Raw genomic sequence first — 137535 nt, forward strand, 5'->3', positions numbered from 1 at the left:
TTTTGAAATGTAACTGTTCACTATCGATATTGAGCTGTTTTTTAATGAAGTCTTTGAGAACCTTTTCACAATTTTCCAAAGTAGAGACAGCTTCCGTTTCGGGGATGTTTCAGAAAATGAGATTGTCCCTCATAGATCGACATCTTAGATCTATCACAGTTTCCTGTAATTTGAAATTTTCTAGTTTCACTCATTTTGTAAAGGGGAAGTTTTTTGATCTCATTTTGCAAATGCTTTATATCATCCTGCATTTTTAGGTTATCTCTTTGAAAATCATCGAAACATGCACTCATGTAAGACGTACTTTTGTCAATTTCGTGCATTTTATGTCTGACACATTCTTTTCGATAGAGTCAAGTTTAGAAACCTTCGCGCCTAGTTGTTCAAGTTGTGACAATATGGTCACCATACCGGGTGTCGGTGTGGGAGCTTTACCTTGAAGAACAGTTGATAATTTGGAGGTGGAGACAGATAATATTGTTGGTCTGGGGTTGGTATTTGTTGTTTCCGGGTATTTGCTTGTGGTTATCTTGGGAATGTCTTACTAATTCTCCAACATTCAACATGATGATTGGTGTGTCGTCTCTTGCCGTGTCAGAGTCAGTTGAAGACGACTTGTTCTGCCGTTTAGACTTCTCTTTTGTTGGAGCAGATTCTGCATTCGGTTGTTGGTACATGCTGGTTTACATACCGAATCGATATGGTGATATTTTAGGCAATGTTCATCCTTTTAGAACACTTTAACAGAAAAATATTGTCAGAACAATTTCTAGTTGCGACCTGTTGCCGCCATCTGGTCCTCGTGTCCCACATGACACTGTCTAACTTTAATGACCCTTCAATAATGACGCGAAGTATTTTAATTGAGACCAGGCGTTTTGTTAACGTAGGAAACACACGCACGCACACACATTGAATTTTAAATCTTGTTTTGAGTATTCTGATAGTTATGAAAACATCCTAATTAACTTAATCTTACAATGAGTTCTCAGGGAGTGGGCCCTGAAGCAACATATCTATCAAAACATCCTTATCTGCTGTCCTGAGTTGGCTTCACAGGGATTAATTCTTCCTAGAGAAGATTCAGAAGTGGTAAAAATAGGTAGTTATGGAAACATCCTAATTAGCTTGATCTACTGAAACACCACCTGAATCATATAAAATGTACCGAGCACTGCCACCAACATGCAGCCAACTTTCAGTATGGATAACACTTTTGAGCAACGGTTTCTTACTGAACCGCAAGAGATACGCTAAGCGCCCGAAGTACATGATTCCCAGAGAAGAGTACTACACTTTGGTAGAAGAGGTTAGGCAGGCTGTTGAATCAATAGGTAAAAAGAGTCGTCATGAGTACTACTTTCTGTCCAAATACGAGATCCTGCAGTGCGGTGACGTTGCGAGTTGGACTCACGCCAACTAGCCTCCCACAAGAGATCATCGAAGGTCTTCAAACAGAACAAGATTTCCAAGCCGTCTTCAACCTTGAATCAGCATCAGCCGAATCAGCATCTGCACCTACTGAAGAACCAACCGCTGAAACCAATGTCAGGTCTCATTATCCAACTGCAGAGAATTCAACACTTCAGCTTCAAGAACGAGAAGAGCAAATCCTGAACCAGGGAACACTAGCTGCAGAATACGCAGCCCCCTCTGTCAGACCTCTCTTACGTGAGACGTACTGATTTGACTAAGCAGGGGTGCATCGGCCGATAACGCCACGCAAATCATGTAATACTGGGCAACAGAGGGAAGACATCGTTTGGGGATTGTTTACACATTGTAGCATTTAGGTAGCATTTCATGAATCAAAGGTAAGAATTAGCATTACTTAGATTATGTATGAAAGCCACCAACGTGAAATGCTGTCCAGTCGTAACTCCTGGCGCCAGCTTCGAAACCAATATGGTGGACACGCTCAGTCGCGAAAATTGTACATGTCATGTATGTTGAATGTTACCACGCGAAGCGGAATTGAGGATTAAGAATGATCTATATTAAACAGATTAGTTTTCGAACATATCTTTCCAACATATGTTTGAAAATCGTAATATGTCCGACAAACCTGTCTCCTGTTAGCTGGTAGTCATTCCACACAGTTCTGCGGGAGTAGCCGTCAGTTTGTGACCATAACAGATCGTCATTATTCCTAAATGCCCACAACCAAAGATTCCTTATTTTCTTAGGAAAGGAGACTCGGAGAGCAGTCGTTTCAGTCAGATCTAGTTTTTGAGATTTGAACCTCTGGTTTTCTCATTTCATTTGGGAATTAGGAGATAAACCAGATCGAATACCTTCTTTTAAATCAGAGCCAAGAGCTCGCATTTCAAGGAGTCATTTCAAAATCAACATGACTTATTTTTAATTGGTTTGGGATAACTCACGTTCTAAGCGGAGTGTATTAGCGTTATGTTGTGTCATTTAGCCAGCGAATACACGCGCGACATGTGTCTGACTACTTTACCCAGGTGTGTGACGTCGATGGGACCCTACGAACACTGTGACGTGAGTACAGGGTACTACACGACGGTAACAAATGCCACTGATTGCCAATCTTGATCACCAAATGAAATAGGATATATATCTAAATATATTCAGTTTTCCTATAATTTCGTAAATGTTTGGAGAATTATGTGGACTGGAACAAACGGTGTAATTGTTATTGTTGCCATGTAATCACCTACAACTAAACTGAACGTCCAAACAAATCATTTCTGTACTGCGTACATTCACACTTTAGTCACTTTAGTCAATCACCATGTATCTCAACGTTTATATACCCGAAGGCAAACGTTATTGAATGTTAAACATTTACTCTAGAGAATGACATTTTATTACATGGAATGACAAAGTTTCAAGGTATGGTCCAAGAAAACACTGCACCTATCATATGCAAATGAGCCATAGCACAGGAGGATGTTCACTAGGAAGTTCACACGGTCTGTTGCGAGTGTGTCTATCTTGTGCATTGATGCAGGTCAGGTACCTTGGCCTCTATGTGGCCAATAAATGCTGATGAAAGGCATGGACAGATCTTTCTATATATCCGAGGAAGGATTTGGTGCGTAACCGTCGCAACATTTCAATGTAACGTTCAATGTGGCGTTCACATGTGCGCCTGTAGACACCTGTCATACTGTCAGAGCGGTGAAGAAGGAAACTTGACTCATCGGTAAATAGAACTCTTCCCTACCGTAAGTGTTGTCCGCTCCACTTCAGACGTTGTCGATGTTCTGGCTTCAGATTTGTCCGTCGGGCTGGGCGTCTTGCCAAGTGCAAGTGTTGGTATGGTAAGGGTTGATGGCTGGAACCTGTGTCAGAGGTGCATAGTTCGAATCCATCAGTCTTCACGTTGGGTCATTCCGTCGGCGGTCAGTAGGACGAACGGTCTATAATTTGATTGTTTTGCTGAAAACGGCATCGTAAGCGCCAAATGGCGTTTTTATAGACGTTGAATCGACAAACAACATCACGCCGCGATGTACAAGACTGATGCATACCTAGAGTTGTCCATCTGACATTTTCCTTGAGGCGTAGTCTACAAATATAAGCGATCTGAGTACATGGTGAAATTGTCTATGGAATACTCAGTTAAATTTCTTTTGTTTCGGCTGCGGCAAAGGGCGTGTTGTGGTTGAAATTATATCTTGGCCGCGTTCATCTGCCTTCAGATCACTACAGAGAAGCCATGGGGGACGCTGTACATTGTGGCACAGATGTATTCCCATGCTTTACTCTTGCACTCACACAATCAACCCGTTCACGTGTATACACACATATTATTGCCATGGTACAGAACTCACACAATCAACCCGTTCACGTGTATACACACTTTTTTTTGTCTGGATCAAATTCAAAATAATTCACAAGATTACTACAGAAAGTACTGCAGGAATCAAGGAGTTTGAAGAATCTTCTGTATCTTTTTCTTGTGTATAAAAGGGGAGGTAGCTCTTGTTTAGCATCTCCATTTACAAGAACCTACAATTATGTGGAGATAAAACGTACGCTGGATACTCTGGCTGTTTTTTAACTTGTTGCAGTGAGGTGAGTATTGCCTGTTTTTGATTCTGTAAGAAGTGCTATCGTATTATACTTCCCTCGACTTTCTAATGCTTATTTTGTACTGCGACTGTTATACCGTTGGTTTAATTTGGAAACTTAGTTATTTTAGTATACAAGTGTTAATCATATCACACTGCTTTGTTGTTGGCTGGTGTCGGAGTGGTTTCCGATTAACTGCTGTATTAGTTTTCACTGGGAATCCACACGCAACAGACGCAGCCCTTTTTAAAGGAAAATTATGTATTTCTCATATATCTAACCGAATGGTATACCGCACGGCGGATATATATTCTTCAAAGGAGATAGGGGATCATGCCCTAAGCATGAGCCTTTATGTCTGCAAAACACATCTCATAGTTTGCTAGTGACGCATGTAGTAGTGCCATGCACGTGCGTAACGTGTCTTTCCTGAGTTTGACACGTATTTTTGTGAACCATTATTTCTCATTTTAACATAATTGTGATTGAAATGGTTTCATACAGCAGGATCGATTGATCGATCGATCCGTAACTAAGCTCAACGACATTGAGTTCAAACGATTAGAAATCAGTCAGATGCAGCTCATCTACATTTTCCACGGCCACGATTTGCGCCGCCTCTGACTAATCGCCATATTGCCGTGGTGTGCATAACTTCGAACTTTGTGGTTAGGTTTTCATGTGAGTCCCGATTCACAATGCGCTTTTGTCAACGCATTTGTTGACGGGGAACTAGCTCTGAATGAAGACGAAGAATACATTGAGTCCAAGCTTCTTTAGCAGGTCATACAATGTACGAATACAACTAGTAACAGGAACAAGTTGAGCGGCGGTTCCAGCGCTACTCTGATGAGCCACAGGTGCAGTCGGAATACCAGACTGATTTACGGCATAGATGTAAACATGTAGTAATAGACAACAATGGACTGGGGGTTATACGTTAATCAGACGAAGAGACCTGGTACTTACTGCTGTAACTGACACGACTGTGACACATGGATTACAACTTGGGAAACAGCCTCGTTTCCTGACGTATGTGCATCTTAACGCAGTATAAACGTGATGTAGTCCAGAGGCTATAAGTGATAAAACGCCATACGGTTAAATGGGAACAGAACGCTTTTAAGTCACTTTGCGACATATTTATGATCGGCTCGATTTGGTAGTGGTGTAGGGTGGCATCACCATGACTGAGGTAACACCATGCTATTGGTAAGTCCGTTGACAATCTTCTTTCAGACTTCACTATCGTTTGTAATGTGTTCTGAATTCGTTCATTACTTTCATACAAATATGGCTAGAAACCAATAAATCTTACAATACTGAAAATGTTATGTTATTTCCGAATTTTAGTTAAAGGAGAAATAGTGTGGCATTTATAAATCAATGAATATTGCAAGAGACAGACTCGAAGATTAAACATTTGGAAGACTTTCAGCTGCGACCAGTAAGGCCAATGCTAATGAAATACACGACATGATTTTGGATGATCGACAACTCATCCCACGGTAGAAACTAACTGAAAGTGTGCTGCTCCACCCAAACTTGTAAAAATAACTACCCAACTATATGACAACAATGACGGCTTTGGGGGACGTTTTACATCACTATAAGTATAACACAGATGGGATTTGGGCACTCCAGCATCGTTTGAAAGAGTATGTTGGCGTCATAATGGACAATTAATTAGCAGCCAATTTCGTGAAGGCAGTCCATCACTGTTAGGCTTAAACGTTTCAGCTACCCCATTGTAACGTGTCATCCTTTTAACGCACTCTCAAAAAACTGTCCATATTGGTTGCCATTGTCTGCCACAGGCAACACAGCTTTGTTATTAATGTTCATGTCATTGCTGTCTTTAATCTGACTGGAAGAAACAAGTTACAGAAGAAAAACATATAAAAACATTTCACTTTTCTAAAAAAAATGTTAAACATATATCAAACTGAAACATACGTTACTGTCGCTCGTAAAATCTCTGATGGTTTTAGAATTAATATCAATAGCTTGTCAAAAGATAATCTATAAGAAGTTCCAAAAAATACCTGACTCCTAAGTTCGTCTGTGTATTTCATTGCACAACACAGTGAAACATTGCTGAAACCTTCTGTAATCAATAGTTGTTTGGTTGTCGCCAAAATGGTAAATGTTAATGAAACATACATACTAAGTATATTGTGTATTGCATAAGTGTGTAATCAAGAGATAAAACCGTATGAAAATAATGCCAATTTTGTAATCAGGTTTAGTGTTTCATAAAACAAAAACCTCCAAATGGAAATAAACTTCAACGTTTGTCAGATTTGTTCCATACGTTTAATTTTGTAAATGTTATGGGTAAGAATGAAGCATTCGTTACTGCCCCATACTTATAAAAGGAATATTTTATGAACCATTGCCATTTGTTGCAAACATTAGGTTACCAAGTTGTTCATACTTAAAGGTCACATGCAACCAAAAAATCAAACATAATTAAAACAAAATTATCACTTATTCATGACACATTATATACGTTGCTGATAATAAGCGTACAATCGCAAATCAAAAGTGCAATATTTTGTACTTGGGTTTACTTCCCTAGAAACGAAGCAGCCGGGATACCGAACCCGGTCAGAGCGGGTGGGTGTGCACTCAAGTGTAACGACTGGTTCATTTGCAGACGCCCTCACGGCTCATTGTGTGTGTATATATAGAGATGTTGTGTTTTGTAAATACATGCTCATTTTATGTGTATAACATTTGGCAATCAACAGCCATCATAACATGTCATGTTTACAAGTATCACACCTGCCTGTCTGTGTAATTACATAATGTGACAGAGACCGTACTCGGGACATAAATCAATGCGTTTTGTTTATGGTGTATAACCTGATAGGTGTTAAGTTCAAATTGCATGTGGTCAGTGATTGAAGTTGTGTATTGAATATTGTCATTAGCAGACAGGCAGGCAAACACATAGGTGTCAGTAAAACAGACATTGAGTTTTGTCTGTGACAGAGGTATATCTATATCACAGTTAGAAATTCTGACAATGCTAAATACATGTAATGACGTTGCTTTTAAATATCGAACTGAGAAAGTGACTCGGTAAGATTAGAAGAACGTGTGGTGAAATAGTCAGATGAAATTATATAAACAGTCAAATCGGTTATCTACTGTCATAACATATAAAAAGCTCGCGCCTGTGAAATATCAACAAAACATTAGAAAAATAGCTCACACCAAAGCCTTCACCGAGTATTCACCGGACAACCCGCTTCCAAGCTGCGAGAACCTATTTCACTGCGCATGTGCTATGAGCGCAGCCCAGCTGTTTAAACCACTTTTCCCCCAAGGGCCGGGGGAAAATTAATGATTTTTTTAGCTCAAATTTCGCGCGGTTTTTTTCATCGCGTTATTTTTCAACTTTATAAGTTGAATTTGCATTTTTGATGATTTGTTTCGGTAAGTCCGTACCGAAAGTTGTGTTTTACGTTGCATGTGACCTTTAACATACAAAAGTTCATTAACCATTACACTTTTCCTTGCAACAGTAATTGATATGAATTGAAAAAACACCCGTTACAGAAACATACGTTACACAATTTACGAAACTCCAAAAAAAATTCATTAATCAGCTCTGTTTTGAGATTCCACGTGTTCATTTTTGAAACATTGATCACTTTGATCTACCAAATAGAGGTTACCTTTCAAAAAAATAGTATGGAAAGTTATTCGCTAATTGTTGAGGTTATTACTTAGTAACACACGTTACATGAAGAACTGAATGAATAAGTTTTATTTTTAAAGCATGTGAAAGTTAGGAACAAAGATAGTGTTCCTATTGTCTCAAATAGAGGTTTCTGTTACATTTAAATACAAAACGATTAGTGTTGAAAGGTGATCATTAATTGTGACACATTGGTAACACAGGTAAAAGGAACGTGCAAGGCCCACAACATGACGTCTAGATTATGTTTGCTGCAAACAATTATCATAACGGTTCATGAATAATTAACTCATAACCTAGTGATGTATAATCTACCCTAAGCACACTTTCCCCTGCATATTTTCTGTTTAGGTGTTTAAGTATTAGCAAAACATTGTGAAGTTGATCATTCAAACGATGAAAATGTGCTCTGCATACATTTTCTGTTTACCAATCGACTATAATTCTTGAAAACAAACAGTGAATAAATTAATTCATGTTCTTAAGTAATTTTTTCACCGTTCTCTTGAAATAAGAAAAATATGATGACATACGTTACAACATCATACCCCTCATACTTATAGCTACCACTTTGACATGAAAAGAATGATGTTTGTAAAATATTGTCCAGTTGTCACCATGTTAAATGAGTTTCAGTGCAATCCACGAAAAATCTATTATTAGGTTTCTGAAGATGAACGCCTTTTTGTATGCTGTAAGTAACAATGATTAAGATAACACACTAACCAACTTATATCGTTTACTAACTTTACTGAAGATATCTACACATAACATAACGTATTTTCTATTTTCAAGTTGATATCAAATAGATTCTTACATTGAATCGGATCTCTTCAATCTCAACCTTCTTCAGTCCCAGAGACAGAATTCATAATCTGACACGAAATGGAACAACGATCACTTTCTGCTTGTTTTTAGCTAACTATCAAAACACATGTCTTCCCCCCAAAATAGGGAAATATCTCTACTGAGGTATTGGTCTAATGCGTAATGTATCTTGCATTTGTATACATCAAGTTCACATAAGGATGCTTGCAACCACTTTCGTGCACACATACATGCATGGCATGGACATATATCATCTATTTATCAGCTAGCTAGCTCTATAAAGGAGATATGTCTGCCGGAGATATAGCAGGGTGTATTTGACACCGTTGGAAAGCTTGGAATCTTTAGTTTCAAGCAACATGTCATTTCCGTGGTAACTTTGCTATTTGTCAGACAACACGACTGCTATATATAAAGTAAATACCCTCACTATGAGCAGGACATACGCGCACCCTCACATTGTACAGTTTTATCTGAACCCAAGAGCGTCATATCACATATCACAATCATATATCACAGGGTACAAACGGAAATTACCGGTTTGATGTGATTCGGCTTCTGATAAATATAAATACTGTGCCAACCGAAAATAATGGTGTGAACATTATGTGATTCCTCTGTTAACGTCTTGGAAAGTTGTCAACAGATTACTATGCGGTGAGTCTCATTTCCCCTTTCAGTTCCACCGTACCACTAATGATTCGAAAAAAGATAATGGAATAAAAGAAATACCTACATTTGTGTTGTAATAAGTATCCAAGAGAAGCATGTAAGCAGCATGGTGTTGCAGAGTGCTGCTGCTGTCGTCACCGGTCGGCCACTGACTGCTGCCTGGGTTGGTCCTCCACACAGCCTCCAACCAATCAATAGCCTTGACTGTGCTAGAAAGCTGTCTCTAGCACTATGCAGTCAAGGTTGGGGATTGGAGATGTAAGGCAAACATGAACTCAGAAATATTTACTCTATAATTTCCAGTTCCAAATTGCCAGTTCTCTGCTATTGTAATGTCACAGCAGTATGTAAAGTATACATGCAACCCATACAAAATTCCAGCCATATCGTGACTTTAAAAACTACAAATTCATAATAATGCAGGTTTCAAGCTTGACCAAAAACGTGCATCTGTATTGTAGGGTTCACACTTGACCATAACGACACGTGCATCTGTATTGTAGGGTTCACTCTTGACCATACCAACACGTGCATGTGTATTGTAGGGTTCACACATGACCATATCAGCACTAGTACACCTGTATTGAAGGGTTCACACATGACCATACCAACACGTGCATCTGTATTGTAGGGTTCACACTTGACCATACCAACACGTGCATCTGTATTGTAGGGTTCACACTTCACCATACCAACACGTGCATCTGTATTGTAGGGTTCACACTTGACCATACCAACACGTGCATCTGTATTGTAGGGTTCACACTTGACCATACCAACACGTGCATCTGTATTGTAGGGTTCACACTTGACCATACCAACACGTGCATCTGTATTGTAGGGTTCACACTTCACCATATCAGCACTAGTACACCTGTATTGTAGGGTTCACACTTGACCATACCAACACGTGCATCTGTATTGTGTGGTTCACACTTGACCATACCAACACGTGCATCTGTATTGTAGGGTGACCATAGGTGCATCTGTATTGTAGGGTTCACACTTGACCATATCAGCACTAGTGCATCCTGTATTGTAGGGTTCACACTTGACCATATCAGCACTAGTACATCTGTATTGTAGAGTTCACACTTGTAGGGTTCACACTTGACATATCAGCACTAGTACACCTGTATTGTAGGGTTCACACTTGACCATACCAACACGTGCATCTGTATTGTAGGGTTCACACTTGACCATACCAACACTAGTACACCTGTATTGTAGAGTTCACACTTGACCATATCAGCACTAGTACACCTGTATTGTAGGGTTCACACTTGACCATATCAGCACTAGTACACCTGTATTGTAGGGTTCACACTTGACCATATCAGCACTAGTACACCTCTATTGTAGGGTTCACACTTGACCATACCAACACGTGCATCTGTATTGTAGGGTTCACACTTGACCATATCAGCACTAGTACACCTCTATTGTAGGGTTCACACTTGACCATACCAACACTAGTACACCTGTATTGTAGGGTTCACACTTCACCATATCAGCACTAGTACACCTGTATTGTAGGGTTCACACTTGACCATACCAACACGTGCATCTGTATTGTAGGGTTCACACTTGACCATATCAGCACTAGTACACCTGTATTGTAGGGTTCACACTTGACCATACCAACACGTGCATCTGTATTGTAGGGTTCACACTTGACCATACCAACACGTGCATCTGTATTGTAGGGTTCACACTTGACCATACCAACACGTGCATCTGTATTGTAGGGTTCACACTTGACCATACCAACACTAGTGCATCTGTATTGTAGAGTTCACACTTGACCATATCAGCACTAGTACACCTGTATTGTAGGGTTCACACTTGACCATACCAACACGTGCATCTGTATTGTAGGGTTCACACTTGACCATACCAACACGTGCATCTGTATTGTAGGGTTCACACTTGACCATATCAGCACTAGTACACCTGTATTGTAGGGTTCACACTTGACCATACCAACACGTGCATCTGTATTGTAGGGTTCACACTTGACCATACCAACACGTGCATCTGTATTGTAGGGTTCACACTTGACCATACCAACACGTGCATCTGTATTGTAGGGTTCACACTTGACCATATCAGCACTAGTACACCTGTATTGTAGGGTTCACACTTGACCATACCAACACGTGCATCTGTATTGTAGGGTTCACACTTGACCATATCAGCACTAGTACACCTCTATTGTAGAGTTCACAATTGACCATATCAGCACTAGTACACCTCTATTGTAGGGTTCACACTTGACCATATCAGCACTAGTACACCTGTATTGTAGGGTTCACACTTGACCATACCAACACGTGCATCTGTATTGTAGGGTTCACACTTGACCATACCAACACGTTCATCTGTATTGTAGGTTCACACATGACCATACCAACACGTGCATCTGTATTGTACAGTTCACACTTGACCATGCCAACACGTGCATCTGTATTGTAGGGTTCACACTTGACCATACCAACACGTGCATCTGTATTGTAGGGTTCACACATATCACCATATCAGCACTAGTACACCTGTATTGTAGAGTTCACACTTGACCATACCAACACGTGCATCTGTATTGTAGGGTTCACACTTGACCATACCAACACGTGCATCTGTATTGTAGGGTTCACACATGACCATATCAGCACTAGTACACCTGTATTGTAGGGTTCACACTTGACCACACCAACACGTGCATCTGTATTGTAGGGTTCACACTTGACCATGCCAACTAGTGCATCTGTATTGTAGGGTTCACACTTGACCATGCCAACTAGTGCATCTGTATTGTAGGGTTCACATTTGACCATACCAACACGTGCATCTGTATTGTAGGGTTCACACATGACCATGTCAACACGTGCATCTGTATTGTAGGGTTCACACTTGACCATACCAACACGTGCATCTGTATTGTAGGGTTCACACTTGACCATGCCAACACGTGCATCTGTATTGTAGGGTTCACACTTGACCATGCCAACACGTGCATCTGTATTGTAGGGTTCACACTTGACCATACCAACACGTGCATCTGTATTGTAGGGTTCACACTTGACCATGTCAACACGTGCATCTGTATTGTAGGGTTCACACTTGACCATACCAACACGTGCATCTGTATTGTAGGGTTCACACTTCACCATGCCAACACGTGCATCTGTATTGTAGGGTTCACACTTGACCATACCAACACGTGCATCTGTATTGTAGGGTTCACACTTCACCATATCAGCACTAGTACACCTGTATTGTAGGGTTCACACATGACCATACCAACACGTTCATCTGTATTGTAGGGTTCACACTTGACCATACCAACACGTGCATCTGTATTGTAGGGTTCACACTTGACCATATCAGCACTAGTACACCTGTATTGTAGGGTTCACACTTGACCATACCAACACGTGCATCTGTATTGTAGGGTTCACACTTCACCATATCAGCACTAGTACACCTGTATTGTAGAGTTCACACTTGACCATACCAACACGTGCATCTGTATTGTAGGGTTCACACTTGACCATATCAGCACGTACATCTGTATTGTAGGGTTCACACATGACCATACCAACACGTTCATCTGTATTGTAGGGTTCACACTTGACCATACCAACACGTGCATCTGTATTGTAGGGTTCACACTTGACCATATCAGCACTAGTACACCTGTATTGTAGGGTTCACACTTGACCATACCAACACGTGCATCTGTATTGTAGGGTTCACACTTCACCATATCAGCACTAGTACACCTGTATTGTAGGGTTCACACTTGACCATATCAACACGTGCATCTGTATTGTAGAGTTCACACTTCACCATATCAGCACTAGTACACCTGTATTGTAGGGTTCACACTTGACCATATCAGCACTAGTACACCTCTATTGTAGGGTTCACACTTGACCATATCAGCACTAGTACACCTGTATTGTAGGGTTCACACTTCACCATACCAACACGTGCATCTGTATTGTAGGGTTCACACTTGACCATACCAACACGTGCATCTGTATTGTAGGGTTCACACTTGACCATACCAACACGTGCATCTGTATTGTAGGGTTCACACTTGACCATACCAACACGTGCATCTGTATTGTAGGGTTCACACTTGACCATATCAGCACTAGTACACCTGTATTGTAGAGTTCACACTTGACCACACCAACACGTGCATCTGTATTGTAGGGTTCACACTTGACCATATCAGCACTAGTACACCTGTATTGTAGGGTTCACACTTGACCATACCAACACGTGCATCTGTATTGTAGGGTTCACACTTGACCATACCAACACGTGCATCTGTATTGTAGGGTTCACACTTGACCATATCAGCACTAGTACACCTGTATTGTAGGGTTCACACTTGACCATACCAACACGTGCATCTGTATTGTAGGGTTCACACTTGACCATGCCAACACGTGCATCTGTATTGTAGGGTTCACACTTGACCATGCCAACTAGTGCATCTGTATTGTAGGGTTCACACTTGACCATACCAACACGTGCATCTGTATTGTATTGTAGGGTTCTGTACACTTGACCATACCAACACGTGCATCTGTATTGTAGGGTTCACACTTGACCATACCAACACGTGCATCTGTATTGTAGGGTTCACACTTGACCATACCAACACGTGCATCTGTATTGTAGGGTTCACACTTGACCATACCAACACGTGCATCTGTATTGTAGGGTTCACACTTGACCATACCAACACGTGCATCTGTATTGTAGGGTTCACACTTGACCATACCAACACGTGCATCTGTATTGTAGGGTTCACACTTGACCATGCCAACTAGTGCATCTGTATTGTAGGGTTCACACTTGACCATACCAACACGTGCATCTGTATTGTAGGGTTCACACTTGACCATACCAACACGTGCATCTGTATTGTAGGGTTCACACTTGACCATATCAGCACGTGCATCTGTGTATTGTAGGGTTCACACTTGACCATACCAACACCACACATCTGTATTGTAGGGTTCACACTTGACCATACCAACACGTGCATCTGTATTGTAGGGTTCACACTTGACCATACCATCTGTATTGTAGAGTTCACACATGCATACAGCAACACGTGCATCTGTGTTGTAGGGTTCACACTTGTATCACCTGACCATACCAACACGTGCATCTGTATTGTAGGGTTCACACTTGACCATACCAACACGTGCATCTGTATTGTAGGGTTCACACTTGACCATATCAACACTAGTACACCTGTATTGTAGGGTTCACACTTGACCATACCAACACGTGCATCTGTATTGTAGGGTTCACACTTGACCATACCAACACGTGCATCTGTATTGTAGGGTTCACACTTGACCATACCAACACGTGCATCTGTATTGTAGGGTTCACACTTGACCATATCAGCACTAGTACACCTGTATTGTAGGGTTCACACTTGACCATACCAACACGTGCATCTGTATTGTAGGTTCAGTTCACACTTGACCATATCACACTTGACACGTGCATCTGTATTGTAGGGTTCACACTTGACCACACCAACACGTGTACCAACACGCAGTTCACACTGTATTGTAGGGTTCAGCACCATAGTGCACCTGTATTGTAGGGTTCACACTTGACCATACCAACAACACATCTGTATTGTAGGGTTCACACTTGACCATACCAACACGTGCATCTGTATTGTAGGGTTCACACTTGACCATATCAGCACTAGTACACCTGTATTGTAGGGTTCACACTTGACCATACCAACACGTGCATCTGTATTGTGTAGGGTTCACACTTGACCATACCAGCACGTACACCTGTATTGTAGGGTTCACACTTGACCATATCAGCACTACGTGGATCTGTATTGTAGGGTTCACACTTGACCATATCAACACTAGTGCACCTGTATTGTAGGGTTCACACTTGACCATCTGCACGTGCATCTGTATTGTAGGGTTCACACTTGACCATACCAACACGTGCATCTGTATTGTAGGGTTCACACTTGACCATACCAACACGTGCATCTGTATTGTAGGGTTCACACTTGACCATACCAACACGTGCATCTGTATTGTAGGGTTCACACTTGACCACACCAACACGTGCATCTGTATTGTAGGGTTCACACTTGACCATATCAGCACTAGTACACCTGTATTGTAGGGTTCACACTTGACCATACCAACACGTGCATCTGTATTGTAGGGTTCACACTTGACCATACCAACATTAGTGCATCTGTATTGTAGGGTTCACACATGACCATACCAACACGTGCATCTGTATTGTAGGGTTCACACATGACCATACCAGCATTAGTACACCTGTATTGTAGGGTTCACACTTGACCATACCAACACGTGCATCTGTATTGTAGGGTTCACACATGACCATGCCAACACAGTGCATCTGTATTGTAGGGTTCACACTTGACCATACCAACACGTGCATCTGTATTGTAGGGTTCACACTTGACCATACCAACACGTGCATCTGTATTGTAGGGTTCACACATGACCATACCAACACGTGCATCTGTATTGTAGGGTTCACACTTGACCATACCAACACGTGCATCTGTATTGTAGGGTTCACACTTGACCATGCCAACATTAATACATCTGTATTGTAGGGTTCACACTTGACCATGCCAACACGTGCATCTGTATTGTAGGGTTCACACTTGACCATACCAACACGTGCATCTGTATTGTAGGGTTCACACTTTGACCATACCAACACGTGCATCTGTATTGTAGGGTTCACACTTGACCATACCAACACGTGCATCTGTATTGTAGGGTTCACACTTGACCATGCCAACACGTGCATCTGTATTGTAGGGTTCACACTTGACCATACCAACACGTGCATCTGTATTGTAGGGTTCACACTTGACCATACCAACACGTGCATCTGTATTGTAGGGTTCACACATGACCATACCAACACGTGCATCTGTATTGTAGGGTTCACACTTGACCATACCAACACGTGCATCTGTATTGTAGGGTTCACACTTGACCATATCAGCACTAGTACACCTGTATTGTAGGGTTCACACTTGACCATACCAACACGTGCATCTGTATTGTAGGGTTCACACTTCACCATATCAGCACTAGTACACCTGTATTGTAGGGTTCACACTTGACCATACCAACACGTGCATCTGTATTGTAGGGTTCACACTTGACCATATCAGCATTAGTACACCTGTATTGTAGGGTTCACACTTGACCATACCAACACGTGCATACTGTATTGTAGGGTTCACACTTGACCATCACCAACAAGTGCATCTGTATTGTAGGGTTCACACTTGACCATATCAGCACTAGTACACCTGTATTGTAGGGTTCACACATGACCACACCAACACGTGCATCTGTATTGTAGGGTTCACACATGACCATACCAGCATTAGTACACCTGTATTGTAGAGTTCACACTTGACCATACCAACACGTGCATCTGTATTGTAGGGTTCACACTTCACCATATATCAGCACTAGTACACCAGGGTTCACAAAACACCATACAACACACATCTGTATTGTAGGGTTCACACATTGACCATATCAGCATTAGTACACCTGTATTGTAGGGTTCACACTTGACCACACCAACACGTGCATCTGTATTGTAGGGTTCACACATGACCATACCAGCATTAGTACACCTGTATTGTAGGGTTCACACTTGACCATATCAGCACTAGTACACTTGTATTGTAGGGTTCACACATAAACACACCAACACGTGCATCTGTATTGTAGGGTTCACACATGACCATACCAACACGTGCACCTGTATTGTAGAGTTCACACTTGACCACACCAACACGTTCATCTGTATTGTAGGGTTCACACTTGACCATACCAACATTAGTACATCTGTATTGTAGGGTTCACACTTGACCACACCAACACGTGCATCTGTATTGTAGGGTTCACACTTTGACCATACCAACACGTGCACCTGTATTGTAGGGTTCACACTTGACCATATCAGCACTAGTACAGTACACCTGTATTGTAGGGTTCACACTTGACCATGCCAACACGTGCATCTGTATTGTAGGGTTCACACTTGCCAACTAGTGCCTGTATTGTAGGGTTCAACTTGACCATGTGCATCTGTGTTATTGTAGGGTTCACATTTGACCATGCCAACACGTGCATCTGTATTGTAGGGTTCACACTTGACCATACCAACACGTGCATCTGTTATTGTATTGTAGGGTTCACACTTGACCATGCCAACGTGCATCTGTATTGTAGGGTTCACACTTGACCATGCCAACACGTGCATCTGTATTGTAGGGTTCACACCATACCAACACGTGCATCTGTATTGTAGGGTTCACACTTGACCATGCCAACACGTGCATCTGTATTGTAGGGTTCACACTTGACCATGCCAACACGTGCATCTGTATTGTAGGGTTCACACTGACCATGCCAACACGTGCATCTGTATTGTAGGGTTCACACTTGACCATATCAACACGTGCATCTGTATTGTAGGGTTCACACTTGACCATACCAACACGTGCATCTGTATTGTAGGGTTCACACTTGACCATACCAACACGTGCATCTGTATTGTAGGGTTCACACTTGACCATACCAACACGTGCATCTGTATTGTAGGGTTCACACTTGACCATATCAGCACTAGTGCACCTGTATTGTAGAGTTCACACTTGACCACACCAACACGTGCATCTGTATTGTACAGTTCACACTTCACCATATCAGCACTAGTACACCTGTATTGTAGGGTTCACACTTCACACCATACCATGCCAACACGTGCATCTGTATTGTAGGGTTCACACTTGACCATACCAACACGTGCATCTGTATTGTAGGGTTCACACTTGACCATATCAGCATTAGTACACCTGTATTGTAGGGTTCACACTTGACCATACCAACACGTACATCTGTATTGTAGGGTTCACACTTGACCATACCAACACGTGCATCTGTATTGTAGGGTTCACACTTGACCATATCAGCACTAGTACACCTGTATTGTAGGGTTCACACTTGACCATACCAACACGTGCATCTGTATTGTAGGGTTCACACTTCACCATATCAGCACTAGTACACCTGTATTGTAGGGTTCACACATGACCACACCAACACGTGCATCTGTATTGTAGAGTTCACACTTCACCATATCAGCACTAGTACACCTGTATTGTAGGGTTCACACTTGACCATACCAACACGTGCATCTGTATTGTAGGGTTCACACTTCGACCATACCAGCCACGCCTTGACACATTGTAGGGTTCACACATGACCATACAGCACTAGTACACCTGTATTGTAGGGTTCACATGACAACACCAACACGTGCATCTGTATTGTAGGGTTCACACTTGACCATACCAGCATCTGTATTGTAGGGTTCACCTTGACCATATCAGCACTATTGTATTGTAGGTTCACACTTGACCACACCAACACGTGCATCTGTATTGTAGGGTTCACACTTCACCATATCAGCACTAGTACACCTGTATTGTAGGGTTCACACTTGACCATACCAACACGTGCATCTGTATTGTAGGGTTCACACTTCACCATATCAGCACTAGTCCACCTGTATTGTAGGGTTCACACTTGACCATACCAACACGTGCATCTGTATTGTAGGGTTCACACTTCACCATATCAGCACTAGTACACCTGTATTGTAGAGTTCACACTTGACCATACCAACACGTGCATCTGTATTGTAGAGTTCACACTTCACCATGCCAACTAGTGCATCTGTATTGTAGGGTTCACACTTGACCATACCAACACGTGCATCTGTATTGTAGAGTTCACATATCAGCATCTGTATTGTAGAGTTCACACACCAACACGTGCATCTGTATTGTAGGGTTCACACTTCACCACGTGCATATGTATTGCAGGGTTCACGTGATCTGTATAGACACATGGCAAAATTCCAGTTCACACTTGACCATAATAATGCGGTGTTCACGCTTGACACGTGTATTGTTAGGTGCACACTTGACCATACCAACACGTGCACCTGTATTGTAGGGTTCAGACTTGACCATACCAACACGTCGTTTGTATTGTAGTGTTCACACTTAACCATACCAACACGTGCATCTGTATTGTTGGGTGCACACTTGACCATAACAACACGTGCATCTGTTTTGTTGGGTTCACACTTGACAATACCAACACGTGCATCTGTATTGTTTGGTGCACACTTGACCATAACAACACGTGGATCTGTATTGTAGGGTTCACACTTAAACATACCAACACATGCATCTGCACTGTAGAGTTCCCACTTGACCATACCAACACCTGCATTTGTATTGTAGAGTTCACACTTAACCATACCAACACGTGCATCTGATTGTAGGGTTCACACATGACCACATGAGCACGTGCTGCTGTTTTCCGATTGCTGCAATGTCCCTATGGTAGTACAGCCAAGTAATCAATAATTGTTTATTTGGACAAATGACTAAATAATGAAATTGAAGCGTACATGCAAATATTTACCATGACATATACGTTGATTCATTGTATGTCTCTGATGTCTGTGGTTAATTAGAATATGTTTTTGTTATTTGTCCAGTTCAGGTTATATCAGATATTAAAGCACGCATGCATTAAAAGACAGATAAAGAATAGAAAACCATAAACAAGCAGGAGAAAGACACCATTGTAGGCGTGTAATTGCATGCCCATAACAGCGGCACCTTCATGTACTGGTTTCGATATCCCCTTGCATGAAACAGACCGAAGCAAAATGAAACTATCTTCCTCCATACGTATTGTCATATCTCATACAGAAGCTGTTAGTAACTGTTTTTCACTCTACTAACATCGATCAGGCATGCCTCAGGTACCCTGGGTTCTGGGAGTTTACTGTGACATCCGACTCTTGCCACGACCCAGCAGAGGGCACAGAGAAGAGACACCCAGCCCAGTATGGGAGGTTTGCATCAGGTTTACTAAGTGCGTCGACTTCACTCATATGTCACAATTACTTTAGTGTTTCTTGCTAAGTGACAACTCCGTGTCAATTTTGGTACCATCCAGACAGTGATTGGGCGTCAGAGAGGAAGCCAAATAACTCAGCCCTTTGTTGCACACAATGGCATCTGACTGAGGCGTTTCTCACACGAAAGGCTATACTTGAATTGTAAGATACTTTTGAATTATACTAGTTATAGCAGCGTCAAATTTAATAGTAGCTTTGTATGCAAGTAATGTCATTAGGTTACATACAAGCGCACTGTAGTGAGATCAACAACTCCATGTAAACATTCGTGAAGATTAAGTTGTGCTGATTATTAGGAACATACGCAACTCATGCGTGTTGTGTATGTGATTTGGCAAGTACATATGACGGATGGCATAAGGCCCCATGTCGCCCTTGGGATCATCTTACATCGGCTGTGTAAGAAACAAGACCAAAAGTAGAAAAGACAGAGTTACCGGACAACTATCCACTTACGGCGCTCATTTTCTATATGATTTTCAAAATAATTCCATAACGTTCAAAAAAAAAGTGTTTGTGCAATATGTATATCGTAACATTGAGTGACAGTGATCGACACGTGAAACGTGGTCATAGGCGGCAGCCAACCTCTTTATGTCACAATGTCTTTAATTTAGTTAGTGACAATATAGGCAGGCGTAAATATACACAAAGAACTTAGTTAAGCACCCCCCGACATATCTCACGATTGAATGAGATCCGATCTTAACCTTTTGGTGCATATCCGGGACTTGATTGATCGTCGTGTGCGACAGGGATCCTCCTGTACAGAATCTGGCCCAATTGGAAGCTGATTTACACGAGGAATGACGTAGACAGTCCCTTCAGAGGATCAGGAGGCTGACAGGGGGTATGAGGAGAAGAGGGCTGGCTGTCATACAGTCACGTGGAGGATACACTCAGTATTGACCTTGAATTGTGTAAAACACCCCAAATGACATTAAACATTCCAGGGCCATACTTGTACAGACATGGACGTTTGGGGATTCCGAAGAGATGGTAGTATTGTGAAAATACACACGGCAGAGTCAAATGTGTTCTCCCAAACCCAAACACCAAATTCTATAGTGTATGGGGAATGTGACAGTTGTCCATATCTTATTAATTCATATGTAAGCAGTATAGAATACTACCAGCACGATGATGTTTACCTAAAACAAGTTTATATGATGTTGTTACATATGGACAATGCTGGACATAAACACAGAGCTTCCGAAATTTGTCATTGCGTTTCATACAAATAATGCATAAAATGTCTAAGTGTTGTGCATAGTATATATTAACCATACTTAATGAAACAGATATACATCCTGATGTGAACAATGGTACAGTCAAACTGGACTACAACACTCTATACTGACTACAGTCCGTTTGGCTCAAAAGCGGAGCGATAAATTGTAATCTAACTCAAAAACTGAAAACATATAATACTCAACGTAACGCTGATAATAATCAAAACATCAGACCAACTCTGTGAATCTTTTGCAGAATTTATGTCCTTAACATTAAAAGTAGTTTAACAAACTATCATTAAAATATCGACACAGTTAACTATTTGTTACGAGGGAGGAGTGTAAAGAGAGCAAAAGCCAGGTGTACGAGAAGCACGTGCCCAAGTGCCGAGAAAGTTATTGATTCATTTACCTGTGCTGAGAGATACACACGATGAAATACTCACATGAAATTGCGTCTATTATTTACAAAGTCTATGATATTTTTCAAGGCTGAATTACAGAGGGCTGAACCCAAATATGTTAAACCCACAGCATGTGCTGTTGGGTTTTCTGAGCGACAATTAAAACACGTACTGTTGCTGTTGGTGTTTCCGCCAACAGTAACACACCCGAAGGGGCTGTATCAAAACCAGTGAAAGTAGAAAAGCTTGATTCATTTAAAAAATAACTTGTTCGGAATGCTAGTATTAGGTTATATGGCCAAAATAAATTCCTTTCCTTTCGTGTTTTGAAAAACACGGAGACTGAACATTCCCTTGTAACATGCAAACATCAGTTATGGCTATTGCTTCACAAATTTGGGTTCCGTTATAAAAAGATTAGTAGCGAGAATAGACATGTTCTCTGTGAAAGATCCGACATTATTCGCTTACGAAATAGCTACTTGCGAGCAATTATTAGGCAAAAACGTAATGAAGGTTTCGAACCTGTTTTTCTGGATGAAACGTGGGTGAATGCCGGCCACACCGTAGGTACCCACCGGGTTTCCAGTACAGCGAACGGTGACGTGTTTTTTAGAATGGCTACAAAAACAGCTTGTTCCCGCCTTGCCTCCCAAAAGCTTAGTGGCCATGGACAATGCTCCGTACCACAGTGTACATGACACTGATACAAAAGCCCAAGTCGCAAACAGCAGAAAGGGGGATATGCTAGCATTCCTTGAGAAAAATGGTTTGCCAAATCCATTAAAGTGAAACAAAACCGGTTTTGTACTGAATTATTAAGGCAAATAAAAATACCCCGTTTATAAGGTTGACCGATACCTATAGAGCCATGGTCATGAAGTGCTTCGTCTTCCCCCCTACCATTGTGACTTTAACCCCATAGAGCTGGTCTGGGGTATCATCGAGCCCGAAATGTGAAGAAATAACACCACCATCACACTTGGTGATGTACAGAAACATGTGCAGCAAACCATCAGTAATATTTTGCAAGAAACATGGCAGAGATGTATTGAAAAAGTGGGAAAGGGTATTGAAACTAAATACTGGACAGAGTGGTTTAGACTCATGCCGTCATTAGACCAGTCATCCTCAGAGTGGACTCTGACAGCAGTTGTTCGGAATCAGAGTTGGATTCAGACGATGTTACGGACAAAACTGATGATAATCAGCACAGCATTACCACAAAACATGGAACATTGAATGGAACATTTTGTAGGAATCAGTTTGAGCCATGTAAACAGAATGTGTAATGGTGTGACGAACTAAACACAGACACTATAATATATGTGAGATCGGCTGCCAAGCTTGATAGCACTGGTTGCAAATGTAACTGTTCTGGCATGTGTTCAAGCAGGCGGTGTCCATGTTACAAATCAGGTAGTATGTGTTCAAACCTACGGAAGCGTAGTAGGGCCACGGTGAAAAACATTTTTGTTCTCACTATCTCCGTTGGACTAACATCTCTTACGTAGGACATAACATCTCCTACGTAGGACATAGTATCTCCTACGTAGGACTTAATATCTCCTAGGACTTAATATTTCCTACGTAGGACTTAGTATCTCCTTAATATCTCCTACGTAGGAGATCATTAATATATAAGTATTTGTGTATGTACACAAGTAATGTTCCGTGAGGTGAATGGGAAATTGATAAGAATCCTGCAGTTATATAATTTCTCAATATTTTTAATATTACATTTTATGTCTACATCGTTGACATGCGTATGCCCATCGTAGCAATTGAATTATTGCAGAAAAAGTTCCCCTTTTAAGGTTAGGGTTATGAAGTATGAGTATTAATTTGAGAAATGTTTGGTTATGCAAGACTATTATTAGATAGTAGAAATGTGAGTCAGTGAATATTCATGACACTAACGCAGTATTACTAAACAGTGTTATTGTGTGTGTGTATAACGTTAGGGTGACGTGAACCTTCTATTGATAAGTGCAGTTATGGCGATCAGGTTATGGTTATGTTTGATCTATCATACATGCATCTATTCATACACAGAGGGAGAGAGAGAGAGAGAGGGGTGGTGGTGGGGGTGAGGTTATGATATGAAAGTCCTCCGCAAGTTGTTGCTTGTCTTCAGATGGGGCTAGGTTGGATCAAATACAACGCTCGTTGTTTGCGATTTGTTTGTTCGTCATTGTTTACAGGTTGACTTGACTGGGTGGAAAAGAGTTGAGTGCGGCGTAACATAATGCGAAATTCAAAAAGGCGAAGAATTGTCATTCTAGTTATTTGTAAACCGCTGTAAACACAAAGGCCATGTAACGGCCAATGATCAATGTTACTCGCATTACAAATGTCGCAAAGTCTATCGACCGGATCCACCTGAAGTCCTCTCGGACCACAAGCACAGGTTACTGGGGTCTAGTTCTAATACAGAATCCCCATGATGTGAAATGTCACAAACTCGATAAGCTGTAATATTTATTTACAAGAAGATGTTGACGTTGTCTTTTATCTTGGAGGAAGGTCAGGAAAAATATGTTGACAAACATTTTCCGTGTCGATTTAGCTACTGCACTCGCCCGGCTTCTGAATCATGGGAATAAGCATGCATAGATTGCCACCGATAGTCTTACACAGGTCTGTGCACGCAGATTATGACCCATGTGCAACGACCTTTGAAATAGCCAACGCATAACAGTAAAGTGTAACACATTACAGTGAACTAACTGCAACGAGTAATAGTTGATCAAACTGAGTGCAGGGCAGTAAAGTATAACAGTCGGTCCAACACATGTCACTAATGTGCAACAATTAGTTCAACACATGACAGTTATGTGCGGCAATTAGTTCAACACATGACTCTAATAGTGAATGAAACAGTAGACTCTAGTAGTGAATGAAACACATAACAGTAAACTCTAATAGTGAATGATACACATGACTGAATACTCTAACAGTGACTGAAACAGTGAAACAGGGGATTGTTTGCGTGTCTGGGGATTTAGGTCGACCATTTCAAATTAATGTATATTAATATATATCGCTCATCTCCTACGTAGGACATATTGTATGTCCTACGTAGGAGATAGTAAGTCCTACGTAGGAGATAGTATGTCCTACGTAGGAGATACTAAGTCCTACATAGGTTTTAATAACTCCTACGTAGGAGATACGAAGTCCTACGTAGGAGATACTAAGTACTAAGTCCTACGTAGGAGATACTAAGTTCTAAGTCCTACGTAGGAGATACTAAGTCCTACGTACGAAATACTATGTCATGGTATCTCCTACATAGGAGATAATGAGTCTAAAAAAAATTTCACCTTGAGCCTACTACGCTTCCGTACAAACCACTGTCATCCCAGGAATGGAAAATGTTGAATAAATAGAGGTTCTAAATAGGGTATTGTAAATGTTATAATAAACTGCGTATCATCATGTTTTAATATGTCCCTCTTATTGCAATAAAAACATATCTGATTATCACAATATTTCTTGCTCATTCCAAGGGACTACGCAGTGAGGCGTGCCCAATTCGCAGATTAAGCAAGCTAGGTTGCGGTTGACGGGAATGGGGCAATACCTTCGCGGATTGGGCAATTCCGTATATTACGCACGACATATATATTCTCCTCGGGGTGCTTTCAGCTAACTCAAAACTGCAATTCAAGTGGATTAGGGTTGGGGGACTATAATCTGTATCTGACCTGTGTTCACTTAGTGAAAGCTAGCTAAAAAAACTGGACTGTTTTGTGAACTGTGTTCACTTTGATTTTGGTGAATTGTGTTCACTTTGTGTTTTAAGTTTTGAAATATGTTCTTAACTGTTGTTTTATCTGTGTGATTATTATTCAATTTCATTTGAACTGTTTGCGACATCATTGCAAGCGACCTACCAGAATAACGCCGATGTCCACATGTTCGTCAAGAGAGCTGTTGCTCTGCCGCTTGTTCGACCCATTTAGTTGAAGACGTTTGGTTCCAATCCCTGAACGACGCACCAACACATTTAAACTCTGTGAGAAGGTTTGCTGACTATGTAACTGAGCTGTGGGTGGAGGGTCAGTTGTCGAGAAAGGCGTAGAGCCATTACAAGACTGTGGATCCACGCACCACATACCATGTTGAAGGGTGACGCAGTAGGTTGAATAAGATTGTTGAGATCCAGTGAACCATTTTTGAGCTAGCCGAGGGTAAACCATTCTCCTCGTGCACAATGTTGTGTATCATTTGCTTGACAACCGTGTTGGCATCTACACGTCACATCGATGACAATACAGAAGTTGTCGATCCATGAAAAATTGGCAACATCAATGACAAGTACTAAGAGATACGATGGGTTTACTGTGTTGACGATTTCCCTACATTGTGGAGAACATTGTGTGGCAAACAGCAGGTACAGCATTTGTTTCCTGAATGAGATGCTTGAGGTAACTGGGACAGTTTATTGAATATGAATGTGGTGCATGATTAAAGAGAGTGTGCTCCAGTAATGAACAATTAAGCAAATAAATGTATAGACATATTGAGATATGTGTGGGACAGTGATACATGTGCGGCACTATTTGTCGTGTGCACTACTAGCACCAGCTAACCAGATTATGTCCATGAGAATTGCCGACCTAACCAGATTGTTTGTTGTTCATCTGCCTTTAAAAGCAGGGACTAGGGATGCCGAGAGACAGCGAGGGACAACGAGGGAGCCGACAGACGGGGGAAGACAGGGCAAACCAGAAGAAAGGCAAGCCAGGGACACTGACCAGCCAATTCAGCCATCTAATGTCCAAGTGTCAGCCTCACTTCGCCGTTTATCCAATATATTAGATTTTTTATCATGCAGTTATTTGGTTATGTTAAATTGAATATGCCTTATTACGCTACTAGTTTGGTCTAAAGCATGCTTTGTTATATCATGACCAACTATATATTAGAGAGACACAAACGAATAATGAAATATATACAGAGAATATATATGACTACCAACATATGAAATAAAACTGAAAATAGTTCAGTCAAAAATAACCATTGCACTGGAATTTTCCTAGAAACATTTTTTGTCATATAATAACAATTTATCACATATTTAGACATGGGACATGACTGAAATATGCATCGGTGATTGACCCAGAGTGGGACTTGAGACGTAACATCCTTCCCTAGCACGGTCTACAGCAGTAACTGGTGTAAGTCAATTCGTATCAGTGTTATTATCATAAACTAATTTTATAACGTAGCATCAACATATTGTCCCAGATGTGTGTCGTGTGATGAGGTCTGGGTGAAGACAAATCAGTCACAATGTATCTGTTTACGACACCATGTGTGTTGTGTGATGAGGTTTGGGTGAAGACAGATCAGTCACAATGTATCTGTTTTCGACACCATGTGTGTTGTGTGATGAGGTCTGGGTGAAGACAAATCAGTCACAATGCATCTGTTTACGACACCATGTGTGTTGTGTGATGAGGTCTAGGTGAAGACAGATCAGTCACAATGTATCTGTTTACGGCACCATGTGTGTTGTGTGGTGAGGTTCGGGTGAAGACAGATCAGTCACAATGTATCTGTTTACGACACCATGTGTGTTGTGTGATGAGGTCTGGGTGAAGACAGATCAGTCACAATGCATCTGTTTACGGCACCATGTGTGTTGTGTGGTGAGGTTCGGGTGAAGACAGATCAGTCACAATGTATCTGTTTACGGCACCATGTGTGTTGTGTGGTGAGGTTCGGGTGAAGACAGATCAGTCACAATGTATCTGTTTACGGCACCATGTGTGTTGTGTGATGAGGTCTGGGTGAAGACAGATCAGTCACAATGCATCTGTTTACGACACCATGTGTGTTGTGTGATGAGGTCTAGGTGAAGACAGATCAGTCACAATGTATCTGTTTACGGCACCATGTGTGTTGTGTGGTGAGGTTCGGGTGAAGACAGATCAGTCACAATGTATCTGTTTACGGCACCATGTGTGTTGTGTGGTGAGGTTCGGGTGAAGACAGATCAGTCACAATGTATCTGTTTACGGCACCATGTGTGTTGTGTGATGAGGTTTGGGTGAAGACAGATCAGTCACAATGTATCTGTTTTTGGCTCCATATTCACATCAAGACAGAAGCACGGTAAAGTAATTGGTCAAGTGGAAGTTATCTTTGTGCCACACGTTAATACACATTTAACATTTCAAGATGTAGGCCTACTACCTAACATCCCCGACAAACCACAACTGGTTGAAAGACAGTTTGTTTATTTTGTGATCTGAAGACATTAACCACGCTTACACTAACCCTGCTTTAGTACATTCTCCAGATTCGTCATGTTCACTGACATGAACTTTGAATGTTACATTTCAAGCGGAAGTGTTCCCGGCGAAGTGATCCTACTGGTAATCCTTGTGTCCATTACAGAGCTAGGGTACTTTAGTCTGATGCATGGCAGCCAGCAAAACATGACCGGGAAACCTTCCCACTGCAGTCGTTCAATGCAGATACTGTACGTGTAGCGTTAACCTTTATCTCATTATCACTACAATTGTTAATTGCTAAATTTGTGAACTGTGAAAATTTTCAGAAGGGTACAAATACAAACTGAGATACAGCAAAACAGCGTGAATATTCTCAACGGCACAACGGAAATGCTAATCACAATAAGCAAAATATCGTTGCTTAAGAAAATGGAAGAGATACCGTTTTGGAATTACAGGTCATGAAGAGGTTTAAGAGGAATTTGGTAACATCAAAGAACATGCCAATTCAGAAATCAAATGACCTCATAATACGTTCGACATCTCACTCAGGATACAAAATACTAACAGCAGATTAAATGTCATACATGGCGAAAATATCTTTGGTCATGGTCATGTTCCAAATCTGAACAAAAGTAATTAGCTGAAATGCCATCAGTGGGATAATGTGTATTCCCACTTAATGTCACGGCATTTTACTTGGGTCTATACCATCACGTGCAAGCGTTGAGATTAACAGCATGTGCACCGACTGAACCATATTAAGTTCCACCCATCTTCAGTTGGCCGTATTAGTGTATTTTACTGATATTCTTATTTACAAATCCACAGAACGACTCTTCTACAAATGTGGAATATATTCAAACATAAGATAACACCAAATCACGGTAAATGGAAAAGGCACTTAATGTGATTACCTGAGTAATCTGAAGTTTCCGAACGTCTTGGATCAACTCTTGCATCAACTCGAGTACACTGTGTCAGACTGCATCGATTTTCCAGCAGTCAAATGAAGATTTTGCCTGGGAGGTCATCGAAATAAAATATTTTCCGTTTAGCACCTGCTATAAAAGGGCATGTCACCAAAGTAAAACTATACTCAACAAAATTAGAAACATTATTGGTAATAATTGTGAGGGGGATAAGTCTTTATATTTTTCTGTTGCCCCAAACGCACGGCAATGGCATATGGGTTGTTTGAACATGGTCTTTGCGACTGACTTGACGAAATGTGGTTATAAAGCGTTACTCACAACAATAACAATCACGTGATTACTTTAGCGATCACAAGCACAAAGAATTGTGAGTATGCCGCGATTCACAACTAGGCAATGTTTGGGCTTAATGCGGGACAACCCGTTGCAACAGTTGCATGAGCCTGGGCATGTATTCGTTAGACACTACACAGTCTGAAGACCCGCGTGCAACAGACATTCGGAGTTACAGATCGCCCAAGGCCCGGTGGTGCGAGTGACGTCACACCAAGCTAAACGAGCAAACCGAGCTAAACGAGTATACACAGGACCTATCGTGACGCAATTTCATCGTGTTCAACGTTGATCCATGCGTCCGCAGATATGCCTAATTCAAGCAGAGGACCAGGAACAGGAGATTCACGCTTTTGGGAATCAGGTTTTGAAACCATTACTTGTGCCATTCATGCTGCTACATGGTCCTATATTCACATTTCAACAGAACAGTGCTACACCCTATATACTGCAACCGCTTACGTAACGGCATTGCTGATGTCATGGAATTTCCCCTGACTTGAACCCAGGATGAGCTAGGAAGACGAGCGCGACAGCATATGAATTAACTCCAGACCGTGTTAGAAATTATGTTAGAGTGCTTCGAAAATTTCTTACATAAAGAGACGTCTCCTTTTCCAAACTTTTTTCAGCATTGTTTTTCTAATAAGGCAATGTCGCAATCGGCATTTTGTGGTCTGTATTGTTACTTGGATGATAGCAGTAGGATACACGTCTATTTTCAAAATAATGCACACACCACTCCCATTGCAGGATACAATTTAGCCAGTGTCAGCTTTTTATGGGGAGTTGAGTTCATTTGTGATCCTGGATTCACTGACCCAAAATAGGTTATTTTTTCAAAACAAGGGAGAAACTGTATATATTACCTGTAACAAGGTTTTTGCTGCAGAAAACACTGGAAGCAGCTGGAAGCAGAATGAACAGATTCTCATGATTTCTCCATCAAGAAATACACCAATATCAGATAAAGGCTTTCTTGGAGTGCCCCTAGTTCTGGCTGTTCAGCAGCCATGGTAGACCACAGCCTTACAGGTAGAACGACTGGGATCTGTATGGGATCAGAGCATTCTAACTGACAAACTCCACACGAACAAATTGTACTCGATGGGTACCCAGAACGTCGTACCACATCTGAAGCTGACACGACAGAACATATTCGCCGACAGTTTGAATCCCGATGAATGCTCACATTTAGTGCTTAGGCGATTTGCACTGTCCAGAATGTCTGTTGTCTGTTAAAGGGTGCTTAGGAAGAACCAACAAGCAGGATGTTACAGTAATCGATCCCTTAGATAATTGAAGATAGAATCAGTGCCTTCGTGACATCCTCAATGAGGCGCGATCTGATTATGCAATTTGTTGGTAAGCTACAGATGACACATCTTTGACATTTGGCCTATTTCTTTGTCACGAGGTTGCTGCGATTTGAACCAATTCTTACACCAAGATTACGTACTCGCCTACACAGCTACTGGGTGGTGAAAGTTCACAGTTTATTCCCATATCAGTAGGACTAATAAGAACTGATTCTGTCATCTCGTCATTGCGTTTAAGTGTGTTGTGTGCAGCTCTGGTTCTACACAATGATTACTAAATCTAGGCGACTATGTCACCTTTCCTTATTGCAGATGTTGGGCCTTTTTTCCTTAGACCAAGCTGATAAGATGACTTGTGATTTTCCCACGTTTTACCCAAACAGACTATTTCATATCACTGTACCCCTGCTCTTGCATAGCCCTGAGATACCTGGCTGTCATAGAAACGATAATCATCCCCCCCCCCCCCTCATAAGGTGCCAGTTTTTGGTTACTTAGGAGTTTGTATGTGCAATCATCTTCAATAAGCGTTTACAGATAGTGTACCTACATACAGAAATATCCTGTTCATCTTTAAGTATTTTCTGTAATTTTATGGATGAAATAAACTCATTTGATTTGGGAAATGAACGAATGATACACGTTTTAACGATTTCTTTATTCAGGACAAGGGGTACAGTGGTCACAGTCATAGTTTCAAAGGAGGCATAGTCACCGTATCATAAGGCAATAGTTATCGTATCATAAGGCATAGTCACCGTATCATAAGGCAATAGTTATCGTATCATAAGGCATAGTCACCGTATCATAAGGCAATAGTTATCGTATCATAAGGCATAGTCACCGTATCATAAGGCAATAGTTATCGTATCATAAGGCATAGTCACCGTATCATAAGGCAATAGTTATCGTATCATAATAAACATATTTTACTTATCTTAAGACGCACAATCATCGTATGATAGGAGGCATAACTACTTAATACCATGAGAAGAATGTGAGGTATGCAATATGGGAATAAGCTTATATACCGATATTCGTTGAACTAGTTGAAGGTATCGATGACGTTAGTCAGTCAGGTAAACTCCACGTGTTGTAAGGTATCTGCATTGTCCTAGTTCTCCTTGCAAGGAGCAACACGAAATTGTAAATGTCTTTTAGTATATTTCTATATGATTTGAAACATGGTTTTATACCTTTAATATTTGTTACGTAAATGTGTCTATTGGCTAATATCAGTAGGTGATTCAATAAGAAGCTGTAATAACCTCCAAAATAGATATCTTGTGTACCAAATATCATTTATAAAAGCATTAAATTCCCAGAATTCTTTAACATAAGATGCCAAAGTCATCCAGTTCACTCTTGTAAGAATGTGTGGAGACGTTCAATGAGACAATTTCACTTTCATCTGTCAACAGTTCATCCTGATTAGTAGAGACAATTCGAAACAGTTCTCCGTAAGATGTGGCTTGCCTGTTTTGTTCTTTTAGACCATACGTTTGGGGCTATGTTAAGCCGTGTTGTACCTATGTAGTTGGATGCGTGAATAGCAGCAATACCATGAGTTTAGACCAGTCTCTGAACAGATTCCCAATACATCTCTTGTAGCTTTTTATGTATGACGGACCCTGTGAAATACCAAGACACGTTTTACAAACGTGATTTAAAACAGCAAACCTCAGCCATATGGTTGCACTTCTTTTAGCCACATAAGAACTTGTGCACGCTGTTATATTATGTTATTTCGTGTGCTGGCCAGTACTTAAGCGTGTAGGGGCGGTGGGGTAGCCTAGTGGTTAAAGCGTTCGCTCGTCACGCCGATGACCCGGGTTCGATTCCCCACATGGGTACAATGTGTGAAGCCCATTTCCGGTGTCCCCCGCCGTGATATTGCTGGAATATTGCTAAAAGCGGCGTAAAACCATACTCACTCACTCACTCACTTATGCGTGTAAAACCAAAGTGAGAAAAACCGTTTCCCCAGTCATTAGAACTCTCTGCTAAAGTCAGAGTGGAACGTACACATAGTGATGCCAGCATACAGAGCCAAAGGCTGGTATGACGCAGCAGAACAAGCAGTTCGCTATAACGTTCATTGTCTGTCAGGATTGGGCCTTCCACGTGGAGTCAAAATACAATTATTCATGGAGACATAAAAAATGGACAACAGCTTCTTTATTGCGTGTGAAGACGTTTCCAGGCTATTTCTTGTCTCTTCAGAAACAGAGACGACACAATGACACATCCGAGACGTTCTGGACCCAACACATTACATGAAGAGGTTTCATGTCATGGAAACACATTTAAGAACGAAACTGTTAGTAATTCAACTATTGATCTATTGATCAGTTTTCATGATGGTTCTTAATCTTTATACCTGAAGTATACGTGAGCTGCTCTACGGCACGGAGCAGATCTGTGCATAAATCCTTGATATGCATGATAATGATGAGAGAGAGAGAGAGAGAGAGAGAGAGAGAGAGAGAGAGAGAGAGAGAGAGAGAGAGAGAGAGAGAGAGAGAGAGAGAGAGAGAGAGAGAGAGAGAGAGAGAGAGAGAGAGAGAGAGAGAGAGCATGGGCAATAAAGAAAAAAATATACATATGTACAAGTAAATTGAGTTATAATTGAAGAATATCAATCATAACAAAGCAACAAAGGTTGTCTGATGGAATACACAAACGATGCAAATGTGATTATAATGTCAGTCCAGGTTTGAATCTCCATACATTCAATCGGGTAAGTATCACCTCCAAACAGGAACGTCAACATGTCGTGTTCGTCCAGCATTTCCAATTCTACATAGGTTTCAACATCTAGGTGATCTATTAGATAAGAATAAAATCAGTTTCTGCTTTGCAGAAGTTTCTCACAGTGCGATAGCACATGACAGTCGTAATCATACGCATGTGTTTCACAGAGTGTACATGATATACGAATACAAAATTGCAGCATTGATCTGTGTTGTGGATAAAGAAATATGATATCCCATAGAATATGATATGTGAGGTTACAGTGGATTTTCCTATACCGAAACATACCGGCGTTTATGGAAACCTTGTTGAGCCATAGTTGCTCCTCATAACCGTGAATTGTATTAAACAGCACCTTTCTTCATTTATCTTTTGGTAGAAATATTCCATGGTTCACATAGGACCTAATATATTTGCCCAGCTTATACTTATTAGCAACTGTTAAAAGATTTACCGTTATAGCATTAGATGACGTAGGCTGTGTGACAGAGGCACAAAAAATATTCTTTGCAGTATTGCTACATTTTAGGTTACACAGGCGTCCTAGAAATAACAACTTGTATTTGTCAATATATCCATGAAGGGTCCAGAGGCAATTGTTAGCTGTGGTTGATTCCGAGGGTGAGCGTTTATTTAGTCCTTGTACAGTACGTGCAAAATATCTTTGTGTTCCCGTTAGCAGGTCAACACATTGACCAGTCATTTTATACAGCAATTCACATCCATACAAACTTGTTGTTAAGATCATGCGCAGCCAAATCTTGACACTGGCGGAAGGATGAAGATCGCTGCTGTTCATTCCAAGTGATTTAAGTGAACTGATCCTTTGTCTTGCTTTTTGGCAATATTTATCAACTCTTTCTTTACAAGAAAGATTGCTTGTAAGATAAACACCCCCATACACAGTAGAGGTAGTTTTTGGAATGTGGAGATGTCCAAGTTTTAGGTCACAAGTAACGTGTTTGAGGTTACTCTTGGAGAAAGTTATAACTGTACTTTTGGATGGATTGTATGTCAGGCGCCATTTTGAAGTATAGTCATGAACAACGTCAAGTAAGGATTGTAAGCCCCGCGGCGAAGTACTGACAAGCGTTATGTCATCTGCTAGTAGGACACTTGGGACACTTAAGCCATACACTTGAATACCACAGTTTGCTTGTCTTAACAAGGTTATAAGATCGTTAATGAATACAAGGAAAAAACATGCTGAGATAACTCTGCCCTGTCCTACTCCTTGATGCACATCGTACAAATCTGAATGTTCACCACCATAAGAAACAAATGCTATACTATTTGTGTAACACTAGTGTAGTAGGTGCCAAACATGACCATGTATTCCTAAGTTATGCAGTTTGTAGAAGAGTCCATCATGCCATATTCTATCGAAGGTCTTTTCATTATCAAGGAAAGCTGCACAAACCACTGAGTCTCTCTGTAAGTGATAATTTATGCTTTCAATCAAAGTATAAACTGCCAGTACAGCCCCGTGTTCGTTTCTAAAACCAAACTGCAGCATATATCAGGAAGCATGCATTTGTTTTGTTAAGTTTCGTCTCTATGTGTTGTAGAAGAAGCTTCTCGAACAGTTTACCAATACATGACGTCAGTGTTATCCCAGGATATTTTTGGGTCTGAATTATCCTTCTTTCCTTTGTAGACTAGTATGACCATACCGAGTCGATAGTCATAGGGCACATACTTGTGTTGTATCATATTGTTGAAGAGGATACAGATACAGGGGATGATACAGATACTTGGAGTAACGTGAAAATACTCGAAGCATCGAACATATTGAAAAAACGTGAAAATTATAGAAGTAACGAGACAACACTTGAAATAACGAGAACATTCTCCGACGCACCGACAAAATAATTGAAGCAACGAGAAATGTCGCTGAAAAAATATTTTATGCTAGAAAAGTAGCAGCAGTACAGTACTGCTATTACTGGTGCTTTGCTAGTATATGCTGAAAATACCATTCCAGTTTATTCGACAATTCCAATTTAAAACCCCATACAATATTTACTAAGAAATGACAGCTGCCAGACGCTTTTGGTCTGATGATGGTAAGCCTAAGGTACGTTATTCTACAATGTATGTTGAATATAAAACTGCATAAAGGGAGTTAAGACATTTACATGGGATCATCAAACCGAGACATAACAAGGTGATGATACACGAATTAGCACAGTCCTGCGGATATTAATACATGTTTATCAACCTCTAAGGAAGCAGCAAAAAATCAGCATCGATCAGTTACTAAGCACAGATACCGCCAGAATCATCTACTTCTGGCATATGGGGAGATTACAACAATGACCTGTTTCAACCTTACCACAAGTTTGAAAGATAATTTTGGAAGCAGTGTGGAGTCTATTGTCAATACTTCATGCAGTCGACATCCTCTTCTTTAAAACCATACATTTGCAGATAACAAAACACCGATGTCACTTTTTGTAATCTGAAGCAACTGTTTAATTGGCAATTTAGAAGAAAAATATATTTGTTTGTTATTGTTAATGATTCAGTTCAGTAGGTGATGTTGCAAATTATCACAGTGATTGTGATGGCATGTAATATTTGATGTTGGTGTAGGTTACATACCTATACAACAACTACACAGTCAGCTCGTCAGTGTGTAGCTTTAGAATTGGTAAACAGCTATAAAACCAAGATATTCTGTGGATGACAACACCTGTATTATATGATGATGTAACCAAGATATTCTGAGGATGACAACACCTTTATTATATGATGATGTAACCAAGATATTCTGTGGATGACAACACCTGTATTATATGATGATGTAACCAAGATATTCTGTGGATGACAACACCTTTATTATATGATGATGTAAATGATATTCTGAGATGACAACTGATGATGTAACCAAGATATTCTGAGGATGACAACACCTTTATTATATGATGATGTAACCAAGATATTCTGAGGATGACAACACCTTTATTATATGATGATGTAACCAAGATATTCTGTGGATGACAACACCTTTATTATATGATGATGTAACCAAGATATTCTGTGGATGACAACACTTTATTATATGATGATGTAACCAAGATATTCTGAGGATGACAACACCTTTATTATATGATGATGTAACCAAGATATTCTGAGGATGACAACACCTTTATTATATGATGATGTAACCAAGATATTCTGAGGATGACAACACCTTTATTATATGATGATGTATGTATATTCTGAGGGATGACAACACCTTTATTATATGATGATGTAACTGATATTCTGGGATGACAACACCTTTATTATATGATGATGTAACCAAGATATTCTGAGGATGACAACACCTTTATTATATGATGATGTAACCAAGATATTCTGTGGATGACAACACCTTTATTATATGATGATGTAACCAAGATATTCTGAGGATGACAACACCTTTATTATATGATGATGTAACCAAGATATTCTGAGGATGACAACACCTTTATTATATGATGATGTAACCAAGATATTCTGAGGATGACAACACCTTTATTATATGATGATGTAACCAAGATATTCTGTGGATGACAACACCTTTATTATATGATGATTTAACCAAGATATTCTGTGGATGACAACACCTTTATTATATGATGATGTAACAGACAATTTGGTTGAATGACACACTTACAGCAGAAAGAAGCTTCTGCACATGACTGGGTACAAAGATACAATGCTGGTTAGATTATTTAGAGATGGCAGCTGTCTCAGTTCATCAAAGGCAGATGGGTTTGAATATCGTCCTGGGACATTGTAAAAATCCTTTCATGCAATCTCTTGATATTAACCAGGCGAAAACTATCAGAAACCGTCATCGTAAACCGTCAAGCACCCGTTGTTCGTGTGCAAGATTGACAGAGAGTATTGACTGAACCTACTCAATTAAACTTACTTGAAATTCGCAGAGTGACGTTGCTCGTAGAATCAACGTCCACACAAACACCACTGGGTACTCACGAACAAAAACAGCAAAACAATTAGGTTATAGAACGTCCACTGTACTGGCCATACCATACGTGCTAACAGAGGCTAAAGTCGATATGTCGTTCTGTGTTACATCGGAACACGTTATGTGTATCTCATTCGTCTTTACTCTAAATTTGTCTTCTATATGTCATGTAAAGGCTTGAAACTCCATTAATCGTTGGGTAAGTCCGGACGGTATCTTCAATGAGATGTGGTTACTGAAACATGATATACTTCGTTGCGGGACTATCTGACGTCTAAAGGAAAGACATTCAAGGAACTTCTGTTTGTGTTCTGTATCAACAGTGTAATAGATAGTTTATCTATAGAAGGGTCAGTGAAACAGAAATCAATGTTCCTACAGTTGGGAGAGAATGATGATGTAGCGTGTAGGCCACATGCTGCAACAACAAATACCGTCAGTGTGCTAGGCTTCATGAGACAGGAACTTATATCTACGAACGCATTTGGTGTTGCTCCCAATATCTCCATGTATATATATATATATGCAACGATAAATATTAACTCACTCACTCACTCCATGTGTATATAATGTAAAATGGACAAACGTTTACAAAAAAAGAGATTATAACGATATATTCGATACATTAGTTATCAGGAGTAGTGATAAAATATGTGGATTGCGAAATATTGATAACGCGATTAGGACATAATTGAGGGTCATCATTGCTTGTTGTGCTGGTCAGATCAGTCTTTATTTACCGTTTGTCCATAGTCTAAGGAAACACTTGCCAGTCTGTATTTACCGTTTGTCCATAGTCTAAGGAAACACTTGCCAGTCTTTATTTACCGTTTGTCCATAGTCTAAGGAAACACTTGCCAGTCTTTATTTACCGTTTGTCCATAGTCTAAGGAAACACTTACCAGTCTGTATATACCGTTTGTCCATAGTCTAAGGAAACACTTGCCAGTCTGTATTTACCGTTTGTCCATAGCCTAAGGAAACACTTGCCAGTCTTTATTTACCGTTTGTCCATAGTCTAAGAAAACACTTGCCAGTTTTATATATTCAGCCCTGTCATGCACGCATCGAAACGAGAGTACTGGGGAATCAGCTCGCTTGGCAGAGGTACCAATGTGCACAACCAGCCCACACAACAACACAAGGTTCATTAGACAGCCACCGAATGGTTGTATACATAATCTTTCGACAATAGAAATGTTTACAATCAATGATTCGAGTACATATATGTGCAGAACAATAGATTAAAATGACATATATTCGTTACCCGTGATATGCTCAGCAAATGGCAACGGCGACGTCTTCCTTGGGGTGTGTTTTCTAATGATTGAGAGATCAATGTGTGTCTGTGAGAGACGCTGGAGGAGGCCACAACCCTTACTGAAGACCTCAATCGAGTTGTTCTCCATGCTGTGAACTTCATGTTGGAGGGTACCTTGACAGCATGAACGTTATCGTTGTTAAAGAGTTTCGGCGAGACTTGTTTTAGGTTGTTGGTTTGTTGTTTGTTTTGTTGTTGCTGTTGTTTTCATTTGATGTCAAGATGTTCTGTGCACAACATGCAACTAAAATTATTGTCTTAAACCTAATATTAAAAACCTTGTCCAAAAAATCCCGAGTGTCAAGTTTTCCGTTTTACTCAGTATATAAAGCACATCAATCACGCATCATAATACAACAGTTTACATATGGTTGAATACAGCATATCCGACACACTCTAACTAATACTCTACCAGAGTGGGCAGTCACCAAAGATAGTCAGAATATATACTGAACACAGCGTAGTACTGTTAAACAGGGACCCTATTCACAAAACGTTCGTAGGACTAAGCCATTCGTAAGCCTATGGTTAAGTATAGAGCTACGACAGGTCGTAACGCTACGAACTCGTGGATCGGGTCATGGAAGTGATCTATTATAAACAGTAGTACCTGAGAATATCTGGGAAACACAGCAAAGTATGACACGTTCACATAAAACTGAAGGCAGTGGTAAGGATAGTGACATATAGTTAAGAAACAAGTTAAGATATTTAAGCATAACAAAGCAGAAGATAGCAAAGGTCCCTGGCTTAGTAAATAAACGATCAGTTTATTTGACAGCCACCGAATGACTTGTGACTGACTGCCGTCCTTACTTTATACCTAGTTCTGCTATCACAGATAATAGCATATACTGGTGGAGCTATCTGGAGAGAAATATATCATTTGGCAGAAGCATCGGTGATAAATGTATACAATAGAAGACCAGTTAAACTGTGCCACGAATGTATAAGTGGCATGTGCGTGATTTGACCAACGTGGAATATGAACATAGCCGTAAATACAGATAAAAGGATTACGCCTTGGGTCAATTAGCTTAACTCTGTATTATGATTACAATCAGAGATAATGGTCTTGGATTAGGCTGGTTATCACTTGTGATCAAGCAAACCTGATAAAGTTAAACGTGATCAACTTATATGTAATATTAAAGATGGCGGCCTGAACGCACCGAATATAAAGGAAGTGATGCAGGCTCAAAAAGTGTCGGTTATAAGACATTTCTACATGAAGTACACTAAAGGCACCAATCTGTTTGCAGAAAATGTACCTAAACTTGGATCTGTAAAATATTTTTGAATATAACTGTCCAAATCTAAGAAACGTTTTCACTCCATTGGTTCGCAATAAATTCTACCGAGACTTACTCAATGCTTGGTGGGACCTATTGTCGAGACATGAGAAAATAAACTCGGAACTAAACATTAACTCCAAAGTAATTTGGTATAATCAAAACATTTTAATCGATAGAAAAACAATTTTTTATACAAACTGTAAGGAAAAAGGAATAACAGTTAGAACCACATTTAATCTAAAAACTAATTTTCTAGATTATTGCGGGGTCATTGGCGCAGTTAAAGCCTTCTTTAAAAAGCAAACAAATGAATTTAGAAAACATCAAGAAAAAAGTAAACCCAATACAACCATATATCTTCAACCTTCTGACATGACAAAAAAATGATTGTCAAGTTTATTACAGGGCTTTATTGGAAACAAAAACAAATCGCAATCAACACCGTATGAAATGGAATGTTAGGAAATGAAATTGCAATTGATATAGATACTTGGCTCAACTATAACCATATTCCCTTCTGTTGTACAAAAGATACAGATCTCCAATGGTTTCAATACAAATGCTGCTTCATCATATTTTGCCAACGAATAGTAGACTTTTTAGAATGAAATATATTGACCATAACCAATGTAGCTATTGCTCAAATTCTATAGAAACAACACCCCACCTCTTTTATGATTGTAGTAAGGTTACGCATATATGACAGATACTCCAAGATTGGCTAAATGATAAACTAGATTCAAATTTAAATTTCACAAGACAACAAATTCTTCTTGGATTCCGTCGTAAACATAACGACCCAATTAATGTGATCCTCATCCTTTCAAAAGCATTATTTTTAATCGTAAAACATCCGGAAATATGCCAACATTTCAGTTTTATTTTTAAAAGGCTTACTCAATATTACAATTTAACCAAATATGCAGCTATGTTATGCTCCAGAATCGACGGTTTTTACAAATTCTGGTCGGCATGTTACAACCTGTTCAACGACTGATGTATTCTGTATTCTCATTGCTACATGCATAACCTCTATACAGAGGTAGCCCTCTACCCTGCATGTTGGAGCCCTTGTGCAACTGTAAAAATGGTATGAAAAATAAAAACATATTTTAAAAATCACTTGTGATCCTTGCAGGTTTAAGAAAGCGGAACATGGTTGGTTAGTGTGTAATATTTACGCTCCTTCGCGCGATTTAAAACTGAACGTGTAGTGTGAGGTTTCAAATGTTGATTTAGAATCCGTTCGGTCCAACATTCACCTAATTTTCAAACACAGTATGAGTAGTATCTCCATTCTACCATAACCGATTTAAATTCGGGCTTCTGCTTTCCGCAGAAGACGAGAGGCGGACTGAACTCGCCTGTAAAGGGAATGATAGGTGCCGTTCCGGTTTGTTTCAATATTGCAACATAAAAAATATTCTATCCCAAAAAACAACAACTATTTATTCAATGCAAAAATGTAACGCCTTAGAGCTTGCTTTTTATAAGCCCACCCACACACGACCGAAACCAGCCGATTGTTTTGTGTGCCGTGGTACTGTACCCCCTGGCAATACCATATACAAGAAACGCATCATGAAAATAGCATTTTAATATCGCCATTGGTTTGCTTGAAGCTGGCCAGTTTCAACGTGCAGTTGCCCGACGCATGAATGTTCACCAAAGCACCATTTCAGGGCTCTGGGAGAGATATCGCCGGCAGAATGCGGTAGCAGATGCCCCTCGTAGTGGGCGACCTCGAGCGACCACTGCGGCGCAGGATCGCTACATCCGGGTATATCACCTGCGTCATCGAACAGCTACGGCGACCAGTACCGCTCGACAAACACCCGGATTGAGGAGGCTTTCTGCACAGACCGTCAGGAACAGGTTGAGAGAGGTTGGTTTACGTGCCAGAAGACCTTATTTTGGCCCTGTGCTTCGACAACAACATCGTGGACATCGAGTTCAATGGTGCACCAACGTTCAGGCCTGGAACCTACCGAATTGGCGTAGAATCTGGTTCAGTGATGAATCACGATTTCTATTGGAACGACACGATGGAAGAATGCGGGTGTACAGACGTCGACGTGAACGTTTCGCCGACGCTTGCGTTCCCCAGGTGGACAGATTCGACCGGGGCGGTGTTATCATGTGGGGGCAGATCACCTGCAGTAGGGGAAGTGATTTGGTGATGATTTAGGGCAACCTGACAGCTCAACGGTACTGTGACGAAATGCTACGCCCACACCTCCTTCAAATCATTGATCGCCAGAGGGAGTTATTTCAACATGACAATGCCAGGCCCCACACAGAACGTCACACTAGAGACTTCCTCCAGAACCACAACATCAATGTGCTCCCCTGGCCCTCAAGATCACCGGAATTAAACCCGATCGAACATCTGTGGGATGCCCTGGACAGACGGGTGCGACGCCGTAACCCTCAGCCCCAGACACTTCAGCAACTCGCACAGGCACTACAGGCAGAGTGGGCTGCGATTGGGCAACACGAGATTCTGAGACTTATTCGTTCAATGCCGAGGCGATGCCGTGCAGTTCTGGATGCCCACGGTGGTCACACAAGGTATTGACTTCAGCGCCTCCACACGTCTCCATGTGACACTCAAACTGACTTTCCTCGAGTTGGTGCCAAAGACGGATAAGTCTGCATTCCCAGTGTGCAATTTCGCTATATTTTATTGATTCATAAAGCCTACAAGATGTTTCAAAATAAACATAAAAATACAGTTGAAATTCCTATATGCGTTTCTTTTTGGGAGAGTATATTATGGAATGGTCTGACCTACTTATTTTCTTGAAAGTAGTTGTCAAACGTTACGCAACAGTTTGAAATTTTGAAAGAGGAGGACGAGCCAGTGTTTACATTTTGCCAAAGATTGGAATTTGAAGTGAAAGTGGGAGAAAATACTTGACTGACTGTCGAATCTGAACCCTGCAGAATCGAATAGATCCCTTTTCTCATCGATCGACGAATCAGTGTTGTAGCTCATCAAGGCCTGTTGATTTTAATGACCGGCGTGTTTCGACCATGATTTCACGTGCCTCTACCCCGTCATGCGACAAAAAGAGTGACAGTGCTGGTCTAACGCAGTGGTGTAAACCCAGGATTCCTTGGAAATTGTTGTCATCATTTGGGACAGGACTCCGACCAAGCGTTTTTCATAGTGTTCGAACATGGGTCACCAGTATGGATAGTCATGCGGGGAAGCTGACAGAAAGCAGAATTCGGGTAGTTCAATTGTTGACATTGTTATAGTGACTAATTTAGGACAGCCATCGTCCAAATATTTAAAAAGTCCAAAACTATGTACTCAAGACATGTGAGACTTTATTGTAATATATAAATGACGCTTAGCTGTATTTTTAATCACTACTGTACATCCTTATCACTACCGCATTGTAAATTGACTTGTCAGCCCGTTAATTATTGTATAAGACATTTATAACCTTTATTGGTAATCCCCCTTGGCCATGTCTGCTATCACATCAACTGGTCAAGGAAGTGCTATTGTTTTTCTCTCTGTCCATTGATGAGTCGTCGCCTGTCCATTGTTGTCAAAAACATTACATATACTTAGTATGCTCACATCTAGACAGTGAAGGAGTACAAGTCCGGTATTCCGACTGTCTGCTTTGGGACGACCACGAGCAGGATAATGCCGCTCGTTGGAAACGCCCTGGGGTTGAGCAGGTACCCCGCTCACCTTATGTATGTCTTGTGTATTTGTTTGTCATGTACTAAAGACGTTTGAACTCAACTATGCCTTCGTCTTCATCAACGCACACTTCATCTTAATTATGAGCTAATTCCCCAGTTGACGCGTACACCACGCGTTGACAACATGTACTTTTTGAATGCTGCAACATGACATGAGGGAATGTGCATAAAAGTGTCGGAGATGTGACGTCAGTTCTTTGGGAAGTGCTTCAATTTAAACTTGCTGGATATCTCATGTTGTGTAAACCATTCTAAACGGAAACAAATGTACTGTTTACAAGGTAGACAAATGTTACTAACGTTTTGCTGTAAATTATGTATAAACAAGGATGTATTTTTACAAGGTTTTCTGATTTATAAGTTATATATTGTTTGTTTATATTTGGGGCCGCACACTGTCATTGAGTTTGAATATTTTTATAATATAAGGTAATATGATAGTCAGGTTCCCTGATAATTGTTTGCGGAAACAATCATGTAATTGTTTTTTTCAAGTTTTAATGAATGTTTTATTAGCATTTCCATCACGTCTGTTGTGGTGATATTAGCCATGTTGGTGGTCACGCTGAAGTAGTGCGCCAGTCTTGTATACGTGCGCAGTGAAATTGGCATGAAATCAGAGGCATTTTCAATCCAAATTGACAGCGTCTAGTTTTATTGATTGTCCAATCAATTCGAGTATTTCACGTAGTCAAGACAGTGTTAACATTCAATTTAGACCCCTTTTATAATGTTGTTTCACTATATTTCAGGCTCACTATCACTAGATATATGACTTGCGTCGCTTAATATGACCATTATCTCAAACAGTGAGATAGATGTGTTGATGCTATTTGTTTGATGTCCACTGTCTCAACAACAAATATCAACGCATCACAGTCAAGACACACTTTGCTCACTGGATATTTACCAATAACTGGTACGCGTTATGAACAGAAACCATTTTGAAAAAAGATCGATAACCCCGTTTTTCGCGTTACTGATTTGAATACGAGCAGTGCAGCTGGGAATATCGTCTCAGTGTTTCAACTCGCACATTGCTCAGAACGCAGTAGCATCAATTACAAGCGGCTAATGGATGACTATTAATTCGTCATTTCCAGGTTGTTGTTGAAGGTAGTAAACTGACAGGACTGATCCCTGACAATGACCCCTCTCCTGTCCCATATTTCATCCTGACATCGTATATTTGTTATTACTTAAAGAACCACTAAACTTTGTTTTTTGTTACTCTTTTAACCATTACATATGAAAGATTTGTGGTTATTCTTATGCGGAACACCAAATTTATTCTTTAAAAACTTGTGGTTAATTAATACCGAGCGATTAAAAGTGGCCAAAAAGTCGCCTGCTTCCCTCTCGCCCGCCAACAAAACCACAGACAGGTTACGTAACTCTGTCGCCAGAGCACTGCAGTGACGTCATATGAGGAACGATTTTCAGTTAGTTGTATAGAAAGTGTGTAGCACGCTTATCATTTTGATGATTTCTCGACATCAACGACGACATGCCGAATCGTTGCTTTGTCGTCAATTGCTCCTAGGGGTCGGGCGATGGTGTCCCCATGCACAGATTTCCACAGGACCCCGCAGTTCGTGCTAAATGGGTTATGTTTGTGAGTGCGAAGCGAGCGTTGTGGAAGCCTGAAACGATATCTTACTTGTGTTCAGATCGCTTCACGGAAGTTAAAGAATCAAAACTACTTACTAGTTGTAGTAAAATGTGTATATGATTGATGACCATAAAGATTTTCCATGACACAACTTGTAACATAACGATTTCTTCCTCGGAAGTGGGAGATGGTCGAAGTAACAATAATATTGTAAGTGGTATTATATTGACACCCACCTCGCTGCCAGGAGAGAAATTGTTATGTTATACGCTATGTCATGCAAAATCCCATTGGCTATCAATAAAATACATATTTTACTACCAGTAGAAAGTAGTTTTGATTTTGTAACTGGGTGAAAACAAACCTAAATAGCATTTATCCTCAGACTGGATGATGTTCCCGACAGGGCGCCGCCATTTTTGAAAATCGTAAAGTCTGTTAGAATTAATGAGATTATAGTTTGTTTTCATCAAGTTAGAAAATCAAAACTACTTTCTACTCGTAGTTAAATATGTATTTGAATCATAACCAAACGGATTTTGCATGACACAACTTATAACATAACGATTTCTTCCACGGAAACGAGGTGGGGGTCGAAGTCACAATACTGCGCGATAAATTTCTTGCTACATTCACATGGTTAATGTCCACTCACCAGTATGTAGATACTAGTCAATGTGCGTCTTTATATTTGGTCTTATAATCTTAAATAGTTTATTATCATACTTGTATGCATTTTGAAACTAAATACAAAGCAGACGATCTGCTGATACTTATAGTGAATTTATAACAGAACTGTAATATCTAGACATGTTATAGTTTTCCAATGTGAATCATAATTCGCACACACACCCTAGTGTATGTTGTCTGTCTCATTACACTTCACGGCGAAAACAATGATTCAGTTGAATGCCACGACAAATGAATAAAAACAAAAAGCAAATATTAAAATTAAAACAGATTAAAGTTATAGGAACAATATCAGGCCATTACCTTGTTCGAGGAAAGTATCCATCAGTATCCATAAAACTGTTCCAAATGATGTGTCTTTTAACAGTTTAATATACGAAAAAGTGATAAATCTTTTCAGGTATTGGTGTATAGTCTCATTGGTCACCCAAGATAGCACACCTGGCAACTAATTGCATAATGTCCGCCTTTCTTTAAAAACAGTAATTTAGTTAGCCAATAATGGGCAATCAATCAATCAATCAATGTATTGCCGGTTAATCCTTTGAAAGAAGGACGTTGTTTTTACGCAGACACCGACACGACAGAGTGTATTCAGTATAGATTAGTAAATCTACATACATAAACACTACCTTTTGACAATTCCGCTGTGTAAGATAAAAGTAATTAATCAATCAGCGGTTAATCCTTTGATCGATGTTTATAACGTTGAATATTTACTCCAGACACAAGAAATGCCAAATGGGAACCTTTGTCGGGTAATCTAAGTGTTATACCTGTTATAAATTCTCTAACCGACCATCCAGTGAATGATGACAAATAACATGTGTAGGCTTATACCACCTAACACGGGTTACAACGAGGGAGTATTAATTGCTGTATTGCATGTGGAAACTTATGGGCCGACACTGTTTTGAGAATATAAACAGATTTTTAAATGACATGATTAAATATCGAGGTAAAAAAACACAGAAATGGAATCAATTTGGATCAGTCATTATACAAATAGGGCCTAACGACACCAATCGATTTTGACAGAATCGTCTATGAAAACAAGTTTTAACTCGGAAACTAGGCAAAGCAGGAGACAAAATTAAATGACAGTCGATTGTGAGAACATATAGCTTTCATTTTCCACAACAATTGTCACGATTTCAGGTTTATACAAGCCTGTAAACAAGATAATTTACCCCCCTAAAATGTAGATGAATTCTGCATCGGCCCTCAAAGCTATTCCTCATATGACGTCACAGAGACGCGCCGCTCTGATTGGTTGAAATTTCGTTCGCGGGTGAGAATTGTGCACTGTTGTCAAAAAGGTCGATTTAAGTCAATTAAAGGCCGAAATGAGTAGTTTTAATGACGGGGTTTCATTTATAACGATGCCAGTTAGTGATTTATGTATTTGCACCCCCTAGGGTTTATGTGATCTTTAAGGACGCATCACATGAACAAGGATATCCTCTTGCAATGGTAGTCCTGGAAATCTATTCTCTCCAAGAGCAATACGGGATATTCGAAAATGGCAGGTGGTTACAGAAATACAAATGAGTGTCCATTATGGATGAGAACAAGAAGGGCGAGGAGCAACAGGACAATCAACAGAATGCCATGAGTGAAAACAACACAGAAAGACGACGGGGATGTAGTTTGTGATTTGTACATATGCCCACTCCCACGGCATAATGGTGTCGTTTGCTATGGAGTTAGTTACGTTAGGTTCAAGGTGGGTACGAGGGTCTCCTCTTTGGGGGCAAACGTGGAACAGTATGGCACACATACAAGGTCGGATACAGTATTTTTAGAAAGGGGGCTGCACACTCTTTAAAAAGGGGGGATGCGCTGGGGTGGGGGTGGATGGTCTGCACACTTCATTTTTTAAGAAAGTTTCAATAGCCATTTCATAAATTTTCAGGAAAGGGGTGTGTGTGTGTGTGTGTGTGTGTGTGTGTGTGTTGCGCACCAGTCTCGGAAGGTATTGCCAAGTGACCCTTCCATGGACAAAATTCAGAGGTGTTCCGGCAGTTATTTTACTGGGGCCCTGTATCAGTACAAATCAATGTTACGCACGAAACCTAGCATGTTGCCGCTGCGTTTGACACATAGACTTGTTTACGGTAGTACAACAGCTGGTCCCCATCCAGGCACATGATTTCTAACAACTTGAACTCAGATGAATCGGTGGGACATCATCAGCGACGGCAGGCATTGGTCAAAATGACAGTCGCTTGACTTAAACTTTAAAATAACACAAGGAACAATCTCGTGAATTTGAAATTTCTTCCGAAACTGATATTAATACCTTCTTCTAATCTAAGCTAAGACGCCCGTGGTCAACCACTGACAAATTAGTGTTTAACAAACCATGCGGACACATACATGTAACCTGTAGGGTGATTACTATGCTAACCTCGCCATACCATATCATTGTGAAATTGGCAGATATATTTGCTGCTGCTGCTGCTGCTGTACTATATGCCGATATCCAGTCATTAGAGTTAAAACAACATCTGATCTATGGAGGTTACGCGCTGGTCGTTAACTTTGGCAGATTATGAAAGCTGTGTTCTTTCCCAATATCTTTGTTACCCTTTATAAAGGAATATGTGCAAAATGTGATCCCAAAACTATAGAGGTATCACCCTAACCTCCTGTGTAGGAAAACTATTTGAAAATGTATTACTGTCACATCTAGATTGTTGTATAAGTCACATTAATCCTCACCTTTCAGACCCTCTGCTATTTGGATTTAGAAAAGAACATGGTGAAAGTATGTCAATGTTTTGATTTAAACATATTTATTCAAGAGAATGGATTGGGTACAAGTTTTGCCAACTTAGTGAAACCCTCTCCTATTTACAGTGCTTACATGCAAAAGTGAAACAAACTATATATATATATATACGCACAAAATGTCCAAAGTAGTACAGGTGTTCAGTCATAAATATTGCATAGATAAATAAAAACAGAATGCCGTTTTCTCCAACATGTTTCGTTCTTTACTCTTCAGGGAGATTGTAGCGGTTACAGTATGACGTCATTACATATATATTGTGACGTCATAATAGGGACAACATTCTAGAGCGACAAGGTCACAGCTTGCAATGGTTTAACATTGGTTTGTACTTGTCTATGAAGTAGTGTTCTTTTAAAATTCGTTTTACTTTGTCCGAATTTTGAACTTGATAAAAAGGAAATATTGTAAATTTAACATCGTTTCCTTTCGCACAGACATCTAGATGTTCACTCAGTGGGATACATCGGGTTTCAGGACACTTTATTTGTTGTTTGTGGACACGAACCCGGGCTCTTAAATTTTCTGATTGACCAATATACTGTTCATTACAGCCTGTGCATGTTATGACATATATTATGTTTTTGCAAGAGCAGTCAAAATTCTGTTTTACATAGAATTCTCCGTGTCTCGTGAAAGTTACAGAGCGTCCTTCAACAATATGTCGACACGTTCCACAGTTACCTCTGTTGCATCTAGACACAGTAGGATTTGGTAAATTCTGTTTCTTTAAAATAAATTTGGCTTTTGTTAGTATCTTTTTAAGATTCTGATTTTGTCTTTTGCTATTTATTATTTTTCTAGATTTCAGCATTGATTTCAGTTTTTCATCTTGTTCTAAGATGCACATATTTGTTTTTATGTTCTGGAACACATTTGGGTTCAACGGATTATAAGTAGATACAAAAGCAATTACTTATTCCTCATTGGTTTGTTTCATCGTTCCTGTCAAAAGATCGTCTCTATTAAGCTGTAAAGCTTTATATATTCCGTTTTCAACAAGAGATTTTGGATATTCCCCGTAATAGTAAAAACGTACTACTTTGGACATTTTGTGCGTGCATATCTACCGTGTATCAAGAGAACATAATGCCGACAGCAAGAAGCAAAGGGGACAAATTATTTGAAGAACAAGCTTTGACTTTGTTCAATAGCATGTGTGGACTATTAACTCACATATCAGAAAAACTGGATGGAATTACGGATCTACTCCTTGAAAAACAACACTCTGAAGGTAAATTGTTGAATACCATTAATAGCAACTTTGATACCTTGAAAAATCTTTTGTGTGAAACAGTAACCAGTATTAACGGAAAACTGGAGACAATTGTTATCACCGATTCCTCACCTGTTACATCTGTGATGCAAAAGGAGACTCCGTGTACAAGGAACCGCTAATAGCTATTAAGAATTCCATACAACAAGCATGGAATGGGCGACTGACGCAAAGAAGAAAACTATTCTGGCAAGGCCTCAGGAACAACAATTATGCTGATATACTCATACAGTGGTTGGACAATGATACTAAAATCATACCAGAAAAATTCAAAATAAAGGAGATTCCTGGCGAACCTGCAGAACAAAGGAGAAAGAGAGAGATGCAAGCATTCACCTACATGCAAACGGAGATAGAACTAATGAAGATGAGATCGGCTGGCCAACAGGAAAGAGTTGCTGACATAGATAGAATGATGAAAGAAGAAATCAACAAAACTACACAGGGCACAACAGCCGACACATTATTCAAACAATGGCAGCAACAATGTGAGAAAGAAGAAATCAATTCTTATAACAGATGGGATAAAAACCTCTCATGGCTGAAGAAGTACGAACAAGAATTTTCTTCCAAAATCTACGCTGATAATCCGTGGCTGAAATCTAAATTAAACAAACAAGAAGGAAAATCCAAACTTCGTGAGTCAGTCCACCACAATTCGAAATCCAGATCAGTTACATTTATCGGAAGCAAGACCAAGAATGGAAGGATAATGACAAATAACAGTAATGTTCACTTCCAGTCTGGAGTTCCATACCAGCAGAAAACACACCAGGAGGAATACACAAATCAGAATCCAGTGCCGCGAAATCAAGGTAAAACTGATGTATTCCCCTCACAAAGCCACAGATACTACAACTCTGAAAATCCTTTTTTATTCAACACTTGGAATGTGAGGAAAAGAAGGAAAATGAAAAACCAAAGACAGTAGACATAAAGATATTTAACTTGTCCAGGCGCCCTTTAACAGAAGATGAAATTACAATATTAAATAAGAGACTCAAATTTACACCTACCCCAAAATCAAGTAACTGCAATGAAGTGAAAGAAGACTTAACTGAATTCTGCAGAAAACTCCGAAATCAGGAATACTTTTTCGAGAGTGAAAATGGGGAGGAATCCCTAGTTAGAAATAAAAGTTTTTGGTGCGCCAAAAAGGGACAAAACAAACATTTGGATAATTTTGTGGATCACATAAACAGTTATCCAATAATTCCTAACGCAAGCAAGAAACACTCTAATATAACCAGCAAACAGAGAGATTCTTTAAACTCTTTGGCCAATGATCCGAACATCATAATAAAAGAAGCTGACAAAGGCGGAGGAACAGTGATAATGGATTCAACGAACTACAAACACATGGCAATGGACTTACTCCTGGACAAAGGTACTTATGTCCCGTGCAGTGAAAAAAGAGTCAGACAGTGTACTTCGGAAATTAAAGAACCTAACCAGTCAGTACTCAGAAGAGCTGACATCAAAGGAATTAAATTATATAACACATTTTGACTGCAAATCGAGCAATTTCTATGGCTTACCCAAAATTCATAAAAGTAAGGAGATCATAAGACAATGTAAAAATCCTAAAAGCAGCTATGTTGAGATGGAACACCCGGGAGATTTGAAACTCCGACCTATAATTGCAGGCCCAGCGTGTGCTACACATAGACTAAGTAATTTCATTGATATTTTATTGAAACCAATCTCATCAAATGTTAAAAGTTTTACTCGTGACACCATGCATTTCCTTTCCTCTTTACCACAAAACGTTAATGAAACAAGCAAACTTGTAACTTTTGATGTAAAAAATTTGTATTCAAATATCCCACATAGCCTAGGAATTAAAGCGTTGGATTATTGGTTAAACCGTTGTGAAGAACACATACCTGAGCGAATTTCAAAATCATTCATTTTGGAAAGCGTTGAATTCATCTTAAAAAACAATATTTTCTTTTTTGACGATAAGTACTATAAACAGATTAAAGGAACAGTCATGGGAACCAAAATGGCGCCGACTTATGCGACGCTTGTCTTAGGATATCTGGAGGAAAAGTTCAAGCATAAAATCAGTCAAATTCTTGAGAGGATGTTGCCCATTATTTCATGGAAAATTGGAAAAGATTTCTAGACGACTGCTTCATAATTTGGCCATTTTCTGAGGAGAAACTAAATACATTTTACGAACTATTAAATAGCATGGACGAAAATCTTGTTTTCACTATGGAGGCAGATGAAACTAAAACAGCTTTCTTAGACACAATGGTCATCAAATCGGGGCGGAAATTGGACACAGATATCTTCTACAAACCTACAGATACGAAACAATATTTAAACTTCAAATCTTGTCATCCGAGCCACACCAAAGAAGTCTTCCATATAACCTGGCACGAAAGAATATGTACAATAGTTTCAAACCAAGACACCCGCAATCAAAGACTGAATGAACTTAGGACGTTTTACTATTGCGGGAATATCCAAAATCTCTTGTTGAAGACGGAATATATAAAGCTTTACAGCTTAATAGAGACGATCTTTTGACAGGAACGATGAAACAAACCAATGAGGAAAAAGTAATTGCTTTTGTATCTACTTATAATCCGTTGAACCCAAATGTGTTCCAGAACATAAAACAATATATGTGCATCTTATAACAAGATGAAAAACTGAAATCAATGCTGAAATCTAGAAAAATAATAAATAGCAAAGACAAAATCAGAATCTTAAAAAGATACTAACAAAAGCCAAATTTATTTTAAAGAAACAGAATTTGCCAAATCCTACTGTGTCTAGATGCAACAGAAGGTAACTGTGGAACGTGTCGACATATTGTTGAAGGACGCTCTGTAACTTTCACGAGACACGGAGAATTCTATGTAAAACAGAATTTTGACTGCTCTTGCAAAAACATAATATATGTCATAACATGCACAGGCTGTAATGAACAGTATATTGGTCAATCAGAAAATTTAAGAGCCCGGGTTCGTGTCCACAAACAACAAATAAAGTGTCCTGAAACCCGATGTATCCCACTGGTGAACATCTAGATGTCTGTGCGAAAGGAAACGATGTTAAATTTACAATATTTCCTTTTTTATCAAGTTCAAAATTCGGACAAAGTAAAACGAATTTTAAAAGAACACTACTTCATAGACAAGTACAAACCAATGTTAAACCATTGCAAGCTGTGACCTTGTCGCTCTAGAATGTTGTCCCTATTATGACGTCACAATATATATGTAATGACGTATATATATATATATATATATATATATATGTACAGGGATAGAAAGATATATACAAAGGATATATACAATACAATGAGTACATGAATTATTTAGATCATACACATTATATCCAATTACTGAACCTTTTGGAATTTGATATATATTTTTTAACTTCTTTAAAAATGTGAATATTGTCACTGTACGGAAGATCTGCACTGCCATTTAATAGCACCTCTAGGTTTGTTGGTGATCTAATGCTACAAATTCTTCTAATACTTTGAAACATTTCCTGTCTGATATTAGAATACAAAGAACATTCCCTAAAATAATTATGAGAATTTTCACAGGTAAATGTACAATTACATTCGGGGTTCTCTATAAAGCCAATCCTATACAGATCACCATTTAATCTACTATTTGAATATCTTAGCTGGGTATGAATTACATTGAGTTTTCTATTACCAAATGAGAAATACCCTGGTGCTATTGACTTACGCGAGCTTATATGCGATTTAAAACTTTTAAGGGAAACTGATTCTCTAACATATAAAGGGAGATTATTCCAAAGTTTTGAAGATGATGGGGAAAATGATTGACTGTAGAGATTTGTGCCGGAATAAGACAGGGAAAGATCATTAATGTTTCTAAGATTATAATTTGTCCTAGATTCAACAGTTTGAGGCATAAGATCACAAAGGTAGGATTGAGCATTTTTGTTGTAGATATTATAGAATAACGACAGTTTACGCCATCTTCTTCTTTCTTTTAACATTTGCCAACCTGTTTCATATATCAGAGTATCTCTAGTAGCATATTTTGGTAAACTAGTAACTATCCTGGCGGCCTCAAACTGAACTTTTTCAATTTTATCGGTTAAATCTACCGAACAACCATCCCACAATTCACAAGCATATTCTAGATGTGGTCTTATAAATACAATATAAATCTTATTTAGAGTGTCTCTGTTTAACATGAACTTTAATTTTCTCATTGGTGAAACCATTAAGGACGCTGTTCTTACAATGTTATCAATATGGGTATTCCATTTACAATAAGAAGAAAATGTTACTGCAAGATGTTTATGAGATTTTTCCAAACGTACACACTGATTTTCAAATTCTAAATTTAGAATTGTATTATTATTCTTAAGATTGAAAAGTATAGCTCCTATTTTGTCGGGATTGTATGCCACAAGCCAACGTTTTTGCCCAGCACGATAAATAGTGTAGGTTCCTATTGAGTGTCTCTTGCATAAGTGTGATTGATAGATGAAAATCCCATTGATGTATCATCTGCGAACAAGCGTGCAGCACAATCTAGTTCATCGGCAATATCATTAACATATACCTGTGTATGCAACAACCGCTTTTGTAAACTCTTGATCTTTATGTATTGATTAATTAGTTAACATATTTGTAGGTGCACTGATATAACATTGGGAACATTTATTATAGGGCGGATATATGACGCAACATACAACACAATAAGTCGGATGTGTCACAATATACAATACACATTGGATGTGACATAAGACGCAGCATGATATGTCAGATGTGGCACAATATACAATATATGTTAGATAAGACCTATATACAATATATGTCAGATAAGACACTATGTACAACAAATGACGGACGTGACTCTATGTACAACATGGTATGTCGGGTGTTGCGCTATATACAACATGTCGGATGTAATACCATAAAGCCCATATGTGTCGTTTATGTGACGCTGTATGAAGCATGATATCTCCTATCTTTCACTATGTACAAGATATAGTATACGATGTCATCCATCCATCCATCCATCCATCCATCCATCCATCCATCCATCCATCCATCCATCCATCCATCCACCCACCCATCCACCCATCCATCCATTCATCCATCCATCCATCCACCCATCCATCCATCCATCCATCCATGCACATACTTTGCCATCTCATGTTTCATTTGACCGATTTCTAACGTTCCACATTCGACTTGACAACAACATGAACACAGACTTTATCCCTGTCCTTGAACGTTTTATGGACGCCCTTTCAAACTACGTGACCAATGATTTGATAAATGCAAGTTACAGATTATCTTTTCGCTTTATCAGTTTTTGTGACATAAAGGAAACTGTAAAGTCTGGTAATACAAGTTTTACTGATCAATTTATTTGGTACAAAAATACAAATATCACCTTCCCACTTGATGTTTGGATGCAATCAGCACGTCCAAGTCCACAATGGTCCACGTTGTTCTCGATATCAGATTCCTTTAATTCAGTGAGAACTATTCTCCTCAAGCAAGCTTAGAGAACAACTGTTCAAGTATCGAAGACCACCAAGCATGTGCAGCACTAAATTCATGTACATAGGGAAGTTTACAGAAATAACTAACATTCAGCACACTCTACTCCATGAAGACACGAAACATGTTCACACTTTTCATAGCAACAACTATGCTTTTCCTCTCACAGAAACGAAAACAATACTTCTGCTGGAACATTGATGACTTTCAAGTACTGCTTTACCGTTCGTTCATCATCTTCTAAAGAAATCCAAACACTTCAGTAGGCGTATTTGACAATCTGAATAATGATTTCGATGTCCCGTCCCTCTCCTTGCATTCACAGTGTCAGCGATGTCAATGTCAGCGATGTCAATGTCAGCGATGTCAATGTCAGCAATGTCAATGTAAGTGTGAAATAGATTCTTCGAACAATCGGAAAAGATAAATGATATAGCGTTTTTTTACAGTGAATAATAATGCATTCTGTTAAGTTGTATGTAAAATCCTTTGGGGTTTGAGTGCTAACATTGTGTGTTACCTTTACAAGGAGAATAACACAGCTATCTGAAGTCCTGACCATACATACAAATTAACATTTATATAGCGCCGATATCCAGTACAACGTTTTCCTCGATCATTGGATGTCCATCACAACGGCACATCGTATTTTCAATCTCAACTCCCTGGGGAGTATACAAGGCGCACCGAGTTAATGTGGCTTTCCCATCCTTACGAGGTACCCATTAACAGCTGGGTGGACTGGGACACATAGACGCAGTACTTTGACCAAGTTTTACTGCACGTTGCTGTACCCGCAACTAGGTGTTTGCACGTATTCATGTGGCCACCATCTGGTCATCTAGCAACGGAGTCGTGGGTTCTTTAAAGTGCACAGGGTTGTGTACTGTACACTAGGGGTTGTGACAACACTGAAAGAGTCTGCACACAAAGTTATTCCAAGGTTTTTTATACCCGGTCACAGGTGGGCTCGATCCCGGCACCTCTAAGCTCGCTGGATTACTAGCCTGGCGCCTTAGACAGCTCGCCCACTGCGCCCCCAAATGCAATGACTCGATATCATTTCAATACTACACCTCACCATCAGATGTGTAGAAAGGTTAACTCGATATCCATTCAATACAACCTCACTGACTGTGTTCCTGGTACTCAAAAGTGTCCGGTTGCTAAATACTGGAGTGATATATGAGTGCATCCCCATGCCGTTATCAAGGATTAAGAACCGACGATTATTGCTGCTTCCGCAAACTTAATGGTAGCGTTAATAACGATTTACAACAATGTAATTATGATTATTTAGACAGCACAGGGTCACTGTTGGTGAAGATGAATAGACGAATTGTGAACGTCTTGTCGATTTAAAATGTTATGTGCGTCTAAATAAACAAGCGCACTCAAATCTCCTTCCTGAAATAGAAAATAAACAGTATTAAATCTGAACGGTGGTCTGACAGAGGTCGTACACATGGTGAAACTCAGCGGCACATTGATGGCACAAGATTAGAATACATCTTGTCACCGTACGTGACTTATTCTGAGCCTATCACTACTAATTGATGCTGATGCTAGCAGACACATACTGCGAGAGGATGTGGGCACAAGAGGCCCTTTCAACACGCAAAGTTTCTCAGTTGTCGACACACTGCGAGAGATGACGTTAATTGACTCCAAACAGTGAACACTGGTTATCACTGGTTATACTTGTAAGATTTAATATTTACATTAAACCTTACATACATTGTTGTAAGTCCACATGTAATCATGCATTGAACTTCCATTAGGTTTACGGAGACAGTGAAGAGCTGGTTTGAAAAAGATACTTATGATGTTTTGTGATTCTTTCTAAATGTTGGAATAACTGTGTAAATAAATTATAACAGGGTATTCTTGCGTTTCAAGATTGGCATAAAACTGGGTTGGACTGAAGACAAAAAGGAATCTGCATTCTCTTGATTTCAACATTTCACAATGTCATCCACAATGACTACATTTCTTCGTGACAAAACATGTATAGGTGCTGTATGTTTTGATGTGAACTGCAAAATATATATATCTTTACTTCAGTGTGCGCTTGCTGTTATACTTTTATACCATGGAAGTATGCCTAGTATACTCAGGGAAAGATGTGTGCTTGAAATGAATGAAAACTGCGTCTGACTACGTCCTCGATGAGGACCCTGGACGTGGTCGGCAGGATATGGAACAACTACTCTAAACAAGCTGCAAACAATTCTTTAAGATCACGAGACTCTACGAGGCCCTGGTGTTTACGGCATCAAAGTTAATTACCGGACTTCATCTTCTAAAGAGCAGTTACTGGATGTTCCTTTACAATATATTGACGCCAAGTCGTACGTGGGCTTGCGTTATCCTGTTGTAATTCAAAGTGTCCCCCCATCCTGCGCTCAAAGAGTATCATGACTGATCTTAAGACCTCATCCCGATAATGTGATCTTAAGACCTCATCCCGACAATGAACCCATCATCAAGACTGTGGCCACTCCCTACTGCAAGTCCAAAGCCATATCGATTGTCTTGTGGTACACTGATGGTAGCCCTCATGATTCGTCATTTAAACACTCCGGTGACGGCAATCTGAAAAAACGAGTGACTTTCATTCGTTATGAACAAAGGTGTCGCGGTCCTGATGCCGTTCCTCGTCCGTTTATTACCGTTTGTCTTAAGCAGTTAACATGATGCAGACGATTTTTATACTGCGTCTTCTTTGTACCCGATGGGCACTGTTCCATCACTTACTTGGATGATGATGATTGACAGACACTCAGTGTGTTCCTCGATAACCTTCTGAAACAATCCCGAACAATCATCTTATCTCACAGTTTTTGCATTCTGTCGCTTTTGTAATATCCACTAGGACAATTGCATCAGCTCGGAATCACGACCAATTGATTCTTTGAGGTAATTTAAGCCGTGCGTGATACAGTTTGTATTTAGCAATGTACGCGATGAAATAGTCTGTCTCACAGTCCCTGAACAACATTATTTCCCCTACTGCCAAGCCCTCTCTGCAGTGCTAAAGCCCTAAATAAAGCAAGTCTAGATTTCCTCAGGTTCAGGTCTGGTCTCCCTAGGGCTCCTTTTCAATATAAATGGGCTTGTTTGTTACTATCAAAATTATATATTCAGAGACTAAGCCTTAGTCTAGCGATGAAAGTATAACAGCTTTTTTGTGCATTGTATTCAGTCAGTCTATTTCTTGGACGCAACCACAACATATCAAAACACGCCGATACACATTCATATTGATGACTGAAATAGCAACTACACGCTAATAGTCACACATATTGACGTCAGACAGATATAACCACTAAACGCTAATAGTCACACATATTGACGCTAGACAGGCATGGTCACACTTACAGTCACACACATTGACGTTAGACAGATATAGCAACTACACGCTAATAGTCACACATATTGACGCTAGACAGACATGGCCACACTTACAGTCACACATATTGACGTTAGACAGATATAGCAACTACACGCTAATAGTCACATATATTGACGCTAGACAGACATGGCCACACTTACAGTCACACATATTGACGTTAGACAGATATAGCAACTACACGCTAATACTCACACATATTGACGTCAGACAGATATAACCACTACACGCTAATAGTCACACATATTGACGTCAGACAGATATAAGCACTACACGCTAATAGTCACACATATTGACGTCAGACAGATACAGCCACTACACGCTAATAGTCAAGCAGATTTACGCTGCACAGGCATGGTCACACTTACAGTCACACATATTGGCGTCAGACAGATATTGAACAACCACTACACGCTAATAGTTACACATATTGACGCTAGACAGATACAGCCACTACACGCTAATAGTCACACATATTGACGTCAGACAGATATAACCACTACACGCTAATAGTTACACATATTGACGCTAGACAGATATAACCACTACACGCTAATAGTTACACATATTGACGCTAGACAGATACAGCCACTACACGCTAATAGTCACACATATTGACGTCAGACAGATATAACCACTAAACGCTAATAGTTACACATATTGACGTCAGACAGATATAACCACTACACGCCAATAGTCACACATATTGACGTTAGACAGATATAACCACTTCACGCTAATAGTCACACATATTGACGCTAGACAGATATCACCACTAAACGCTAATAGTCACACATATTGACGTCAGACAGATATAACCACTACACGCTAATAGTCACACATATTGACGTCAGACAGATATAACCACTAAACGCTAATAGTTACACATATTGACGCTAGACAGATATAACCACTAAACGCTAATAGTCACACATATTGACGTCAGACAGATATAACCACTACACGCTAATAGTTACACATATTGACGCTAGACAGATACAGCCACTACACGCTAATAGTCACACATATTGACGTCAGACAGATATAACCACTACACGCTAATAGTCACACATATTGACGTCAGACAGATATAACCACTACACGCTAATAGTCACACATATTGACGTCAGACAGATATAATCACTAAACGCTAATAGTTACACATATTGACGCTAGACAGATATAACCACTACACGCTAATAGTCACACATATTGACGTTAGACAGATATAACCACTAAACGCTAATAGTTACACATATTGACGTCAGACAGATATAACCACTAAACGCTAATAGTTACACATATTGACGCTAGACAGATATAACCACTACACGCTAATAGTCACACATATTGACGCTAGACAGATACAGCCACTACACGCTAATAGTCACACATATTGACGTCAGACAGATATAACCACTAAACGCTAATAGTTACACACATTGACGCTAGACAGATATAACCACTAAACGCTAATAGTTACACATATTGACGCTAGACAGATATAACCACTAAACGCTAATAGTTACACATATTGACGTTAGACAGATATAACCACTACACGCTAATAGTCACACATATTGACGCTAGACAGATACAGCCACTTCACGCTAATAGTCACACATGTTGACGCTAGACAGATATAGCCACTACACGCTAATAGTCACACATATTGACATCAGACAAATATAGCCACTACACGCTAATAGTCACACATATTCATGCTAGACAGATATAAACCACTACACGCAAATAGTCACATATATTGACGCTAGTCAGATATAAGCACTACACGCTAATAGTCACACATATTGACGCTAGACAGACATGGCCACACTTACAGTCACACATATTGACGTTAGACAGATATAGCAACCAAACGCTAATACTCACACATATTGACGCTAGACAGATATATCAACTAAACGCTAATAGTCACACATATTGACTTCAAACAGATATATCAACTACACGCTAATAGTTACACATATTGACGTCAGACAGATATAGCCACTACAATAGTCGATATTTATAGTCCACACATATTCACACATACGTCAGACAGATATAACCACTACACGCTAATAGTCACACATATTGACGTTAGACAGATATAACTAAACGCTAATAGTTACACATATTGACGCTAGACAGATATAACCACTACACGCTAATAGTCACACATATTGACGTTAGACAGATATAACCACTACACGCTAATAGTCACACATATTGACGTCAGACAGATATAACCACTACACGCTAATAGTCACACATATTGACGTCAGACAGATATAACCACTACACGCTAATAGTCACACATATTGACGTTAGACAGATATAGCAACTACACGCTAATAGTCACACACTGCCGATTGACACTAGACAGATACAGCCACTTCACGCTAATAGTCACACATATTGATGTTAGACAGGAAACAAATCCAATACACGCTAATATGGTCTCACACATATTGACGTTAGACAGATATAACCACTATACGCAAATAGTCACATATATTGACGCTAGACAGACATGGCCACACTTACAGCCACACATATTGACGTTAGACAGATATAGCAACCAAACGCTAATACTCACACATATTGACGCTAGACAGATATATCAACTAAACGCTAATAGTCACACATATTGACGCTAGACAGATATAAGCACTACACGCTAATAGTCACACATATTGACGCTAGACAGAAAACAAATCCACTTCACGCTAATAGTCACACATATTGACGTTAGACAGATACAGCCTCTACACGCTAATAGTCACACACATTGACACTAGACAGATACAGCCACTTCACGCTAATAGTCACACATATTGATGTTAGACAGGAAACAAATCCACTACACGCTAATAGTCACACATATTGACGCTAGACAGATATAACCACTTCACGCTAATAGTCACACATATTGACGCTAGACAGATATAACCACTAGGCACTAATAGTCACACATAACGTCAGACAGATATAACCACTACACGCTAATAGTCACACATATTGACGTCAGACAGATATAACCACTACACGCTAATAGTCACACATATTGACGTCAGACAGATATAACCACTACACGCTAATAGTCACACATATTGACGTCAGACAGATATAACCACTACACGCTAATAGTCACACATATTGACGTCAGACAGATATAACCACTACACGCTAATAGTCACACATATTGACGTCAGACAGATACAGCCACTACACGCTAATAGTCACACATATTGACGTCAGACAGATATAACCACTACACGCTAATAGTCACACATATTGACGTCAGACAGATATAACCACTACACGCTAATAGTCACACATATTGACGTCAGACAGATATAACCACTAAACGCTAATAGTTACACATATTGACGTCAGACAGATATAACCACTAAACGCTAATAGTTACACATATTGACGCTAGACAGATATAACCACTACACGCTAATAGTTACACATATTGACGCTAGACAGATATAACCACTACACGCTAGTCACACATATTGACGCCAGACAGATATATACACGCTAATAGACACATATTGACGTCAGACAGATATAACCACTAAACGCTAATAGTTACACATATTGACGCTAGACAGATATAACCACTAAACGCTAATAGTTACACATATTGACGCTAGACAGATATAACCACTAAACGCTAATAGTTACACATATTGACGTTAGACAGATATAACCACTACACGCTAATAGTCACACATATTGACGCTAGACAGATACAGCCACTTCACGCTAATAGTCACACATGTTGACGCTAGACAGATATAGCCACTACACGCTAATAGTCACACATATTGACATCAGACAAATATAGCCACTACACGCTAATAGTCACACATATTCATGCTAGACAGATATAAACCACTACACGCAAATAGTCACATATATTGACGCTAGTCAGATATAACCACTACACGCTAATAGTCACACATATTGACGCTAGACAGACATGGCCACACATACAGTCACACATATTGACGTTAGACAGATATAGCAACCAAACGCTAATACTCACACATATTGACGCTAGACAGATATATCAACTAAACGCTAATAGTCACACATATTGACTTCAAACAGATATATCAACTACACGCTAATAGTTACACATATTGACGTCAGACAGATATAGCCACTACACGATAATAGTCACACATATTTACGTCAGACAGATATAACCACTACACGCTAATAGTCACACATATTGACGCTAGACAGATATAACCACTACACGCTAATAGTCACACACATTGACGTTAGACAGATATAGCAACTACACGCTAATAGTCACACATATTGACGTTAGACAGATATAACCACTAAACGCTAATAGTTACACATATTGACGCTAGACAGATATAACCACTACACGCTAATAGTCACACATATTGACGTTAGACAGATATAGCAACTACACGCTAATAGTCACACACATTGACACTAGACAGATACAGCCACTTCACGCTAATAGTCACACATATTGATGTTAGACAGGAAACAAATCCAATACACGCTAATATGGTCTCACACATATTGACGTTAGACAGATATAACCACTATACGCAAATAGTCACATATATTGACGCTAGACAGACATGGCCACACTTACAGCCACACATATTGACGTTAGACAGATATAGCAACCAAACGCTAATACTCACACATATTGACGCTAGACAGATATATCAACTAAACGCTAATAGTCACACATATTGACGCTAGACAGATATAAGCACTACACGCTAATAGTCACACATATTGACGCTAGACAGAAAACAAATCCACTTCACGCTAATAGTCACACATATTGACGTTAGACAGATACAGCCTCTACACGCTAATAGTCACACACATTGACACTAGACAGATACAGCCACTTCACGCTAATAGTCACACATATTGATGTTAGACAGGAAACAAATCCACTACACGCTTATAGTCACACACATTGACACTAGACAGATACAGCCACTGCATGCTAATAGTCACACATATTTCTCTGCGCGAAGTTTTCAACCACAGCGCGCCCTTTGACGCAGCGGTTAGGAAATAAAAGGACAAAGGGTCAGATTGCTTTCATTTGCAGACAACATATTTTTTTAGCACGAAATGTTTCATGTGTCACCTATGTAAATGATATTGATGTTTTTGACTATAAAGAGAGTAAATAATTTACAAGTCAGCCAATATGGTAAAAAACGGAATACATGTGCATAAAACAACATTTCGTTATATTTTATGTTATCTTACAATGTTCGTACATTATCGAAATCCCTTTGTACAGAAAGAGACTAATTACTAAAATACCTTTTACATTGTTTATCTGCAAGCTTTCAGTATCAGTGTTCGACATTACATTGTTTACAGAAGGGGCAAGATCTCACCAGGGAAGTATCTATGCATGTTTAATTGATAGGATCTGACGACAAAAGGTGTCGATGGACTCGTAATGAGATTTAGTTAAGTCTAATGGTTTTTGGATTTGCGATTAGAACCAACAAAATATGTCTTATATTACATAATGCTGACCAGAGAAGCTAAGGAGACTACCATAAAGCTGACCAGAGAAGTTAAGGAGAATACCATAAAGCTGACCAGAGAAGTTAAGGAGAATACCATAAAGCTGAACAGCAAAGCTAACGAGAATACCATAAAGCTGAACAGCAAAGCTAACGAGAATACCATAAAGCTGAACAGCAAAGCTAACGAGAATACCATAAAGCTGAACAGCAAAGCTACCGATAATACCATAAAGCTGAACAGCAATGCTACCGATGATACCATAAAGCTGAACAGCAAAGCTACCGAGAATACCATAAAGCTGAACTAGCAAAGCTACCGAGAATACCATAAAGCTGAACAGCAAAGCTACCGAGAATACCATAAAGCTGAACAGCAAAGCTAACGAGAATACCATAAAGCTGAACAGCAAAGCTAACGAGAATACCATAAAGCTGAACAGCAAAGCTAACGAGAATACCATAAAGCTGAACAGCAATGCTACCGAGAATACCATAATAGTTGCAGACGTGTGTAGAGTGGTAGATTAGTTGCAGACGTGTGTAGAGTGGCACAGTAGTATCAGACATGTAGAGTAGTACAATTGTAGCAGACGTGTGTAGAGTGGTACAACTGTTGCAGAAGTGTGTGGAGTGGTACAGTAGTTGCACACGTGTGTAGAGAGGTACAATAGGAGCTGACGTGTGTAGAGCGGTACAATAGTTGCAGACGTGTGAAGAGTGATACAGTAGTTCTTAGTAGACGTGTGTGGACTGGTACAGTTGTATCAGACGTGTGTGGAGCGGTACAGTAGTTGCAGACGTGTGTAGAGTGGTACAGTAGTTGCAGACATGTGTGAAGTGGTACAGTAGTAGCACACGTGTGTAGAGCGGTACAGTAGTTGCAGACGTGTGTAGAGTGGTACAGTAGTTGCAGACGTGTGTGGGGTGGCACAGTAGTACTTAATAGACGTGTGTGGAGTGGTACAGTAGGAGCAGACGTGTTTAGAGTGGTACAGTAGTTGCAGACGTGTGTGAAGTGGTACACTAGGAGCAGACGTGTGTTGAGTGGTACAGTAGTAGCAGACGTGTGTAGAGTGGTACAGTAGTACTGCAGACGTGTGTGGAGTGGTACAGTAGTACTTAGTAGACGTGTGTGGAGTGTACAGTAGTACTTAGTAGACGTGTGTGGAGTGGTACAGTTATAGCAGACGTGTGTGGAGCGGTACAGTAGTAGCAGACGTGTGTTGAGTGGCACAGTAGTTGCAGACATGTGTGAAGTGGTACAGTAGTAGCACACGTGTGTAGAGTGGTACAATTGTTGCAGAAGTGTGTGGAATGGTACAGTAGTAGCAGACGTGTGTAGAGTGGTACAATAGGAGCAGACGTGCGTAGAGTGGTACAATAGTTGCAGACGTGTGAAGAGTGATACAGTAGTAGCAGACGTGTGTAGAGTGGTACTGTAGTTGCACACGTGTGTTGAGTGGTACAGTAGTTGCAGACGTGTGTAGAGCGGTACAGTAGTTGCAGACGTGTTGAGTGGTACAGTACTTGCAGACGTGTGTAGAGTGGTACAGTAGTAGCAGACGTGTGTAGAGCGGTACACTATTAGCAGACGTGTGTAGAGTGGCACAGTAGTTGCAGACGTTTGTTGAGCGCAACAGTAGTTGCAGACGTGTGTAGAGAGGCACAGTAGTTGCAAACATGTGTGAAGTGGTACAGTAGTAGCACACGTGTGTAGAGTGGTACAATAGTTGCAGACGTGTGTTGAGTAGTACAGTAGTTGCAGACGTATGTAGAGTGGTACAGTAGTTGCAGACGTGTGTGAAGTGGTACACTAGTAGCAGACGTGTGTAGAGTTGCACAGTAGTTTCAGACATGTGTGAAGTGGTACAGTAGTGGCACACGTGTGTAGAGTGGTACAATTTTTGCAGAAGTGTGTGGAGTGGTACAGTAGGAGCAGACGTGTTTAGAGTGGTACTGTAGTTGCAGACGTGTGTAGAGTGGTACAATAGGAGCAGACGTGTGTAGAGTGGTACAATAGGAGCAGACGTGTGTAGAGTGGTACAATAGTTGCAGACGTGTGAAGAGTGATACAGTAGTACTTAGTAGACGTGTGTGGAGCGGTACAGTAGTCCTTAGCAGACGTGTGTGGAGGGTACAGTTGTAGCAGACGTGTGTGGAGGGGTACAGTTGTAGCAAACGTGTGTAGATTGGTACTTTAGTACTTAGTAGACGTATGTGGAGCTGTACAGTTGTAGCAGACGTGTGTAGAGTGGTACAATAGTTGCAGACGTGTGTGGAACGGTACAGTACTTAGTAGACGTGTGTAGAGTGGCACAGTAGTTGCAGACATGTGTGGAACGGTAGAGTATAGTTGCAGACGTGTGTATAGTGGTACAGTAGTAGCAGACGCGTGTAGAGCGGTACACTAGTAGCAGACGTGTGTTGAGTGGCACAGTAGTTGCAGACGTGTGTTGAGTTGCACAGTAGTTGCAGACATGTGTGGAGCGGTACAGTAGTAGCACACGTGTGTAGAGTGGTACAATTGTTGCAGAAGTGTGTGGAATGGTAGAGTAGTAGCAGACGTTTGTAGAGTGGTACAATAGGAGCAGACGTGCGTAGAGTGGTACAATAGTTGCAGACGTGTGAAGAGTGATACAGTAGTAGCAGACGTGTGTAGAGTGGTATAGTAGTTGCAGACGTGTGTAGAGTGGTACAGTAGTTGCAAACGTGTGTAGAGTGGTACAGTAGTTGCAGACGTGTGTAGAGTGGTACAGTAGGAGCAGACGAGTGTAGAGTGGTACAATAGTTGCAGACCTGTGTGGAACGGTACAGTAGTTGCAGACGTGTGTAGAGTGGTACAGTAGTTGCAGACGTGTGTAGAGTGGTACAGTAGTAGGAGACGTGTGTAGGGATGAGTAGACCCTGGTGTCGTGGGTTGAGACGTGTTTCGTGCTTCTGTATGTCCTGGTTGTTTCAATTGTTCAATGCATTATGGAGAAAGCGTAACTGAACCTTTGAGATGCATGTTCACAATCTCAGTTCTGTCACGCCTTTGATGAGGCGGCAAGAGCTGAATAAGTGTTTTCGCGCCTTTCACTACATTTTGGGAACCCCAGGGAGCACTTCACAGACGCAGGTCTAAGAAAGCAAATGGCGCTTATTTTGATATACCCTTTTCGCACATAGCCACTCCGATGTGAGAAAACAGAGCAAATAGAGCCGTACAGTATTTATAAGATCCAATTCCCTTCCACAAACGATTGCATCACCAGGTCACAGAACGGAGGGATGTCTTTACCGTTCCGCAGAACTCAAAGTCCTTCTAAAAAAGACGGCATCACAAGGTCACTGACTGCAATGTCCTTCTGCGAACAATATCATCACTGGTTTACTGACTTCAACATTCACCCACGAACGATGGCAGCACAGGTTCGCTACTGAACACCATATCCCCTTTTCCTGAATTACGGGTTGAAGGTGGAATACGTTCTGTACTAATCTGTACAGAAACCTGCTTCAGTCATTCATATATTCGTATTCACTCATGACAATGATAAAATCTCCCACATCGTAAACTTAAGTTTAAAATCTTACGATTTTACTAACAGTCAATAGCGCGATCGTAAAATAACCATTTTGGGAAAATAATATACGCAAATTATTATGATTATTTTCAACTGTAGAACACAACGACAGGCTACAATTCACAAGCACGGCATTGAATGCAATCAGCACCAGCAATTACTTCTGGATCTGGCCCCATCAGATGCCCATCTGTTCCCAAACATTGTGAGAGCTCCTTATGTAACCCATTCCAAGGAACTTTTGTACAACCAAAAATGGGAATATTATGATACTGAGGCAAAAAATAACATTGCACATGTCATTTGTATTTTTCTTCATGTCATTGTGCTAGTGAACAGAGTACAACAGACATTTAAGGTTTCGTATGTTTGTTTGATTCAAGCTTGTTTCGATCTCACAGTCATGTGTATATACGTTTCATGTGGATTGTACTTTGTACTTACATTTGTTTAAAGAAAACAATAATTAGTGTATAGATTTGCCAATTCAATGGTCCTGCTAAAAGAATGCCCTCATAGGTACCATTATAAATGATTGTTATACAGGGAGTGTTTTCACACGTTTAGGGTGCACTGTTAGCTGTGCATTCCGTTCATGTCACTCTTGGTACTCCCGTACCAGCTGCATCCCATACCCATATCGGCCTGCTCATCTGCCCCCAACTGGCTGTGGTGTTGTAACTACAACACTGTCTATTCTGACATTTATTTTTGGTCACATGATTACAATCGTATAAGATGAATATACACGATCTCGCTGCACAAAAACAGTAATTTAATCTCAATGATTTTTGTCTTTCATCTAGTAATACATTCTAATCTGAGTGATGTAAGGAACACCATTATCATTGCGTATAAACTTTTGGAGACGCATCAGGACATGTAGACAACATTCAATTGAAATATTAAAACTGGAAATTTGATAACCATTTACATTTACAGCAGAAAACTTCCAATTCAAGTAACTATTTGCCGGTTACAACACAGCTTCCGCGAATGCCTGCATGATATTGTCACGAGTGACTTTGCCTGGCTCATCTATATCTTCGATCTATATCTCCCTGCAAAAGTTCTACCACCTGCCAGATATCGTCAAGGCGTTGACTGTGAATTTCACATATGTTGTGAAGCACAACACACGTATAGTCCGTTTGGCTCAAAAGCGGACCGATGAATTGCAATCTAACTCGAAAACTACTAAACATAAGTATAATACTCAATGAAACGCTGATCATAATCAAAACATCAGACCAACTGAGGTTTTTGTAGAATTTATGTCCTAAAAATAAAAAAGTTGTTTAACAAACTATCATATGTTGACACAGTTCACTATTTGTGTGCGACAAAGGATGGAGACGGCACAGCACAGATAAATGACTTTATCCAGCCTCATGTAAGAATGTCGAGTTTTGATTGGTTCACGTGACTCTGATAAATACCATGTACACCCGTCACGATCCGCGAGCAGGGAGTACAAAAGTCGTATTATCTCGCCACGCCTCGGTGACCACGCGAAATGAGAAAAGCGTGCATCGCCAAGCCTTTAGTAACGTGCGCTGCATTGGGGTCAATCGATCAGCTGGTGTCAACATGGCAGCAAGGAAACGTTTTTCCGCAACAACTGAGAATTTTCTTTTCTTTTCTTTTCATTTAGTAAAAACATTCGGCTAGATAAATGCGTTATCACATGGTGTCTCGGGAAATACGGGGTTATATCAGTCCCGAGTAAGGTTGTATTCCGAGGCGAGGGGAATACAAGCTTACGACACGACACGATGTGATAACTTATATTGTCGCACGTGTGCACGTGCCTCACGTACACCTGGCTGTCCCTTTCTCTGCACTCCTCCCTCGTAACAAATAGTGAACTGTGTCAACATATGATAGTTTGTTAAACAACTTTTTATTTTTAGGACATAAATTCTGCAAAAGAAATCACAGAGTTGGTCTGATGTTTTGATTACGATCAGCATTTCTTTGAGTATTATATGTTTATTACTTTTCGAGTTTGATTGCAATTCATCGGGCCGCTTTTGAGCCAAACGGACTATAGCTATTACAGTGCAGGAAAACTCTACACCCACAGCCAAACGTTTTTGCAAACATCTCCAACGCCCTTTCAGTCTTCCAAAAGAGTTTTTTATTGTCATTCTGGCGCTACTCAAACGGTACTTGAAAACCCTTTGTCTGTTAGATAATGCTCCACGTTTAGGAAACGGTTTCAAAAGCCAGGATCGGAGTATTCTAAGATATACAAAAGACAGTGTGGTAGTACAATACAGAGGCATCACTATGGCAGTACAAGACTGTGTGGTAGTACAATACAGAGGCATCACTATGGCAGTACAAGACTGTGTGGTAGTACAATACAGAGGCATCACTATGGCAGTACAAGACTGTGTGGTAGTACAATACAAGGGCATCACTATGGCAGTACAAGACTGTGTGGTAGTACAATACAGAGGTATCACTATGGCAGTACAAGACTGTGTGGTAGTACAATACAGAGGCATCACTATGGCAGTACAAGACTGTGTGGTAGTACAATACAGAGGTGTGGTAGTACATCACTATGGCAGTACAAGACTGTGTGGTAGTACAATACAGAGGTATCACTATGGCAGTACAAGACTGTGTGGTAGTACAATACAGAGGTATCACTATGGCAGTACAAGACTGTGTGGTAGTACAATACAGAGGTATCACTATGGCAGTACAAGACTGTGTGGTAGTACAATACAGACAGAGGTATCACCATGGCAGTAAGACTATATGGCAGTACAAGACTGTGTGGTAGTACAATACAGAGGTATCACTATGGCAGTACAAGACTGTGTGGTAGTACAATACAGAGGTATCACTATGGCAGTACAAGACTGTGTGGTAGTACAATACAGAGGTATCACTATGGCAGTACAAGACTGTGTGGTAGTACAATACAGAGGTATCACTATGGCAGTACAAGACTGTGTGGTAGTACAATACAGAGGTATCACTATGGCAGTACAAGACTGTGTGGTAGTACAATACAGAGGTATCACTATGGCAGTACAAGACTGTGTGGTAGTACAATACAGAGGTATCACTATGACTGTGTGGTAGTACAATACAGAGGTATCACTATGGCAGTACAAGACTGTGTGGTAGTACAATACAGAGGCATCACTATGGCAGTACAAGACTGTGTGGTAGTACAATACAGAGGTATCACTATGGCAGTACAAGACTGTGTGGTAGTACAATACAGATATCAGAGTACAAGACTATACAATACAGAGGTATCACTATGGCAGTACAAGACTGTGTGGTAGTACAATACAGAGGCATCACTATGGCAGTACAAGACTGTGTGGTAGTACAATACAGAGGTATCACTATGGCAGTACAAGACTGTGTGGTAGTACAATACAGAGGTATCACTATGGCAAGACTGTGTACAAGACAGTGTGGTAGTACAATACAGAGGTATCACTATGGCAGTACAAGACTGTGTGGTAGTACAATACAGAGGTATCACTATGGCAGTACAAGACTGTGTGGTAGTACAATACAGAGGTATCACTATGGCAGTACAAGACTGTGTGGCAGTACAAGACTGTAGTACAATACAGAGGTATCACTATGGCAGTACAAGACTGTGTGGTAGTACAATACAGAGGCATCACTATGGCATACAAGACTATGGCATAACTATGGCAGTACAAGACTGTGTGGTAGTACAATACAGAGGTATCACTATGGCAGTACAAGACTGTGTGGTGGTACAATAGAGGCATCACTATGGCAGTACAGAGGTAGTACGATACAGATCACTATGGCAGTACAAGACTGTGTGGTAACAATACAGAGGCATCTGTGACTGTGTGGTAGTACAATACAGAGGACTGTGTATCACTATGGCAGTACAAGACTGTGTGTGGTAGTACAATACAGAGGTATCACTATGGCAGTACAAGACTGTGTGGTAGTACAATACAGAGGTATCACTATGGCAGTACAAGACTGTGTGGTAGTACAATACAGAGGCATCACTATGGCAGTACAAGACTGTGTGGTAGTACAATACAGAGGTATCACTATGGCAGTACAAGACTGTGTGGTAGTACAATACAGAGGTATCACTATGGCAGTACAAGACTGTGTGGTAGTACAATACAGAGGTATCACTATGGCAGTACAAGACAGAGGTATCACTATGGCAGTACAAGACTGTGTGGTAGTACAATACAGAGGTATCACTATGGCAGTACAAGACTGTGTGGTAGTACAATACAGAGGTATCACTATGGCAGTACAAGACTGTGTGGTAGTACAATACAGAGGTATCACTATGGCAGTACAAGACTGTGTGGTAGTACAATACAGAGGCATCACTATGGCAGTACAAGACTGTGTGGTAGTACAATAGGCATCACTATGGCAGTACAAGACTGTGTGGTAGTATCACTACAAGACTGTGTGGTAGTACAACTATGGCAGACAAGACTGTGGTAGTACAATACAGAGGCATCACTATGGCAGTACAAGACTGTGTGGTAGTACAATACATGGCAGTACAAGAGGCATCACTATGGCAGTACAAGACTGTGTGGTAGTACAATACAGAGGTATCACTATGGCAGTACAATTAAGACTGTGTGGTAGTACAATACAGAGGTATCACTATGGCAGTACAAGACTGTGTGGTAGTACAAGACTGTGTGGTAGTACAATACAGAGGTATCACTATGGCAGTACAAGACTGTGTGGTAGTACAATAGAGAGTATCACTATACAAGACTGTGTGGTAGTACATCAGAGGTATCACTATGGCAGTACAAGACTGTGTGGTAGTACAATACAGAGGTATCACTATGGCAGTACAAGACTGTGTGGTAGTACAATACAAAGGACTGTGTGGTAGTACAATACAGAGGTCACTATGGCACAATACAGAGATCTATGTGTGGTAGTACAATACAGAGGTATCACTATGGCAGTACAAGACTGTGTGGTAGTACAATACAGAGGCATCACTATGGCAGTACAAGACTGTGTGGTAGTACGATACAAAGGCATCATTATGGCAGTACAAGACTGTGTGGTAGTACAATACAGACGTATCACTATGGCAGTACAATTAGACAGTGTGGTAGTACGATACAGAGGTAATGTAATACATGACCAGTGATTAGAGCAATAAAGACTCTCATGGTAATTTCAATTCTCAGCAATCAACTTCGGACATTAGGTCCAGGCAGAGTATCCCAGGGTTTAGAGTGGTCATACAAAATGCTGGCCTTCTCGACGCTTGAGATGTAACGTAGGATCAGAGGCAATAGCCAGGTCCCTTCATATACACAAGAAGAAGATGCTGGAAAATTCTACACTGTGGCAGATAACTCTTGAATAAAATTTCCAGATCTTTCTGTCTTAATCTAGAACAATTCTAAATATAGCACACAACAACCGCTTACTGAATCAATAGGTAGATACTTTTTTCTATACTATTTTTTTCCTTTTGTCTTCGTTATATACATAAACATCAATGAATACTAGTATAGATACAGATGACAGGCTCAAAGCTATTCATGACATAATTTACCCAAGTCTAAATATAGCACACATCAACCCCTTAATGAATCTACAGGTAGATCTATTGTCATGAGAGAGACATCCACACAGGGTGACTGAGCAGGCAACTACTGTAAATGCATGTATAGAGCATAACAGTACACTGAGATCTTTGGCATCCTTCATTCTGAGATGCAATGCATCGGGTAGCTTAACGAGTGAATAATACTACATGGACAATGTGCATGTAGTGACAGGGGCAAATATTGAGGAGCAGCATGTCTATTACTATTGGCCAAACCCCATCTGTTGAACCTTGAGGTAATTACATTTCCTTCAGTAAAGTTACGTTCCCTTCAAGCCACTGACGTTCACACATACAACTGAAATAATGGCAACTTTCATGATGATGGTGGAACGGGTAAACAATTCTTTAGCTCTCATCTAAAAACAATCTCGAGTCGTGCAACAGCTGCACGCTGGATTACTCGTCTTTTGTTGTGTACAAAAAGAGGATCCAAATCACCTCCATATATATCACACTCGTGATTTGTTGTGTACAAAAAAAGGACCCAGATCATCTCCATATACATCACACTCACGATTTGTTGTGTACAAAAAGAGGATCCAGATCACCTCTATATATATCACACTCGTGATTTGTTGTGTACAAAAAGAGGATCCAAATCACCTCCATATATATCAAACTCGTGATTTGTTGTGTACAAAAAGAGGATCCAGATCACCTCTATATATATCACACTCGTGATTTGTTGTGTACAAAAAGAGGATCCAGATCACCTCCATATATGTCACACTCGTGATTTATTGTGTACAAAAAGAGGATCCAGATCACCTCCATATACATCACACTCGTGATTTGTTGTGTACAAAAAGAGGATCCAAATCACCTCCATATATATCAAACTCGTGATTTGTTGTGTACAAAAAGAGGATCCAGATCATCTCCATATATATCAAACTCGTGATTTGTTGTGTACAAAAAGAGGATCCAGATCACCTCCATATATATCAAACTCGTGATTTGTTGTGTACAAAAAGAGGATCCAGATCACCTCCATATATATCAAACTCGTGATTTGTTGCGTACAAAAAGAGGATCCAGATCACCTCTATATATATATCACACTCGTGATTTGTTGTGTACAAAAAGAGGATCCAGATCACCCCCATATATATCACACTCGTGATTTGTTGTGTACAAAAAGAGGATCCAGATCATCTCCATATACATCACACTCACGATTTGTTGTGTACAAAAAGAGGATCCAGATCACCTCCATATATATCACACTCACGATTTGTTGTGTACAAAAAGAGGATCCAAATCACCTCCATATATATCAAACTCGTGATTTTTTGTGTACAAAAAGAGGATCCAGATCACCTCCATATATATCACACTCGTGATTTGTTGTGTACAAAAAGAGGATCCAGATCACCCCCATATATATTACACTCGTGATTTGTTGTGTACAAAAAGAGGATCCAGATCACCTCCATATACATCACACTCGTGATTTGTTGTGTACAAAAAGAGGATCCAAATCATCTCCAGATATATCAAACTCGTGATTTGTTGTGTACAAAAAGAGGATCCAGATCACCTCTATATATATCACACTCGTGATTTGTTGTGTACAAAAAGAGGATCCAGATCACCTCCATATATGTCACACTCGTGATTTGTTGTGTACAAAAAGAGGATCCAGATCACCTCCATATATATCACACTCGTGATTTGTTGTGTACAAAAAGAGGATCCAAATCACCTCCATATATATCAAACTCGTGATTTGTTGTGTACAAAAAGAGGATCCAGATCACCTCCATATATATCACACTCGTGATTTGTTGTTATACAAAAAGAGGATCCAGATCACCTCCATATATATCACACTCGTGATTTGTTGTGTACAAAAAGAGGATCCAGATCACCTCCATATATATCACACTCGTGATTTGTTGTGTACAAAAAGAGGATCCAGATCACCTCCATATATATCACACTCGTGATTTGTTGTGTACAAAAAGAGGATCCAAATCATCTCCATATATATCAAACTCGTGATTTGTTGTGTACAAAAGAGGATCCAGATCACCTCCATATATATCAAACTCGTGATTTGTGATGTACAAAAAGAGGATCCAGATCACCTCCATATATATCACACACTGTGCTTTGTTGTGTACAAAAAGAGGATCCAGATCACCCCATATATATCACACTCGTGATTTGTTGTGTACAAAAGAGGATCCAGATCACCTCCATATACATCACACTCGTGATTTGTTGTGTACAAAAAAGAGATCCAAATCATCTCCATATATATCAAACTCGTGATTTGTTGTGTACAAAAAAAGAGGATCCAGATCACCCCTATATATATCAAACTCGTGATTTGTTGTGTACAAAAGAGGATCCAGATCACCTCCATATATATCACTCGTGATTTGTTGTGTACAAAAAGAGGATCCAGATCACCTCCATATATATCACACTCGTGATTTGTTGTGTACAAAAAGAGGATCCAGATCACCTCCATATATATCACACTCGTGATTTGTTGTGTACAAAAAGAGGATCCAGATCACCTCCATATATATCACACTCGTGATTTGTTGTGTACAAAAAGAGGATCCAGATCACCTCCATATATATCACACTCGTGATTTGTTGTGTACAAAAAGAGGATCCAAATCACCTCCATATACATCACACTTGCTTTGTTGTACAAAAAGAGGATCCAGATCACCTCCATATACATCACACTCGTGATTTGTTGTGTACAAAAAGAGGATCCAGATCATCTCCATATACATCACACTCGTGATTTGTTGTGTACAAAAAAAGGATCCAGATCACCTCCATATACATCACACTCGTGATTTGTTGTGTACAAAAAGAGGATCCAGATCATCTCCATATACATCACACTCGTGACTTGTTGTGTACAAAAAGAGGATCCAGATCACCACCATATACATCACACTCGTGTGTAAAGAGTAGTAATACCAATGGACATTTCAAGATTGTCAGTGCCAAAGAGTTGCCCGAGAGATTTGGTATAGAGGTGATTAGTAAAATATCCATACCTAATGGTGAGATATCTATCAGAGATATTTATGTGTCGTCACAAGTTATTTAGCGCGAGGGGCTTTTGCATATGTCAATTCTGGGTGTTTAATAACCACTATCCTGACTGGTGATAGGTTACAACTATCAGGTGCTGTGTTTTGGCCGTGTGCCCATAATCAATATAATGTTTCTGTCGAGATATATTAGGATCCACAGCAGGCCCCATTTTGTCCTCAATTGTGCTGTTTTGGTAAAAACGGCATAACATTGAACAAACGGAAGAAATTACCAAAACAAACGTCATTAATGTCCTGCTCAGTGTCTTCTACACCAAGATGTTGTGTCTTAACAGAACAGTAGAGCAGGCTGCGCTTTTCACAGCAAGAAAAGATAACGTTCTCTGCTCAGAGGGAATAAAATTCAATAGAAGGGACAGCAATCGTTTTCTGCAAACATTTAAACTATTCATCTGTAGTGGGGGCAAGTAGCCCATTACAGGGTGAGGAAATTAAAGGGTCGGGTATCCGAGCTTTATGTCCAGTTGATCCTCGGGGACATTTGGGGAGTAAAGTGTGCCTATAGCAATAAATATACAATGCAATGTCATACACGGACACGCATATTTTGGATAGGATGCCACATAACCTATAGAATAAATGTATATCCTCGTTCAAGCAGTATATTCAACTTTAATGGCAATTTTCATTGTATATAGCTGTAGTAGGCAGAGGGCGATACCACTTATGCATCTTTTAGAAAGCAGCAGTTCCTATCATTACGGTTAAAAAGTAGCCTGCTCGTCCTCGGGTGAACTCCATGGCTCACGGTTTGCATGCCGATATTATTGCTAATTTGAATGTATTTCCTCTATACCCTTCGCAATATATTAGAATATCATCAACTATAAATAGCATTACAATGACCGTCTTCAGAAGAACGATCAGTCAAACAGCTGCGCCCTGATCTAGAATTTTCGTAACCATTCGAATTCTCCATGCAAGTTGGTAAGGGGACATTCTTGATTTTGATACTTAAGTTAAATCTAAATCGTTCTGACACATTATTAGTGTTGATTTCAATTAATCCTACATGTCATGTATTTCCTAATAGATGGGACGTGCGTGGCCTATAACGTCTACTGAGGTCTACTGGCATGTTTCGAAACTACGAGAGATAGTCAGTATGTTCAATGTGTTTTTATGTGTAACATGCGGACTTTGTAAGAGGTTCCTACAGATATAAAATGTTTATTATCGGCCGTGCTGAGAGTGGTCTACAGAGGTCAACTACACAAATCCACGATTAATCAGAACCCAGGCTTTAAGAAATCGAGCCCAAACAGCTACTCAAACTTATGTCCCTTTGGATCAGGCGACAGGAGTGCAGGTTACTATAGCTGGGCGGCAATGTGCTGTGCGACTGTTAACAAATCGACACAAGTAAATTGTGTTTTCAGCGTAGAATCTGGGGAATCGCCGACGGTCTCGTGTATTCACATTAACGGGGTAGGCTACTGTCTAGGGGAGTCTTAACCATCGTCATACGAACATCAAAGAAATGAAACATCGCAGATATTGTTGTGATGGGTCTGTTACGTTATGGACGAAATCTCTATGACAGCACCACTGTATATTGTCACTGGACAGTGCTAAACACACACCGCACATATCGTTACTCCGTGACCACCACTTAACACACTTACACAGAACGCAGTGGACAGCCGTGAATACTGACGTCGACATGGTCTGGAGACGTGAACGCCGACATCAACAACTACATCAGTACCTGACCTGGGCAATGCGCTGCAAAAGCAGGGGACAGGATTCCCTTAAATTGTTACAGTGAGATTGATTCCGACAATGTCGTATAGACGAATGTTTCAATGCCCGTGTGATGCGGCCTCCAGCCATAAAACTACAACAAATATTTAATGTCAGGATGAAACATGGGAGAGAAGAGAGGACACCGGGCGCAAACGGGAAACATGCCGGTCAAATTACAATCTTCAACAACCAACTGGAAATGACGAATTACTTTGTCATTCATTAGACGCGTGTATTTGATGCTGTCTGAGCAATGTGCGAGTTGAAACACTGACACAATATTCCAGTTGCACTGCTCGTATGAAATAATGACGCTGAACACGGGGTGACAGATCATTTCCAAAAGTTTCCGATCATAACGCTGACCAGTTATTGATGAATGTTCAATTAGCAAAGTGTGTCTAACTGGGATGCGTTGTTTTTTTGCTGAGACAGTGAACAACATACAAATACACCACGTCATATACCTCACTGTCACAGTTCACATTATAGGTAGGTTCTGTCTTTTGTGCATGATAGTGACAGCTTCAATATAACGTGGACAACTGTGAAACTGTGGACAACAACCTAGTCTCTGATCTCTGTTGTGCGGTTGTCTCTTAACATGCAGAGGCCAAACAATGAAGTAGTTACAAGAACATGTCGTAATCTTGAAGGAACTGACAATGTGAAATTCAGTCAAGATTTGGCAACCTCGGACCTAGTCACAAATCCTGTACACATTGTATACCACTCACAAAAAGTTAATCAACACAATTTTTAGTCGCATTACATTTTCATTTAATGAAATTGCAAATCACGGAATGATGCAATAGAAAGGTAAAACATATACATGTACACACGATTAACAAAAATGAAATGAAATTGTATTGAGCAATAATAGACTTGCACATCATCAAAAGCATGTACCACTGAAACAGTCGTGCATAATGAGCTGCATTGATGGAGCAAAATGTTAACATTAAGGTTCAAGTCAGTTTTGCACAGTGAAACAGTGTGCCATGCTCTCTGTAACGCCTGCTCAAGGTCATCCAGAGTCTGGGGGTGAACATGGAGACCGTAAACACGACTTACAATAATGTCCCATGCCTGTTAAATGGGATTTAGATCAAGTGACCTTGCCGGCCAGTCCATATGTGTGATGTTGTTGATCTAAGCAACATCGTTAACAACTCCTTCTCAGGCATTATCATCCATGTACGGGCATTACCATCCATAAAGATGAAGTTAGGACCCGCTTGTTGTACCAGAGGAATGATTACAGGTAGGTTTACACCGATCAGGGTGCATGTGTAAAGTGGATGACATTCATGCCACACATTTTGCATGCTGTTTCTGAGTGTGGTTGTGTTCAGGTGATGTTGTCAATGTTATCAGATAAATCAGTTTGACAGGCACTAAAGGTTATGTATTCTTTGAATATTACCTTTCAGTAACATGTCGGCAAAAATCGCTATCGAGATTGATAAAGATATAACACTGAAAATACTTGTTGCTTAATTTCTTGTGAGGAGTATATAACAACTCACTTCGCCAACTGCTGGACTGTCACGCACCTCTGAAGGAACGTACTTTAATAGAGCGTACAGGATGTCCCTGGTACAATGAATCTGTTCATGAAGCTAAACGCCAAAGACCTAAAGCAGAACGTACGTGGCGAAAATCTCAAAGAAATGCTTTTTGCAAGATCGTCCGAGAGCAGAGAGCACCAGACATGGTGTTCGAGGAAACCTTGTTTGATGGCGTTCCTCTCAGGGAGTTCGCACTTTGTACCCCGCAGGATGTTCCGACTCTCATCAAATCATCCAACAAAAACACTTGTCTGAATGATCCAGTGCCAAGCAATCTTTTGGTTGATCATCTCGATCATTTACTTCCAGTTATAACAGACATTATTAATAAAAATCTGTGCACAGTCTCAACAACCTTGCCCCTCAATATCTCTCATCTCAATATGTACCTTCCAGAACTCTACGTTCCCAGGATCAACAGCTCCTGAAAATTTCCCAAGCTGGTCTCTTCTCTTTTGGGAAGAAAGGTTTTCAGCATATCGTGCCTCTCTTATGGAACTCTCTCCAGCTCCAAATCAAATTCGCCCCAACCCTGGACTCTTTAAAGAAGGTCCTAAAGAGATTCCTTTTACTTAACAGTCATTCTCAACGAAACTGCACAATTCAGGGGGATAGTGTAGAAAACCAAAAATCATGTCAGTCCAAGAAAAATGTTTATTTTCCAAAACTACAACTTGTGAATGAACAGTTTATACTTGTTCATCACTCAGTGAACAGTGTTAAACTTTCAGCACTAGTTTGAAGTAAACGCCCAAGTAATTTACGTTCATGGGTAACTAGTAGTATCAACATAAACCACGAGAAAATGAACTCTTCTTGTTTTGATTGAAACATTGAATATGGAAACAATTAAGTCATCTGAAAAACAAAAAGAATGTGTACTCAGTAAAGCGTATTTCACACTGTTAACGCCACATAATTCCTGTTCAAAATCCAGAATTGACGGAATCACGCATACCACATTTACGTTGTATCAAAGATTAAAATCAGAAACTTGAAAATAAAACGTTCCCTTTCACGAAAGCGCTATGGAATTGTACAAAATAGGAATGAATATATTTTTGCTTTAACTCAATCAACTGTTAAACACCTTTACCATCTTTGAGTTCTACAGTGGGACGTATATTACGTTGTAACTTACTTTCTTGTTAAATCAAATGATTGAATTTTGATTAAACGCCAAAGGTGACAAAAATCAGTAAAATTCTTTGCACCAAATATGTAATCAAAAGAGAAGTGAACATTATTCTGGACACATGTCCGAGACAGTCGAGCAACATTGAGATATCTACAAGTAACAATCACACAATGAGGCATTGGGACAAAACATCTCTTTACTTTTGGATTTATACTTAGGGCACATTATCTTTTTATGTGTTTCACGTAGCCACCAAATTCTGAACATGGGTCGGTCGGTCGGTCGGTCGGTCGGTCTGTCGGGGGAAAACAAAAAAGCATTAAAAAATTAATAAAGTCAAAATTATCCGAATAATGTTCTTGATTCTCATTTATTGTAATTCTTATTATAATTTCTCGCGTTCTTTGGACTTGTACCAGCGGCTAATACATTTTAGATAGATAAACATTTTATATGACGAGGAGATACGTTTTAGGTTCGAGTCGGCTGTGTTTGAATGAAAAAAAAGTTTTTGGAGGGATCGGCAATGAAATTAAAAGGGTCGGTCGGGCGATGAGAAACACAAAAAATAAAAAATGCTGCCCTTATTTAGAGTAAGTTAAAGGACAATCTGTATAGTTGACAAAACGTACACTTAAATTTCATCAACATATTAAATCGTTTTTGTCATCATAATCTTCTTGTAATCTTGTAATGATTCCGAAAGAAATATTCGTATGAAACACCTTTAGTAATTTACGTTAGGGTGAAAAAGTGGCATGATCGACAAGGGATTCCATAGAATGAGCATTGCTCTGCTTACCAACACGTGATTTTTGGTGTCTTTGGGGTTTCTCGTGTAACGTCATGGGCCATCCTCTCTAATGGAAAAAGGATATGATTAAAACATCAAATTCTTGACTCTTCCTTGAATGCACATCTAACGTCTAACTCAGTTGCGGATTTACCAGCGAAGATCAGGGTTAGAATTGGTCACCAGCCCACTTAATTGTTGTGAGTGGCGACTGATGGGAACTGGTGGCTAGGCTCGATGACTTGGTTGATGCATGACATCGTTACCCACGGAGATCGAAGTTCATGATGTCAATCACTAGACTGTCTTGAATCGATTCTTCGCAGACCGCCGTCATACAGCTGCAAAGGTACCACGTGCTGAAATGAGGGTTAAACAACAAACTATTGTTGATTTCTGTCTTGAAGGTAGCCGAAACCGGAGTTATCGTACCGATTTTAAAAGAAAAGAAAAGAAATACATGACAATTGTTTTTATGAATACAACATACAGATATACATGTCATTGTAACAGCACTGATGATTTAGAACAGAAAAAAATTACATGCATGTAGTATTTATAAGTCTAGAACCATGTAAAGCGTTCATATTTAGTGGCATGCGTTAAGCGTGTGCGCTGGGAGTAGCCTCCCTTACAAGAGCAGATACAGGATTGCCAGCTCTAAAAAATATTTAAAATAATCAATGAAACCATTGACCAATGTAGTATCAATTTCAACCGAAGCAATTAAAAGTCCATTGCAACACTTACATGCGAATGCGCACATCGAATTATGACTTCCGGTTGGAATAGTGCTGGACGTGTTGTAGTTTACCGGTCCCAGAGCTCTACAAGATGTGGTTTTGGATTGCAGTAGCTTTCTTCGTGGCTTTCTTAATCGTATTGTATCTTGCTTCTCCTCTCATAGCACCGAAACCATTGGAACTGATTAACGAACATGTCTTGGTAAGATTATCATCGTACGTTATTGGTTAACAATGCTCGGCTGAAAAGCAGGTGGGCCAGTTCATACCATTGTAACGCAAAGCCAAGCATCATGGTCATGCCATTATTTCACGCACCACAATGCATCTGTGAAATGTCATGTGACCAGTCAGCTTCAGCTGGATGTACTGATCCAAACTTATATGGGATGTAGAAATACGACGTTCATATTGTCCCATATGGTTTATATTAATCTCAGATTTAATTGAAATAAGAAGATACTTAACCCGACCGTAACAGTCTTCAAACTGTTTATCATTTGTTTTCTTTGTAGCATGCGTTTTAACGTAGGCAATAGACACGTAAATAGAACTGCACACAATTTAGCCCTGATGGAGGATTGTTGTTTAGGTGACTGACACTGTCGTTTTTGTGTTTGTTTTTCTGCCTTAGAATTCGTCGGTAACTATTGAATTTGGGATCGTAAAAAGAAGTTCTACCACCATCTACAGTGTAGTATTTATATAAATGTACAGTTTTGCCCTGAACTATATTATTTAAAGCACGAATCTTCATGCTTTAGCAAGAACAGTTCAGGGCAAAACTGTACTTTACTACACAAAAGTTATGGGGGTGGATCAAACACTGTACATATCTTTAATATTGGCATGAGACAGTCTCATCATTGACACTGGGGGCACCTTTCAAGAAACATTGTACTTTTCATAAACATCACTCCGTTTGTTTTAAGCTTGATAAGTTAGTATAGTGGCTAAAAAGAGCAGAAAAACAATTTTGAAACTGTTAGGAAGGAATGAGCCTGTGCACACAGGAACTGGTCAAAAGGGCCAAAGGACGAACGGGCCAAAATTGAAAAAGTCAAAAGGGCCAAAGAAAAATCAAAATTGCCATAGGATTAAGTCAAAAGGGCCAAACTTTTAGAAAATAGTAAGATTAGAAGAAATTCACTACATGTTGTTGCAGTAGTTCTAATCCTAAACATCTCAGAGTGTCTTGGTGCTATATATTTAAATCATCCCAGAGTGGTTGTGATTGGTATCATGACTCAGAATGCAATATAAGGCGAACAGTTCAACCACAATTCAAATTGGTAACCATGCCTGTAAAGTGTGTAGCTTGTGACAAGACAGTTAGGAAGAACCAACATGCTCTGGAACTATCAGAGATGGACCCATCGTAGCTGTGACAGAAACATGACCAGACAGGAATACATGTACCTCCGTCTTTGCAAGAACGGGGAGGAATTTCACTTTATCTGCCATGTCTGCTCTGAGTCCGAATACGGTTGGAGACTTTACAGTCGAGTTGGAGCAACCTGGAGCCATGTCGACGATTGAGAGTCCGGTAGTGACATTTGAGGAAGTGGAAGATATCCAAGAAAGGTAACATATCATATGTTTACTTTATATTGTTAACTTAATGTAAGAATTTCAAATTCATTATTAAATCTGTGCTATCAGACTAAAATTCATTGACCTTATTATCCTCATTATCATATCATAATATATCATCATATCAAATATTGAAAACTTCATTTTCAGGTAGATGGAGGATGAGAATCTCGATGATGAGAGAGGAGAAGATCCAGATACACCAGCCTACACACTGGTCCAGGGTGGATCTCAGAAAGCTAAACCAAAACTGGTAGACAGGAATGGTTTCACTTATGCCGATTGTTATTATCTTGTTATATGTCTCAGATATAATGTTAAAAAATGTCTCTTTTAGGTTGGCATCGTCGTATGAATGTCCGGACCACAGACCAGCAGTTGGGGCTGTACAAGATGATCCCATATTACTACATATTGATACAAACATAATAAAGCATATAAAATATATATTAGTTTGTGTGTTCTTATTTGAATTTGATCTATGACCCTTTTGACTTAAATCTATGGCCCTTTTGACTTTTCTTTGGCCCTTTTGACTTTTTAAATTTGGCCTTTCTGAGTACAACCCATGTACACTTACCAATATGGCAGGATGTAATCTGTAATCTGGTAGTCTGTAGTCTAGCAAAATAATATATCAGAGTGTTTCAATAGAGTTAGTCTATCTGTGGAGGAGCTGTCAAGTTCCCCGTGCAAATAAATGTACATGTGAATTTCAGTCTAAAACACTGGTAATCCCATTGCATTAAGGCCTGTGGAGATCCAGGTTAGAACTGATCTTCAGTAGCCCATGCTTGTCGTAAGAGGCAACCAACGGGATTGTGGGGTCAGTCTTGCTGATTCGGTTGACACATGTCATCGTACCCCAATTACGTAGATCGATGCTCATGCTGTTGATCACTGGGTTGTCTGGTCCAGACTCGATTATTTACAGACTGCCGCCATATAGCTGGAACATTGCTGAGTGCAGCATTAAACTAAACTCAATCACTCACCTCGTTGCATTAATCATGAAGATCATGATTCGCAGATATCAAAGTTGACTATTTTCTATAATAAGTACCGGTACATAATATTGCTACAATATTCGTCAAACGTTCATACGCTCAATGAAGCTTACTGTGTGTCCCGATAGTAGATAGTCTGTCCCACTCCGCTCAGTCAGTGAGGCTTACTGTGTGTCCTGATGGTAGATGGAGTCTGTCCCACTCCGCTCAGTGAGGCTTACTGTGTGTCCTGATGGTAGATGGAGTCTATCCCACTCCACTCAGTGAGGCTTACTGTGTGTCCTGGTGTTAGATAGAGTCTATCCCACTCCTCTCAGTGAGGCTTACTGTGTGTCCTGATGGTAGATGGAGTCTGTCCCACTCCGCTCAGTGAGGCTTACTGTGTGTCCTGATGGTAGATGGAGTCTATCCCACTCCACTCAGTGAGGCTTACTGTGTGTCCTGGTGTTAGATGGAGTCTGTCCCACTCCACTCAGTGAGGCTTACTGTGTGTCCTGGTGTTAGATAGAGTCTATCCCACTCCGCTCAGTGAGGTTTACTGTGTGTCCTGGTGTTAGATAGAGTCTATCCCACTCCGCTCAGTGAGGCTTACTGTGTGTCCAGATAGTAAATGGAGTCTGTCCCACTCCGCTCAGTGAGGCTTACTGTGTGTCCTGGTGTTAGATAGAGTCTTTCCCACTCAGCTGAGTGAGGCTCTATGTGTCCTGATGTTAGATAGAGTCTGTCCCCACTCCACTCAGTGAGGCTTACTGGTGTGTCTGTCCCACTCCGCCAGTGAGGCTTACTGTGTTTCCCATAGGAGTCTGTCCCACTCCACTCCAGTGAGGCTTGTGTCCTGGTGGTAGATGGAGTCTGTCTCCACTCAGTGAGGCTGTGTCCTGATGGTAGATAGGAGTCTGTCCCTGTCCCACTCCACTCAGTGAGGCTTACTGTGTGTCCCGATGGTAGATGGAGTCTGTCCCACTCCACTCTAAGTGAGGCTTACTGTGTGTCCTGATGGTAGATGGATGAAGTTACTGTCCCACTCCACTCCAGCTCAGTGAGGCTTACTGTGTGTCCTGATGGTAGATGGAGTCTGTCCCACTCCACTCAGTGAGGCTTACTGTGTGTCCCGATGGTAGATGGAGTCTGTCCCACTCCGCTCAGTGAGGCTTACTGTGTGTCCTGATGGTAGATGGAGTCTGTCCCACTCCACTCAGTGAGGCTTACTGTGTGTCCTGATGGTAGATGGAGTCTGTCCCACTCCACTCAGTGAGGCTTACTGTGTGTCCTGATGGTAGATGGAGTCTGTCCCACTCCCTTACTCAGTGAGGCTTACTGTGTGTCCTGATGGTAGATGGAGTCTGTCCCACTCCATTCAGTGAGGCTTACTGTGTGTCCTGATGGTAGATAGAGTCTGTCCCACTCCACTCAGTGAGGCTTACTGTGTGTCCTGATGGTAGATGGAGTCTGTCCCACTCCACTCAGTGAGGCTTACTGTGTGTCCCGATGGTAGATGGAGTCTGTCCCACTCCACTCAGTGAGGCTTACTGTGTGTCCTGATGGTAGATGGAGTCTGTCCCACTCCATTCAGTGAGGCTTACTGTGTGTCCTGATGGTAGATGGAGTCTGTCCCACTCCATTCAGTGAGGCTTACTGTGTGTCCTGATGGTAGATGGAGTCTGTCCCACTCCATTCAGTGAGGCTTACTGTGTGTCCTGATGGTAGATGGAGTCTGTCCCACTCCGCTTAGTGAGGCTTACTGTGTTTCCCCAATGGTAGATGGAGTCTGTCCCACTCCGCTCAGTGAGGCTTACTGTGTGTCCTGATGGTAGATGGAGTCTATACCACTCCTCTGCAATGGATGGTAAAATTCAGCTAGTGTGGGCCAAGGTGCACGTCTCCCTATCATGTCCATGTCATTGTATAGTAGGGGAAGGTCCTGTCTCATTGCTTGCCATGGCATTCTATGACTTGGTATCCATAACAACTTAGCAAAACAATACTACACCTCTCAATGAAGCACAAAGTGAATGAGAATCCGTACTCCTCTGAAAACATTACACATGACTAGTGACAAATACCCCTTTCAGCATTGTGTATATCATTGACTTCTGTTGGCAAAGTGACAATTTGTAAGGGGCAGCACAACACGGTTGTTGGTAACTACTAATCACAGACATGGAAACTTAAGTGGCCCCTTACATGCTGTCTTCATCCAAATTCCAGCATGCCAATAGCCCATGGATATGCATTGCATATACACAAACAATGAAATCCAGTAAATCACAATGGTCCACAGAGAAAAGTATAACTTTCTTATCAACTTGTCAAATTATAAGAACTAAATAGAAGCACCTATTCAGACTCAGAACTGGTTTGATTGTTTCATAGATTACTGGGGGATCAAGTGGAATTGGAAAGGCCTTGGCAATAGAGGTGGCAAAGCGAGGAGCCAACATATCACTCCTAGCACGAAACCAAGTAAGATTATTTTGCTTCTAGAATGTAATGCAACACTAATACAGTGTTGATGTGTAACTGTAGTAATAGTGATGAGGTGAAATACAGCTGTAGTACAGTGTTGAAATGTAATAAGTAGTAATACAGTTTTAAAAACTGACACCTAGTAATACAGTGTTAAGGTGTAATAAATTGGTAATTCATTGTTGAGATGAAATGCAGTATTGATACAGTGTTGAAGTGTAACAATAATACAGTGTTGACGTGTAACAATAATACAGTGTTGACGTGTAACAATAATACAGTGTTGAAGTGTAACAATAATACAGTGTTGACGTGTAACAATAATAGTGTTGAAGTGTAACAATAATACAGTGTTGAAGTGTAACAATAATACAGTGTTGAAGTGTAACAATAATACAGTGTTGACGTGTAACAATAATACAGTGTTGAAGTGTAACAATAATACAGTGTTGAAGTGTAACAATAATATTGTTGAAGTGTAACAATAATACAGTGTTGAAGTGTAACAATAATACAGTGTTGAAGTGTAACAATAATACAGTGTTGAAGTGTAACAATAAAACAGTGTTGAAGTGTAACAATATTAATGCAGTGTTGACGTGTAACAATAATGCAGTGTTGACGTGTAACAATAATACAGTGTTGACGTGTAACAATAATACAGTGTTGAAGTGTAACAATAATAGTGTTGAAGTGTAACAATAATACAGTGTTGACGTGTAACAATAATGCAGTGTTGAAGTGTAACAATAATACAGTGTTGAAGTGTAACAATAATACAGTGTTGACGTGTAACAATAATACAGTGTTGAAGTGTAACAATAATACAGTGTTGAAGTGTAACAATAATACAGTGTTGACGTGTAACAATAATACAATGTTGAAGTGTAACAATAATACAGTGTTGAAGTGTAACAATAATACAGTGTTGAAGTGTAACAATAAAACAGTGTTGAAGTGTAACAATAATACAGTGTTGACGTGTAACAATAATACAGTGTTGAAGTGTAACAATAATACAGTGTTGAAGTGTAACAATAATACAGTGTTGACGTGTAACAATAATACAGTGTTGACGTGTAACAATAATACAGTGTTGACGTGTAACAATAATACAGTGTTGAAGTGTAACAATAATACAGTGTTGACGTGTAACAATAATACAGTGTTGAAGTGTAACAATAATACAGTGTTGAAGTGTAACAATAATACAGTGTTGAAGTGTAACAATAATACAGTGTTGAAGTGTAACAATAATACAGTGTTGACGTGTAACAATAATACAGTGTTGGAGTGTAACAATAATACAGTGTTGACGTGTAACAATAATACTTTGTTGAAGAGTAACAATAATACAGTGTTGACGTGTAACAATAATACAGTGTTGACGTGTAACAATAATACAGTGTTGAAGTGTAACAATAATACAGTGTTGACGTGTAACAATAATACAGTGTTGAAGTGTAACAATAATACAGTGTTGACGTGTAACAATAATACAGTGTTGAAGTGTAACAATAATACAGTGTTGACGTGTAACAATAATACAGTGTTGAAGTGTAACAATAATACAGTGTTGACGTGTAACAATAATACAGTGTTGAAGTGTAACAATAATACAGTGTTGAAGTGTAACAATAATACAGTGTTGAAGTGTAACAATAATACAGTGTTGACGTGTAACAATAATACAGTGTTGAAGTGTAACAACAATACAGTGTTGAAGTGTAACAATAATACTTTGTTGAAGAGTAACAATAATACAGTGTTGACGTGTAACAATAATACAGTGTTGAATTGTAACAGTAATACAGTGTTGACTGACTGACTGACTGAGTTTGGTTTTAAGCCGCTTTTAGCAATATTCCAGCAACATCACGGCGGGGGACACATGAAATGGGCTTCACACATTGTGCCCATGTGGGGATTCGAACCCGGGTCTATGGCGTGTCGAGCCAACGCTTTAACCACTAGGCTACCCAACCGCCCCTACAGTGTTGAAGTGTAACAATAATACAGTGTTGACGTGTAACAATAATACAGTGTTGAAGTGTAACAATAATACAGTGTTGACGTGTAACAATAATACAGTGTTGAAGTGTAACAATAATACAGTGTTGAAGTGTAACCATAATGCAGTGTTGACATGTAACAATAATACTCTGTTGAAGAGTAACAATAATACAGTGTTGACGTGTAACAACAATACAGTGTTGACGTGTAACAATAATACAGTGTTGAAGTGTAACAATAATACAGTGTTGACGTGTAACAATAATACAGTGTTGACGTGTAACAATAATACAGTGTTGACGTGTAACAATAATGCAGTGTTGACCTGTAACAATAATACAGTGTTGAAGTGTAACCATAATGCAGTGTTGACGTGTAACAATAATACAGTGTTGAAGTGTAACAATAATACAGTGTTGAAGTGTAACAATAATACAGTGTTGAAGTGTAACCATAATGCAGTGTTGACGTGTAACAATAATACAGTGTTGACGTGTAACAATAATACTTTGTTGAAGAGTAACAATAATACAGTGTTGACGTGTAACAATAATACAGTGTTGACGTGTAACAATAATGCAGTGTTGACGTGTAACAATAATACAGTGTTGACGTGTAACAATAATACAGTGTTGAAGTGTAACAATAATACAGTGTTGACGTGTAACAATAATACAGTGTTGAAGTGTAACAATAATACAGTGTTGACGTGTAACAATAATACAGTGTTGAAGTGTAACAATAATACAGTGTTGACGGTAACAATAATACAGTGTTGAAGTGTAACAATAATGCAGTGTTGGACGATGTAACAATAATACAGTGTTGACGTGTAACAATAATACAGTGTTGAAGTGTAACAATAATACAGTGTTGAAGTGTAACAATAATACAGTGTTGAAGTGTAACAATAATGCAGTGTTGACGTGTAACAATAATACAGTGTTGAAGTGTAACAATAATACAGTGTTGACGTGTAACAATAATACAGTGTTGAAGTGTAACAATAATACAGTGTTGAAGTGTAACCATAATGCAGTGTTGACATGTAACAATAATACTCTGTTGAAGAGTAACAATAATACAGTGTTGACGTGTAACAATAATACAGTGTTGACGTGTAACAATAATACAGTGTTGAAGTGTAACAATAATACAGTGTTGACGTGTAACAATAATACAGTGTTGACGTGTAACAATAATACAGTGTTGACGTGTAACAATAATACAGTGTTGAAGTGTAACAATAATACAGAATTGAAGTGTAACAATAATACAGTGTTGAAGTGTAACAATAATACAGTGTTGAAGTGTAACAATAATACAGTGTTGAAGTGTAACAATAATACAGTGTTGAAGTGTAACCATAATGCAGTGTTGACGTGTAACAATAATACAGTGTTGACGTGTAACAATAATACTTTGTTGAAGAGTAACAATAATACAGTGTTGACGTGTAACAATAATACAGTGTTGACGTGTAACAATAATGCAGTGTTGACGTGTAACAATAATACAGTGTTGAAGTGTAACAATAATACAGTGTTGAAGTGTAACAATAATACAGTGTTGAAGTGTAACAATAATACAGTGTTGAAGGGTAACCATAATGCAGTGTTGACGTGTAACAATAATACAGTGTTGACGTGTAACAATAATACAGTGTTGAAGTGTAACAGATTTGTAAACTCATAAATAAAAGATATTAATCATGTTAATTGAAGATATATAATAAAACCTAATAGTGTTCTGTTGTAGCTGATAAGTGGAAACGCCAGGCTAGCTATTCTCGAAACATTTGTATCCCTACCAACTTCTTAAACCCATTCTTAACAAATTGGCTTACGTTCAAAGTTAAGAACTCTTAGAGCTACGAACGTTATGAGAATAAGGGCCCAGGTCTCAGACAGACAGGAAAAGGACATTTTGTATTTTAAATTTTGTGTGTTTTCAGACAAAGTTGCAAGAAGCCAAAGAAGAAGTTGAAAAGTTTCTTCAGGACAAATCTAATCAGGTTCTTTCTTTGTTGGTTTCAAGAAAACATTAAATCATGGTTATGCCATTCTCTTCCCACAGAGGTTACTTGTCATATCTTCCTATGAACCCCTGTTCTAATACGGCCATATTTCCCGGTTCTCGTAAAATCCTCTAGCGGCAAAAGATCGCAACACGAATTATCTCCCTTCTTTCTATCCAATCAGAACACGTGTTACATCGACTTAGATTCAACTTGACTAACACAAGCAAATGTGGGGCCACAAATATCCCCCATCTGCCGGGGACTTGTGTTGATATTACACACAAGACGTTTAATGGCTAGCTTGTCCGTTGTAAACAAGGGCGATGGAGACGCCACTGATCAGCCATAAGATGACCGAGTTCTGTCTAGAAGAAAGTTTACGCATCGCACAGGGGAAGAGGTTTAGTTTTCTCGAAGCATACGGAAATTACCGAGGCCTTGCAAATGATCACTTTTGAAACAACGTCGCTGATTGCACAACTAAATCTGATTGCCTCCAATCACGAGTCTTGAACGCTCACGCCATGAAAGGGCCGTATTAGAACAGAGGTTACGTAGGAAGATATGACAGGAGTAACCTCTGTGGGAAGAGAATGTGGTTATGCATAATGTGGCTGAAAAGAGTGTAACTATAAAGGATATATAGTACACCCTTTAAAGTATGCATGTAATGTATTATGTATTATCAATGCTTTCTCCAGTTGAATTTTGAACCCAATACACAACCAGGCAGCATACTTCAGCAGTCATCACAGTCACGAGGTATTCTCTGTTGATCAAAATGGACTATGGTACTGTCATCAACTACCTCCAACTTAAAGGGCTCCGACAACCTTCCATGTGGACATGACGTCAGTGGATGCCAATCCTTGCGTTGCCACTGTAAGATGTGGGCAGCAGGGTTCAAGAGGGACAGAGAGAATCAGGAAGACCTTCCTAATGATAAATTACATAAAAGTAAAATAATGAACTGATGGATATAACAAACTACTGTCTTGGTCCCGACCACTGGCTGTATGTTTTAGTTATATGCAAAACAAACTGTGGTCATAATGAACTAATATTAGTGTTCCCTTTACTGTATATGATTATTGCTCACCATATGTCATACAGGCATCTCTCAGAGTAAAAATGTCTGGTCCAGACTCGATTATTTACAGATCACCGCCATATGCGGTGTAAAACTAAACTCACCCCCTCACTCAGAGTTAAAAACATTCGGAATAACAAGCAAAGATTTCAGCAGTATCGAATTCAGGATATTCACCTAGTGAGGTGAGGTTAAGTGGAGTTTAGCATTTCATTCAGGATATTTGCCTAGTGAGGTGAGGTTTAAGCATCCTATTCAGGCCATTCACCTAGTGATGTGAGGTTAAGAGGGGTTTAACATTTCATTCAGGATATTTGCCTAGTGAGGTGAGGTTAAGTGGGCTTTAGCATTTCATTCAGGATATTGGCTAGTGAGGTGAGGCTTAAGCATCCTATTCATGATATTTTCCTGGTGAGGTTAAGTGGGGTTTAGTATTTCATTCAGGATATTCACCTAGTGAGGTTAAGTGGGGTTTAGCATTTCATTCAGGATATTCACCTAGTGAGGTGGGGCTTAGTATTTCATTCAGGATATTCACCTAGTGAGGTTAAGTGGGGTTTAGCATTTCATTCAGGATATTGGCTAGTGAGGTGAGGCTTAAGCATCCTATTCATGATATTTTCCTGGTGAGGTGAGGTTAAGTGGGGTTTAGCATTTGATTAAGGATATTCACTTAGTGTATACATGTCATGCGTAATGTACGGAATTGCCCAATCTGCGAATTACGCAAAGGTATTGCCCCATTCCCATCAACCGCGTCCGTGTTTGCTTAATCTGCAGATTTGGCACGCCTCACTGCGTAATCACTTGGAATGAGTAAGAAATGTTTTGATAATCAGATGTCACCCCCTGGAACCCTGTCCTGCAGGGGCCCAGTCATAGTGATTCTCTACAGAGAGAGCGCCAGTGATAGTGATCGCACTTTCGAGAATATTAGCGGCAAGTGTGTAAGAATTGGAGATCTGAAGTAACATATAGGTGGTACACAGTAATTGTTTAGGAGTGATGTCAAGCTGAATATTTGGTCCTTTCATATTTGTCTTTATTTGTCAAATAATAACGTTTTTTTGGTGTATTTATTGCGATTTTACAACCTTTTTGTTGAATTTTAATCAGGGAAGGTGACTTTTAGAATGCCTTTACCCTATGAAAAGTTTTGGTTTCATTAGCATTCTCTTTTAATATACAAACTCAGCTTCCTCAGTCTATGGGATTATGCAGATTAGTTAATTGCTCAATCCACGGGAATGAGCACTACTAATTGCGTAATGGCAGGGTTTGGGCTTCTCCCATTCGCAGGGACTACACAAATATCTTGCATAATTCGCAGATTGGGCAATTCTGTAAATTACGCATGACATACACACTTCATTGACCTCAGTACCTGCCTTTACTGAAAAAAGAAATGGATTGAGAAGTAAATTCTAAATATAACTTTGAATTTCATTAGTCTGCAAAAATGATCTTGCACAGAGATCAAATCTCTATCTTGCGATAAAATTGGTTGAATCACATACTTCAAACCATGTTCATATTGTTGTTGTATCAACTTACATTAATATTACAGTTTTGGTGTTGGGGGTGGTGCAAATGTCGTCTAGGCATCTGAGAAAAATTCATCTTGCTTAATTGAATTAAGTTTTTGAATGAACCACTGTTTATCCACCAAATGCATTAGGCAAAGGGAAGTAACTTTGTTCAGTTTTGTTCTGTGCATCAAGTTTTCCTAACTCAATGACACTGCAGACATGTAATCTGGACTGAAGAAATGTTGGTAAGATACAGCAGTTAACTGACCCCATTGTTGAGGTATGGAGTGATGTAGCCTGTGTGTGTTAGCTTATGTCCCTGATAGCGCCCAGTACACAGGCTCACACACTCATTTTTCCAGAACATTTCTGCTTGGCTTCAGTGACCCTTGGCTCTATTTTGTTAATACTCTTAAGAACAGTTACTATCTTAATGTTGTGGTGTTTTCTGCAGCGAATCATCTGCATATCAGCTGATTTATCCAAAGATGCTGCAGCTGTGGAGAGAGCAGTACGACAGGTATTTGTTTCATTGGGGAATTTACTGATATTAATAGTAATAACACAGTATAGAAAATGTATTGAATAAAAAGAGCTGTAAAAATTATCATGATAAACTAATTGTGTAGTTACAGTGTTCGGTAGTGTGTGGATTGTATAGCTACAATGTTCAGTTAGATATGTGAATTGTTTACTTACAATGTTCCTCACATGTGTTCAATGTAGCCATGATGGTCAGTAAAATGTTTTCCTTCAGGCAGAGGACCAGCTGGGAAATGTCCTCCTCATGGTCAACTGTGCTGGCACTTCCATCAGTGGAATATTTGAGGACATCTCAGTGGAAGAGTTCAAGGTACAAAAGAGACACAGCTAAAAATATGTCTGGAAGGATATGATACTTTTCAGTTCATCTTTCTGTCTGTCTCTCAATATAACACCTGAAAGAACATGGCCCTCGGTTACCTTGGAACTCTGTCTGGATGGTCCCAGATATGAGGTCTCTCAACAATTGGCAAAATTTTGTTTTAATTGTCAGCATGGCCACCATGAAAACCATATATAATGTCAGTTTTTCTCATTACTTGCCCTTTGTACTGGTACCATTATGATTTATTATTATCAGTCAATGTGTGGGATGTGAATTATGAATGGCAAATACCCATTTAATTTTTAAACTTATCCTATCTCACGGTATGCACCATCTCTCTCTCTTCTACGACTATGTGTGGAAACGTGCTGTCAGCTAAGTTGAGTTAAACCTAACTGGCCTCTGACCCGCCCTGACCTCTGCCCTCACCCCGACATCACATCTGTTAATCATCCACCAAAGCGTGCGGCTCGCCCAAATGATCACATGACCACCTCTACCTGTCATTCTCTTTCTTGTCGCCACGTTGTGTGGACGTGTGTTTGTCTATAAGAGACTTTGATTGTGTTTCCACAATGGGAAAATCAAATCGTTATGGTTCTAATAAACGCAAACATTGCGATAAATGCAACAGTAATTTCTCTGCTGCAGACCCACATAACCTATGTGTTGACTGTTTAGGCCGGTGTGAATGGTCTAGACGTTGCACTTTGTGTGCAAACCGTGACGACGATGCGTTTTCCGAAGTCGCCGGGTAGCTTGTAGACGCAAGTTTGACAGAGATTGTCGGAATCCATCTGAGGGTCTGAGTAAAAAACGTCCTATAGTTTGGCATGAAATGCATGTGGACCCGTTTTTTGTAAATATCTCTTCATCCAATGACCCAATCGATCTCAAACTGTGCAAGTGGATGTTTTGTCAGACAACCTAATCACATTATAAATCACCGATTTTATGCATTTGTATTAAAGAATCTGTCTATGTAACTGTCAACAAAATAAACAGCAGAACGCAGACGGCTTGCAGAGGGAGGTTTGTTAACCTCTGTGTCGAACAATGCTCCAATGAACTGAAGTCGGCGCGTAGGGACTAATTTCGATTCTGCAGATTGATTAACCAGCCTAATTGGCGAAGAAGCTGTATCGCAAACTGCATGTGACGAAGCAAAAGGGCATGATCATTCTGTGCCTGAATACAGTCGTCGAGTGATCGTTTCTGCAAGATACAGCGGTTGGTTTTCCTGGTACCAGTGCAACCTAGGATGCTTCGCCTATGTCAGGAGCTCCTGGGCCTATTGACATCTGTTCAGGCATGGACCCTCAGGGGTCAACTACAACTTCATCCCTTACACCTTTTTGTGGCAACTTACATCACAGTGGGAGATCCCGGTGCTCTGATCCCTCTACCTCTGGAGCTCCATCCTCATCTTCAGTAGTGGATGGAAGAATTGAACGTTTGCGACGGAGTCTGTTTAGAGCCGTTTGTTCCGTCTCACCACCTGTATGTGGATGTGTCTCAACACGGGTGGGGAGCTCATCTTCTTAGTCCACAAGTGGCAGGGCTTGGTCTATCATAGATCGCGCCTGTCACATCAACATTCTGGAGTTCAGGGCGGTGATTTTGGTAATCAGTAACTGGCAGGATGTCCTATGAGCAACTTACCTCATGGTCAGATCGGACAACGCAGCAGTGGTTTGGCATATCAACAGAATGGGGTAAACGGTGTCTCCACAGCTTCTACAGTGGACTCAACAGTTCTTGGATCTGGTGGACTTTCTCAACATCATGGTACGAGCCAACCACATTCCGGGGGTGAAGAATGTCATCGGAGATGCCCTGTCCCGACCGAGGCGTCCTTCTCCAACGGAATGGAAATTACATCCTCAGGTGTTTCAGACCTTCTGCCTTCCAATGACTTCTCCGACAGTAGACCTCTTAGCCACGAGGTTCAACCATCAGCTGCTTTGGTTTGTGTCACCGATATCGGGCCTTTTGGCTTGGGACCTCGATGCTTTAGCCATCCCGTGGGAAGACCTGAATGCTTACGCGTTTCCGCCAGTGGCCCTTCTTCCTCGCATTCTAGTGAACTGTGTGCAACACAGAGGATGACTCTACTTTGGTCGCGCCCTACTGACCGGCCATAAGTTGGTTCGTAAATCTTCAAGACCCAGCCGAACCAGATCCGGTACCGCTTCCCGATCGACCCGATCTACTTGTTCATCCGCACTCCCACCAACTACATTGGTCCCTGTTGACGCTCCATCTGCACGTTTGGCGCATCTACATCAATCCTTAACGGCTAAAGGTTATTGGAAGCGGGTTGCTACTGCCATTACAACAGCGCATCGTACTTCTACAAGGTCACTCTACGAGGAAAAGCGGGAAAGTTTTAAGCATACTGGAGGAAGAAGGGCATCTCATCCCCCACTACGGCATCCCCGCAGATGGTGGCAGATTATCTTCAGCATCTCCGAACCGCCAGGGAACTCAGAGGTTCTACACTGTCTACCACTGTAGCCACTGTCCATGAACTCCAGTCTCTCCTAAGGTCTTTCAAATTGGCAGACCAATCCTGGCCTCCAGTTTGGGATTTCTCCGTTGTACTTGCTCATCTCACGTCAGCTGAATATGAACCTCTGGAGGAGAAGATTTCGAACATGTCTCCTTTCAGACCTTTTCTTTTGGCCTTGGCTGCAGCTGCCCGTATCTCTGAGTTGCATGCTCTTGATGTTTCTCGGGTACGGTTTGGAAGGTCTAGACATGCGAGAGTTTTCCTTGGTTTGCGGTGGGATTTCCTTGCCAAGAATCAGTTACCAGGACAGCCGGATCGCACATTCACGATCCCACTGTTGTCCCACTATCTTGGGCCCAGATGACACTGAAGATCTTTCCTTATGCCCGGTTTGAGCATTACGGATTTACCTAGCTGCCTCTAAGGACCACTGCAGGTTGCGCAAGAGACTATTTATCCTGTTATCCACTGCCTCCGCCTTGGAAGTCTCCCATACTACCTTGGTGTTTTGGATGAGATCTACAATCCTGTGTACATATGACTATGTGGACCTTCCTCCACCTATGACGGCGAACCCTCATGAGACACGGGCTTTGGCTTTCACCATGGCGCTTCATAGGAATGTTCCTTCCAGTCCATCATGAAGGGTTGTTTTTGGAAGTCGGATACCATCTTTGCCTTGCACTACCTTCGGAATTCCTCGGTTACAGATTTGGAAGTTCAGCAACAGTTTGGTCCTTTGGTCCTGGCGCAGCAGTTGTCATCAACCCGTGTTCGCAGATAAAGCAATCCTTTCTTAATCGGTTTACTATGTACCTAATAGAAGATATCGATGTAATCCAGATCTTGGTACTTTTTCTCTTGGGCTTAGATCATTCTCACCTATGGGAATAGCAGCACTGGTTATGCCTTGATAGACTGTGAGGCAAGTCTAGTACAACATGTAGAGATGACCGACATTCCGCTTACTGACCTCTACTCTCACGCCAGTGAAGTGTTGATTTCCGATTACCTGCTTGGTTTTCGAAGTGTTCTGCTCCTAAGTCCTTTCTCACCTTTGGTAAGTTAGGGGATTGGTACTGAGCGTTAAACTTTGAGCAACGGGCTATTCCCTCTTTTCATTCACTGTGTCTGTGGGGGTAGTTTGAAGCAGGGACTGGCCAGATTAAGGTCCTCGACTTTAATTCACTGGGGTCATCTGATAAATCGGGGCGATGCATGGGGCGGCGGGGCCTACTTGCCAAACTGCGTCCTTTTGCTTGTCAAAAGTTGCGGCTGAAAACCACATTAATTCCGGAGCGCCCACTCCCTAGAGTTTTTGTGCTGTGTAAGCCAAGGGGTTACATGAAGAACCCATCTCAAGTTTGGAGTTTGCATATCGGGAGTTGGTGATTTCTCCTGGCCTCCTTGGGTTATGTGTTTTTCCCAGTGGTAGTAGTAACAGGGTAATCTGCGACCAGCATACCAACCGTGGGATTATGCATACCGTGAGATAGGATAAGTTTAAAAATTTGAAAATTTGATAATAAATTGTATATTTATATACTTATCCTATATCACGCGATAGGACCCACCCGACCTGCCCCACATCACAGATGACTGGAAGCTCCAAGACGAGAATGACAGGTAGAGGTAGTCATGTGATCGTTTGGGCGAGCCGCATGCTTTGGTGGATGATTAACAGATGTGATGTCGGGGTGAGGGCAGAGGTCAGAGGCCAGTTAGATTTAACTCAACTTAGCTGACTGCACGTTTCCACACATGGTCGTAGAAGAGAGAGATGGTGCATACCGTGGGAGATAGGATAAGTATATAAATATACAATTTATTATAAATTTTGTAAATTTGAAATAAAACCACTGGGCTTTTGAAGACAAAATGATACTCATCCTACCATGTCAGTTCAACTGTTTCACATCAAATTAGATTTACTTATTATGACCATTGTTATCAAATGCAACAATAGACCAGTGGGGATTCCAGGTTAAAATAGGTCCATAGTAACTTAAGCCTACGTTTGTTGTAAGAGGCATTAGAATGGACTGGATAATGAATCCTGTCAAACCGTCTGAGTGAGCATCATCATACCTAATGCTGAGGGAGGTTGCTTAGAATATCCACAGCCATATTGTCATGTTGAGACTCCGTTATCAACCTGTACGTTTCAGAGAATGATTGACATCAACTACATGGGCAGCGTGTACGCCACCAAGGCTGTTGTTCCTGGGATGAAGCGGCGCCAGAAAGGACGTATTGTGTTTGTGTCATCACAAGCAGGGCAGACCGGACTGTTTGGATACACAGCATACTCTGCCTCTAAATATGCATTGAGAGGATTGGCAGAGTCACTACACATGGAGGTGACTTTGTTTAACTTTCCGATCCCAGAAATGTTTCATCAGTCTGTGCTAATACATCACCCAAATTCCTTTGTCATGCTTGTTCAATTAAAATTTTAAATGAATTCATTTTCTGAAATCACAGCAAATAGTTTGATTACATTGAAATACAATATTGGGTTTGTGTTCAAAGGATAAGCCAGAAAGTGTTTGAAGTATCCCCTCAGGAAACATACTTTCCATTTGGCTTGAACCCAGATGAAAATAGGTTTGACATGCAGGTTTTGCTTTTAGAACAGTTTCCTTTACACATTTCATGTAGGCCACGTCAAACAGAGGTTGTAGTGGTGTCTCTTGGTCATTGACAAATGTATAATCTGTCTATTAATATTTGCTTCATATTTACTCTACACTTTACACTCTACATACTCTCATGCAGATCATGCTGATGGTGTTGTGAAATACTTCTAAGTAATAATCATTACAGTAAGGCTCAACAGACAATTCAGTTTCTTTTCCTGCATTCTGCATTTGAAGGGAAAGATTTGATGCCTTCATGATGTGAGTGGTTATTCACTGAGTCTTTGTGTCAAATGTTGGTAATAATTCTTGAAACACAATGATTTGAAGGACAACCTTGTTTCAGTTGAAGCCCTACAATGTATATGTAACACTGCATATGTAACACTGGCCTTCCCACCTTGTTTCAGATGAAGCCCTACAACGTATATGTAACACTGTATATGTAACACTATATACAATGTATATGTAACACTGGCCTTCCCATCTTGTTTCAGATGAAGCCCTACAATGTATATGTAACACTGTATATGTAACACTGGCCTTCCCATCTTGTTTCAGATGAAGCCCTACAATGTATATGTAACACTGTATATGTAACACTGGCCTTCCCATCTTGTTTCAGATGAAGCCCTACAATGTATATGTAACACTGGCCTTCCCACCTTGTTTCAGATGAAGCCCTACAATGTATATGTAACACTGTATATGTAACACTGGCCTTCCCACCTTGTTTCAGATGAAGCCCTACAATGTTTATGTAACACTGGCCTTCCCACCTTGTTTCAGATGAAGCCCTACAATGTATATGTAACACTGTATATGTAACACTGGCCTTCCCATCTTGTTTCAGATGAAGCCCTACAATGTATATGTAACACTGGCCTTCCCATCTTGTTTCAGATGAAGCCCTTCAATGTATATGTAACACTGGCCTTCCCACCTTGTTTCAGATGAAGCCCTACAACGTATATGTAACACTGGCCTTCCCACCTGGTTTCAGATGAAGCCCTACAATGTATATGTAACACTGTATATGTAACACTGGCCTTCCCATCTTGTTTCAGATGAAGCCCTACAATGTATATGTAACACTGGCCTTCCCAGCTGATACAGACACACCAGGATTTGCAGAGGAACAGAAATCAAAGGTTTGCTTCAGGTTACTGGTCATTATAAGTGTTATACCTCTGTTTACTGGTCATTATAAGTGTTATACCTCTGTTAACTGGTCATTATAAGTGTTATACCTCTGTTTACTGGTCATTATAAGTGTTATACCTCTGTTAAGCATCATGTGATGGAACAATGCATTTTGTGAAACAAGATGGCATCTGGTTGTAACATTTCTCGGTTCTCCAGATTCTCTAATGAGATAATTCCTCTTGACATTCTATCTCTGGTCGACCTCATCAGGAGTAATTAAGCTTAATGTGTCGTGCTAGAAATATAAAATGGGAAGCCGAATTGTTGTTGTCTCAGGTTCTGGCAGCATTGTTTGGGGGATAACACAGTGAAACAGTTTTAGCAATATAAGGATGTATGTATTATGCTACCTATGTGAATGTGTTTGGCTATGGGTAGCAAGTGAGGACATTTCTCTCTTACAGCCTGCTGAAACACGACTGATATCAGAAACAGCTGGTCTATTCCAGCCGACAGATGTTGCCCAAACAATCATCAAGGATGCAATTGTAAGCTGACATAGTTTCTTAGGTTACTGTACACATTAAAGAGACTACATTTTCTGGCACACTGTGGTGAACAAGCTGAAAACAGTGCAGGACACAAGCAGTGATAATAGTACAGCCCATCTGCCTCATTGTAGAGCATACACAGAGACCACCAGACATATGATGCCACACTATCTTTTCCTGAACTCATTATTGTGTACACTAGTGTCACAGTTTGATCTGTTTAACATACACCCAAATCCTTACGGGGGATTGAGGGCTGGAACCGGTTGCACCCTGGGCCAGACTTGATTTATTACAGATTGCTGTGACATAGCAGTAACAACAAATCATGTCTTATAATGATTCCAACAATAAGTGTCAAGAGTGAAAAAGCAGTGCTTGCCCCTACATACTTGTCAAATACTGCAGCGGAGAAACACAATAGTCAAAGGGCACTGTTAGTTTGTTCCTCATTACAGCAAGGTCGTTTCTTCAGCTACATGGGTTTGGATGGCTACATGCTGGCCAACCTGACCTGTGGGATGTCCCCAGTCACGTCCATCATGGAAGCGACTCAGCAGGTCAGTCACACCATCATTACATGTTTAGCTGTGTCAGCAGTGATGCAGCTTAACCCTCCCATTTATACATGTAATGGAACTTTGTACATAACAACTTATGTAGTTTTATTACCCACGTGGTCAAAGTATGGGTAGTTGCATACTAATCTCGTACCTCACACGAGTGTCGTATCGCGTTGACCTGTGTCGTAACGACTTGACCTGAGATTCTAACGATTTGATTGGATAACCGATGACCTCTCAATTAGGTCATGTTGTGACGGAACTACTTTTTCATTCATAACAAACATTTGAATTCATTCATTCTACAACATATGTGCATTGTGGGAATGTAAACATTGCGAATGTTGCCGTATCGCTGTTTAATTGTGAGTCGAACTGAGACATATCCATCGAAAAGTTTCCACCAGTGATGTTAGCCGAATGAAGCAACTGCAAACTAAGAAACGGGGTGCAACGGAGTAGTTTAATGTAGGAGGCTGTACAAGGATATGACAACTGACAGGCATCGTTACATCGGTTGCCAAGGGGGCAGACGATAATTGGGCCTAGTGACGTCAATACAGTGTGACATCATGCACAAAGTGTGCTATAGAACAAAATTCTTCCCCAACATCTTTATGAAACCATTTTCAGTTTGTAACAATATTTTGCAGTATCAGTGAAATCAAATGTCAACATGTGAAATCAAATGTCAACATGCAGTATCAGTGAAATCAAATGTCAACATGCAGTATCAGTGAAATCAAATGTCAACATGCAGTATCAGTGAAATCAAATGTCAACATGCAGTATCAGTGAAAATCAAATGTCAACATCAAATGTCAACATGTGAAATCAAATGTCAACATGCAGTATCTGAAATCAAATGTCAAATGCATGTGAAATCAAATGTCAACATATCAGGTGAAATCAAATCAAATGTCAACATGCAGTATCAGTGAAATCAATGTCAACATGCAGTATCAGTGAAATCAATGTCAACATGCAGTATCAGTGAAATCAAATGTCAACATGCAGTATCAGTGAAATCAAATGTCAACATGCAGTATCAGTGAAATCAAATGTCAACATGCAGTATCAGTGAAATCAAGTGTCAACATGCAGTATCAGTGAAATCAAACAAGTGTCAACATGTGAAATCAAATGTCAACATGCAGTAACAGTGAAATCAAATGTCAACATGCAGTATCAGTGAAATCAAATGTCAACATGCAATATCAGTGAAATCAAATGTCAAATGTCAACATGCAGTATCAGTGAAATCAAATGTCAACATGCAATATCAGTGAAATCAAATGTCAACATGCAGTATCAGTGAAATCAAATGTCAACATGCAGTATCAGTGAAATCAATGTCAACATGCAGTATCAGTGAAATCAAATGTCAACATGCAGTATCAGTGAAATCAAATGTCAACATGCAGTATCAATGAAATCAAATGTCAACATGTGAAATCAAATGTCAACATGTGAAATCAAATGTCAACATGCAGTAACAGTGAAATCAATGTCAACATGCAGTATCAGTGAAATCAAATGTCAACATGCAGTATCAGTGAAATCAAATGTCAACATGCAGTATCAGTGAAATCAAATGTCAACATGCAGTATCAGTGAAATCAAATGTCAACATGTGAAATCAAATGTCAACATGCAGTATCAGTGAAATCAATGTCAACATGCAGTATCAGTGAAATCAAATGTCAACATGCAGTATCAGTGAAATCAAATGTCAACATGCAATATCAGTGAAATCAAATGTCAACATGCAGTATCAGTGAAATCAAATGTCAACATGCAGTATCAATGTCAACATGAAATCAAATGTCAACATGCAGTATCAGTGAAATCAAGTGTCAACATGCAGTATCAGTCAACATGCAGTATCAGTGAAATCAAATGTCAACATGTGAAATCAAATGTCAACATGCAGTATCAGTGAAATCAAATGTCAACATGCAGTATCAGTGAAATCAAATGTCAACATGCAATATCAGTGAAATCAAATGTCAACATGCAGTATCAGTGAAATCAAATGTCAACATGCAGTATCAGTGAAATCAAATGTCAACATGCAGTATCAGTGAAATCAAATGTCAACATGCAGTATCAGTGAAATCAAATGTCAACATGTAATATCAGTGAAATCAAATGTCAACATGTAGTATCAGTGAAATCAAATGTCAACATGCAGTATCAGTGAAATCAAATGTCAACATGCAGTATCAGTGAAATCAAATGTCAACATGCAATTATCAGTGAAATCAAATGTCAACATGCAGTATCAGTGAAATCAAATGTCAACATGCAGTATCAGTGAAATCAAATGTCAACATGCAGTATCAGTGAAATCAAATGTCAACATGCAGTATCAGTGAAATCAAATGTCAACATGCAGTATCAGTGAAATCAAATGTCAACATGCAGTATCAGTGAAATCAAATGTCAACATGCAGTATCAGTGAAATCAAATGTCAACATGCAGTATCAGTGAAATCAAATGTCAACATGTGAAATCAAATGTCAACATGCAGTATCAGTGAAATCAAATGTCAACATGCAGTATCAGTGAAATCAAATGTCAACATGCAGTATCAGTGAAATCAAATGTCAACATGTGAAATCAAATGTCAACATGCATGTGAAATCAAATGTCAACATGCAGTATCAGTGAAATCAAATGTCAACATGCAGTATCAGTGAAATCAAATGTCAACATGCAGTATCAGTGAAATCAAATGTCAACATGCAGTATCAGTGAAATCAAATGTCAACATGCAGTATCAGTGAAATCAAATGTCAACATGCAGTATCAGTGAAATCAAATGTCAACATGTGAAATCAAATGTCAAATGTCAACATGCAGTATCAGTGAAATCAAATGTCAACATGCAAATGTATCAGTGAAATCAAATGTCAACATGCAGTATCAGTGAAATCAAATGTCAACATGTGAGTATCAACATGTGTGAAATCAAATGTCAACATGCAGTATCAGTGAAATCAAATGTCAACATGCAGTATCAGTGAAATCAAATGTCAACATGCAGTATCAAATCAAATGAAATCAAATGTCAACATGCAGTATCAGTGAAATCAAATGTCAACATGTGAAATCAAATATCAACATGCAGTAAATCAAATCAAATGTCATGCAGTATCAGTGAAATCAAATGTCAACATGTGAAATCAAATGTCAACATGCAGTAATAAATGTCAACATGCAGTAACAGTGAAATCAAATGTCAACATGCAGTATCAGTGAACATGCAGTATCAAATGTCAACATGTCATATCAGTGAAATCAAATGTCAACATGCAGTATCAGTGAAATCAAATGTCAACATGCAGTATCAGTGAAATCAAATGTCAACATGTAGTATCAGTGAAATCAAATGTCAACATGCAGTATCAGTGAAATCAAATGTCAACATGCAGTATCAGTGAAATCAAATGTCAACATGTGAAATCAAATGTCAACATGCAGTATCAGTGAAATCAAATGTCAACATGCAGTATCAGTGAAATCAAATGTCAACATGCAGTATCAGTGAAATCAAATGTCAACATGCAGTATCAGTGAAATCAAATGTCAACATGTAGTATCAAGTGAAATCAAATGTCAACATGTGAAATCAAATGTCAACATGCAGTAACAGTGAAATCAAATGTCAACATGTGAAATCAAATGTCAACATGCAGTATCAGTGAAATCAAATGTCAACATGCAGTATCAGTGAAATCAAATGTCAACATGCAGTATCAGTGAAATCAAATGTCAACATGCAGTATCAGTGAAATCAAATGTCATCAAATGTGAAATCAATCAGTGAAATCAAACAACATGTATGTCAACATGTATCAGTGAAATCAAATGTCAACATGCAATATCAGTGAAATCAAATGTCAACATGTGAAATCAAATGTCAACATGCAGTAACAGTGAAATCAAATGTCAACATGTGAAATCAAATGTCAACATGCAGTATCAGTGAAATCAAATGTCAACATGCAGTATCAGTGAAATCAAATGTCAACATGCAGTATCAGTGAAATCAAATGTCAACATGCAGTATCAGTGAAATCAAATGTCAACATGTCAACATGTGAAATCAAATGTCAACATGCAATAACAGTGAAATCAAATGTCAACATGTGAAATCAAATGTGAATATGCAGTATCAGTGAAATCAAATGTCAACATGCAATATCAGTGAAATCAAATGTCAACATGTGAAATCAAATGTCAACATGTAGTATCAAATCAAATGTCAACATGTGAAATCAAATGTCAACATGCAGTAACAGTGAAATCAATGTCAACATGCAGTATCAGTGAAATCAAATGTCAACATGCAGTATCAGTGAAATCAAATGTCAACATGCAGTATCAGTGAAATCAAATGTCAACATGCAGTATTAGTGAAATCAAATGTCAACATGTGAAATCAAATGTCAACATGCAGTAACAGTGAAATCAATGTCAACATGCAGTATCAGTGAAATCAAATGTCAACATGTGAAATCAAATGTCAATATGCAATATCAGTGAAATCAAATGTCAACATGCAATATCAGTGAAATCAAATGTCAACATGTGAAATCAAATGTCAACATGCAATATCAGTGAAATCAAATGTCAACATGCAATATCAGTGAAATCAAATGTCAATGCATCAGTGAAATCAAATGTCAACATGCAATATCAGTGAAATCAAATGTCAACATGCAATATCAGTGAAATCAAATGTCAACATGCAATATCAGTGAAATCAAATGTCAACATGTGAAATCAAATGTCAACATGGAATATCAGTGAAATCAAATGTCAACATGCAGTATCAGTGAAATCAAATGTCAACATGCAATATCAGTGAAATCAAATTCAGTGTTCTTGCTTCTTTTGACAACCAAACAAGTCTTGCAGACTCTACTCATAGCTACAGTGTCAGGCAACAGCAGTGTTTGTACAAACCCAGAGTTAGGCTTTTTTAACATTCTTGAGTTATAGATGGCGTCATTTCATAAAACCAATAATTGGTCCCTATTACATTGCAAAGTGACAGAAGGTATTCATGGGTGATGGAGGAATGAAACTTACACAAACCCATGAAACATTGACTCAGTAGATGCAAGACAATGCATATTGCACTCCTCTTGTCCATAGTCCACCCATTATCTCCACCTACACACTGTAAGGGGAGATATTTGTGTGATATCCTCCATATTGTCACATTCAGTAGATCTGTTTTTCAATGTGATTTTAGTATCTATTCATTAACTATCTTGCAGAAAATATAAATATGGGTGATATATTTTATCAAATGTTTAATAAATAACCAGCTAATGTAGGAAAACAGATCAGCTATCTAAAGCTGCTCACCCATCCCGTCACTTCCCATTTACTTGCTGTTTGCTTTTAAGGACACATACCAAACACTTCCGTATTTGTGTTTCAGGTAGCAACAGTGGGATTGTTCCGTGTCATTTCACTGTTCTATCTGGACTATTTCGACCGAATCTGTCGTAAGTGTAAGTCTGAGAGGGAGAACAAAGCTGGGGAGGAGAAAAAGACAAGTTGATACAGACAGCTTCTTGGATATCACTACGTCTGTCTTGCATAAGAACCACCACACTATCTGGTACAGACAGCTTCCTGGAGATCACTGTGTGTCTTACATTATAACCTTCATTGCACACAAGATGGTACAGACAGCCTCTTGGACATCACTATGAATTTTTCTTACGTCATTTCCCTGCACGTACATCAAGCCTCAAAGCTGACTTTAGATCCTCTGGCATCCTGAACTTTGAGTATACTCCCAGCTAACACACAATGGTTTCTCAACCTTGTGGGAAGGCATTACTTCATTTTATAACGTTATATCACAACGTTACAGCAACATTAATACAGCTTCGAAATAGCGACTGGATGGCTAGCCAAATGCTAGCTGATTGTGAATCGACACAGTAATACATTTATAAAGCTATCCCGACTGGCTAGCTGAAAATCTCAGATAATTTGTTCTATATTTTAATTTGAATTGATGAATCAGACAGTTCTGAATGATGTCATTTGTTTCTTTTGCACTAGAAGTGAGCAGCACAATAGAGCAGTGTTTTCTCCAACCTATATTGAAGGAATAAAGAAAGAAATCTTTGTTTTTGTTTGTTTGTTTGTTTGATTTATATTGTTTCCAACTTACCATCTTTGATTACCAAACATCACACCATTTCTGACGGTTTTCATTGAAGTGAATTTCTGCTTTGTTTTTCATGTATACTGTTCACTACTGAGAAAACTATGCAACTATTAAACAGAACGTTAAAACAAAATATGTTGCCACCGTGTATATTATGCAAATTTACCACTTGGTCCCGCCGCCATATAGTTGGAATATTGCTGAATGTGGCGTAAAACTCAACTCACTCACTCCATCATTGGACAAACTTTGGTAGCGTCGTGGTTTGCTACTCCAAACTGTTAGCCTTTCCTTGAGGGTGCAGTAGTTTGTACACCTCTCTTCAGGCAGACAAGAGGTGTACAAAGAAAAATGACAACTAAATCCCTAAGATACCTTTTAACAAACTTTCATTTAATACATAAATTTTAACATGTACATATGCATGCAACACATTTTTTTTTATTGCATGTATTAATATTTGTCCATGCAGTTGATTTTGATAATTATCATGATTATTGTTCTACTCTATTTTTGTATACTATCTGAAATAAACAGATTATTTTTAAATTGTTGTTTGCTTTATAAACCAGTTGGTAAGTAATGGAGACATATGTCAGTCCATGGCCCACTGTAGTGACTGCCAGAGACCGTGAAGATCCAGGGTTAGAATTGGTCTTCTGTAACCCATGCTTATCGGAAGAAGTGAGAGTGACTAACAGAATCGGATGATCAGGCTCGCTGACTTGCTTGACACATGTCATCATATCCCAACTGCATAGACCGATGCTCATGATGCTGATCATGGGATTGTCTGGCACGAGTGAATTATTTTCGGACCAATGCCATATAGCTGGAATTTTGCTGAGCGCGGCATTAAACAACAAACTAAAGACTGCCAGATCACATATTCACCAGACATTACAGTTCGGGATAGAACACATGCTACACATAACAGTCTGAGGATTCCACTGCCTTTGTTATTATCACATATTATTGTCTATGTGACATATCACATTCACATTTTATGGCCCACTTCAGTTAGTTGGAAAGGCTGCCATTCATTCAGAAAAAGAAACTTTGCTCAAGGCAATAACTGGATACATTACATGATAAAGTAACACAGCAAGCCACACTGAAGCCTTTACTTCATATGGCATCAGTTCCTGAGTTTAATTGGACTTAACCATGTTAACAGACTTTCACAGGTCAATAGTGGCTTTACTCTTGAAGCGGCGACTTGGCCTCTCGGCAGTCTTCACCTTGAAATGGTTACCATGTACAGTGAATCGAAACCCCTCCACCTTCACAGTGAACACACTGTTCCGCTTGGGGATGTCTGGAAGACAAAACAGGGCAGGGCAGTGCAGTAATGAGGAATGGTAAACAGGGCAGGGTCTCTTTCAACAAAGCTCTTACCTCTTATACAACAACTGTAACCCACATAAACTTTTACAAAGTTTTACACATTGTCACTCCAGTCTCAGGTTAGTTTCACAGCACAAATAACTATTTCAACATCTGTTTAAGAGGAGGTCCAGTACACCATGATACCTTTGACTCTGTTGTCAGTTGTGATGATCTGAAACATGTTGCGAGATTCCTTCAACACTATCCCAGTGGTACCCACATAGGATGCACACTTGGACCTTTGTACTGTGATGATGCAGCCATGGAGGTCAGCTTTCATAAACTTCACAGTGGCTGTCATGTGGTTCTTTTCATTCAATCTCAAAGGAAGAAAAACATTATAAGGCCACAATACAAAAATCATTATATTCCATCCATTTTTTTTCAAAAATGTTCTTTCTTAACAAATTGTAAAAGGCATTTGTATAAATGAACTATTGTGATTCATATGAAGCATTTATATATGTGGTTGGACTGTATGATATTAATGTCAAGTTAAAGGGGACACACATTGCAGGTTTTCAACATATATGGAGACCTAAGACTATGTGTTAACAAGTGTACATGAAAATCTAATGATTTATCATTGTATAACTAGTACCTGACCAGAGACTGGCAGCTTTGTTAGAAAGTAAGTATCAGACAAAGTACTGCCCTCAATACAGCTGCTTTCTCCAATCTAGCTAGAGGTATCCAGGGTGTTGGACACCATGCTCGACTCAAAACGTGAACAAAAACACCAACTTCAGGTTTCTGGGTCTGCATTTGATGCCAATAAAGCATGAAATGTGATGTGATAAAATTGTTATGGAGAAGCATGTACAATGTGAATAACTCCACCGCCCACCCACCCCCAATGTATGTACAAAGTAAGTGACCCCTGTGCATGTTACGTACAGAAGCAATGACAACCTCCCGCCTGTACATGTTTACATAACTGATGACCCCCTACCTCCCGAGAACAAAATGGGTCAAACACACACACAAATCAGGGGCCCCCTCAGCCATAAATTATGAACAGGCCCTAATTTTAAAAACAAAGAAATCTTCCCATGAGGTCACTGATGAAGTAAACCAGATAACCTCTGACTTACATTACAGGTGATGCTTAAGGCTGCAGTCAGCATCACTCCAGTTGTATTACAGCAGACTGAAAGTAGTCCAGATGGAGCAAACAAGTGACTGAAAGCATGATTCGTGTAGTCGGACGACCCATTACATGCCACCCACACAACAACATGAAGCAACAACAGGTTCTGCCTTGGAGTCCTCACCAGTGGAAAGTTACAAGAATATATCCACTACACATCATGGTCATAAGATTACTCACTGCTGGAAGTCTATGAGATCTTTCACATAGCTTGTCCACAGGGCGTGCAGGGGGAGATAATCCTCATACCTGTGTGCAGTCACAATATCAGAATCTCACAGATTTTACAGACAGATATATGCGAAACAATTCTAATTATCTTTTACACCAGTTAATAAGTCATAAATCAATGTGGTGTTTCAGGAGAAACATCTGCTAAACATGTTCCAAATATAAAAATAAGAAATATATGCAACAGACAAAGTCGGCCATCTTATCCAATCCACCAACACAGCTTCCACATGGTGACAACTATTATGCCTGACTCTAAGAGTGTGCGTACGAATCCCAGATGGGATTCAACCCAACAAAAGTACTAGAATCTATTCTTTACTGAGAGAGTGTAATCCCAAATATAACATGTTAAAAGAAGAATTTAGTGTGAGCTTCAACATGTTAAAGGTCGAAGTGATGGCATTTGTCATATCACTTCTGAACTATGGTATCAAATACATCCAAATATGTCCAGGGTACTTAGGGTTACTGATGCAATGGATAATCAATGATGAGCAATATCTGTTGAAAGAAGTCAATCTTGTCATTTACTTTTGTTGATCCTTCTTGATGTCAAACAGTTTGAGTCGCTTCCTGTCCTTGTTTGAGAGTCCTTTCTTTCCAACACAGGCCTCCTTAACCTTCTTTCTCTTCCTGGCATCCAGGAACTCCACCTTGTGACTGAGGTCACCCTCCCCTTGCTGTAGTCTACGCACTGGTAGGTGCTTCTCCAGGAACGCTGTCACAAAGCCTTGCTTCTTGATTGGCTGCAGAGCAGATTAATACAATTTGCAAGAACTTATCATGCATTAAACTGACAGAACATAAAATTTCACCATGTCTAATATTCTACATAAATTTATGCATAAAACATTGATAAAATTCACATTTCCAGTGATATCTCATTTACATACATATATACTGTAAATTATGTCATATTTCATTTGTCCATACCACTGTACAAAGTATGGATAGCTTGAAAACCACACAAGCCAATATTACACTCTGTGTTTAACATTGTTGTTACCATGGTTACATGTAAGAGTCAAATCAGCATCATACATATGGTGGACACAAACTGTCCTTTCATCATGCTCATCAGCAGAACTCAGCTGTCTTGTTTCCTACCTTGAGTCCTAATTCATGGCCATGTATTTTAACTGACAATGGGAGTTGACTGTACAGAGTGTCTGAAACAACAACATGTTAAAGAGAACAGTGAACGTATATGAACCATGTCCATCAATATAACGTAATGTACATTACAAAAAGTCACTTTTGCACTTTCCCTTGGTACACCGATGTAAATATCCTGTTCTGTGGTTAGATAAATATCAGTATACTACAATAACTACGGTACCGGTGGTGGCTTTAGTTTCCATGCTCGGTCTTTGGCGTTTTTCAGACATCATGAGTAAGTTAATTCATTTTGTCCAACGAACAGAAATCAGAATGTGCTCAGCAACTTGGCTCCCCGTTATTGCCATTGCTAAACAGGTTTTCATCTTTGAAGGAAAGAAAGTTTACCGGGGACCATATTTATTTTTGTACTCTAAATAACTACCTCCATTCAACATAATTGCCTCTAATACGGTAAAAAATAATTAACTAATGCTTTTTAAACTATATCCTTACTATGAATTTCTTGAGTCAATAAAATAAAATCAGGCACATATTTTACATTTCACTGAAAATTTGACGAACGTTGACTGGTCCCTAAACATGGCGGCGTCCATGAAACACATGTCAAAATATTTGTTTCAAGGTGAATATTGACATATAAAAGTGAAGTCTTAAGGCGATTGCAGTTTGAAATTAGAATTGGCGTGTACATAAGATTACAGAATGTTGTTGTGGTTTTTTCAGTGGGCCATTGGGCAATGCCATTATTAATACATGTTTATATGATCGGATCATCGTTGTGTTAGCGCGATTTTATAGAAACGTTTGCCACCCAGTATATGAAATAGTAATAGATCTATGACAATTAGACATATTTCATGAAAGTTCCATAGTATCTCTTCACTGACCACTGGTGCCTCCTCTGTCTTTAGGCTTAGTTGTGTAAGGGTAGGTTATCTATCCTCGCCAACGGCTCTAAAAATGTATGGTTTGATTACAAATACCTTTACGGAAATTAACTCTGTGACAAACTAAACATTATTTATACAATTAACAGTGATGTCAGATCACAATTGTGATTATATTAACCAGTGAGCAGTTTTCAATTGTTAAAAGTCATTGTTTTCTGTTCTTGGTCCCTGAGGTCGTATGCTGTATATTGTTTACACCTGGTGCCCCTACTTATGGGTGTATCACCTGGGTGCAAGGTCCCTGTCTATGGGTGTATCACCTGTGTGTAAGGTCCCTGTCTAGGAATATATTACCTGGTGTAAGGTCCCTGCCTGTGGGTGTATCACCCAGGTGCACAGCCCCTACTTATGGGTGTATCACCCGGGTGCACAGCCCCTACTTATAGGTGTATTACCGAGTGCACAGCCCCTACTTATGAGTGTTAGGTCCCTGTTGATCAGTGTATTACCTGGTGTAAGGTCCCTGTTGATCAGTGTATTACCTGGTGTTAGGTCCCTGTTGATCACTGTATTACCTGGTGTTAGGTCCCTGTTGATCAGTGTATTACCTGGTGTAAGGTCCCAGTTGATCAGTGTATTACCTGGTGTAGGTCTTTCCTGTTGATCAGGTCCCTGTTGATCAGTCCCTGTTGATCACTGTATTACCAGGTGTAAGGCCCCTGTTGATCAGTGTATTACCTGGTGTTAGGTCCCCATCTATCAGTGTATTACCTTGTGTAAGGCCCCTGTTGATCAGTGTATTACCTGGTGTAAGGTCCCTGTTGATCAGTGTATTACCTGGTGTTAGGTCCCTGTTGATCAGTGTATTACCTTGTGTAAGGCCCCTGTTGATCAGTGTATTACCTTGCGTAAGGTCCCTGTTGATCAATGTATTACCTGGTGTTAGGTCCCTGTTGATCAGTGTATTACCTTGTGTAAGGTCCCTGTTGATCAGTGTATTACCTGGTGTAAGGTCCCTGTTGATCAATGTATTACCTGGTGTAAGGTCCCTGTTGATCAGTGTATTACCTGGTGTAAGGCCCCTGTTGATCACTGTATTACCTGGTGTAAGGTCCCTGTTGATCAGTGTTTTACCTGGTGTTAGGTCCCTGTTGATCAGTGTATTACCTGGTTTGAAGGTCACATGCAACGTAAAACACAACTTTGCAGATTCTGATACCTTTGGGTATGGACTTACCGAAACAAATCATCAAAAATGCAAATTCAACTTATAAAGTTGAAAAATAACACGATGAAAAAACACGCGAAATCGTAGTTCAAATGATTCACTAATTTTCCCCCAGCGGGGCTGCGCTGCGCTGCGCTGGGCTACAGTCATAGCACATGCGCAGTGAAATAGGTTTGCGCGCAGCTTGGAAGTGGGTTGTCCGGTGAATACTCGGTGAAGGCTTTGGTGTGAGCTATTTTTCTAATGTTTTGTTGATATTTCACAGGCGTGAGCTTTTTATATGTTATGGCAGTAGATTACCGATTTAACTGTTTATATAATTTCATTTGTCTATTTCACCACACGTTCTTCTTACCGAGTCATTTTCTCAGTTGGATACTTAAAAGCAATGTCATTATTTAGCGCTGACAGAATTTCTAACTGTGATATAGATATGTCATTGTCACAGACGAAACTCAATGTCTGTTTTATTGACACCTATGTGTCTGCCTGCCTGTCTGCTAATGACAATATTCAATACACAACTTCGATCACTGACCACATGCAATTTGAATTTAACACCTATCAGGCTATACACCATAAACAAAACGCATTGATTTATGGCCCGAGTTCGGTCTCTGTCACATTATGTAATTACACAGACAGGCAGGTGTGATACTTGTACACATGAGTGACATGTTATGATGTCTGTTGATTGCAAAATGGTATGCACAATAAATGAGCATGTATTTACAAAACCCAACATCTCTATATATACACACACAATGAGCCGTGGGGGCATCTGCAAATGAGCCAGCCATTACACTTGAGTGCACACTCACCCGCTCTGACTGGGTTCGGTATCCCGGCTGTAGGGCTTCGAGTCCATTTTTTGGACTTGGAAGTACAAGCAAAGATAAGCATTAACTGGCATGACATGTGTTCGATCACACAAGTGAACACTTACTTCTTGCTCGACTTCATATTTACGCATATGTGACTAACATTTCCTATTGGTCAGAATCAGTATTTGGATGTTTACTTGTCAAATGTTGTTCGTGTACTTCTTGTACTGCCTGCAAACTCAGTGATATACGCACGATTGCGGCATTTGGTTATTTTGCTCTTTTCACTATCCAGATCAATTTATGTTTATACATGATTTATCTTTCTCCATGTCTATCAATTGTATAGTTACCTAATCATGAATAAGTGAAATCTCAAGTTGTATAATATTTATTCTCATCTCCATGCCATGCAGCCACACCTTTTGAGGTAAACTGTTGATCTAGGTGTTATTAAAAACATTATCAGATGGGTTAAAGGTTCAGGGTACATAGAACTCAGTATGTCAGTGTCAATGGCTATCAATCTTCTTTCCTCTCAACCTCTACTGGAGCTCAAAGGACTGTGTTCTTTCATCCATTACTCTTCATTTTGTATACCAATGACTGTTACTTGTCAATGTATTACCTGGTGTAAGGTCCCTGTTGATCAGTGTATTACCTGGTGTAAGGTCCCTGTTGATCAGTGTATTACCTGGTGTAAGGTCCCTGTTGATCAGTGTATTACCTGGTGTAAGGTCCCTGTTGATCAGTGTATTACCTGGTGTAAGGTCCCTGTTGATCAGTGTATTACAGTATGAGCTTTTATATGGTTATGGCAGTAGATTATCATTGGGATTTAATCTGTTTATATAATTTCATTGTCTATTACCACCACACGCTCTTCTTTTAGGTCCTGTCATTCGGTCAGTGGATACTTAAAAGCAATGTTTATTTAGCGCTGACAATTCTAGCTGTGATATAGGCTATGCGTGTCTGTCACAGACCTCGACTCTGTCTGTTTTATTGACAGACAGATTCCAGTGATCTGGCTTGCCTGTCTGCTAATGATCTGCGCACGCATACTGAACCACATGCAATTTGAATTTAACACCTATCAGCTATACACCATAAACAAAACGCATTGATTTATGGCCCGAGTTCGGTCTCTGTCACATTATGTAATTACACAGACAGGCAGTTGTGATACCTGTACATCATGAGTGACAAGATGATGTCTGTTGATTGCAAAATGGTATGCACAAATAAATGAGCATGTATTTACAAAACCCAACATCTCTCACCCGCTCTGACTGGGTTCGGTATCCCGGCTGCTTCGTTTCTTGGGAAGTAAACCTAAGTACAAATTATTGCATATTTGATTTGCGATTTTACGCTTATAATTTTGTTTATATGTTTTTTCATAACCAGCAATGTATATTATATGTCATGAATAAGTGATAACTGTTTAAATTATGATTGATTTTTTGGTTGCATGTGACCTTTAAGGTCCCTGTTGATCAGTGTATTACCTAGTGTAAGGTCCCTGTTGATCAGTGTATTACCTGGTGTAAGGTCCCTGTTGATCAGTGTATTACCTGGTGTAAGGTCCCTGTTGATCAGTGTATTACCTGGTGTAAGGTCCCTGTTGATCAGTGTATTACCTGGTGTTAGGTCCCTGTTGATCAGTGTATTACCTGGTGTAAGGTCCCTGTTGATCACTGTATTACCTGGTGTAAGGTCCCTGTTGATCAGTGTATTACCTGGTGTAAGGTCCCTGTTGATCAGTGTATTACCTGGTGTAAGGTCCCTGTTGATCAGTGTATTACCTGGTGTAAGGTCCCTGTTGATCAGTGTATTACCTGGTGTTAGGTCCCTGTTGATCAGTGTATTACCTGGTGTTAGGTCCCTGTTGATCAGTGTATTACCTGGTGTTAGGTCCCTGTTGATCAGTGTATTACCTTGTGTTAGGTCCCTGTTGATCAGTGTATTACCTGGTGCAAGGTCCCTGTTGATCACTGTATTACCTGGTGTAAGGTCCCTGTTGATCAGTGTATTACCTTGTGCAAGGTCCCTGTTGATCAGTGTATTACCTGGTGTAAGGTCCCTGTTGATCAGTGTATTACCTGGTGTAAGGTCCATGTTGATCAGTGTATTACCTGGTGTTAGGTCCCTGTTGATCAGTGTATTACCTGGTGTAAGGTCCCTGTTGATCAGTGTATTACCTGGTGTTAGGTCCCTGTTGATCACTATTACCTGGTGTAAGGTCCCTGTTGATCACTGTATTACCTGGTGCAAGGTCCCTGTTGATCAGTGTATTACCTTGTGTAAGGCCCCTGTTGATCAGTGTATTACCTGGTGTTAGGTCCCCATCTATCAGTGTATTACCTGGTGTAAGGCCCCTGTTGATCAGTGTATTACCTGGTGTAATGTCCCTGTTGATCAGTGTATTACCTGTTGTTAGGTCCCTGCCTATGGGTATATCGTAATTGTTATAGTTCTCCATTAATATTTTTAGGCAGCAGAAGAGCGCTAGCCCCCTTGTGGTCTGGCATCATCAAGGTGGCTTTCAACCACACAGACCTTGTTAGAAGATGCAAAGGCCAATGAGTCAGGGAGTTTTGATGAAACCGTCCTGGAGCACATATCCTGTCCACTCTCTAAAAAACCTCTTAGGTAAGTGTACTGCAAAAGCAGTTACAAATGTAAATGTAAGAATTTGACTTATAATTGGTAATGGTTGAAGATAGTTATCTTTCAAGCTGTCATGAATACATCTTCTAAATCCTGTCTGTTCCAGGTATGACAGAGGAAAGAATCAACTTGTCTGTGATGATATTGGTGTTGCCTACCCAATAGTCAATGGCATCCCAAACCTTATTCCAGCAGACGCCCACATGATAAAGACTGACAAACCATTACAAACAGACTGTACTCCACCTGTGTGAGCCAGACTTCCATTGTTGTCGGGTATCACCATTACCTCTCAAGCCATGTGACATGTGATCATAAACTATTCTACCATGACATTTAAGTATGTTTGTTTTTGATTGGCTGTTACTAAAAAATTAGAAGTGAAAATTTTTCAATAACCACTTCTGAGAGCCGGTTCACTGCGCGTAGTGTCAAAACACTACGTAAGGGTAATGAGTGCATATCTAAAACGCGTTTTATTCATGGTGTATATGTCATGGCAGAATGGAGATAATCCTATTGTGTTTACGCCTGAGGTTTTAAATGAAACATTTAGCAGCGTTCAACCAACTATAATCACTTCCAAAATGTAAACACAATATAGGATTATCTCCTAATTGAAAACACCTGGAAATAATATGTCACATGTCAAACTCAAAAATGTTAATCATGGACGTTTTGAGTAAAAGTCGCCATTGTGATGCACAGCTCTGTATGGATAAAGATCTACAACAGCAGCCAGTCACATCCATCTCAGTGGTGTCTGTAATTGGATTTCTGGTGTCCCCCCCCGCGATGTTGCTGGAATATTGCTAAAAGCAGCGCAAAACCAAACTCAGTCGGTCAGTCAGTAATTGGAAGCCTTATGAAACACTTTCACGCTTTGTATTAAAAGTGCTGGTTGTCAATGACCCCATTAGGGACTGAATGATACCAGTTAAAGTACTGTCAGAATTAGGCTGTTACTCTGTATCCCTAAAATTTACACAACTTCAAGTAGCATATGTTGAAATAATCCACATCGGCCTAACTGGGCCTTCAGTGAGATGTGTAATAGGATATCTAGAAATGCATGTTTACTCGTAAAATCGGGCAAAACTTAGAAAAAACACGAATAGCTGCTGAAAACAATAGATCAGACTATAGATGGCAAACCAACCCACACGGACCAATATCTTCACTTCTCATCTAATCACCCACTGCAAGTCAAGAGAGGTATAATCGCCACCCTAGCCAAAAGAGCAAAGAACATCAGCTCCACAACCCAAGCCCTTGAAGTTGAGTTAGAACACCTTCGCCATGTCTTCATAAACCTTAACGATTATCCAGCTAACCAAGTCAACAGAACCATCAACACCACAGTCAACCCAAAAGACAAACCACCACGTCAACAATCATCCCCGTTCATCATCAGTATACCATACGTCGATACAATCAGCCACCACCATATCCGGAGACTACAACATAGATGTTGTGTTCCAGAGAGGCACATCAATTCAGCATATCCTACAAGCCAACGGTAAACCACCTACAAGCAACAAAGAAGACCCTTCAGGCGTTGTCTACCACATTCAATGCGACTGTGGTGACTCATACATAGGAGAAACGTGCCGCCCCCTAAACCTAAGAATCAAGGAACATCAGACATCTGTAAAGAAAAAAGACTCCAAATCAGCCATTTCCGATCACACCCAAGCCCACCCGAACCATACCATACTTTGGAAGATCAGCATCCGAGAAGCCAACCGGTCAGATTACAAAATATAGTATGACCAGAAATTATTGAGAATTTTAGGAATTTGTTTAATTGGATTTCTAGTATAAACAACCTTGACCAGCTATCAAGTCCTTGGTTTCGTTCAAGAAAGACAACTCCGTTAATCCTTTTTCATTAGTTTGTGAAGAGTTATTCCCCTTTGTTTACTTGCAGCAGACGACATTTTCAGTGATCCTCAGTATGGATGATTTAGTGAAGAGGAAGTTGATTTTAGAGTAATATCACAAGGACATCAGATCAGCTAAAGTGATTTCAAGTAGAACAGGCATCCCTTTGTCCACTGTTTATCGTGTTTTGAAAAATAGTGCAAATGGATATGGCATTGAGCACCAGGGAGGCGCAGGTAGGCCCAGAAAATTGACAGTCGGTGACAGTCGGCGGCTTGGTATTCTTGTTTCTAAAAACAAACGAAGGAGTTTAGAAAACTTAAGGCTTGATATGATTGATAGAGGAACTGTGGCTGTCTGTAAGGAGACAATTAGAACTGATCTGCATGCAACGGGTTGGCAGAAAAGTCGAGGAATTCCATAACCGATCATGAAACCTGGACAAAAGGAGCGAAGATTGAACTGGTGCTTACAGCATAGAAACTTTAACTGGGAAAATGTGATTTTCTCAGATGAAAGTTCTGTGTGGCTGTTTCCTAATACACTGAAATTCTGGACCAAACAAACTGAAAAACCTTTGTATCAGCGCCCAAAGTACAGTTCGAAATTTAACGTATGGGGTGGCATATCTGTGTTGGGGACAACGCCCCTCTGTGTATTTGAAGGGAATATGAACAGTGAGCGGTACACAGATATTCTCGAGGGACATTTACTTCCATCTGCTCACGTTTTCTATGGAAATGTTTTTATTTTCCAGCAGGACAACGACCCAAAACATCGTTCAAAGCATTCACAGGCCTGGTTTCGGACCCAAAATATGACAAGCTATAGCCCTGACCTAAATCCAACAGAAAATGTTTGGGGGCTTATGAAGGAAAGTGTCAATAAGAAAAATCTGACAAATATTGCTGAAATGAAAGAAGAGGTGGTCCGATATTGGGACAGCATGGACCACGACTTTCTAACTTCTTTGATCAGTAGTATGCCCCGCCGCATTGAAGCCTGCATTGCTGCCCATGGTGACTTGACAAAATACTAACTGTTCACCTGTCTTTGAATCTGGAGTTATGTTCTGCTAATATTCACATTTAATACGTGAGTAATGAGTGAATTGTTTTTAAAAATTACAATCTTAAAATCTCAATAATTTCTGGTTGTACTGTAAAAAAACTCTTAGAGGCAATCAACATCAAACGACTCAATCCGGCAATCAACAGAGATCAAGGTTATTACATCCCCACGGCTTACGATCAACTAATCAAGCCTAATCAAGAATAACCCACCCTTTGTCTACTGGCTTCAATCATTCCTATCACAACAAGTCTCACGTCAACACACCGTACATCAACCTCCTCTATTGTATAAACCCAATATCCGCCATGTATATATTTCTCCTTGTGCAAATGTTGTGTATCATTTGCTTGATAACGGTGTTAGGATCTACACGGAAACGTCGCAACTACTACTGCAACAAAGAAGTTGTCTATCCATAAAAAGTGTTCCACTTCATCATACCAGCTTCTAAATGCCACTTAAGGAAGTCTCATCTATTGATTATCATCTTACGTGTCTTTCATAACGTTTAAGTTGAGATATGTAAAACAATATGACCCCCATAGAAAAGGTTAAATCAACTGTCGTAATAAATGTCTCAAAATATGTAGGTGGCAAGACCACCCCAAGATCGACAGGACTGGATATTAATATAAGTTCTCACATCGTGTCTCGGGAAATAGGGTTTTATCAGTCCCTCGTAAGGTTGTATTTCCCGAGACACGATGTGATAACGCATTTATCTAGCCGAATGTTTTTACTAAATCAAAAGAAAACAATACGCATCTTATCGACTTGTTTTTATGTATGTGAGATGCCATGTTGACACCAGCTGATCGATTGACCTCAATGCAGCGCACGTTACTAAAGGCTTGGCGATGCACGCTTTTCTCACTTCGCGTGGTCACCGAGGCATGGCGAGATAATACGACTTTTGTACTCCCTGCTCGCGGATCGTGACGGGTGTACATGGTATTTTATCAGAGTCACGTGAACCAGTCAAAACTCGACATTCTTACATGAGGCTGGATAATATTTGTTAATTGTTAAGACATGCCGTTTACTTCCCCTAGTTTAATTTCCCTAAAGAATTATCTTATCTTAGCTGATATCTCTATTCCCCAGTACGACCCAAACCACCATCTGTGACACTCGTCCTGGTTTTGCTTTTGAGACAACCCCTCCTACCTGTTTCTTTTTATAGCGATAGTGAGGCTCCATAGTAGCTACATCCTTAATAGTTTCAGTATTAAAGTTAGTATTATTTACGTCAGCTATCGTTTATAATGAAGCTAAGGTAAGTTTCAAAATAGGCATTTAAAATGTCTCCTTTTAAATACAGTATCATCGCACACTAATTTGCATAAAGCCATGCTCATTTCTGCACTAATCTCTCCTCAGTAAAGTCCTTTTTCTACGTTGCCTATCTCCCTACCACTGAGACTGTATTTAGGCCGAACTTAGTTTAACAGATATTTCACACTTTCACATATTAACTTAATGAACTGTAGATATAAATGTGAGAAAAACCCAGGTTTTTTTTCTATTTCCGACAGTACTTTAGTCTTCTGTGATCATTGTCATGATTAATATTTTTATTACCCCCTTAGGTTTAAGAATTATTTAAACAAACTCACTGAATGTGTATGTATTGTGTAAAGCATACATTGACAGAAACTGCATGTCTACCACCTATGTGATATACTTTATATTGTATTGTGGGTTAGTGACTGAATAAATGTTTCTGTCTGGTAGATTTATGAAAACCAAGAGTGTACTGTCGGTTAAGGATAGTTCCTCGGTGTTTGAATAATCCAGAGTTCTCAGCTGATGATGCATCTTTGGACGAGACTACCTTCACTGACTATGTACATAACCACCTACTGGAAACATCACAAGCATTTACTGTTTGTTGTCAATATTGTCTCACAACTGTATTCTTCATACAGGCACAGGTTTGATACACCTGTTACTCTTAATAAGACTCATCGATTGATTGATTGATTGATTGTTGTTTAACGCTGCACTCAGCAATATTCCAACTATATGACGGCGGTCTGTAAATAATCGAGTCTGGGCGAGACAATCCAGTGATCATGAGCATCGATCTTCGCAATTGGGAAATGATGACATGTGTCAACCAAGTCAGCAAGCCTGACCACCTGATACCTTGATATGAGTAGCCACTTACGCAAAGCGGGCGCCGGGGTAGCCTAGCGGTTAAAGCGTTCGCTCGTCACGGGTTCGATTCCCCACATGGGCACACTGTGTGGAGCTCATTTCTAGTGTCCCCCGCCGTGTTATTGCTGGAATATTGCTAAAAGCGGCGTAAAACCATACTCACTCACTCACTCTTACGACAAGCATGGGTTACTGAGGACCAATTCTAATCCTGATCTTCACAGGTCTTCACAGGTCTAATAAGACTCAAACATGTGAGACGATGTGAGAACTGAATATTATATTATTTTACTTCTTTATATAGAAAAAAGTGTATATTATATAGCAATCATTTTGCGGTACACAAAGGTATTCATATGACCACCTCGAACTAAAGCATCCATACAGTCACATCACATTAAAACATCCATATAGTCATGTCACAATCTGGCGTTCATACAGTCACATCACATTAAAACATCCATATACTCATATCACAATCTGGCGTTCATACAGTCACATCACATTAAAACATCCATATAGTCATGTCACGATCTGGCGTTCATACAGTCACATCACATTAAAACATCCATATAGTCATGTCACAATCTGGCGTTCATACAGTCACATCACATTAAAACATCCATATAGTCATGTCACGATCTAGCGTTCATACAGTCACATCACATTAAAACATCCATATAGTCATGTCACAATCTGGCGTTCATACAGTCACATCACATTAAAACATCCATATAGTCATGTCACGATCTAGCGTTCATACAGTCACATCACATTAAAACATCCATATAGTCATGTCACGATCTAGCGTTCATACAGTCACATCACATTAAAACATCCATATAGTCATGTCACGATCTAGCGTTCATACAGTCACGGTAAAACGTCCATATAGTCATGTCACAATCTAGCGTTCATACAGTCACGTCACGGTAAAACATCCATATAGTCATGTCACGATCTGGCGTTCATACAGTCACATCACATTAAAACATCCATATAGTCATGTCACGATCTAGCGTTCATACAGTCACATCACATTAAAACATCCATATAGTCATGTCACAATCTAGCGTTCATACAGTCACATCACATTAAAACATCCATATAGTCATGTCACAATCTAGCGTTCATACAGTCACATCACATTAAAACATCCATATAGTCATGTCACGATCTAGCGTTCATACAGTCACATCACATTAAAACATCCATATAGTCATGTCACGATCTGGCGTTCATACAGTCACATCACATTAAAACATCCATATAGTCATGTCACAATCTAGCGTTCATACAGTCACATCACATTAAAACATCCATATAGTCATGTCACAATCTAGCGTTCATACAGTCACATCACATTAAAACATCCATATAGTCATGTCACGATCTGGCGTTCATACAGTCACATCACATTAAAACATCCATATAGTCATGTCACGATCTAGCGTTCATACAGTCACATCACATTAAAACATCCATATAGTCATGTCACGATCTAGCGTTCATACAGTCACATCACATTAAAACATCCATATAGTCATGTCACGATCTAGCGTTCATACAGTCACATCACATTAAAACATCCATATAGTCATGTCACGATCTAGCGTTCATACAGTCACGTCACGGTAAAACATCCATATACTAGTAGTCATGTCACAATCTAGCGTTCATACAGTCACATGACATTAAAACATCCATATAGTCATGTCACGATCTAGCGTTCATACAGTCACATCACATTAAAACATCCATATAGTCATGTCACGATCTAGCGTTCATACAGTCACATCACATTAAAACATCCATATAGTCATGTCACAATCTAGCGTTCATACAGTCACATCACATTAAAACATCCATATAGTCATGTCACAATCTGGCGTTCATACAGTCATCACATTAAAACATCCATATAGTCATGTCACGATCTGGCGTTCATATAGTCACATCACATTAAAACATCCATATAGTCATGTCACGATCTGGCGTTCATACAGTCACGTCACGGTAAAACATCCATATAGTCATGTCACAATCTAGCGTTCATACAGTCACGTCACGGTAAAACATCCATATAGTCATGTCACGATCTGGCGTTCATACAGTCACATCACATTAAAACATCCATTTAGTCATGTCACGATCTATCGTTCATACAGTCACGTCACGGTAAAACATCCATATAGTCATGTCACGATCTGGCGTTCATACAGTCACATCACATTAAAACATCCATATAGTCATGTCACGATCTAGCGTTCATACAGTCACATCACATTAAAACATCCATATAGTCATGTCACGATCTGGCGTTCATATAGTCACATCACATTAAAACATCCATATAGTCATGTCACAATCTAGCGTTCATACAGTCACATCACATTAAAACATCCATATACTCATGTCACGATCTAGCGTTCATACAGTCACGTCACGGTAAAACATCCATATAGTCATGTCACGATCTGAGCGTTCATACAGTCACATCACGATTAAAACATCCATATAGTCATGTCACGATCTGGCGTTCATACAGTCACGTCACGGTAAAACATCCATATAGTCATGTCACGATCTAGCGTTCATACAGTCACGTCACGGTAAAACATCCATATAGTCATGTCACGATCTGGCGTTCATACAGTCACATCACATTAAAACATCCATATAGTCATGTCACGATCTGGCGTTCATACAGTCACATCACATTAAAACATCCATATAGTCATGTCACGATCTAGCGTTCATACAGTCACGTCACGGTAAAACATCTATATACTGTAGTCGTGTCACAATCTAAGCGTTCATACAGTCACATGACCAAACATATATATCGTCATGTCACGATCTAGCGTTCATACAGTCACATCACATTAAAACATTCATATAGTCATGTCACGATCTAGCGTTCATACAGTCACATCACATTAAAACAACCATATAGTCATGTCACAATCTGGCGTTCATACAGTCATCACATTAAAACATCCATATAGTCATGTCACAGTCTGGCGTTCATACAGTCACATCACATTAAAACATCCATATAGTCATGTCACGATCTAGCGTTCATACAGTCACATGACATTAAAACATCCATATAGTCATGTCACAATCTAGCGTTCATATACAGTCACGTCACGGTAAAACATCCATATAGTCATCACGATCTATCGTTCATACAGTCGTCGTCGCGTAAAACATCCATATAGTCATGTCACGATCTGGCGTTCATACAGTCACATCACATTAAAACATCCATATAGTCATGTCACAATCTATCGTTCATACAGTCACGTCACGGTAAAACATCCATATAGTCATGTCACGATCTGGCGTTCATACAGTCACATCGCATTAAAACATCCATATACTCATGTCACGATCTAGCGTTCATACAGTCACATCACATTAAAACATCCATATAGTCATGTCACGATCTAGCGTTCATACAGTCACATCACATTAAAACATCCATATAGTCATGTCACAACCTGGCGTTCATACAGTCACATCACATTAAAACATCCATATAGTCATGTCACGATCTAGCGTTCATACAGTCACATCACATTAAAACATCAATATAGTCATGTCACGATCTAGCGTTCATACAGTCACATCACATTAAAACATCCATATAGTCATGTCACGATCTAGCGTTCATACAGTCACGTCACGGTAAAACATCCATATACTAGTAGTCATGTCGCAATCTGGCGTTCATACAGTCACATCACATTAAAACATCCATATAGTCATGTCACGATCTAGCGTTCATACAGTCACATCACATTAAAACATCCATACAGTCATGTCACAGTCTGGCGTTCATACAGTCACATCACATTAAAAGATCCATATAGTCATGTCACGATCTAGCGTTCATACAGTCACATCACATTAAAACATCCATATAGTCATGTCACGATCTAGCGTTCATACAGTCACGTCACGGTAAAACATCCATATACGCATGTCACGATCTAGCGTTCATACAGTCACGTCACGGTAAAACATCCATATAGTCATGTCATGATCTGCCGTTCATACAGTCACATCACATTAAAACATCCATATAGTCATGTCACAATCTATCATTCATACAGTCACGTCACGTTAAAACATCCATATAGTCATGTCACGATCTGGCGTTCATACAGTCACATCACATTAAAACATCCATATAGTCATGTCACGATCTAACCTTCATACAGTCACATCGCATTAAAACATCCATATAGTCATGTCACGATCTGGCGTTCATACAGTCATCACGTTAAAACATCCATATAGTCGTAATGTCACAATCTATCGTTTATACAGTCCGTCGCGGTTAAACATCCATATAGTCATGTCACGATCTGGCGTTCATACAGTCATATCACATTAAAACATCCATATAGTCATGTAATCGCGATCTAACCTTCATACAGTCACATCGCATTAAAACATCCATATAGTCATGTCACGCGATCTGGCGTTCATACAGTCACATCACATTAAAACATCCATATAGTCATGTCACGATCTAACCTTCATACAGTCACATCGCATTAAAACATCCATATAGTCATGTCACGATCTGGCGTTCATACAGTCACATCACATTAAACATCCATATAGTCATGTCACAATCTATCGTTCATACAGTCGTCGTCACGGTAAAACATCCATATAGTCATGTCACGATCTGGCGTTCATACAGTCACATGACATTAAAACATCCATATAGTCATGTCACGATCTGGCGTTCATACAGTCACATGACATTAAAACATCCATATAGTCATGTCACGATCTAAGCGTTCATACAGTCCGTCCACGGTAAAACATCCATATACTCATGTCGCGATCTAGCGTTCATACAGTCGATCACGGTAAAACATCCATATAGTCATGTCACGATCTGGCGTTCATACAGTCACATCACATTAAAACATCCATATAGTCATGTCACAATCTATCGTTCATACAGTCCGTCGCGGTAAAACATCCATATAGTCATGTCACGATCTGGCGTTCATACAGTCACATCACATTAAAACATCCATATAGTCATAATCACGATCTAGCGTTCATACAGTCACATGGCGTTAAAACATCCATATAGTCATGTCGCGATCTATGCGTTCATACAGTCACATCACATTAAAACATCCATATAGTCATGTCACAACCTGGCGTTCATACAGTCCGTCACGGTAAAACATCCATATAGTCATGTCATGATCTGGCGTTCATACAGTCACATCACATTAAAACATCCATATAGTCATGTCATCGCGATCTAGCGTTCATACAGTCACATCACATTAAAACATCCATATAGTCATGTCACGATCTGGCGTTCATACAGTCACATCACATTAAAACTTCCATATAGTCATGTCACAATCTATCGTTCATACAGTCCGTCGCGGTAAAACATCCATATGGTCATGTCACGATCTGGCGTTCATACAGTCACATCACATTAAAACATCCATATAGTCATGTCACGATCTAACCTTCATACAGTCACATCACATTAAAAACATCCATATAGTCATGTCACGATCTGGCGTTCATACAGTCACATCACATTGAAACATCCATATAGTCATGTCACAATCTATCGTTTATACAGTCCGTCACGGTAAAACATCCATATAGTCATGTCACGATCTGGCGTTGATACAGTCATATCACATTAAAACATCCATATAGTCATAATCGCGATCTAACCTTCATACAGTCACATCGCATTAAAACATCCATATAGTCATGTCGCGATCTGGCGTTCATACAGTCACATCACATTAAAACATCCATATAGTCATGTCACGATCTAACCTTCATACAGTCACATCACATTAAAACATTCATATAGTCATGTCACGATCTGGCGTTCATACAGTCACATCACATTAAAACATCCATATAGTCATGTCACAATCTATCGTTCATACAGTCCGTCGCGGTAAAACATCCATATAGTCGTAATCGATCTGGCGTTCATACAGTCACATCACATTAAAACATCCATATAGTCATGTCACGATCTAGCGTTCATACAGTCACATGACATTAAAACATCCATATAGTCATGTCACGATCTGGCGTTCATATAGTCACATCACATTAAAACATCCATATAGTCATGTCACGATCTGGCGTTCAAACAGTCACATCACGGTAAAACATCCATATACTCATGTCACAATCTAGCGTTCATACAGTCACGTCACGGTAAAACATCCATATAGTCATGTCACGATCTGGCGTTCATACAGTCACATCACATTAAAACATCCATATAGTCATGTCACAATCTATCGTTCATACAGTCACGTCACGGTAAAACATCCATATAGTCATGTCACGATCTGGCGTTCATACAGTCACATCACATTAAAACATCCATATAGTCATGTCACGATCTAGCGTTCATACAGTCACATGACATTAAAACATCCATATAGTCATGTGACGATCTGGCGTTCATATAGTCAAATCACATTAAAACATCTATATAGTCATGTACCAATCTAGCGTTCATACAGTCACGTCACGGTAAAGCATCCATATACTCATGTCACGATCTAGCGTTCATACAGTCACGTCACGGTAAAACATCCATATACTCATGTCACGATCTGACGTTCATACAGTCACATCACATTAAAACATCCATATAGTCATGTCACGATCTAGCGTTCATACAGTCACGTCACGGTAAAACGTCCATATAGTCATGTCACAATCAAGCGTTCATACAGTCACGTCACGGTAAAGCATCCATATAGTCATGTCACGATCTAGCGTTCAAACAGTCACGTCACGGTAAAACATCCATATAGTCATGTCACGATCTGGCGTTCATACAGTCACATCACATTAAAACATCCATATAGTCATGTCACGATCTAGCGTTCATACAGTCACATGACATTAAAACATCCATATAGTCATGTCACGATCTAGCGTTCATACAGTCACGTCACGGTAAAACATCCATATACTCATGTCACGATCTAGCGTTCATACAGTCACGTCACGGTAAAACATCCATATAGTCATGTCACGATCTGGCGTTCATACAGTCACATCACATTAAAACATCCATATAGTCATGTCACAATCTATCGTTCATACAGTCACGTCACGGTAAAACATCCATATAGTCATGTCACGATCTGGCGTTCATACAGTCACATCACATTAAAACATCCATATAGTCATGTCACGATCTAGCGTTCATACAGTCACATGACATTAAAACATCCATATAGTCATGTCACGATCTAGCGTTCATACAGTCACATCACATTAAAACATCCATATAGTCATGTCACAACCTGGCGTTCATACAGTCACGTCACGGTAAAACATCCATATAGTCATGTCACGATCTGGCGTTCATACAGTCACATCACATTAAAACATCCATATAGTCATGTCACGATCTAGCGTTCATACAGTCACATGACATTAAAACATCCATATAGTCATGTCACGATCTAGCGTTCATACAGTCACATGACATTAAAACATCCATATAGTCATGTCACGATCTAGCGTTCATACAGTCACGTCACGGTAAAACATCCATATACTCATGTCACGATCTGGCGTTCATACAGTCACGTCACGGTAAAACATCCATATAGTCATGTCACGATCTGGCGTTCATACAGTCACATCACATTAAAACATCCATATAGTCATGTCACAATCTATCGTTCATACAGTCACGTCACGGTAAAACATCCATATAGTCATGTCACGATCTGGCGTTCATACAGTCACATCACATTAAAACATCCATATAGTCATGTCACGATCTAGCGTTCATACAGTCACATGACATTAAAACATCCATATAGTCATGTCACGATCTAGCGTTCATACAGTCACATCACATTAAAACATCCATATAGTCATGTCACAACCTGGCGTTCATGCAGTCCGTCGTCACTGTAAAACATCCATATAGTCATGTCACGATCTGGCGTTCATATACAGTCACATCACAAAAACATCCATATAGTCATGTCACGATCTAGCGTTCATACAGTCACATGACATTAAAACATCCATATAGTCATGTCACGATCTAGCGTTCATACAGTCACATCACATTAAAACTTCCATATAGTCATGTCACAATCTATCGTTCATACAGTCACGTCACGGTAAAACATCCATATAGTCATGTCACGATCTGGCGTTCATACAGTCACATCACATTAAAACATCCATATAGTCATGTCACGATCTAACCTTCATACAGTCACATCACATTAAAACATCCATATAGTCATGTCACGATCTGGCGTTCATACAGTCACATCACATTAAAACATCCATATAGTCATGTCACAATCTATCGTTTATACAGTCACGTCACGGTAAAACATCCATATAGTCATGTCACGATCTGGCGTTCATACAGTCATATCACATTAAAACATCCATATAGTCATGTCACGATCTAACCTTCATACAGTCACATCGCATTAAAACATCCATATAGTCATGTCACGATCTGGCGTTCATACAGTCACATCACATTAAAACATCCATATAGTCATGTCACGATCTAACCTTCATACAGTCACATCACATTAAAACATTCATATAGTCATGTCACGATCTGGCGTTCATACAGTCACATCACATTAAAACATCCATATAGTCATGTCACAATCTATCGTTCATACAGTCACGTCACGGTAAAACATCCATATAGTCATGTCACGATCTAGCGTTCATACAGTCACATCACATTAAAACATCCATATAGTCATGTCACGATCTAGCGTTCATACAGTCACATGACATTAAAACATCCATATAGTCATGTCACGATCTGGCGTTCATATAGTCACATGACATTAAAACATCCATATAGTCATGTCACAATCTAGCGTTCATACAGTCACGTCACGGTAAAACATCCATATAGTCATGTCACAATCTATCGTTCATACAGTCACGTCACGGTAAAACATCCATATAGTCATGTCACGATCTAGCGTTCATACAGTCACATCACATTAAAACATCCATATAGTCATGTCACGATCTAGCGTTCATACAGTCACATGACATTAAAACATCCATATAGTCATGTCACGATCTGGCGTTCATATAGTCACATGACATTAAAACGTCCATATAGTCATGTCACAATCTAGCGTTCATACAGTCACGTCACGGTAAAACATCCATATACTCATGTCACGATCTGGCGTTCAAACAGTCACGTCACGGTAAAACATCCATATAGTCATGTCATGATCTGCCGTTCATACAGTCACATCACATTAAAACATCCATATAGTCATGTCACAATCTATCGTTCATACAGTCACGTCACGGTAAAAGATGCATATAGTCATGTCACGATCTGGCGTTCATACAGTCACATCACATTAAAACATCCATATAGTCATGTCACGATCTAACCTTCATACAGTCATATCGCATTAAAACATCCATATAGTCATGTCACGATCTGGCGTTCATACAGTCACATCACATTAAAACATCCATATAGTCATGTCACAATCTATCGTTTATAAAGTCACGTCACGGTAAAACATCCATATAGTCATGTCACGATCTGGCGTTCATATAGTCATATCACATTAAAACATCCATATAGTCATGTCACGATCTAACCTTCATACAGTCACATCGCATTAAAACATCCATATAGTCATGTCACGATCTGGCGTTCATACAGTCACATCACATTAAAACATCCATATAGTCATGTCACGATCTAACCTTCATACAGTCACATCACATTAAAACATCCATATAGTCATGTCACGATCTGGCGTTCATACAGTCACATCACATTAAAACATCCATATAGTCATAATGCAATCTATCGTTCATACAGTCACGTCACGGTAAAACATCCATATAGTCATGTCACGATCTGGCGTTCATACAGTCGTCACATTAAAACATCCATATAGTCATGTCACGATCTAGCGTTCATACAGTCACATCACATTAAAACATCCATATAGTCATGTCACGATCTGGCGTTCATATAGTCACATGACATTAAAACGTCCATATAGTCATGTCACAATCTAGCGTTCATACAGTCACGTCACGGTAAAACATCAATATACTCTTGTCTCAATCTATCGTTCATACAGTCACGTCACGGTAAAACATCCATATAGTCATGTCACGATCTAGCGTTCATACAGTCACATCACATTAAAACATCCATATACTCATGTCACTATCTAGCGTTCAATACAGTCACGTCACGGTAAAACATCCATATAGTCATGTCACGATCTGGCGTTCATACAGTCACATGACATTAAAACATCCATATACTCATGTCACGATCTTGCGTTCATATAGTCACATCACATTAAAACATCCATATAGTCATGTCACAGTCTGGCGTTCATACAGTCACATCACATTAAAACATCCATATAGTCATGTCACGATCTAGCCTTCATACAGTCACATGACATTAAAACATCCATATAGTCATGTCACGATCTGGCGTTCATATAGTCACATGACACTAAAACATCCATATAGTCATGTCACAATCTAGCGTTCATACAGTCACGTCACGGTAAAACATCCATATACTCATGTCACGATCTGGCGTTCAAACAGTCACGTCACGGTAAAACATCCATATAGTCATGTCACGATCTGGCGTTCATACAGTCACATCACATTAAAACATCCATATAGTCATGTCACGATCTTGCGTTCATACAGTCACATCACATTAAAACATCCATATAGTCATGTCACAGTCTGGCGTTCATACAGTCACATCACATTAAAACATCCATATAGTCATGTCACGATCTAGCGTTCATACAGTCACATCACATTAAAACATCCATATAGTCATGTCACGATCTAGCATTCATACAGTCACGTCATGGTAAAACATCCATATACTCATGTCACGATCTAGCGTTCATACAGTCACATCACAGTAAAACGTCCATATAGTCATGTCACAATCTATCGTTCATACAGTCACGTCACGGTAAAACATCCATATAGTCATGTCACGATCTGGCGTTCATACAGTCACATCACATTAAAACATCCATATAGTCATGTCACGATCTAGCCTTCATACAGTCACATCGCATTAAAACATCCATATAGTCATGTGACGATCTGGCGTTCATATAGTCACATCACATTAAAACGTCCATATAGTCATGTCACAATCTAGCGTTCATACAGTCACGTCACGGTAAAACATCCATATACTCATGTCACGATCTAGCGTTCAAACAGTCACGTCACGGTAAAACATCCATATAGTCATGTCACGATCTGGCGTTCATACAGTCACATCGCATTAAAACATCCATATAGTCATGTCACGATCTAGCGTTCAAACAGTCACGTCACGGTAAAACATCCATATAGTCATGTCACGATCTAACCTTCATACAGTCACATCACATTAAAACATCCATATAGTCATGTCACGATCTGGCGTTCATACAGTCACATCACATTAAAACATCCATATAGTCATGTCACAATCTATCGTTCATACAGTCACGTCACGGTAAAACATCCATATAGTCATGTCACGATCTAGCGTTCATACAGTCACATCACATTAAAACATCCATATAGTCATGTCACGATCTAGCGTTCATACAGTCACATGACATTAAAACATCCATATAGTCATGTCACGATCTGGCGTTCATATAGTCACATGACATTAAAACGTCCATATAGTCATGTCACAATCTAGCGTTCATACAGTCACGTCACGGTAAAACATCCATATAGTCATGTCACAATCTATCGTTCATACAGTCACGTCACGGTAAAACATCCATATAGTCATGTCACGATCTAGCGTTCATACAGTCACATCACATTAAAACATCCATATAGTCATGTCACGATCTAGCGTTCATACAGTCACATGACATTAAAACATCCATATAGTCATGTCACGATCTGGCGTTCATATAGTCACATGACATTAAAACGTCCATATAGTCATGTCACAATCTAGCGTTCATACAGTCACGTCACGGTAAAACATCCATATACTCATGTCACAATCTATCGTTCATACAGTCACGTCACGGTAAAACATCCATATACAGTGTACTCTGTCAATACCGGCATCAGTCGGGACCAAGTAAAAATGCCGGTTTTGACAGAGTGACGGTTTAGCTAGGTTTGCTTATGACGCCTGCGCACACGGAAGTTCGCTGTCGTACTGTCACGTTAGCATTAACAAGATGTTTGAATAAGAAACAAGGCAGTGTCTGAATGCACATTCATGTTGTTTAAATCAAATAAAAATGTCTGAAATCTCTTATTAAATTTCAACTGATCATATATTATCGGCAGAATTAAAATTATAAACTATTTTTCGCAATGTTATTGCAAACAACGATTCTTGTTTATGCTTCGGCAGCGGGTCTACAATAGCATTGTCAAAGAGCAAAGTAACGATGTTTAAATAAATTGAAATCAACAATAACATTCATAAAAGTTGTCAAACGTACATATAAAATTACTATTTCCATTCTTTTGAGCGATCATGCAATGTAAGTCAAGTCACTGACAAGTTACATCTCGGCTTTCACACGATGCTTAATGTGAAAATATATGCGTGAAGCATTTTTGTCATAGGCCATAACCTAGCACGATATGTCCAATACGTTCCATGATTTACGTATAGGTAGCGATGTCTTTCTTAATATGTTCAGAATAGCATTATTTACCCAAAAACTTTTGTCTTAATCTAAAACTTTTCGTTTACGAGGACGGTATCCATTTCCATAATATGATTGGCTGCTTAGGTCACGTGTCTGATTTTGACCAATCACGACCCTTATAAGCAGGAGTGTAGTGAAAAAGCGTCGTTAGAAACCAATCTTTATCAATAAAATCGCTTCTTACAAATGTGAAAATACTCTCGGCAAGAGTACGAGTGATATTGTTGATGTTCAGAGCTTTCGAACGATACACGCCATCAAACGATTCGCCTCTATGTAAGTGACACGTGCCACTCACTAATTAACACGAAACTGATTGACACTTCCCGTTTCTGAATAATCTCGGGAGTCAATACCCGCGAATCAACAACATGTAAACACTTGCTTGTTTATACAGTTAAACTGCCCACTATATGTATTAATTACTCTGGGTAAGTGTTACGTACCACTCACTGATTAACAAGATACTGATTAACACTTCCCGTTTCTGAATAATCTCGGGAGTCAGAGCGGATTGTGTTGTTACATCATTTGGACCTAATTGCATCAAAGGGTTACGTCGTCTTTCAGGTGCCGGTTTTTACAGATTCGTTTTCATAACAACTTGTTCGTTGGGACTGAAAAACAATGCCGATATCCTGAATAGACAGATGCCGATGTTTACAGAAGTTTCTAAATGATAATAACGTGCATTTCTGCCGGGACTGAAACTTTGTGCCGATGTAGACAGAGTGCCGGTGTTAAGAGAGGCCGGTATTGACAGAGTCCACTGTAGTCATGTCACGATCTAGCGTTCATACAGTCACATCACACTAAAACATCCATATAGTCATGTCACGATCTAGCGTTCATACAGTCACATGACATTAAAACATCCATATAGTC

At 39.8% G+C, this 137535-nt stretch overlaps 3 protein-coding genes across 3 annotated transcripts; 2 read left to right on the forward strand and 1 right to left on the reverse strand.

Annotated features, from left to right (window-relative positions):
* Positions 1-82930: 82930 nt before the first annotated feature.
* LOC124262202 (3-ketodihydrosphingosine reductase-like) lies at positions 82931-109210 on the forward strand. Its single transcript, XM_046696666.1, has 10 exons — positions 82931-83254; positions 88026-88115; positions 92086-92145; positions 95225-95290; positions 95528-95623; positions 100319-100510; positions 101857-101940; positions 102400-102483; positions 102945-103046; positions 108509-109210. The coding sequence occupies exons 1-10, from the start codon at positions 83144-83146 to the stop codon at positions 108629-108631; spliced, it is 1008 nt and encodes a 335-aa protein (XP_046552622.1). The 5' UTR covers positions 82931-83143; the 3' UTR covers positions 108632-109210.
* A 414-nt stretch (positions 109211-109624) lies between these two features.
* On the reverse strand, positions 109625-113506 carry LOC124262210 (ribonuclease P protein subunit p29-like). The gene is made up of 6 exons (XM_046696680.1): positions 113365-113506; positions 113133-113194; positions 112557-112771; positions 111972-112040; positions 110786-110961; positions 109625-110570 (listed from the first exon to the last, which is right to left on the reverse strand). The coding sequence occupies exons 1-6, from the start codon at positions 113414-113416 to the stop codon at positions 110434-110436; spliced, it is 711 nt and encodes a 236-aa protein (XP_046552636.1). The 5' UTR covers positions 113417-113506; the 3' UTR covers positions 109625-110433.
* A 3781-nt stretch (positions 113507-117287) lies between these two features.
* Positions 117288-119097, forward strand: LOC124261956 (UPF0434 protein Meso_3270-like). The gene is made up of 3 exons (XM_046696321.1): positions 117288-117323; positions 118605-118744; positions 118869-119097. Exons 1-3 carry the CDS (start codon positions 117288-117290, stop codon positions 119014-119016), a joined length of 324 nt encoding a protein of 107 aa, XP_046552277.1. The 3' UTR covers positions 119017-119097.
* Positions 119098-137535: the final 18438 nt, after the last annotated feature.

Source organism: Haliotis rubra, unplaced genomic scaffold, assembly GCF_003918875.1.
Source record: "Haliotis rubra isolate DU_JTF1 unplaced genomic scaffold, ASM391887v1 Scf12, whole genome shotgun sequence".
NCBI lineage: Eukaryota > Metazoa > Mollusca > Gastropoda > Lepetellida > Haliotidae > Haliotis > Haliotis rubra.

What these genes read in the sequence shown, in the direction of transcription:
- LOC124262202 (XM_046696666.1), top strand. Translation starts at nt 83,144, where the DNA reads ATGTGGTTTTGGATTGCAGTAGCTTTCTTCGTGGCTTTCTTAATCGTA. An exon ending in TGATTAACGAACATGTCTTG is followed by an intron (nt 83,255 to 88,025) that starts GTAAGATTATCA and finishes ATTGTTTCATAG; the next exon opens with ATTACTGGGGGATCAAGTGG. An exon ending in TCTCAGTGGAAGAGTTCAAG is followed by an intron (nt 95,624 to 100,318) that starts GTACAAAAGAGA and finishes TGTACGTTTCAG; the next exon opens with AGAATGATTGACATCAACTA.
- LOC124262210 (XM_046696680.1), bottom strand. Translation starts at nt 113,416, where the DNA reads ATGATGTCTGAAAAACGCCAAAGACCGAGCATGGAAACTAAAGCCACC. An exon ending in GGAAACTAAAGCCACCACCG is followed by an intron (nt 113,195 to 113,364) that starts GTACCGTAGTTA and finishes TTGTTGTTTCAG; the next exon opens with ACACTCTGTACAGTCAACTC. An exon ending in AACTGACAACAGAGTCAAAG is followed by an intron (nt 110,571 to 110,785) that starts GTATCATGGTGT and finishes TTTGTCTTCCAG; the next exon opens with ACATCCCCAAGCGGAACAGT.
- LOC124261956 (XM_046696321.1), top strand. Translation starts at nt 117,288, where the DNA reads ATGAGTGACAAGATGATGTCTGTTGATTGCAAAATG. An exon ending in TGTCTGTTGATTGCAAAATG is followed by an intron (nt 117,324 to 118,604) that starts GTATGCACAAAT and finishes GAAGAGCGCTAG; the next exon opens with CCCCCTTGTGGTCTGGCATC. An exon ending in CTCTCTAAAAAACCTCTTAG is followed by an intron (nt 118,745 to 118,868) that starts GTAAGTGTACTG and finishes TGTCTGTTCCAG; the next exon opens with GTATGACAGAGGAAAGAATC.